We start from the raw sequence: 144,179 nt of genomic DNA on the forward strand, positions 1-144,179 counted from the left end.
TACTCACAGTACAGACTGTTCCAAATCACATCACCAGTCCATGCCTCAGCACTGTAATCACTGGTGTAAAACATCACATGGAAATGTTAAAAACCTTGCTAGATTTCGTTTTCAGATAAGCAGAAACATCAGGAATGAGAAGGTATGCTGTCCATTTCATCAGTGTTCAGTTCATTTCAGTTCAGTTTATTGTCACATGTACCGAGGTACAGTGAAAACCTTTTGTTGCGTGCTAACCAGCCAGTGGAAAGACAATACATGATTCTGTTCCAGATGCTACGATCAGGCAAACGCCTTCGCTGTCACGCTGTGAAAACGGAGAGGATGAGACGGAGTTTCTTCCCACAGGCCATCAGGACTGTCAACTTTTATAACTCCAGAGACTAAATTTTTGTCTACACTATAGTAACTTATTAACTTTATTTATATGCTGTAACTGTAATTCTTTTTTGTGCACAATTCGCAGGCATTGCCACTTTCATTTCACTGCACATCGTGTATGTGTATGTGACAAATAAACTTGACTTGACTTGACTTGAGTCGTCCACAGTGTACAGATGTGTGATAAGGGAATAATGTTTAGTGCAAGGTAAAGCCAGTAAAGTTCGATCAAAGGTAGTCCGAGGGTCCCCGATGAGGTAGATTGTAGTTCAGTGACTGGTGAAACAGGTTTACTTCATTTGAAGGACTGCAGATGCAGGTTTACCAAACAAAAGTCACAAAGTGCTGCAGAAATTCAACGAGTTAGGTAGCATCTCTGGAGTACTCTTAATTGGTAAGGGTGTCAGGGGTTATATATAATAGCCTCAGAATTAAAGGAGGTAACTTAAGAAAGGAGATGAGGAAAGATTTCTTGAGTCAGGGGGTGGTAAATCTGTGGAATTCATTGCCACAGACGGATGTGGAGGCCAAGTCAGTGGATATTTTTAAGGTGGAGATCGACAGATTCTTGGTCAGTAATGGTGTCAGGGTTATGGGGAGAAGGCAGGAGAATGGAGTTGATATAGGAAGATAGATAATTGAATGGCGGAGAAGACTTGATGGGCCGAACGGCCTAATCCTGCTACTGGAACTTATGAACATGGACAGGTGATGTTTCGGGTTGGGACGGAAGAAGGGTCCCTTCGTGAAACATTGCCTACCCATGTTCTCCAGAGTTGTGGCCTGACCCGCTGAGTTACACCAGCACTTGGTTTTTTAAACTTAATTGACTTGCAAGATTCCTTGTTTACTGAACAGCATATTACTCACACTCTGTTAAGCATCCGTTTGCATGAAGCGTGGTGGTATTTCACTGAACTGTGCAACACAAAATGTTGCATAATGCATTCACAGCAGAACTGCTAATAGCTATTCTGACTGGTAACACTGTTTGTCTTTTGTTGTACATCTAGACAATAGACAATAGACAATTCAATAGACCATTCGGCCCTTCGAGCCAGCACCGCCATTCAATGTGATCATGGCTGATCATTCTCAATCAGTACCCCGTTCCTACCTTCTCCCCATACCCCCTGACTCCGCTATCCTTAAGAGCTCTATCTAACTCTCTCTTGAATGCATTCAGAGAATTGGCCTCCACTGCCTTCTGAGGCAGAGAATTCCACAGATTTACAACTCTCTGACTGAAAAAGTTTTTCCTCATCTCCGTTCTAAATGGCCTACCCCTTATTCTTAAACTGTGGCCCCCGGTTCTGGACTCCCCCAACATTGGGAACATATTTCCTGCCTCTAACGTGTCCAACCCCTTAATAATCTTATATGTTTCGATAAGATCCCCTCTCATCCTTTTAAATTCCAGTGTATACAAGCCTAGCCGCTCCAGTCGTTTAACAAATAACAGTCCCGCCATTCCGAAAATTAACCTAGTAAACCTACACTGCACGCTCTCAATAGCAAGAATAGCCTTCCTCATATTTGGAGACCAAAACTGCACACAGGTGCGGTCTCACTAGGGCCCTGTACAACTGCAGAAGGACCTCTTTGCTCCTATATCAACTCCTGTTGTTATGAAGGCCAACTTTCCATTGGCTTTCTTCACTGCCTGCTGTACCTGTATGCTTCCTTTCAGCGACTGATGCACTAGGACACCCAGATCTCGTTGTACATCCCGTTTTCCTAACTTGACACCATTCAGATAATAATCTGCCTTCCAATTCTTACCACCAAAGTGGATAACCTCACACTTATCCACATTAAACTGCATCTGCCATGCATCCGCCCACTCACACAACCTGTCCAAGTCACCCTGCAACCTCATAGCATCTTCCTCAAAGTTCACACTACCACCCAGCTTTGTATCATCTGCAAATTTGCTAATGGTACTTTTAATCCCTTCATCCAAGTCATTAATGTATATTGTAAATAGCTGCGGTCCCAGCACCGAGCCTTGCGGTACCCCACTGGTCACTGCCTGCCATTCTGAAAGGGACCCATTTATCCACACACTTTGCTTTCTGTCTGCCAACCAATTTTCTATCCATGTCAGTACCCTACCCCCAATACCATGTGCTCTAATGTTGCCCACTAATCTCCTATGTGGGACCTTGTCGAAGGCTTTCTGAAAGTCGAGGTACACCACATCCACCGGCTCTCCTAGTTACATCCTCAAAAAATTCCAGAAGATTAGTCAAGCATGATTTCCCCTTCGTAAATCCATGCTGACTCGGAACGATCCTGTTACTGCTATCCAAATGCTCCGCAATTTCGTCTTTTATAATTGACTCCAGCATCTTCCCTACCGCTGATGTCAGACTAACTGGTCTATAATTACCCGTTTTCTCTATCCCTCCTTTCTTAAAAAGTGGGACAACATTAGCTACCCTCCAATCCACAGGAACTGATCCTGAATCTATAGAACATTGGAAAATGATCACCAATGCGTCCACAATTTCTAGAGCCACCTGAAGACAGATCCAAAGTACTGGTTCAACTCGTCTGCCACTTCCTTGTTCCCCATAATAAATTCCCCTGCTTCTGTGTTCAAGGGACCCACATTTGCCTTTACTATTTTTTTCCTCTTCACATACCTAAAGAAGCTTTTACTATCCTCCTTTATATTATTGGCCTCGTACCTCATCTTTTCTCCCCGTATTGCCTTTTTAGTTATCTTCTGTTGCTCTTTAAAAGAGTCCCAATCCTCTGGCTTCCCACTCTTCTTTGCTATGATATACTTCCCTTTTATTTTTATGCTGTCCTTGACTTCCTTTGTCAGCCACGGGTGCCTCTTACTCCCCTTAGAATCTTTCCTCCTCTTTGGGATAAATTGATCCTGCAACTTCTGCATTGTTCCCAGGAATTCCTGCCATTGCTGTTCCACCGTCTTCCCTGCTAGGGCCCCCTTCCAGTCAAATCTGGCCAGCTCCTGCCTCATGCCTCTGTAATCCCCTTTGCTATACTGTAATACCGACACTTCCGATTTTCCCTTCTCCCTCTCAATTTGTAGAGTCATATTATGATCACTGCCTCCTAATGGCTCTTTTACCTTGAGTCCCCTTATCAGATCAGGTTCATTACACAACACTAAATCCAGAATTGCCTTCTCCCTGGTAGGCTCCAGTACAAGCTGTTCTAAGAATCCATCTCGGAGGCACTCCACAAACTCTCTTTACTGGGGTCCATTACCAACCTGATTTTCCCAGACTACCTGCATGTTGAAATCTCCCATAACCACCGTAGCATTTCATTTACGACATACCAATTTTAGCTCTTGATTCAACTTGCACCCTATGTCGAGGCTACTGTTTGGGGGCCTGTAGATAACTCCCATTAGGGTCTTTTAACCCTTACAATTCCTCATTTCTATCCATACTGATTCTACATCTTCTGATTCTATGTCACCCCTTGCAAGGGAGTGAATATCATTCCTTACCAACAGAGCAACCCCACCCCCTCTGCCCACTTGTCTGTCTTTTCTATACGTTGTGTACCCCTGAATATTCAGTTCCCAGCCCTGGTCCTCTTGTAGCCATGTTTCTGTAATTCCCACGATGTCATACTTGCCAATGTCTAACTGAACCTCAAGCTCATCCACTTTATTTTTTATACTTTGCGCGTTTAAATACAACAATTTAACTTCGGTATTCACCTCCCCTCTCACACCGGCCACAATTGGCCCTGACCTTACTTTCTTATCCCATCTAGAACTTCCCTTCCCATTTATTCGAGAGTCCTTTGCGATTTCTCCTGTATTCACTTCCCCTTTAACTCCATCTTCATATTCCCAATTTGTTAACCCCTCCCCCCCACTACTTAGTTTAAAGTCACACGTGTTGCACTAGCAAACCTGCCTGCCAGAATGTTGGTCCCCCTGCCGTTAAGGTGTAACCCGTTCCTTTTGTACAGGTCACCCCGACCCCAGAAGAGATCCCAGTGGCCTAGAAATCTAAATCCCTGCTCCTTGCACCAGCCCCTCAGCCATACATTCATATCCCTGATCTCTCTGTTCCTGCCCTCACCAGCACGAGGTACAGGTAGCAGTCCAGAGATAACCACCCTCGATGTCCAACTTCTCAGTCTTCTTCCTAACTCTCTAAACTCACGTTGCAATATCTCCTTCCTCTTCCTCCCGACATCGTTCGTGCCCACGTGCACAACTACTTCCGGTTGATCGCCTTCCCTCGCTAGGATGCTCTGAAGCTGGTCCATGATGTCTTGAACCCTGGCACCAGGGAGGCAACAAACCATCCTCGAGTCCCGCCTGTCGCCACAGAATCTACTGTTTGTACCTCGGACAATGGAGTCACCCACTACTATGGCTCTTCCTGACTTCGGTCTCCCCGGTCGGGTCTCCTTGCCTGGATTAGAGCCACTGACCTGTCCGCCGCTCGGACTGGAAGCGTCTTCTGCCCCGACAGCTCCCAAGAGGGTGTACCTGTTTGCAATAGGCACAGCCACCGGGGTCTCCTGTAGTCCACGTTCACTCCCCCTTGAAACGGTCTCCCACCTTCGCTCGACCTTGCGGGACTGTCATATGTTGAAAGACTGGAGCGCCGAGGTTTGTATACACTGGAATTTAGAAGGATGAGAGGGGATCTTATCGAAACGTATAAGATTATTAAGGGGTTGGACATGTTAGAGGCAGGAAACATGTTCCCAATGTTGGGGGAGTCCAGAATCAGGGGCCGCAGTTTAAGAATAAGGGGTAGGCCATTTAGAACAGAGATGAGGAAAAACTTTTTTAGTCAGAGAGTTGTGAATCTGTGGAATTCTCTGCCTCAGAGGGCAGTGGAGGCCAATTCTCTGAATACATTCAAGAGAGAGCTAGATAGAGCTCTTAAGGATAGCGGAGTCAGGGGGTATGGGGAGAAAGCAGGAACGGGGTACTGATTGAGAATGATCAGCCATGATCACATTGAATGGCGGTGCTGGCTCGAAGGGCCGAATGGCCTCCTCCTGCACCTATTGTCTATTGTCTATTGTCTATTGACCTGGACCCTTGGCGTGACAGCCTCACAGTAGGTCCTGTCCAGGAAACTCTCGCATTCCCGGATGGCTCTGAGATCATCCAGCTGCTTTTCCAACTCTAAATCTAATTTAGCAGTTTCACTCATTTCTCCCCCTCGAGAACACAGACAGAGCCTTTAATCATTTAACCTCATACAGAACAGTAGCCATGGTGAGGTGAAAACAAAAGACTCGAAGTGCTGGCGTAACTCAGCGGGTCAGGCAGCATCTCTGAATAACATGGATAGCTGACGTACTGTATACTGAGTGTGTAGGAAGGAACTGCAGATGCTGGCTTAAACCGAAGTTTGACACAGAGTGCTGGAGTAACTCAGCGAGGCAGGCAGCATCTCTGGAGAGAAGGAATGGGTGACGTTTAGACAATAGACAATAGGTGCAGGAGGAGGCCATTCGGCCCTTCGAGCCAGCACCGCCATTCAATGTGATCATGGCTGATCATTCTCAATCAGTACCCCGTTCCTGCCTTCTCCCCATACCCCCCTGACTCCGCTATCCTTAAGAGCTCTATCCAGCTCTCTCTTGAATGCATTCAGAGAATTGGCCTCCACTGCCTTCTGTGGCAGAGAATTCCACAGATTTACAACTCTCTGACTGAATTTTTTTTTCCTCATCTCCGTTCTAAATGGCCTACCCCTTATTCTTAAACTGTGGCCCCTTGTTCTGGACTCCCCCAACATTGGGAACATGTTTCCTGCCTCTAACGTGTCCAACCCCTTAATAATCTTATACGTTTCGATAAGATCTCCTCTCATCCTTCTAAATTCCAGTGTATAGGTTGAGACCCTTCTCTGAACTACATTTTGTTGTTTATTATTATTGTGTGCAGAGTCCTGCATTTACATATCTGTTGTGCTGCTGCAAGTAATCATTTCATTGTTTGGTTTGGGGCCATGAGACAATAAAACACTCAGCCTCAGCCTCCTGCACTCCAAGCAACAAATTTGCCCCATTGCCCAAACTCTCGCAAAAGCTCAGTCTCTCAAGTCCTGGCAACATCTTTGTAAATCTTACAGAGTCATGCAGCGTGGAAACAGGCCCAACTTGCCCACGCCGCCCAACATGCCCCATCTACACCAGTCCCACCTGCCTGTATTTTGCCCTTTATCCCTCTAAACCTGCTCTTTCTATGTATCTACCCAAATGCTTCTCAAACGTTGAGATAGTCCCTGCCTCAACTACCTCCTCTGGCAGCTCGTTCCATACACCCACCACCCTTTGTGTAAAAAAAGTTGTCCCTCAGGTTCCTATTAAATTACCACCCCCCTCCCCCCCCCCCCCCCCCCCTCTCACCTTCAACCTATGTCCTCTGGTTCTGGATTTCCCCTACTCTGGGTAAAACACTGTGTAAACCCTATCGTGATATTACAAATTGTTTTTAACTCTCTCAAACAGCCTGTTCCATCCATTCACCTCCTTTGTATAAAAAAAGTTACCCCCTCCTTAAATCTCCCCCCTCTCCCCTTAATCGTCTCTGCGCCCTTTCCAGTTTAATTAAGGACACAATGGGAGATGAAACCAGTCCAACTTTATTCCTTGTGTAGACACAAAAAAAAGCTGGAGTAACTCAGCGGGACAAGGAAGGCAGCAGCATCTCTGGAGAGATTCCTTGTGTAATTGTCACGACCATAGATCGCTGTTAATTTGGTAGCCTCTGTAGCTGCTGAAACCGGCCACGGTCCACCAGGGGACACAATTAAGGCAGCGGATGCTGGCGAGAGGAGGTGGTTCGCTCCCAGCGAGGACACAGCCTCCAACGAGACGGCAGGAAGGCTCTGCATCCTGACACATCTCGACTACTTCAGCTGTGCAAGTTCTCTCCCTCCAAAGGGGGCATTAGCTCCACGTTCTGAATGGATTGGCAGCTGCATTAATAGATTACACTACGGATTTGCATTTCCGAGAGGGAGAGGATAAATAACATCTGTATATATATATATATATATACACACACTGTATATTCCGTCCCCATCTCTCTCTGGGCGATAGCAAGGAGTGGCTTGGCGGAGGCAACACCTCGCGTTGTTGGTCTGACAGTACCTTTCACACACAGAGAGAGAGGTGAGTGAAAATATCATTCTAAAACCAATTTATAAAAGATCGATCTTGGCAATCTAAATTGCTGAATATTACGGGTGCCAGTTTTTGACCCTAGGGTGTGTGTGACGTTTGTCTCGGTGTTTTAAGATGGACACATTGAACATTTTTTTGGGGGATAATAGACAACGAGTTCTATTTGGATTCGCAGCGGCTCTGGAATAAATCAGACGAGGATTTGATTACCACAGCACCAGATTCCACACCACACCTGCCTTGTTATTTAGATCCGACGCTACTGGGCATTTTTATGTAAATGTTGATGGATTTAACCTGCTATTTCGCTGTGCTCGGGGCCCTGGGTGTAACGAGGAATTGAAATCATTGCTTGAGTTTAAAGAGGGAGAAAGGGGGAGAGATAGAGTGGGTGGGTGAAGAAGCAAGGAACTGCGGCTACTGGTTCATTTGTGTCCTTTTGAACAAAAAGACCGTGTCTCGGCGAAAACATGGATCCAATATTCTTTACTGCAGCGATTCAACAATTGTGCAAATGGACATCGGCGGCCAATTTCGCCCAGGCAGAAGATGAGGCTGGATTAATGTAGAAAGGTCCCTGCGTTCCATAATACTATAGATGTGAAAGGTTTTAGGAATGATAGGAGTGGTTACAGAGAAAGGATTAAGAGGTGTTGTAAACGATGAGAGGTTTTGATGGAGAACAGGACTAGCCCAACTTGGTCTGAAGAATGGTCTCGAACCGAAACATCACTCATTCCTTTTCTCCAGAGATGCTACCTGTCCCACTGAGTTACTCTAGCATTTTGTGTCCATCTTCAGTCCAACTTGGTTAGTAAACGCGTCGGGAGGGGGTTATGGTGAGAAGGCAGGAGAATGGGGTGAGGAGGGGAGAGACAGACCAGCCGCGATTGAGTGGTGGAGAGACTAGATGGGCCGAATGGCCCAATTCTGCTTCTAGCACTTATGAACATGAACGTGCTAGCTTGGTGCTAGCACGGGCAAGGTGGGCCGAAGGGCGTGTTTCCTAAACCTCAATTCCCAACGTCCAATGTCAATGTCCACCTTGATGAAGTTGAGCGGGGAGGTTCGTGTTATGGTTAAAATGGTTCCTGCAGTGTTGGGAGTGACTTTAATCACTTTACACCGATGTAAACGCGATGTGTTGGAAGGAAATGCAGGCGCTGGTTTACACTGAGGACAGACACAAAAAGGCTGGAGTAACTCAGCGGGCCAGGCAGCTATGGGAGAGAAGGAATAGATGACGTTTCGGGTCGAGACCCTTCAGAGTTTCAGTGGGTCAGACAAGAAGAATATACACGATGATTCAAATGAAATCCGTGTGTATTTTCATTATAGTCTTAATGTGCATTCTTGTTTTTCCTGAACATGGCGTGAAATCGTCCACCTGCCCTTTTGATATTAAACACGTAGGCAGAAGAACCCCCCCCCCCCCCTAAACTAGACAGAGCTCTTAATGATAGTGGAGTCAGGGGGTATGGGGAGAAGGCAGGAACGGGGTACTGATTGAGAATGATCAGCCATGATCACATTGAATGGCGGTGCTGGCTCGAAGGGCTGAATGGCCTCCTCCTGCACCTATTGTCTATTGTCTATTATCTATTGTCTATAAACCTGACCAGGCACTCAACTGGTGAGCGGCACTGGACACAAGATAGTGTGTGGGAAGGAACTGCAGATGCTGGTTTAAACCGAAGATAGACATAAAATGCTGGAGTAACTCAGCGGGACGGGCAGCATCTCTGGAGAACACGGACAGTTGACCGTTTCTGGTCGAGGCCCTTCATCTGAAGAAGCGTCCGACTAGTAACATAACGGAACAATGAAATTCTTGCAGCGGGTTAATAGGCCTGTAAGCACAACACACACACAGATAATAAAATAAATCAATAAATAACGGGTAGCATAGCAGTAGAGTTGCTGCCTTACAGCGCCAGAGACCTGGGTTCGATCCAGACTACAGGTGTTGTCTGTACGGAGTTTGTACGTTCTTCCTGTGACCGCATGGGATTTCTCCGGGTGCTCAGGTTTCATCTCACCCTCCAAAAACGTACAGGTTTGTTTAGGTTAATTGTCTTCTGTAAATTGTCCCTGGTGTGTCGGATAGTGCTAGTGTACGGGGATCGCTGGTCGGCCTGGACTCAGTGGGCTGAAGGGCCTGTTTCCGTGCTGTATCTCTAAACAAAACTAAACACCAATACTAGTGCAAAAAAAAAAGCCCAAAGTCTTTAGTGCAATCGAAGTGCGGCCACAGTTCACAGTCGATGGTTACTGTTGTGCAGTGTTCGAGCTATTTTTGCAGCTATGTGTGCAGTTTTGGTCTCCAAATTTGAGGAAGGATATTCTTGCTATTGAGGGCGTGCAGCGTAGGTTTACTAGGTTAATTCCCGGAATGGCGGGACTGTCATATGTTGAAAGACTGGAGCGACTAGGCTTGTATACACTGGAATTTAGAAGGATGAGAGGAGATCTTATCGAAACGTATAAGATTATTAAGGGGTTGGACACGTTAGAGGCATGAAACATGTTCCCAATGTTGGGGGAGTCCAGAACAAGGGGCCACAGTTTAAGAATAAGGGGTAGGCTATTTAGAACTGAGATGAGGAAAAACATTTTCGGTCAGAGAGTTGTGAATCTGTGGAATTCTCTGCCTCAGAAGGCAGTGGGGGCCAATTCTCTGAATGCATTCAAGAGAGAGCTAGATAATGCTCTTAAGGATAGCGGAGTCAGGGGGTATGGGGAGAAGGCAGGAACGGGGTACTGATTGAGAATGATCAGCCATGATCACATTGAATGGCGGTGTTTACAGGCTCGAAGGGCCGAATGGCCTCCTCCTGCACCTATTGTCTATATTCTTCCCAATAACCATCATAATCAGTCTGAAGAAGAGTCCCGATCCACATTGTATTAACCAACATCGACTGCTCACATTGGTTATTGCAATCAATATGAATTATGTGCAGGTAGATAAGAGTTGGTCTTGGCATCATGTTCGGCACATACATTGTGGACTGAAGGGCCTGCTCTTATGCTGTACAGTTAGTTCTATGTTCCACTTATAAAACTCTCCTTAATACCTACCTCTCTGACTCAGCTTTTAGTCATTGGGTTAATCCACTCAGTCTGAGGAAGGGTCTCGACCTGAAACGTCACCTATTCCTTTTCTCCAGAGATTCTGCCTGACCCGCTGAGTTACTCCAGCTTTTTGTGTCTATCTTTTGGGTTAATCTCACATTTATCAGCACAGAATCAAATTTTGTTTGTTAACATCCTGTGAAGTATCTAGTATCTTTGGAAATGCAAGTTGTTGCTGTTGTTCTTGGTGTGCCTGGTTTCAGAAATCATCTAATTATCGTTCAGAGGAATTCAACATGAATTCATCAGCACATCTTTTTTTAGGTTCGGTTCAAGAGAGGATGCATTAATCCTTCAGAACAAGGATTTATAACTTTTCATTAAGGTATCTCTCAGAGTTCTCACTGCCGGAGTCCCGGGTTCCATCCTGACTACAGGTGCTTGTCTGTACGGAGTTTGTACGTTCTCCCTGTGACCTGTGTGGGTTTTCTCCGAGATCTTCGGTTTCCTCCTACACACCAAAAACGTACAGGTTTGTGGGTTGATTGTCATAATAGGAGTAGAATTAGGCCATTTGGCCCATCTAGTCTACCCCGCCATTCAATCATGGCTGATCTATCTCTCCCTCCTAACCCCATTCTCCTGCCTTTCCCTATAACCTCTGACACCCGTACTAATCAAGAATTTATCTATCTCTGCCTTAAAAATATCCACTGACTTGGCCTCCACAGCCTTCTGTGGCAAATAATTCCACAGGTCACCCTCTGACTAAATAAATTTCTCCTCATCTCCTTCTTAAAAGAACATCCTTTAATTCTGACGCTATGACCTCTCGTTCCAGACTCTCCCACTAATGGAAACATCCTCTCCACATCCACTCTATCCAAGCCTTTGGTATACCAATTGGTTTGGTATAAATGTAAATTGGCCCTAGTGTGTGCAGGATCGCATTAATGTGCGGGGATTGCTGGTCGGAGGGGTCTCAATGGGCCGAAGGGTCTGTTTCCACGCGGTATCTCTAAACCAAACTTGTCCTACACCACACTGCCTTTTCAAATCAAATGTTTTTACCATGCAGTGTTCTGTAATCATGTTCTGTACTGTCAGCGTTCACTCATATCTGTCCAAAGTTTTGGAACGTGCTGTAGCTTCCCAACTCAAATACCACCTCTCTACCAATAACCTGTATGAAACTTTCCAATCCGGATTCCGCTCAAACCACTGTACTGAAACTGCGCTCCTCAAAATCACAAACGACATTCTCCTCTCCTCCGACGCTGGCAACCTCAACATCCTCATCCTACTTGACCTCAGCGCCGCCTTTGACACCATAAATCACTCCATTCTCCTCACCCGACTTGAAACCTCCCTTAACATCACCGGCACAGCCCTATCCTGGTTCAAATCTTACCTCTCTGACAGACACCAGTTCATCTCCATTAACAACTGTAAATCCCCCACCGCTCCCCTCCCCCAAGGTGTCCCCCAAGGCTCAGTCCTTGGCCCCCTCCTCTTCATCCTCTACCTGTTCCCCCTTGGTCAATTAATCCGCCGTCATGGTCTCAACTTCCACTGCTTCGCCGATGATATCCAGCTCCTCATCTCCACCAAGTCAATCTCCTCCACCACACACTCTACACTGACAAACTGCATTACTGAAATAAAATCTTGGCTTCAATCAAACTTCCTCAAACTCAATTGCAACAAATCTGAAATCATTATCATTGGTCCAAAAATGCTCACCAAATCCACCCAAAACTTCATCCTCAACATTGATGGTCTCCCAGTATCCACCTCACCTCACATCCGGAATCTTGGAATCATCCTTGATCAAACCCTCTCCTTCGACCAACACATCAAATACATCACAAAGACAGCCTTCTTCCACCTCAAAAACATTGCCCGTCTCCGTCCATCCCTCTCCTCCACAGCTGCAGAAACCCTCATCCACGCCTTCATCACCTCCCGTCTGGACTACTGCAACAGCCTCCTCTATGGCGCACCCTCAAAAATCATCAATAAACTTCAATACACTCAAAACTCCGCTGCCCGTCTACTCACACACACCTCGATCCGTGACCATATCACCCCCGTCCTTTATAAACTCCACTGGCTCCCCATCCCCCAGAGAATCCAGTACAAAATCCTCCTCACAACCTACAAAGCCCTCCATAACCTGGCCCCATCCTACCTGACCGACCTCCTCCACAGGCACACTCCCACCTGCACCCTCCGCTCTGCCGCTGCCAATCTCCTATCCCCCCACATCCGGACTAAACTCAGATCCTGGGGGGACAGGGCTTTCTCCATCGCTGCTCCCACCCTATGGAACTCACTACCCCAAACCGTTAGAGACTCCCCCACACTCACCACATTCAAAACATCGCTGAAGTCTCACCTGTTCAGTACTGCCTTCAACCACTGAAGGTCACCTCACCTTCTGTCTCCTTTCTCTGTTCATTTATTTATTTACTTATTTATCTATTTATTCATTTCCCCTATGTTCTCAAAATCTCTGTAAAGCGTCTTTGAGTATATGAAAAGCGCTATATAAATAAAATGTATTATTATTATTATTATTATTATATCTACTCAGTAGACCTCTGCAATATTTCAGTGCCACCTGTCCATGCTTGCTCGGATCCTGAATCATCAAATGAAATATTGAAGAATTTCATTGTTCTGTTCCCAGAGCAAATGACAAATAAACTCCTTTGACACTTGAAATCGAGTAAGATATTTTAAATAAGTGGGAAACATATGTGATGACTGGATAAAAGCAATATCTTTCAAAATCAAGTGCAATAGTGACAATAATGATTCCTACTGACACATTTTCTGCTGAGATTGTAAGACAATTTTCTATCCTAGGATAGACACAAAAAACTGGAGTAATTCAGTGGGCCAGACAGCATCTCCGGAGAAAAGGAATAGGTGACATTTCGGGTCGAGACCCTTCTTCAGACTGAGAGCCTGGGCAAATGGAAACAAGAGATATAGACGGTGATATAGAACAAATGAATGAAAGGTATGCAAAACAGTGACGATGATAAAGGAAACAGGCCATTGTTAGCTGAGGGTTAGGCGAAAACGAGTTGCAGACAATGAGACTCAACAAGACGACTTTGAAGCTGGTGGGACTTGGAGGAATGGAGAGAGGGGGGATGCAAGGGTTACTTGAAGTTAGAGAAATCAATATTCATACCGCTGGGGTGTAAGCTGCCCAAGTAAAATATGAGGTACTGTTCTTCCAATTTGAATTTGGCCTCATTCTGACAATGGAGGAGACCTAGGACAGAAAGGTCAGTGTGGGAACGGGAAGGAGAACTAAAGTGTTTAGCAACCGGGAGATCAGGTAGGTCCAGGCCGACTGAGCGAAGGTGTTCAGTGAAACGATCGCCCAGTCTATATTTGGTCTCACCGATGTAAAGAGTCCACACCATGAACAAAGGATACAGTAGATGAGGTTAGAGGAGGTGCAAGTGAACCTCTGCCTAACCTGAAAGGACTGTCGGGGTCCTTGGACAAAGTCGAGGGAGGAGGTATAGGGACATATGATATAACTGATGACTGGATAAAAACAATGTCCTCCAAAATGAAAGGCAATGGTGACAATAATGACTCCTTACTGATTCTCTACTGAGTCTGTAACCCAATTTTCTACCCTAGGAACTCCCTTTCTGTTTCTGCCTATGGCTCTTATCAATGGATTAGAAGGCTCACTTGGCGCCCACTCAAATTACAGATGAGTTCACGTTCGGCATGTAGTAACAAACGGTGTACAGGGCCTGATGTATGTGCGTGCTCTTCTAATAGATTGATTTTAATGTTGGGAGGGGTTCCTCATGAAGTGTTTCGGATTCAGCTAAAATATTAATACTGATTAGAGACAGGAGTCGGAATCACATGTAAGAACCAATCCAGCCATAGCTCCAGATTTACAGAGAATCCCATGCATTAATTTATATTTATACGCAAAGCTGTTTAGCCGATTTCAGATGAAATGTCAAACCAATGCTCCATCTGCCGCGTCAGGTAGGGATGATAAATGCAGAAACATTTATTGGCATTCTCTCTGCTTTTGTGGATGATATTTATCCTCCACAATTAAAACATTATTAGTCAGTAACACATTGCATTTTGGGGGGTTTTGCTACATGCAAATTGGTTGCCCTGTGACCCATATTGCAATTGAATGATTAAAAGATACAGTGATGAAACAGGCCCCTCGGGTCTATGCTGGCCATCGATCACCCATTCCACATTCGCACCCACTCCTTACGTGCTAGGGGCAATTTACAGTGGCCAATTAATTTACAAACCCGCACGTCTTTGAGATGTGCGAGGAAGCCGGAGCAACCAGAGGAAACCCAGGCAGTCACAGGGAGAACGTGTAAACTGCACAAAGGCAGTCCTTGAGATCGAGATCGAACCTGGATATCCGACGCTGTGAGGTAGCAGCTCTACCCACTGCGCCACCCTTAATTGTAATGACATAACAGAAGTGCTTCATTCGTTTGAAAATCGTGGGTTGTGGAAGTACCTTAGATTAGGCAAGTCTTTTCATCAGTTGGGGAATAAGATTAGCCCCAGCTATAATGCCTCTATCCCATTAAATAGCTTATTAGTGCGCACTGGCCACAATAGTGGATAGTTATCTCTATTACAGCAAATGAGGTTTATATCCTGAGACGTAACATTCACCTGTCTTTATAGTTTGCAGATGCTACACAATGTTACTACCACTTTCTGGATTGTTTAGTTCAGAGATACAACGCGGAAACAGGCCCTTCAGCCTACCGAGTCCGCGCCGACCAGCGATCACCCTGTACACTAACCTACAAACTAGGGAAAATTTACAATTATACCAAGCCAATTAATCTACAAACCTGTATGTCTTTAGAGTGCGTGAGGAAACCAAAGATCTTGGGAGAAAACCCACGCAGGTCATGGGGAGAACGTACAAACTCTGTACAGGCAGCACCCGTAGTCGGGATCGAGCCTGGGTCTCTGGCGCTGTAAGGCAGCAACTCTACCGCTGCGCCACCGTGCCGCCAGCACTTTGTGTTTTGCTTGAGCTACTATTTATTCGCTGGGTTTCTAATGCACTTTTTTGAACTGCTGAGATTTGAATTTCTTTGTTTTTTGACTTATTTCAGGTTTTTGTTTCCACTCAAAAAGAAAACACTTAAAATAACCTGTGGCGATGGAAGATTGGGATGCACCACAATTCAAGATGGAAGTGGATAGTCTGAAGTACCAACTGGCCTACAAGAGGGAAATGTCTTCCAAAACTATCCCCGAGTAAGCATTGTAGGGAAATAACTGCAGATGCTGGTACAAATCGAAGGTATCACAAAATGCTGGAGTAACTCAAAACGCTGAGTTACTCCAGCATTTTGTGATACTTGAGTAAGCTTTAACTTGTTTTAAAATTGTGATTAAGGTTCAAAAAGAGAACAGATTACCCTCAGATATTTGAGACTAAAACTGTTCTCTTCAACTTGCAACTCCTTACCTAACTTGAGATCCTATAAAACAATTAAAAGTAAAGATTCAGAATTCTAACGGTTTAATAGGACAGAGGTATAATTGGATAGAGGTAGAACAAATATTATTAAGGGAGGCACAGTGGCGCAGCTGGTAGAGCTGCTGCCTCACCCTGCCAGAGACCCGGGTTTAATGCAGACCATGGGTGCTGTCTATGTAGAGTTTGCTCGTTCTCCCCGTGACTGCACGAGTTTCCCCCGGGTGCTCCGGTTTCTTCTCACATCCCAAAGACGTGCGGGTTTGTAGGATAATTGCCCCGAGAGTGTAGGGAGTGGATGCAAAAGTGGAATAACATAGAATTAGTGTGAACTGGATGGTCTGCATAGACCCAGTAGGCCAAAGGGCCCTTTTCTATGCTGCATCTTTCAAATCAATGCAATGGGGATAACCCATACCAATGGCATCAATACAAGGCAAACGACTCAAAAATTCTACAGGCAACCCCCAGCATTACAGAATTTTGAGTAACAGAAGTTTGACCTTACAGAATTAATAAATGACCACCAAAGATTTGAGATACAGAATAAAAATTGGCCCTTATGGAATTTATGTGAGAAAATAAACAAAGATGCAAAAGAAACAACAAATTTGGGAATTTTTGTGAAGTTTGCTAGACTTGGGAGCACCTCACAGCACCAGAGACCCGGGTTCGATCCTGACGCAGGGTTCTCTGTGTGGAGTGTGCATGTTCTGTTGTGACCACATGGGTTTCCTCTAGGTTCCTCCCACATCCCGAAGACATGCGGGTTTGTAGATTAATTGGCCCCTCTAAATTGTCTCTTGAGTGTGGTGAGTGGATGCTAAAAGTGGGTAACATCAAAGTAGTGTGAACAAAGAGGCCGTTTCTATGCCGTATCTCTAAATTAATCTAGTAGAAACAAGGAAGTGCAGATGCTAGTTAATACACCAAAGGACACCAAGTACTGGAATAACTCAGCAGGTCAGGCAGCATCTCTGGAGAACATAGATAGATGACGTTTCGGGTTGGGACCCTACTGCAGACTGTGATCGATTCAGAGCAGACGGTTTTGTGCTGACTACAAGGGAGAGTCTAGAACTAGAGGGCATAGACTCAGAATAAAAGGACATATCTTTAGAAAGGAGATGAGGAGAAATATCTTTAGTCAGAGGGTGGTGAAACTGTGGAATTCATTGTCACAGACTGCTGTGGAGGACGTTATTGGGTAGTTTTAAGGTGGAGATTGACAGATTCTTGGTTAGCAAGGGTGTCAAGGATTGTGGGAAGAAGGCAGGAGAATGGGGTTGAGAGAGAACGATAGATCACCATGATTGACCAATGGAGTAGACTGAATGGCCTAATTCTGCTCCAATGACTTATGATCTTTGGCTGCCACATATCAGTGGTGCACATCGAAAGTACAACCATTAGCTTTGTGTATTCTCCTTACTGAGAATGACAAGTGTTTCAGCACTGGTGCTGGATTGCATTCATTAAAAAAACTAAACCAGTCAAAATAATGTAACAAACCCAATTCATGAAAAAGATTTATTAACAGTTCAAATTGGTAAATTAGTCAATAATCGTTTTATTGACTTCACAATTATTTCCCATTCCCTTGTAGGGGTACACAGGGCAAGGAAGAGGTTAGTCCCGACCCATGCTTTTTCATTCCCCAAGTCTCAGTTGATGGCTTGATGATTTGACCTTATCCCAGACACACAACTAACAAACTCCAATTGCACAAGTATGCACCCTGGTGGTGCAGCCAGCAGGTAGAGCTGCTGCCTCACAGAGCCCAGAGACCCACGTTAGATACTGACCTCAGGTGCTGGCTGTGTGGAGTTTGCACGAGTTTCCTGTGACCGCCTGGGTTTTCTCTGGTGGCTCCGGTTTCCTCCCACATCCCAAAGACTTGCGGGTTTGGATTCATAATTGGTCTCTGTAAAATTGCCCCTAGTGTGTAGGGAGTGGATGAGAAAGTGGGATGACATAGAACTAGTGTGAAAGGGCATTTGGTGATGTTTCAGGCAAGACCCTTCTTCAGACTAATGTGCTCGATTCAGAGCCGAGGGTGATGTGCTGACTACATAGTTGACGAGGATATCTTTTAGCCTCATTGATTATTTTTCTCATTGATGAGAAAGCATAATAACATAGAACTAGTGTGAAAGGGCGATCGATGGTCGGCATGGACTCAGTGAGAGGAAGGGTCTGTTTCCATGCTGTATCTCTAAATTAAACTAAAGCCTAGGAGATGTACGATAGTTTTCTAATGCGTTCTGCTGTTGAGAAGGAGTGTTAAGTATTTTCCACAGCGATCGTCATGAATTTCGCAGCAACCTCTTGCGACTGGGATAAAAGCACAATCAATAGTTGGGCTTGCCAATTAGTCGGGCTCTTGCACAATGTACAGGTCTTTCCGGCAAATGATTTTAGAAGGAAATAAATCTCTAGAAGAGGCAGTCAGGCTTACTCTAAATAGAAAAGGTCAAACTGGGATAATAGAAACAGGACATTGTTTATGCTCTTAAATTCCACCAATCACGACACAATACTAAGAGAGAGGTTTCTCCAAAATCCAGGATTCTGGGGTTATGGGGAGAAGGCAGAAGAATGGGATTGAGGGGGAAAGACAGATCAGCCATGATTAAATGGTGGACTAGATTCTGCTCCTATAACTTATGAAACGAGGCAATTGTTGCAATTATCTGCACAGGCAGTGAAGCCATTAAAATCATAATTCTTCCTCGCATGATTTACGAGTTCGGAATAAACTTAATTTGAAGAAATTCAAAAAGCTGGAGTAACTCAGCGGGTTAGACAGCATTTCTGGAGAAAAGGAATAGGTGATGTTTCGGGTCGAGACCCTTCTTCAGACTGACAGTCAGGGGGAAAGCCACTTAATTAAATTTAATTTGACATCAACTGCTTTCATTTACTGTTTCCACGAATGTGAATTGTGTTACTATATCACCTCTCCTTTCTATTCCATCCCGCTCGGAAGCTTTGTGAAGTGGATAGAAGAGGGAGTTCCAAACGACCCATTCCTCAACCCAGAACTAATGAAGAACAACCCGTGGGTAGAGAAAGGCAAATGTGCTATACTTTGACGTTTTCAAACTGCTCCTTGTGTAAGAAAATTGATTTGTAAAGAGAGAGACTCTCTAGAATTTTGTTGGCAATGTCTTTTAAATTCTTAAACACATGCATTACGTTTTTTGTACATTTTATGGTAATTCCAAGCAAAGTCATTGTATGATTGATAATCCACTTCTTTGTACAAATAGAAAGAAGCAATGTAGGAAGAAGATGACAAATAAAGCAATAATTAATGATAGAAGACTTTATGTCATGTCTGTCAAGGCTGGAAGCAAACACAAAAGAGTTCAGAGCAAAACCAGTTGTTCGATTAAATTGATTGAAAGACGCAGCATGAAAACAGGCCCTTTTGCCCACCGAGTCCACGCCGATCATCGATCACCCATTCACGATAGTTTTACATTATCCCACTTTCGTGATCCACTCCCTACACACTAGGGGCAATTTAAAGAGGGCCAATTAACCTACAAACCCGCACGTTTTTGTGAAAGGAAACCGGAATACCCGGAGGGAACCCATGCGGTCACAGGGAGGACCTGTATACTCCACACAGACAGCACCCGAGGTCAGGATCTGTCATTGTGAGGCAGCGACTCTACCAGCTGCACCACTGTGCCACATAGCCAAGGTTTTCAATACTGTAGATCTACAATTGGAAGTAGGCTGCTGGCAAATAGCATATTATACACACGTTACACATTATAGACGCACACTTGGGTACCAATAGGCACCATTCAGCATGGATAGCCTCTTTGTTTAGTGGAAAAATAGATTCCAAACCTACATTGTTCAACCAGACTGGTCTCTTGATCATGCTCACACCATAGCATTAGTTGCACAGGTTGGTGTTCAATATTACTGCCATTTGACTGGAACTTACATCCCCAAGAAAAGGCAGTGGAACGCTTATCTCCAGACCCTTGTGAGCTCAGGCACGAGTGAGAGTTCTGTTTGGTACAAGAAAACATAGACTTCTGAATGACCGCTGCTCGTTATGTCAGCAACCTGCCACACTCTCAGAGTAGATCCTTTACATAAACATTGCGCCTTACTGCGTTGGACATCCCTTCGTTGAATCGGAAACAGACGTCGCTTTTTCCAACTGCTTTTCCAATAAATTTCTCGGCTGATTCCACCACAGGTTCGGCACTTCCAGTCACTGAGTGGGAGTGGGGGAACAGAGGGTTAAAATCAGCATGTTGATCGCTCTGCAATGACCTTATTTTAATCAGACAGCTAAATTTGGCAACGGGTATAGATAAAGTACGCTATAAACACAGAAGCAAAATGCAAAGTGCTGGAGGAACCCAGCGGGTCAGGCAACATCTGTGGAGGGAATGGACAGGCGACGTTTCGGGTCAGGACCCTTCTTCAGACGGAAGAACTACAAAGGATGCAGTCATAGGGGGGCGGCGAGAACGAAGGGGGCTCGGTGGGGTGGCTGATGCCACATGCAGCAGCAGGCTGTAGATAGGACTGTTCGGTGAACCTTTGTAACTTTGTCACCGCCAAAATGTGGCGACATTTGTGTGAGGTCTTCTACATGATTTTAACCGGGTTGTATGCAAAACAAGCATTTCACTGTACCTAGGTACATGTGACAATAACGTATCAAAGCATCCCATATTTTCTCTGGTCAAAATTCTCCCCAAGGGCTTCCACAATTGGCCACTGGCAACCTAAGGAAATTATTTATTTAGGAAGAGCTTTCATGATCTGAATAGAATTGAACTGAATTGAGATCCAACATGTGAAAATGGGCCCTTCGGCCCACCGAGTCCACGCTGACCGTCGATCAACCATTCCCACTAGTTCTACGTTATCTCCACTTTTGCACCAACCGCCGACACACCAGGGACAATTTTATAAATCAATAAATAAATAGAGGCTGGAAGATGCTGAAGGTAGGAGTAAAAACATTAAGTTCTTTGGGTTTTGAAGGTGAAAGTGGTTCCAGTTTTGGGCTCCTGTGAGTGGGGAAGATGGATGCCTTGAATTCAGCGAGGTCAAAGTGAAGGCAGAGCCTTGGACCATATTTGATTTTCAGGATGAACACTCAGCAACGATTGAATGGCAGAGCAGACTTAATGGATCGAATGGCCTAATTCTGCTATGTCTGAGCCAGGATCGAACCCGGGTCTCCAGTGCTGTAAGGCAGCAACTCTAACGCTGCGCCCCTTATAACAGGCTTGTTAATGTATGGAGGAGTCTTGAGACCAAACTGCTTTTGACCATAAGTCATTCATCATGACTACAGGACGTGTCTGTACGGAGTTTGTATGTTCTCCCCGTGACCTGCTCGGGTTTTCTCCGGGATCTTGGGTTTCCTCCTACACTCCAAAAACGTACAGGTATGTAGGTTAATTGGCTTTGTATAATTGTAAACTGTCCCTGTGCAGGAAAGTACTGCAGACGCTGGTTTAAAAACAAAATGCTGGAGTAACTCAGTGGGACTTGACCCGAAACGTCACCCATTCCTTGTCTCCAGAGATGCTGCCTATCCTGCAGAGTTACTCCAGCATTTTGTGTAAACTGTCCCTGATGTGTGTAGGATAGTGTGAGTCTACGAGGTGATCGCTGATTGGCGTGCTTTGGTGGGACGAAGGGCTGTTTCCGCGCTGTATCTCTAAACTAAATAAAATGAAGGGCGGCCCTTAAAAGAGAAAAAAATCCTTCAAAATACATTTTTCTTTCAAGAGGCTTTATCTCAGCTAAACTCAGAACAGGATCAAGATATTAGCTTTGAATAATCACAGCCATTTATATCTATAAACTGAAAGATAGGAATATACTGCTCTGAGAAAGATGTCCTCCAAGCGACACAAATCAGCTCTGGTAATGCAGTAAATTAAACAGCAAAAGTTAACCATCAATCTCTCAGAATATCAGAGACTTCATTGCCACGTCACCATGGAAACCAAGTCAGATGGCGAGAGGAAGGCACTGCTCTGCACCACTGCTCCAGGAGCACTTCAATACCCTGATCAACAAGGCCCCACTGATAGAGCAGTGGTGATGACTGGAGTCCACACCAGAACTTGCTGGCAAGATTCCGGTCAAAGGCCACTTCATTTCAGTGACAGATGCGAGGATAGTATTCTATATACTAAAACTCTCGTTTGTTTGTTCCTGAACTACAGCCAAAACGGTACATGTTAGCATGACAATTTTAGGCCCACTTTACTCACCTTCGTCCATTTGGTGCTAATGGAAGAAGTTTCATTGAAATCGGTGTTATATTTTAAAAGTTATTCACATTTTAAAGTTTAAACCTATCTCCTAGGGAGGGAGGGGGGGGAGGGAGGGGTTGACATGTTCTACCCAGCCAACGAGACGACTATACATGATTACAATAAAGCTGGCCACAGTGTACAGATACAGGATAACGGGTATATTATTTAGTGCAAAATGGCAAACACAGCCATTGAATGTCTGAAGAAGGGTCCCGACCTGAAACATCACCTATCCATGTTTTCGAGAGATGCTGCCTGACCTGCTGAGTTACGCCAGCACTTTGTGTTCCAGTTTTTTAAAATGCAGTTTTGTTCAGTCATTGGAACGGGGTGATGAGGAATCAATACAGCTGCAGCAAAACAGTACACTGGGGTGCAGTGTAGAGAGTCATGATATTACATAATCAAACTCCTTTGTCCAACTGAACATATCATAGAAGAGGGAGCATGTTAGCAACAGGGTCACCAACCCAGGTTGAACAAATTCCCAGAGATCTCCATCCCGGCCTCTTGTCTTTCCCGAAAGAGCTCGTGCAAACCAAGCACTTTTAGCATTCACAAGCATGTCTAGTTTAGTTTTAGTTTAGACCCGAAACAACACCCATTCCTTCTCTCCAGAGATGCTGCCTGTCCCGCTGAGTTACTCCAGCATTTTGTGTCTACCTTCGATTTAAACCAGCATCTGCAGTTCTAGCCTGCACACCTGTTCACACTTATTCTGTTATCCCACTTTCTCAACCACTTCCTACACACTGGGGCAATTTACAGAAACCAATCAACCTACAAACCCACGTGTCGTTGGGATGTGGGAGAAAACCGGGGCACCCGGAGAAAGCCCTCTTAGTCACAGGGAAAACAAACAAACTCCACACGGACAGCAACCGAGGCCAGGATCGAACCCGGTCTCTGGGGCTGTGAGGTAGCAACTTTAGCGCTGTGTCACCGTGCCGCCACAATCTTTCTTGGGACGGACAAAATAAGTCCATGTGTCTTATAACTAATAAATAATGTTAAAAAAAATTGAAGCCAGCACGTATCTTGTTCTGAGTATTTGCCTGGATTTCTGATCGCAACATCGGTGTTTAACATCCAACTCCTGGGAGACTTCAGCACGATTCTGGAGGATTGGGAATGCAGTCAAACAGCGCGATGCTTCATTATATGGCAGATGGCTGCTTGTTTCTTATATTGGAGACATTTGGCTGCTGTTCATGAGGAGAAGGGTAATTAAGTGAGCAAGTACCTGTGGAGGTTGAAATAATATTCTTTTTGTCCACTCGACGTCCAAAGAAGTCTCGTTCAGTCTGAAAAATAATGTACAAATCACCAAATCACACTTGGGACCTTTTGAAGGAATAAGTGTAGAAATTGTAAATGAAAGGCATTAGCTTATCAATAAATAAACTACAATTGCAACACCAAACAAGTTGCAAAACACCGTGCCACTGGCAACGGGCTATAATGTCAATGATGTCCCTAGACTAAGGTGCGACATGGGAGTTCCTCTTTAGCCTTCAGACTGCACTTGTTATGTGGACAGGGTACTCCATTTCAGGGGGAAGAAAACCCTCGCAGGTCACGGGGAGAACGTACAACCTCTGCACAGACAGCACCTGCAGTCATAATCGAACCCGGGCCTCAGGTGCTGTAAAGCTGCAACTTTACCGTCGCACCACCCAAAAGAGGAGCACTGTCTCTCTCATCGATCCATCGTTGCCTTCATGGAAATAAAATTATCTTTAGTGGTTTAAACATAAACTAGTCCGAGCTACGGAGACACAGGGAACTGTAGGTGCTGGAATCTTGCAGAGAACGCTTGAGGAAGGTCCAGACCGAAAACGTCACTGCCGGTGTCATAAGATCAGAAAACACAGGAACAGAATTAGGCTATTCGACCCATCGAGTCTGCTCCACCATTCGATCACAGCTGATTTGTTTTTCCCGCTCAACCCTATTCTCCTGCCTTCTTCCCATAACCTCTGACCTTCTTATTAAATAAGAACCTATCAATCTCCGCATTAAAAGTACCCAATGACTTGACCTCCCCAGCCGTTTAATCCCACAGATTCACCACTTCCTGGTGAAAGAAATTCCTCCTCATCTCCATTCTAAAGATACTTCTTTTTATTCTGAGGCTGTGCCCCCCTGGCCCTGGACTTTCCCACAAATGGAAACATCCACCCCACATCCACTCTATCTAGGCTCTCCACAGACGCTGTTTGACCTGCTGAGTTACTCCAGCACTTTCTATTCCAAGCTGTCCCCTCTTTGCACCTCAATCACCCCTCAGCCTCCTGCGCTCCAAGGGATAAAGTCTTAGCTTGCCCAACCTCTCCCTGTAGCTCAGTTCCTCGAGTCCTGGCCACATCCTCTTTCCAGCTTAATAACATCCTTCCTATCACAGGATGACCAAAACTGAACTCCAAATCTGGCCTCACCAACGACTCGTACAATCTGTTTTTGGAGGATCCTGCTTATAATATTAAATGAATATTTCGAAAATTAGTTAATCTTAAATCGAGGAGTGCAGAGTGAAAATTAAATGGTTATACCAAGGGCACAAAATGTGTAGGAGGGAACTGCGGATGCTGGTTTACACTGAAGATAGACACAAAATGCTGAAGTAACTCAATGGGTCAGGCAGCATCTCTGGAGAAATGGAATAGGTGACGTTTCAGGTCGACAGCCTTCTTCAGACTGCAGTCTGACTGAAGGGTCTTGACACGAAACGTCGCCTATTCCTTCTCTCCAGAGATGCTGCCTGACCCACTGAGTTACTCCAGCATTTTGTGTCTATACCACGGGTGTCAGAGATTATGGGGAGAAAGCAGGAGAATGGGGTTAGGAAGGATCGATAGATCTGCCATGATTGAATGGCGGAGTAGACTTGATCGACTGAATGGCCTAATTCTGCTCCTATCACCTTTGATCTTATGAGAGATAGTTATAAAACCAGCTTTTTTAAAATGTTGTTTGCTATGATGAGAGAGAGTAGGGTATCTGGAGAGGGGAGAGGTACCCCAGTGATCTTAGCATCCTCTCCTTCCCGTGAAGTTTAAATTGTGAGGTAGCTCCATCTCCCCTGGGCAAGCCTGGCAGCACCAGCACACTGATATCCTGCTCAACAGGCTGCAGCTTGTTCAAATTAGTTGTTTATTTCCAGACAGTGCATCAGCCAGCCATCAAACATCCCAGAACAGGTGTTAATCACAGGAACGGCACAGAGTGGCAGCAGGACAAGTGGTAAAGATTCCCACTGGACACATCACAGTATCACGAGGCACAAAGAACTGGACAATCTTAGGGTTACATTTTTCCTGATAGGATTATCTCCAAGATTAATTCTCCCCCCACATATATCACAACTGGTAGAGTTGCTGTCTCACAGCACCAGAATCTCAGGTTCGAACCCGACCTCAGGAGCTGTCTGTGCAGAGTTGGCACACTTTTCTCCCAATCATCGCATGGGTTTCCTCTGGGTGCTTCAGATTCCTCTCACGTCCCAAAGACGCATGGGTTTGTAGATTAATCGGCCTCTGTAAATTTTCCTTAGTGTACAGAGAGTAGATAAGAAAATAGGACAACGTGGAACAAGTGTGAATGGGTGATCAATGGTCAGCATGGGTTCGGTGGACCAAAGAGCCCGTTTCCACGCTGCATCTTTAAACTAAAGATGCGATTGTCAAAGTACATCAGGAGTCCTCCAATATGATGGTCATGGCCATCATTGCTCCTTCACACCGAGCCATCACTAAAATACTCCTGATCATTAATCATACTTAGCTGTGGGATCTGACAGGTTACATCCAAAACTAAAATAAAACAAGACCGTTATTTCTAAAATTATAAATGGAATCCCAAAGTGCTTTATGGCACCTTCTGGTGCCATTCCAATGTAGAAATTGCCAATGTTGCAGCCCACTAGATTTGAAAACAGACTCAAGGAACTGCAGATGCTGGTTTACAAAAAAAGGCACAAAGTGCTGGAGTAACTCAGCGGGTCAGGCATTTCTGGAGAACATGGATAGGTGACGTTTCGGATCGGGACTCTTCTTCAGACTGATTGTAAAGGGGGGGGGGAGCTGGAAGAGAGGAGGGGGCAAGGCAAAACCTGGCAAGTGATAGGTGGATATTTATTCACAAAATGCTGGAGTAACTCAGCGGGTCAGGCAGCATCTCGGGAGAGAAGGAATGGGTGACGTTTCGGGTCGAGACCCTTCTTCAGAAGTGATAGGTGGATACAGGTGAGTGGGGGTTTATTGGCAGATGGGTGGGCAAAGGCCAGAGATGAGAGCACAACAAGAGACTGAGGTAAGGAGAGAAGAAGTTGGAAATGTGAAGCCAGAGGAAGTGATATGGGTGGAATTACAGGTGGGCGGGTTGGTTAAGCAGGTAGTTTATCAAGTGCTTTGGAATGTGAAAGATGCACCAGAAACAGAAGCCTTTCTCTCTTAAGTGGGTGTGCATTTTAAGCTTCATTCCATAATTAACCATTCAGTAGACAAAACATTATAAACCACTATAATTTCCTGCGTTCCTGTGATGCTTTGTCTTTCAAGGTTTCCATCAATTTACTCCTTCAAACACAAAAGTTTTGAACCGTCTGCTATGCATGGAGGCCTCAGTATTTTAAGGATTAAGGATTTTCATTCATGATCGGAAGGAGAGCGGCAATCAATTAAGACCATCATGAGGTTCAGCTGCAATACGCCTTCAGCCTATCAACCTACTAATGGTAGATGAGAATGAGCACTTAGATCAGACATGTCCAAAGTCCGGCCCGGGGGCCAATCGTGGCCCGAGGTCAGATTTTATACGGCCCGCAGCTTCCGTCTTAAAATTTATTATTTATGGCCCGCCAGCACTGTCTAACTGCCCGACCTCCCTCCCCCCCCCCACCGCCCCGAGCGAGAGAGGCGACGGCGACTACACTTCCCGGCGGCGGGGTTGAGAGCGTGCGGGGGGGGGGGGGTACGGGAGAGCAGCAGCTGAGCACTCCTCACCCCGCACGCTCATTGGCAGGCGCTCCCGTCAGTCGGGCGGGTGCCGCATCCCCACCCCCCCAGCAGGAGAGGCGACGGCGACGGCGACTACATCTCCCGGCGGCGGGGTTGAGAGCGTGCGGGGGGGGGTACGGGAGAGCAGCAGCTGAGCACGCTCATTGGCGGGCTCTCCCGTCAGTCGAGCGGGTGCCGCATCCCCACCCCCCCAGCAGGAGAGGCGACGGCGACTACATCTCCCGGCGGCGGGGTTGAGAGCGTGCGGGGGGGGGGGGGGGGGGGGTACGGGAGAGCAGCAGCTGAGCACGCTCATTGGCAGGCTCTCCCGTCAGTCGAGCGGGTGCCGCATCCCCACCCCCCCCAGCAGGAGAGGCGATGGCGACTACATCTCCCGGCGGTCAGCGCTGCCCGATCTGAGGATTGTCAGACGCGAGGTCCGGGGGGCATTGGCCCTTGGATATTTTCACATTATCAAATCTGGCCCTCTTTGAAAAAAGTTTGAACACCACTGACTTAGATGGTGTAGAAAGGCTCAGAGACTAAGCTCAGTATGAATCGAGAGCATAGTACATAGAACAATACAGCACAACACAGAAACGGGCCCTTTGCCCCACAATGCTTGTGCCAAACATAACGCCAAGTTAATCTGATCTCATTTGCCTGCACATCATCCAAATCCCTCTATTCCCAGCACTTCCATGTGCCGATCTAAAAGCCTCTCACACACCACTATCGCATCTACCTCCACCACTACTCCTGGCAATGTGTTCCAGGCCCCCACCACCCTCTGTGTAAAAAAACCTTCCCCGCACATCTCTATTAAACTTTCCCCCTCTCACCGTATAGCTTTGCCCTCTAGTGTTGGACATTTCCAACTTGGGAAAAAGGTTCTGACTGGCCACCCTATTTATGCCTCTCATCATTGTATATACATCTATCACGTCCCCCCTCAACCTCCGATGTTCCAGAGAAACGTCTTCTGGAGCTTGAGGAACACCGAATAATTATATCCTTTGCATAAAACGTGTAACGCTCAGAACATATGATGAGTGTTTGACGACACTGGGACAGTACTCGCTGGAGTTTAGTGAATGAGGGAGGACCTCATTGAAACATACAGAATAGTGAAAGGCTTGGATAGAGTGGATGTGGAGAGGATGTTTCCACCAGTGGGAGAGTCTAGGACTAGAGGTCACAGCCTCAGAAATAAAGGACGTTCTTTTAGGAAGGAGATGAGGAGGAATTTCTTTAGTCAGAGGGTGGTGAATCTGTGGAATTCTTTGCCACAGAAGGCTGTGGAGGCCAAGTCAGTGGATATATTTAAGGCAGAGATAGATAGATTCTTGATGAGTATGGGTGTCAGAGGTTATGGGGAGAAGACAGGAGAATGTAAGAGCAAGAGAATGATTGAATGGCGGAGTAGATGTGATGGGCCAAATAGCCTAATTCTGCTCCTATCACATGACCTTATGAAGGGGCGAGGTAAAGGAAAGGAGCAAAGGAAGTGATGGGGTAATAGAGGATGGGAAGGGAAAAGGTTTCAGAAGAGAGGGGCAAAAGTGTGCAAAGAGATGAGGGAAGAAAGGGAAGTGGGAGGAAATTATTCAAGTGTAAAATATGTGACTATATTTATCTTAAGGGTGTAATTTAGTTCAATCAAGAGTTTCACATTACCAAAAGCTTTGGGTAGGACTTATGAGCAACAGTGGCTTTTCAACATATTCTCACCAAATGCTCACCGAGTAAAGAGGTTGTTGTTGAACTATGGCTTTGTAATTTAATAGCAGAGATTGAAAAATAGGAAAATCCACAGATGTTGTAACAAAAGATCGCTGACTGAGGGGAGGGTCAACTGACATCCACAGGAGAGATTGGAAGGCAATAAATAAATCTGGGGTTTTGCGCAACTGATTGATACAAGGAGATAGAATTTCTAACTTACATACAAGGAAGCTCAAAAAAAAGAGGCTTATAACTACATTTGCCAGATCAAATCTGATTGATTAGAACAGGTGTCAAGGGTTATGGGTAGAAGGCTGGAGAATGGGGTTGAGAGGGAAAGATAGATCAGCCATGATTGAATGGCGGAGTAGACCCGATGGGCCAAATGACCTATTTGTGCTCCTTGAATTATGAACTTATCAAGGCCCACACCTTTTGAGAGATGACTGCATGCACACACTTACTATCTCAAATGAATAGAAAGGTGATTGAGGGTGGGTGCTTGAGATGGAGATTGGGTGGGGGAAGTGAAAACAGGCAGTCATTAGGGTTCAATTTGCTGGAGTGACTCAGAGTGTCGGGCAGCATCTCTGGAGAACATGGGTAGGTGACATTTTGGGTCGGGACCCTTCTAGATTTCTAAATTACTATGGACAAGCTTTACCTCGTCCCTCACGGTTACCGACTTGAGATTATCCACTCTTTGTTTGTGGTTTTTCACACAAGATGTCAAACTTTTCTTGCTCTCGGTTGGTTTTTTGTTGACGTCTACAGTTTCCTGAAAAACAAAATCAAATAAAATTAGCCTCAGAACAATTTCAGAATCCAATGCCCAGAAAGGCTTCCCCCAGTTAGATGGCGATCAAAATCTAATAAGACCAAGGATAATGGCAGTAGGCATATGAATATGGTCACTGAAGGTTTAACTATAGAGTTTTCAACTGAGAAAAACATGGTCAAATGCTACTGAACTTGAAATACTGGACTGCTGATGGAGATCAGGAGTGGTAACCAAAAGCCTAGTGACAGCACAAAATACCAAAGGCAAGGAGGAATTAAAGAATGCAGAATAACCATTTTACACTCCCTTCAAAGCAGTAAATTAGATAATTAACTCATTTTGATTTTCATTGCTGAGAAATATTTCCAAATAGGATATGGAGAAATAATGTATAGGAAAGAACTGCAGATGCTGGTTTAAATCGAAGCCAGACACAAAATGCTGGAGTAACTCGGCGGGACAGGCAGCATCTCTGAAGAGAACAGTTCTCCCACCAGTCTTACTGTCTCCGACTACATTCTATCTTTGTCCCACCCACTCCCCTGACATCACTGAATAAGGGTCTTGACCCAAAACGTCACCCATTTCTTCTCTCCAGAGATGCTGCCTGCCCCGCTGAGTTACTCCAGCATTCTTTGTCTATCTATGAAGAAATAATGCCTGAATTAGGTATATAGAAGGGTCTGAATTAGGTATCTGAAGAAGGGTCTCGACCCGAAACGTCATCCATTCCTTCTCTCCCGAGATGCTGCCTGACCTGCTGAGTTACTCCAGCATTTTGTGAATAAATCGATTTGTACCAGCATCTGCAGTTATTTTCTTATACTATATAGAACAAGCTGCCAGATGAGGTAGTTGAGGCAGGTACTATCACAACGTTTAAGAAACATTTAGACAGGTACATTGATAGGACAGGTTTAGGGGGATATATGCGCCAAACGCAGGCAGATGGGACTAGTGCAGATGGGGCATGGTGGTTGGCGTGGGCAAGTTAGGCCGAAGGGCCCATTCCCACACTGTAAGACTCTAGTGCACAAGAGTCGCCACGTTTCCAGCGCCATTTTGTATGATTCAAACTCAAAGTTATTTTTAAAATGTAGAATCATAACATGGCTCCTGTCCTGATAGATATTAATGAGCAAAGCACACACAGTATGAATTACAATGTCAAACAGAGATTAAGAAAGAAAAGGGAAAATTAGCAGGGACCAGGATTCAGGGACAGACTTGATGGGATGAATGTTCTCAATGTAAAGAAACATGGGAAGATGTTTCCAATGTAAATTATACATCAGGTTATTGCACCCGGTTCCCAGTGACCAGGACACAGTTATATTGTATGGATGAGCTGGAGTTTGAACAGAATAGACATGAGTTTTCAGAAATCTACTGAATTAATGAATGGTGTTAAACATACTATAGAGGGCATATTGGTCAGAATTCAATAGGATGGTAAAAGACCAGTCAGACTGAACCCAAAATAGGAACAAGAGAAGAGGGAAGGAGTCACGATGATGGGAACAGATAAGTTGAATACGCAGAGTCTTTTACCCAGAGTAGGGGAATCAAGAACCAGGGGACATAGGTTTAAGGTGAGAGGAGGAAAAGTTTAGCAGGAACCTGAGGGGCAACGTATTCAGTGAGTGGTGGGTGTATGGAACAAGGTGGCAGAGGAGGCAGTTGATGCAGGTTTTATAATAACACTTAAAAATACATTTGGACAAGTAGATGGAGCGGAAAGGTTGAGAGGAATATGAGCCAAATGCAGACAGGTGGGACTAGTGTAGATGGAGCATCTTGGTTGGCAAGTTGGGCCAAAGGGCCTGTTTCCATGCTGTATGACACCATGACTCTGAGTTTGAATATTTAAAGTTTTGATCTTGTCCATGTTTAGTTGGAATAATATAGGCACTTGAACTACCCCGAGATATGATGTGTATAGTTTATCATGATTGCAATTGCTGGCTAATTAACTGGATTTGTTTTTCCTATATCACACAAACAAGTATTCTCCAGCGACACAATCCACCTTCTAACTCTGAATCCACATTTTGTGGCTTGAGGTACCAATCTCTAAAGGCCTCATTAATCTGGCACAACACATCTGGGACAAAAACTGCACGTCAAAAGAGAATTAATGCTGTGCTGAGTACAAGGTTGACCCTGAACGCGACACGTTATTGAAAGCTTTACAACATCAGCACAACAAATGAAAACTATTTTTAATTGCACAGATAAAATAATCATGCCTATGTAAGGTATTTATTCACAAAATGCTGGAGTAACTCAGCAGGTCAGGCAGCATCTCAGGAGAGAAGGAATGGGTGACGTTTCGGGTTGAGACCCTTCTTCTTCTGTAGAAGGATCTCGACCCGAAACGTCACCCATTCCTTCTCTCCTGAGATGCTGCCTGACCTGCTGAGTTACTCCAGCATTTTGTAAATAAATACCTTCGATTTGTACCAGCATCTGCAGTTATTTTCTTACAATGCCTATGTAAGAACATATATTACACCAGAGCACCCGGAGAATACTCACGTGGTCCAGGGAAGAACATGCAGACTCCAGACAGACCAATGTCAGGATTGAACCTGGGTGCCTGGCGTCCCGAGGCAACAGCTCTACCCGCTGCACCACCCGTACATTTGGATTTCCTTTTCTGTGCATTGCATGTCAGCAAATCCCAAACATGCCGGCACCAAGACAGGATGATCCCAGCAGCTTCAAGCTGAACTACTATAATTTCCCTGCAAAATCTGCACCTCTGATCCCTCATACCCAAAGGCAACAGGATCAATCTGAGGAGCCCTTACCTTCTTGTCTGTGTTCCGTGCATTTAACAAGGCTTCCAAACGCCTCATCTTTTCCAGCTCAATCTCCCGCGCAATCAGTTGCTTGGCCTGGTACGTCATCGGTCTCCGTGCAGGAAGGTCAGGGAATCGGCAAACGTCTTCCACGTTACTGAGAAACAAAGTTAGATCAGTTTAGTTTAATGGTAGTGGCCCTTCAGTCCACCAAGTCCACGCACAATCGCCCGTACACTGGTTCTATTTTCCCAGTTTTGCATCCCACACACTAGGGTTAATTTACAAAGGCCAATTAACCTACAAATCTGCATGCCTTTGGAATATGGGACGAATTCAGAGCACCTGGGGAAAACCCATGCAGTCACAGGGAGAACGTACAAACTCAATAGACAGCACCCGTAGTCAGGATTGAACCCAGGTCTCTGGCGTTATAAGGCAGCAGCTCTACCGCTGTCACTGTGCCACCCTAATCAGGTTAATAACATAATCAATAAACTTGATGTACCATGATAGTTAGTCATCTTGCCAGGGTACATTTGTATGCATCATTTTATTAAAACACAAATAGAACACAGAACAGGGACAGGCCTTTCAGCCCATGTCAGTGCTGAACATGATGCCAAATTAAACTAATCCCTTCTGCCTGCACATAATGCATATCCCTCCATTAAAAGTTTCAACGCCACCATTGTATCCACTTCCACCACCATTCCTGGTAGCACGTTCCAGGCACCTACCACAGCTTAGGTAAACGATCTTGCCCGAATTATCTCTTTTAAACTCTTCCAAGTCAGGATGGTGTGCAACTGGGAGGGAAACATGCAGATATTGGTGTTACAATGCAATTGGCCTTCTTGGTTGTAGAGGTTCATGGTTTGGGAAGTAGTGTTGGAGGATTGTGGGTGAGCAACTCCAGTATATTTTACAGAGGGTAGACACTGCAACCATTGTGCACCACTGGTGGAGATAATGTATGTCTAGGGTTGATTAGATGCCGATCGTGCAAAACCGATGGATAATCTTCTTCATGGCGTGGGCAGTCACGCAGCTCACCGCTGGAACATGGCTCTTTGGTCCATTTTAAGACCAAGACTGTGTTGAATGCCAAAACCAAGTAGTCATGATGAAATCCAAGACACACACAAGAAATTGTAGGTCCTGGAATCTTGAGCAGTAAACAGACTGCTGGAGGAAACCAGAGGGTCAGGCAGCATCTGAAGAGGGAACGGACAAGCAATGTTTCGTGTCACCACCCTTCAATCTGATGGAGTAGGGTGAGAAAGCTGGGAAAGAAAGGTGCAGGGGTGGGGGCAACAGTGATCAGCAAGGTGATAGATGGATACAGGTGAGGGGGATTTAATTGGCAGAGGGTAAAAATAGTGACAAAGGCTAGAAGTGAAAAAGGAGAGAAAAGGGTCTTAGAATAGGGATGTAAACCCAGAAGGAGGGGCATGGGTGGATGGTGAAATGCAAACTGGGCATTGAGGAGTTGGTCATTGGCGAGTTAGCACTGCCAGATAGCCAGATAGCACCATTGTTAAGAGCTTCTTTCACTTTGCTGATGGCTGACGATATACTGATTGAAGATGGACACAAAAGGCTGGAGCAACTCAGCGGTTCAGATAGCCTCTCTGAAGAAAAGGAATCAGCGACGTTTTCACCTCAGACTGAAGGATTTCAACCCGAATGCTGCCTGACCCGCTGAGTTACTCCAGCCTTTTGTGTCTATCTTCTGTTTAAACCAGCATCTGTAGTTCCCCCCAGCACAATAAATCAATTGGGCTATAAATAGCTGATTTGGGTTTGTCCTTTTTATGAAAAGAACATAGCGGGACAATTTTTCACATTGGCATATAGATGCCAATATTTTAATTTACTGGAATTACTTTGCTAGAGACACGGCTAGCTCTGGAGTGGATGTCTTCAGTACTACAACTGGGATGCTGTCTGATACAACAGTCTTTGCTGCATCAAGTAGTCTCAGTTGCATCTTGATATCACGTTGTCGTGAATCGAATTGGCTGGAGATCTGTGATAGAGGGCTTCTCAAGAGGGAACAAAGATGGATCATCCTAATTGACACGAAAGGAGGCCGCAATCTGTTCAACCTTTGCTAAAGCAAGTGAAAATGAGCCTAAAGCAGGCAAATTAACAGACACGAAGAAAACATTCCAAAAATCATTAAAACATTAATAGCGGAACAGAACATAGAACACAAAACAGTACAGCACAAGAACAGGCCCTTTGGCCCACAAAGTCTACGCTGAACATGATGCCAAGACCACCACCTATCTCATAAGTTCATTAACTTATCTACCTGTACGTAACCCATATCCCTCCATATCTAATTAAAAAGTATTTAAAATGCACTAACAAACTTGCTTTAACCAACACCCCCGACAGTGTATTCCAGGCACTCATCACCCTCTGTAAAAAAAAACGCTCCCCATATCTCCTTTAATCTTTGCCTTTCTCGCCCTAAAGCTATGCCCTGTAGGAATTGAATTTTCCATCCTGGGGAAAAAGCAATCTAAGACTGCAGATGGGGTAGGACTTCAAATACAGTGGGTATTCTGTCAGAATTAAGAATGTTCAATGAATGCAGTTTTCTGATCCTGTACATCCATGAGTGGAAAAATCACAGGCAAAGCTCGTCAAGATTTTGTGATGGTTGCAAGCTCTTCATATGAACCCGGAGGTGGATTTGTGGGGTGTCATGGAATCTTGCAGATAGTTTATAAAGGCAGCTTTGCACGAATAGCCGGAAGTACCCTCCAATTTGTGCTTTTACATCAGAGTTTCATTAAGAGCATTATGTTGAAGATGTAACTCATTTATTCTGTCCATAATTAAACACCTCCACAGCACCACACATGCCTCTGCCATATCTAATACTGATCCAAATTGCTCAGACACAAGTCAGTTATTATTAATTCTTTTATATTTTGTTGGGAAATTAAACATCCATGAATAAAAAGTTTTATAAAAATCAACTTTATAGATATTGGGAATATTAAACATTATTTATGAAAGATGATAATAGAATATTTCTACTGTACAAAGAGTTTTTTCACTCAGAGGGTGGTGGGTAAATGGAACGAGCTGTTTATGGTGGCAGCTGAGGCAGGCATAGTTTTAGGGTGAGAGGGCCAAAGTTGGTGCAGCAGTAGAGTTGCTGCCTTACAGTGCCAGAGACCCGGGTGCGATCCTGACTGTGGGCAGAGTCTGGATGGAGTTTGTACTTTCTCCCTGTGACCACGTGGGTATTCTCCGGATGCTCCGGTTTCCTCCCCCACCCCAAGGATGTACAAGTTTGTAGGTTAATTTGGGGTTAAAAATAGCAAATTGTCCCTAGTGTGTATGATAGTGCTCGGGGATCGCTGGTCGGCACAGACACAGCTGGCTGTTTCCGTGCTGCATCTCTAAACTAAATCAAATGCATGGTAATTTTTATTTTAAAATAGTGGAAAAATAATTGTCGTAGCAGAATTTTGAAAAGGAACTCGAGGGGGTTAGGGACTTCCAAATGAAAGTATAACTATCAGTCGTAGAGTCTTACCACATGGAAACAGGCCCTTCGGCCCAACTTGCTCACACCGGCCATCTACACTAGTCTCCTCTACCCGCGTTTGGCCCATATCCCTCTAAACCTGTACTATCCATGTACCTGTCTAATGTTTCTCAAAATGTAGTGATAGTCCTTGCCTCAATTACATCCTCTGGCAGCTTGTTCCATACACCCACCACCCTTTGCGTGAAAGTTACTCCTCAGATTCCTATTAAATCTTCCCCCCCTCACTTTAAACCTGTATTATGCAGTGATTGAAGTTGTGAGTGTCCCACAGACAGACCTAAATTGGAGGAGATCAGACCTCTTAGAGGTTATAAGGCTGGAGAAGATTACAAAACCATGGAAGGCAAACAAAAAGGGTGAGAATTTTAAACCAAGGTGCTGCTCGACTGTGAGTCTGTGCAGGTCAGGAATTGCAGGAGTGATGTTTAATATTAGTTTGACCCTTCTGCTGGATGAAACAAGCAATATTGAGGTCACATACAAACCCATTCATTCTCCAGTGCACAGTAAATCTCTAAACAAAAAAAACCCAGGATGGGTGGCTTTAGACAGATTTTAAAATGCTAATGATAAATATGGGGATCAGTTTAATGCTCTGTACAGGATGACTAAATAAGACATCACATATTCACAAACATCAGTGTACAAAATTGACATTTGCTGGATTAGAAAGTAGTAGAAGGAATAAAATCCAGTCTCAGAGGTGACGTGAAGGGTTCACTGAGCAATGGCATTGTCAAGGAAATCATTTTTTTTCTCCACAGATTTCTGTGCATCAGGGAGGTAGAAAACAAAGGCAAAATTACAATTGTTAATGACTGCTTTTGCTTTAATTAATTGTAACCTTACTTTATATTTGGGCTTTGGGCTAGCAATAAAGGGAGTAAATCGGTTCAGATAGATTCAATCATAACATAATAGATGGGAATATAGAAGGTGAATGCACAGACTTTTACCCAGTGTAGGGGAATCAAAAATAAGGGGCATATGTTTAAAGTGAGAGGGGTAAGAATTAATAGGGACCCAAGGGCACAAATTATAACGTAGGGACCTTTATACCAAAATTTCAACAGGAAGCACAATATTGATTAGTTTCTTTAGTACCGTACCAGATTTCCTTCCTCTGCCCTGGAATTTATAAGCATTTTCACAAGTAGGTTTGAGCCCAAATATTGACCACGGGGGAATTTTGCTCACATACAGGACATTTCAGTTTATTGTCAGGTGTACCGAAGTACAGTGAAAAGCTTTTATGTCACGTGCTATCTGGACAGTGGAAAGACTATACATGATTATAATCAAGCCGTCCAGTGTACAGATTCAGGATAAAGGGAATAACGTTTATCGAGCATAGTTAGAGTAGGAGGTGCTTCTGTTGGAGTAGAGGTTTAAAAGAGTGGAGTGATTGTAATGAATGATTGCAGATCCACTTCTGGGACCAGCACACAGAGAGCTGCCTTTGTCCACAAATGTCAATTTGAAAACTGGGAAGCATTAATGATTCCACAAGGACTCTGAAGCAGCAGTGAGCACTGTTTGCTTTGGTCAGAGTAGCTTACAACAAACGGCAAAATAAAACTCTATTAGTATTGATTTATTATTGTCACGTGTACCGAGATACAGTGAAAAGCTTTTGTTTGTGTGCTATCCAAACAATTCAGGTAATACCGTACATGAATACAATCTAGCCTTGCACAAGTACAACAGGTAGAGGGAAGAGAAAAAGAGAAGATTGTAGAATATAGTTTCTCAGCATTATGATGTTGCAGTTCCCGAGAATAAGTTCAATGTCCACAATGAGATAGGTTGGAAAAACAGACAGTATCCGAGATCCCAGTTTCCGAGATTATGAAAGGACCGTTTGGAAGTCTTCAACAACTTCAAGAGGCAGAGGCTTCATCTGAAAGGAAGACGCTTAGAGTGCAACAGTCCTATCTTGTCTGCACTCGGGTATCAGTCTAAAGAATATGCTTTGAGCCAATCGTAAGCTGAAATCTAAGGACTCTAGATTTTGTAGATACTTTAGACATTAGAGATACAGCATGGAAATAGCCCTTCAGCCCACTGTGTCTGTGCCTACTAGCGATCCCCGTATATTAGTCCTTTCCTACACACAAGGGACAATTTACAATTTTTAACAAAGTGAATTATCCTGCAAACTTGTATGTCTTTGGAGTGTGAGGAGAAACCAGAGCACCCGGAAAATCCCATGCGGTCACAGGGAGAACGTGCAAACTCCATACAGACAGCACCAAGTCAGGCTTCTGACAAGAACTTCCACAACTTAATTGAGGTTGTTATTAAATACATCATATATTCCATGAATGGAACAGTTACAGAATCCCAACACAAATTGCTGGTTTTCTTTGAAGAACAGTAGCTATCATTTTAAGTTTAAACCATTACAAATTCATGACAATTCTTTTAAGGATTTGAGCAAACTTGTAGAAAAGGACTTGCACCACAAGAGGCAAGCTTTCTGAGAACCATATTTTGATCCTCAGGTGGTCTATGCACATAAATTCAGTTTCACGTTTTTTCTCCTCTTTTCACCCTGCTTGATTCAACTCAGGAACACACTCACTGTGAGACAGCCGCCAAAAGAAGAAAATCACATCACCAAAACAAGAAAACGTGGATGCCTTAACATAATACATGGCAGCTTCAAACAATGCAAGATTGAAATGAAAACTCTAAGTTGCCACTAATTTTTAAAAACACAATTCCATCAGTGACTCCTCCTCTCAGCTGTGTTCGGCACAGGACTTATCCTTTCAATAGTTCTTTATGGTCACTTGTACCGAGGGTACAGTGAAATAACTTTTTTTGTGCATACAATTCTGTAAAGTATTACCATACATAAGCACAATCTTAGAATAAGTACAAATTGTATAGAAATAGTCCACTGAGACAACATACAAGAGTCGTCGGGTTTTGGTGCTACTTTCTAGGTCCAAGTTGCTTCAAAAGCAGGAAGGAACTGCAGATGCTGGTTTAAACCGAAGATAGACACAAAATGCTGGAGTAACTCAGTGGGACAGGCAGCACCTCTGGCGAGAAGGAATGGGTGACGGTTCGGGTCTTCAACCGAAAACGTCACCCATTCCTTCTCACCAGAGTAACAGCCTGTCTCGCTGAGTTACTCCAGCATTTTGTGTCTAACTTTGCTTTTAGAGCAGATGGCCATAAAGGGCCTGTTGTCCTGGTGGCGTTGCAGGGTCGGCCTGGCTAGGTGAAGTTGTAGGTGAACTCCACCACCCTGTGCCACTGCAGGCCGCACACTCGGTCTCTTGGAGCGGCACCCGATCCAGTGATTTAGTTCCATCTTCTGTTGAAATCGAACTTGAGAACTTACTGCAGGCTTCTATTGTCAATAAGTTCCAAACACTACAGTTAGCTGGAGGAGATTACCACTCTTGCCTCTCCTCTGCTCAAGCAGAAGGTTGAACAGGTTGGAATCAGCAATATCAAATCAGCACCGCATGTCAGCATCTGAGGCTTCCTTGCACCATTGAAGTGGTCACCATGACCCCAATGGTCCCTCTTACCAACCTCTCCCCTTGCTTCCCTGGGACTTTTCAGCTCCTAATTTGAGTTGAGGTGACCAGCGTGTCCATTATGGAGATCCTGCGAGAGATTTCTCAGTGCGTTCTCCACCATCGACCGATGCACCATGGCCGGCAGGTAGATGAAGGTGTAGATAAGCCAGAGCAAGAAGAGAGCCACGGCCAGGGGCAGACCCCAGTTGGTGATCAGGATCGTCTCGTCACACCGCGCCTGGAATGTAAGCTGGTGAACGGGAACCGACAAGTGGTCAGTCTGAGACTGTGCTGCTGAGGAACACATCCCCTCTCACTCCGACTGACTCCCTCTGTGCGGAACCCAACGGCGAGCTGGCCCCAAAAACAGGACAGAGGAGAGTTGAGGGCGAGCTGCCTGTGGACCTGATTAAACGAGTGTTTATTTTTGTCTTCCAGATGCTATGCGGCTCGTCATCCTCTTCCGTCGGCTGTGCGTCGATCAGGAATAGCTCACCCCGCGCTGGGTTTAGAGCCCGGCCAAAAGGGAGGATTTTCTCTTCAGTTCTTGGAGAATCGGAGATTTGTGAATGTCAAAGGAAACGAGAGCAGAAATGCAACATCACTAAGCCATAAGCTGAAGGAAGGGATTTTCAGATATCAGCAGATAAATTTGACCTTTGGAGTAAATGACTTCCAGAATGGCACGTACTGAAATCACATGAATATTACTGTAAAAAACTTACATTACAGAAATTAAAAAAACTAGAAATTGGGCCAGCCTGCTGTTGATTTTATTGTGCCAACGGATTCAAAGGGGTGAATAGCTCATGGGCTCAACATCAGACAGTGTGTTCGTTACATCTTTCCCTCTGAGGGCAGCGTTTGCACCTCTGATTTAGAGGCTTGTGGGCCCCGTTCCAGTTAAGAGATGTTAACATGACATTCAGGCTGGCTTGTTGATGCAGTATTATCTGTGCAAGGGCGGCACTGTGACACTGCGGCACTAGAGCTGCTCAGAGACCAGGGTTCAATTCTGACTACAGGTGCTCTCTGTGTGGAGTTTGCACGTTCCCCCTGTGAACAAGTGGGTTTTCATCTAGGTGCTCCCGCTTCCTCCCACATTCCAAAGACGTGCAGCTTTGTAGGTTAATTGACTTTTGTAAATTGTCCCATACTGTGTAGAATGCGAGTTAGCGTAGAACTGGTGTAAGGGAGATCGATAGTTGATGCAGACTCAGTGGGCTGAAGGGCCTGTTTTCACGCTGTATCTCGAAACTAAAATTAAGGAAGCAACATTGTTTGGCTGACATATTAAACTGTGGGTAGACACAAAATACTGGAGTAACTCAGCGGGTCAGGCAGCATCACTGGAGAGAAGGAATGGGTGACGTTTCGGGTCGAGATCCTTCTTCAGACTGATATTAAACTGTGGCTCCAAATACTTTATCTGGCAGCACAAACGATCCCTGGATAATATTGTGTGGTAAAGCACTCGAGTCTTGTACAATACGTATCCAACTAACAGAACTAAAAATGATTATCGGTGGTTGCCGAGTTCCTCCAGCATTTTGTTGTTTGCTCAAGATTTCAGCATCTGTAATTTCTTTTGTCTCCATGAAATAATTGGGCCAAATGAGCCTCTGTATATTTTAGTTTATTGTCACATATACTGAGGTACAGTGTAAAGCTTTTGTTGCCTGCAAACCAGTCAGCGGAAAGGCAATACATGATAACAATCAAGCATTCCACAGTGAACAGAGATGTAGGATAAAGGGAATAATGTTTAGTGCAAGTCTGATTAAAGATCGTCCGAGGGTCTCCAATGAGGTAGATAGTAACTCAGGACCACTCGCTAGTTGATAGATAAGAAACTGTCCCTGAATCTGGAGGTGTGCGTTTTCACACTTCTGTACCTCTTTCCTGATGGGAGGGGGGAGCAGAGGGAGTGAGACTCGTCCTTGATTATGCTGGTGGCCTTGCCGAGGCAGCATGAGGTGTGAAAAGAAACAAGTGCTTCAATCTCCTTTCTAAAATGCAATTAGTTCTTGAATGAGCTTGGGACACCACAGGAAGCAAGTACTTTGTACTAAAAATGATCAACTCCTTTAAGGCTTGAATAAACCTAAAGTAAGGCTACATTCTCTCACTATTATAATTAAACCACTGCATCTAATGGGACTACCTCCTTCCATTTAATTAGCAGAAAAGCCACATAAGGGCGGCACAGTGCCTTACCGCGCCAGAGACCCAGGTTTGATTCTGACTGCAGGTGCTGTCTGTACGGAGTTTGTATGTTCTCCCCGCAACCTGCGTGGGTTTTCTCTGGGATCTCCGGTTTCCTCCCATGTTCCAAAGACGTACAGGTTTGTAGGTTAATTGGTTTGGTATAATTGTAAATTGTCCCTAGTGTGTGTAGGATAGTGTTAGTATGTGGGGATTGCTGGTCGGCGCAGACTTGGTGGGCTGAAGAGCCTATTTTTGCACTGTATCTCTGAACGAAACTAAATAAGAAAAACAAAAATCAGCGAGCAGCTGATTCAGCTCAAATCATGTCTGAAAGTATAAATAAAAAGATTTACCCGCTGTTCTGGGATTAGTCTGCAATTACAATTTAGAATAGAAATTTCTCAGAATGTATTTATTTAATAACACAGGTGCTCCCCGGCTTACGATGTTTCGACTTGCGATAGTTCGACTTTGCGATGGTGCAAACGGCAGCGATCCGCCGCTCGCTTCCGGCCACGTGATCGCGTGTATTACAATGCATTTCGACTTACAATACCTTTCGTTTTCCGATGGCTTTCTCGGAACAGAACCCCATTGGAAGCAGAGGAGCACCTGTAGTGAAAAATCTAGGCCACATAAAGTTCTGTGAATCTTCAAATCTGAGTCATTCCAAGCTGGATAAATCCCACAAGCCTTAATATAACTTTTACTTTATTACTTTTGTACAGAAACCCTCCCAAGCCATTCACGCGAGAAGCAATTACATCTAGTCTTCAAGAAATGTTTCAAATTTAAAGATTTGGCTTTGTAAAAGGCAAGTAGAAATATTTGAACTGATTGCGACTTTTTATCTTATAACCATACAAATGAAAGGGTATTTGAGAAGTAGAGACAATGCTTACGGATCTAATAAGTAGATGTACTGGCCCTCAAGGGTCCTCTCCTGGTGATAGGTAAGATTATAAGACAGCATGGCTCCGATCAGGTCAGCTAGCTGTTGTTTCTCCCGGGCACTGTATAGCTGGGTATTAACCTGAAACAAAATGTTTTACATGTTACATACAAGCTGCATAAAAATATCTCCCTTTTAAACATTCATGTTGGTTGTTTCTGAATATAACTAGGTAATCCAACACATCTTTTTATAAAAACTACTCTCAAGGACCATGGAAATAGTACTCTGGATATCAAATCTGAATCAGAATTTTTTTTGTGTGAATCGTTTATTATTGTCACGTGTACCGAGGTGCAGTGTAAATCTTTGGATAAGATGGCATGCTATCCAATCAAATCAGATAAAATTGTACATAAACTCAAGCTATACTCCTGTAGAATAGAGTGAAGGGAAAGATACAGAGTGCAGAATATAGATCCCAGCATGGAATAAATTCCATTTATCAAAATGAGTTTAATAAGATGGTAACACCTGTCTTTGCACAGTTAAAATGTCACCTGACATTAGCATCAACCTCACCAAATTGCAGTATTAATGACAAAAGCAAAATGGATTATAGCAAAGTTGTTTTATTACTATTTTTAAGTTCACTTTTGGTGTCCAACATTTTGCATTCAATCAGGAAAAGAAATACCTTCTACTTGTCATAGTTTAACTGTCCTTCCTGCTAAATAATTTTCAGCTCACACGTTTAGGTAGTGTTTTAGCTTGGTCTGGAGCAAAACACAAAGTACCGGAGGAGCTCAGCAGACCAGGCAGCATCTGTGGAGAGAATGGATGGATGTTTTGGGTCAGGACTCTTTTTCAGCCTTACTTAGTCCATCAGTCTGAAGGAGAATCTTGACCTGGAACATTGTTCGCAGTCTAAGGAAAGAACCCGACGAGGAACTCAGTCTGAATAAGAATGCCAACCCGAATCCTCGATATGCATTCATTGAGGGTGGTGAATCTGCGGAATTCATTGTCACAGAAAGCTGTGGAGGCCAAGTCAATGGACATTGTTAAGGCAGAAATAGATATTCTTGATTAGTACGGGTGTTAGGGGATATGGGGAGAAGGAGGTGAATGGGGTTAGCCATGATTGAATGGTGGAGCAGACTTGATGGGCCGAATGGCCTTATTCTGCTCCCATCACTTATGAGACTTTGTCACGTCTACCTAGGTACAGTGAAATGCTTTGTTTTACATACAACCCAGTAAAATCACATAGCACACCTCACCTAGGCAGTACACCACATTTTGGCAGGTCACTCCATAGATGCTGCCTGGCCCGCTGAGTTCCTCCAGCTCTGTGTTTAGCTCAAGATTTCTGCAATTGCAGTTTCTTGAGTCGGTATGGTCTAATAATTTCAGAGAATTCAAAGTGTTGTTTCCAAATGTTGTTGAGGAAACAACAATTCCAAGAAAGAGCAGATTCACTTTTATAGAAAATCTTGTAGGACAAGTAATAATTATTTTGCTATCTTCCATTTCAATGTTTTGTATTATTTAAAGTACACAGAGAATACACTGGGTCCATTTCCACATTAATTCTGCACGACAATTTTAGTTGAATATTCTGTCTCTGCAATTCCCCAACCTATAGCTGACACATGCACAAATGTAGGTTCTCCAGAGTGAAGGGCATTTTGTACGAGTACATATAACAATGTCAAAGAAATGAGCATCAGGAGGACGTGTTTTATTATTCACTACGTTACTATTATAAATTTTAAATTCTAAAAGGTCTCAAGAAGGGTTCCGATCTGAAAGGTCACCAATCCACGTTAGAACAGTACACCACAGGAACGAACACTTCGTGCCAAACATGATGCCAAGTTAAATTCATCTCATTTGCCTGTACAGGATCCATATCCCTCTATTCCCTGAAATTCCATGTGCCTACCTCAAAGCCTCTTAAATGCTATTATTATATCTGCCTCCACCACCACCACCCCTGGCAACGCGTTCCAGGCCCCCACCACTCCCTGTGTAAAAAGACTTGGCCCGCACAGCTCCACCCTGGCAAAAAGCTTTTGTCTTTCTCCCCTGTCTATGCCTCTCATCATTTTATATACTTCTATCAAGTCTCCCCTCCAGTCCAGAGAAAACAATCCAAGTTTATCCAACCTCCCCATGCAGCTGAAACCTTCTAATCCAGGCAGCATTCTGGTAAACCTCCTCTGCACCCTCTTCAAAGCCACCACATCTTTCTTGTACTGTTATGTTCTCCAGGAATGCTGCCTAAGTTATTCCAGCATTTTGTGACTATCCTTGGTCAACCAGCATCTGCAGTTCCTTGTTCCTAAATCTAAATTAGTGTCAGGTAAAACCTTTCCAAAGGGCACCTTTGGTCTTCAAACTTGAAATCCATTCATTCACGTAGGATTTCCTGATGACGCAATAACACCATGCAAGTGTTAGAAACAGCAACTATAGTGTAAATTAAACTCAGAGGAGCATTCGAGAATCTGTAGAGACTCTTCAACTTCAGACATATCCTTTCCGCACTCCTCAATGTCAAGTAGTTTTTAACTACAAAGTAAAAGTGATTACTGACTTTGGCCAAACATGCAATGCACCTTTGTACGTAATCTCTGTCCTAGACTCAGTTCCATCAGCCTCAATAGAAACAAAATTTTAAAACTCATACCTACATGCAGCTGTTATTATAATATTTATTGGTTAAGTACTAAAGACATATCTTCTAATCTTTTTAATGTTGAATTCCTTGCCACACTTGCTTTGGACTAGATTTATTTCAAAGAATGTCTTCAAAGTCAGAGTGTCACCCCACAAACTCAATACTCTTTTGTCTTTTGAGATACGGTGCGGAAACAGGCCCTTCAGTCCACCGAGACCTCGCCAACCTGCGATAACCGCGTACACTAGCACTATCCTACAGACGAGATTACAAAATTTACAATTTTACCGAAGCCAATTAACCTACAAACCTGCACACCTTTGGAGTGTGAGTGGAAACTGTAGCACCTGGAGAAAACCCACCCGGTCACAGGGAGAACGTACAAACTCCATACAGACAGCACCTGTAGTCAAGATTGAACTGGGGTCTCTGGTGTTGTAAGGCAGGAACTCTACTGGCTGCTGGCAAAATGCTCTTCTTTGAACATAGAATACAGTGCAGGATAGGCAGTTTGATCCACAATGTGCACACCAAACAAGTTAAACTTATCTCCTCTGCCTGCATGTGAATCATATCCCTCCATTCCCTGCATATCCTTTTTCCCATCTAAATGCCCTTAAATGCCACTATCGTATCTGCTTCCACCAACCCTGGCAGCATGTTCTAGGCACCCATCACTCTATGTGTAAAAAATGACTTTGCCCGCAAATCTCCTTTAACCTTTGCACCTCTCATCTAGGTGGGCAAAAAAAATCTAGGTTTTGATCAGAAAATATCTATACTTGCCATGGAAAGATAAGGGCTTTTCTAAAGAGTTTCAGTCTCAATAAAACTAATCTCATCCCAATTTAGAGCAAAGGCACAAAGCACACTTGATGTTTGACATTTATCAAATTGCTGGCCATTCCAGCAAGAACAATTTGGAGGATATCAGAATAAGGACATATTAATTTTAAAATATGACAAAGAGAGGTTGATGTCAAAAGGAGATATGGCATAACTTCGTACCGAGAGAAGGCCAAAGAAAAATCTAATGAGATCAAGTTTAAAAATGCATGCTAAATCCATAGAAAGGTGGCACAGTTGCTACCTCACAGCACCAGAGGTTGGGGTTCAACCCTGATCTCAGGTGCTGTCTGTGTGGAGTTTGCATATTCGCTCCGTAACTGCACGGGTTTCCTCTGGGTGCTCTGGTTTCCTCCCACATCAAAGACATACGGGGTTGTAGGTTAATTGGCCATATAATTTCCCCCAGTGTGTGGGGGATGGATGAGAAAGTGGGGATAACATAGAACTAGTGTGAACGGGTAATCAATGGTCGGCATGGACTCAGTGGGCAGAAGGGTCTGTTTCAGTGCTGCTATATCACTAAACTAAATATAAGGAGAAGGGTCTCGACCCGAAACGTCACCTATTCCTTCTCTCCAGAGATTATAGCTGTCCCGCTGAGTTACTTCAGCTTTTTGTGTCTATCTTTGGTTTAAACCAGCATCTGCAGTTCCTTCTTACACATAAGGAAAAGACAGGTGTAAACACAGACAATTCAGACGAAGTTAAAATATATACAGCAAGAAACACATTTAAGGGCTTTACTGTCAACGTGAACCCGTGGAACATGAGTTCCAAGCCAGGAACTAAGCTCTGTGGGAATCCTGCCAGGAGCAGCTTTATCCATTTTAGATTTATTTAATGAGTTCATTTCCTGAATTTAATTTTATTGTTTCTTGGCTACTTCACATTACCGACAAAATCAATTTTGTGACCCAGTTCTGGGATATTTTGATATTTCTCCCGGAAAACCTCACAACTACTTTCTGCGCAATTTCATAGCGTCCATGTTCCTCTCTCATAGCGTTAGGGTGAGAGGGGGCAAAGTTTGGAGGCGATGTGCGGGGTATGTTTAAAAAAAAAAAACATGGATGGTGGTGAATGCCTGGAGCTTGCTGTCAGGGGGTGGTAGTTGAGGCAGATACGACAATGGCATTTAAGAGACGTGGATAAACACATGGATGTGCAGGGAATGGAGGGATATGGATTAGGTGCAGGCAGGTAAGGGATAATCTTGGCATCATGTTCGGCACAGACATTGTGGGCTGAAAGGCCTGTTCTTGGGCTGCAATGTTCTATATTCGCCAGCATTAACATACTTCTCATCTACTTTGAGGCCTCTGGGAGGTTTATGGCATGGATATCAGCTAAATAAACAGTAGCGGAGAAAGTTGTCACGCGTTTCAGTAGGAAGGTCTCCAATGGGACAGCCATTCTGCCTGGGCTAGGGTAGCCACTGTACAACTCAGCAAGGGTAGGAAATATCTAAATAGATTTGGGGCTTGATCCATTATCAGGAACAATGACTAAGATGACCCCTGCTTGATAAATACACAAATAATCTGTATACTGTGAATGGTTTGATTATAATCATGTATTATCTTTCCGTTGTCTGGTTAGCACACAAAAGCTTTTCACTATACCTCAGTTTACATGACAATAAACCAAACACTGTTAGAGTGTAGTTAAACAAAAACAAACACATTCATGCTGAGGGATGGAACGGCAGGTGCTCTGTTGACGCCACAGAGCTGAGATTGAACGAGGTACTTCAAGGTTCAGAGGGCGGAACAGAATATCCACAAACTGCTGCTAAAGCCATCGACAAAACAGAAGGTTGAACGTTTAAAGATTGCAAAATTATTCACTAGTTACGATGATTAGGCTTAGATCAGTATTAAATAGTTCATCCAATAATCCTCTGGATAGTTTTGTTGACGTCAAGACATGTAAAGCAAATCCCGAGAGCTAGTTGTGACACATCTCAAGAGTAGCAAATACCCAGGTGCTCCCCGGCTTATGTTGCTTCAACTTACGATATTTGGACTTTGTGACGGTGGAAACGGCAGTGACCCGTAGCGAGCCGCTGCTCGCATCTGGCCACACTATCAGGCGTATTAAATGCATTTCGACTTACGGTATTTTCCATTTACAATGGGTTTCTCGGAATGTAACCCCATTGTAAGTTGAAGAGCACCCGTACTAAAAATGTATAACTCACATTGATAAATTCCACATGAATATTTTAGAATTAATCAGAATAATGAAGGGAACTGTCATACTGTTAATCAACATGCCACATTACTATGAGCTTGTGCGAACTGCTATCATCTAGTGTACATGTAGTACTTAACTCACAACCATATGCACAGTGCATGCACAACAAAGATGAAGAGAGGCAGCCATATTAGCAATATGGACTGTGCAAATGGCAGGAGCAAAATGTGAGTTGGTATTCTACGCTTTTCCAGCACGTCATTAGGGTGTTAATGAAGTGTGGTCACGAGTAGCAAAACTTTATATTGTCTATTTAAATCTTACTGCACAATTTAGTTTTAGCTTCAGAGACGCATCATGGAAACAGGGCCTTCAACCCACAGTCGGTCATGTCGACCACTGATCACCCATTCACATGAGTTTCACATTGTGGCACCACGGTGGCGCAGTGGTAGAGTTGCTGCCTTGAAGCGCCAGACGCGGGTTCGAGCCTGATTACGGATGCTGTCTGCATGGAGTTTGTACGTTCTCCCTGTGACCACGTACGTTTTCCCCGGGTCCTCCCGTTTCCACCCACAGTCCAAAGACATACTGGTTGTAGGTTAATTGACTTCGGTAAATATTGTAAATTGTGTCTTGTGCTAGTGTATGGTGATCACTGGTCAGTGCGGACTCGGTGGGCCGAAGGAGCTGTTTCGGTGTTGTATCTCTAAACTAAACTATTGATAATCTCATTAATCAGTAATAGTCCTCTGCTGGGAGCATAGTTACAACTCAAAGTGTTCGGTGTTTATTGTGATTCTAGAAAATAGGATTAATTTCACCTTTGCACTCACTGGTTTCATTCTGGGAAGTTGGATAGTAACAGGCATTTATTCATACAAAGTCGAGGCAGCATCACTAAAGTGCATTGCAAACTGCAGCTCAGTCCCGATGGGATTGACATTTACTGGCTCCTGAGAGCAAATATCCATTAGTATGGATATGATGAAGGCAGCAGACAGTAATCCTCATTGGAATCTTTCTTTATTAGGTAAAATGCCCAAACTGCACGACCAGCAGGATTTAGAGTGCAGTACTAAGGGCCAGATAAGCAATCAAATTATTTTTAGAAATGATGTTCACATACAGAGTAAAAGTCAGGCAACCTTGGTCTAATAATTCCTTCCACCGACAAATTATTTTCCTGGCCCAAACTATATTTTCATCTTCTCCATTTCTTGTGAATGATAGTTTCTTGCTGGGATCCATATTTACAGGAGGCACACACCCTCAGCCATTCAACAGCCTTAGTGTTAACAAGTTATTCAGCTTCAATTCTGATTGTCATGTATTTTTCTGTACAAGATCACTGAACACGGGGTGGCATAGTTTTGCAGCTGGTAGAGCTGCTGCCTCACAGCGCCGGAGAACTGGGTTTGATCCTGACTGTGGGTGGTGACTGTGTGGAGTTTGCACATTCTCCCTGTGACTGCGTGTGTTTTCTCTGGGTGCTCCTCCCACATCCCAAAGACATGCAGGATTGTAGGTTAATTGGCCTCTAAATTGCCCCTAGTGTGTAGAGAGTGGATGTGAAAAAGGGATAACATAGAACTTGTGTTCTATGTTTGGCATGGACTCACAGGCAACTTCTTGCTTTCAGTTTGAAAACCCTCACCACTTTTCTAAAACCTTTTGATATTCAATTTGTAACTGTTAAAGTAAAGAAATCGCTCTCAAAAATTGAACTGCGTCTTTCAGGGTTCTTTTCACAGACACATTGCTTGATTTTTATTGCTTACTAAAAATAACAGGGGAAACAGAGTCAGTTGCATAATTGAGGACTGATCTAATGTTGGTTGTTACTGAAAAGGAATTAATTCAAAATGACCTGTTCTATCAAACATATTAACCAATGACAGACACAAAGTGCTGGAGTAACTCAGCGGGTCAGGCAGAACCTCTGGAACAAAAGGATGGGTAATGTTTTGGGTTGGGACCCAACTTCAGACACGAAGAAGTCCCGACCCAAAACGTCACCCATCTTTTTTCTCCAGAGATGTTGCCTGACCCATTGAATTACTCCCGCACTTTGTGTCTAGCTTTGATATAAACCAGCATCTGCAGTTCTTTGTTTCTATATTAACCAATGAGCCAGACATCATTTATTTTCTCCTGCAACTTTCTAAAATAAAAGTTCATTCCCAGGTGTGGTTGTAGTGGACGTTTTTTTGTTTTTGCCCGAACTTGGCTGCCCAGGTAGATGGTGAAATAGGTGTGCATTTCAGAGGGCAGTTCAGCGCCAACCATTTTGGTGTGAGAATGGAGTCACCAAAATAAGCTTTGAGGAATGAAAATCCAATCGGTTTTATTAAAAATTGTTTTCCTCTTACTACAACTTCACTTCTTCATTAATTACTTCGCCTCAAGAAATTATGGCCAGTTTCCATTGCTGAATTAGGAGCCAGTTAAATATTTAATGACAATGTTATTATAAACAGCCCTCGATTTCCCAGCATATTTTAAAACCAAATTCTCGCAGTGGAATTTGAACCCATGCTCTTCCTTTTATTAGCCCAAGATTAATGACCCTGCAGCAAAGCCTTTATTTCTTCAGGACAAGCATAACGATTACAGGCTGCCCATGTGAAATACAGATCTTGGGGCAGCACCGTGGCGCCCCAGTACAGTTGCTGCCTTACAGCACCGGAGCACAAGGTTTGATCCTGACTACGGATGCGGTTTCTACGTTCTCCCTGTGACGGCATGGGTTTTCTCCAGGTGCTCTGATTTCCTCCCACATTCCAAAGACGTGTGGGTTTTTAGGTTAATTAGCTTTGGTAAGTTGTAAAATTGTCCCGCGTGTGTAGGATAGTGTTAGTGTACGGGGTGATTCCTGGTCGCCATGGACTCGGTGGGCCAAAGTGTCTGTTTCTACTTAATTACCGACCACAGACACTGTTCTTTATAGAACCTCCTTAAGAACTTCCTGAAGAAGGGTTTCAACCCAAAACACCGCCCATCAACTTCTTCCACAAATGCTGCCTGACAATTGCTGTTTTACTCAAGATTCCACCCAGCACCTGCAGTTCCTTATGTCTCCTTGATAGCCTTTCTCCGTCATTTTTATCTAACTTGCCTCATAATACCAGTGTATAAGTCACCTCATTTCATGTACTTGTCACATACTGTCCGCACTGGAAAGAAATTTCTCCAGAATGCCCATTGGATTTATTAGTGAGCATCATTCATTAGTGTCTATTCACATTAGATGATGTAAACTATCATCATTTGCATTTACACAAACAAACCTTTGATTAAGTCATCCCTCAGCCTTCTCTTTGCTGATTCATTTGACAGAAGATTCTCGTATAATCAAACATCAACGAACACTCAAAAACATACCATTATTTATCAAAAGGACAATACGTTACCTCTGCCAAAAAAAGATAAATCTGCCCTATTTTTCTCCTGTAGTAAGCATTTCAAATCAGCAGGGAAACAACTGATAAGTGGGCCTGTCAGTTGCTGCCCCAAATCTATCACGTTTTGGAAAATTCAAAGCAGTATTTATAACCAAAGTTGCTTTCAACCAAAGTTGCTTTCAACCAAAGAATTATGCCATTAATCCATTAAGGCCAAAGAGTTGATTTAATTGGGAACCATCATCAAATGTTAACAAGCTATTTAGACACGATGGTGACGCGATGTCGGTGTCAAAGGAGATCAGAAAATGCATGAAGTTTAAAACTCGGTTCTTGTTTTATTTAGAAGATAGACACAAAAAGCTGGAGTACCTCAACGGGTCAGGCAGTATCTTTGTAGAAAAGGAATAGGTGACGTTTCGGGTCGAGACCCTTCTTCGGACAGATTCAGGGGAGAGGGAAATGAGAGATATGAAAAAGACACATAGAACAAATTAATAAAAGATATGCAAAAAGACAGATCAAAGCCAAAACCAATGATCAAGGAAAGGTGGAGCTCACTATGGTCCATTGTTGGCTGCAGGAAAGGTAGGGGATGCAAGGGTTACTTGAACTTAGAGAAATCAATATTCATACCACTGGGTTGTAAGCTTCCGAAGGAAAAAATAGTTAAAAATAGTCATGTAGAATGCAATTGCCCTTTTGGTCCATCATCACTGAACCAGCCTTTCCAGAGATATTACTATTGTCAGGACCTAAGGCCATGGAAAGGTTAGGGCAAAGCTCGGACTATCACTTGGAGCTCTTAGCTGGATCTTAGGATCTTATACACATCAGGTGATCTTGGATGTTTATAAATTATGAGGGGGATAGGGTGAATGCACAGAGTCTTTTACCCAGGGTAAGGGAATCAAGAACCATAGGACATATGTTTAAGGTGAGAAGGGAAAGATGTAATGCAAACCTGAGGGTCAACTTTTTCCTCTCGGGTATATGGAACTAGCTGCCAGAGAAGGAAGCTAAGGCAGATAGTATAAAATAATTTAAAAGACACTTGGACAGGTACATGGATAGGAAAGATTTGAGAAGGATATGTACCAAATGCGGACAAATAGGTCCAGCTTAGATGGGGCATTTTGGTCGACATGGACAAGTTGGGCCCATTTCCGTACTGTATGATTCTAATATGAATGTCAGATCTCACTGCATGACATCTAAATTCAAATGGACAGAAAAGTTAGTTCAACAGGAGAGAGACTGTGAAAACGCAATGTCACCATTGCCCAAGGTCTGAATTGCCGAACTACATCTCAAGACTCACCGGTCGCAATTTTGGAGAGAGGATATCGAGCAGAAGGCAAAGGATCTCTGAGACGAACGCCTTCAGTGTGAGGCGACTGCGGATGGCAGGGCTGATTTCTCCGACCATGGACGTCAGCAGGTTCTGCATCTGACCCTGTTTAGCCCGAGCCTGTGGAAGCAGAAGGAAAACGGTGCTACATTAAAACCAACTAAACCAGTCCTTTCCACAGTGAACTAAATCATTCTCTTCATAGAAACATAGAAAATAGGTGTAAGTGCAGGAGTAGGCTATTTGGCCCTTCGAGCCAGCACCGCCATTCAATATGATCATGGCTAATCATCCGAAATCAGTACCTTGTTCTGTTTTCTTCCCATATCCCTCAATTCCATTAGCCTTAAGAACTATATCTAACTCTCTCTTGAAAACATCCAGTGAATTGGCCTCAACTGCCTTCTACGGCAGAGAATTCCACAGATTCACAACTCTCTGGATGAAAAGGGTTTTCCTCATCTCAGTCTTAAATGGCCTACCCCTTATTCGTAAACTGTGACCCCCTGGTTCTGGACTCCCCCAACATGGGGAACATTTTTACTGCATCTAGCCTGTCCAATCCCTTAAGCATTTTATGTTTATGTAAGATCCCCTTTCATCCTTCTAAATTCCAGTGCATATAAGCCCAGTCGACCCATTCTTTCATCATTATTTCATCACGGTGGTTCATAAATGAATAGAAACTGGTGCCACTTCTGCTAATGAAACTGGTGCCATTTCTGCTAACAGGTAAATGAACAGAAACTGGTGCCATTTCTGCTAATGATCTATGACAGAAACACAAAAGGTATTCAATGGAGTGGCGAGGCACCTTCTGCAGTGCAGTGAAGCACTTTGCAGTTGACCTGGGTTGAAAGCTGACCTCAGTGCTGTCTGAGTGGAGTTTGCATGTTCTCCTTGTGACTTCCTCAGCTTTCCTTACACAAACCAAATTAAACAACACGGTAGATAAATTGGCCATTGTAAATTGACCCGAGTGTGTAAACAAATGGCCGAATTCCATGGGGGAGATGGTGATAATGTGGGAAATTGTTTTTTGAAGATTGGACTGGGCTGCATTCACAACTCTGCAATTGTTTGTAGTCTTGGGCAGAGCAGATGCCAAGCAATAAACCATTCAGTTAAAAATTTGGGATTGGTCGGATGCGTGACGATTATCGAACATTCACCAAGCAGATCTTATTTAGTTTAGTTTAGAGATACAGAGTGGAAACAGGCCCTTCAGCCCACTAAGTCCAGCCCGAACAGCGTTCACCCCCGTACACAAACCTACACACACTAGGGGAAATTTTAGAACTTACTGAAGCCAATTAACCCAGAAAAACCCCAAGCAGTGACAGGGAGAACATACAAACTCCGTACAGACAGCATCCAGGATCAAACCTGGGTCTCTGGCGCTGTAAAGCAGCAACTCTACCATACTTCCACTGTGCCACCCCAAATAGATCGGTCTTCTTAGTCTAGATTAGTATAGAAGAAATCCATACATTGAGTTAATGTACACAAGGATTTCCCTCACCTCATAGTGGCTGCTTGGATAGGAAATCCTGGCAACGTTGGTGGCAGCAAAGAGCATGTGAAAGGCGACGGGAAGGAATGGAAGATACCGCATCAGCTGGAAGTTCTGCATGCCCATCACTTTCTCGTTCAGGATGTCTGTAAACTCCAGCCACTCCAAAGCCAGGCAGACTCCACTGAACGAGGGGTCCTTAAACCTCATGTGCAGGAAATTGTCGTACAAACCCTGTGACACAAGCAAGGTAACGATTTATTACTGAAACATTGAACACTTCCGACAAAGGAGAACACACATATCGGAGGTTCATATGTGAAAGGAGCAGAATTAGGTTATTCGGCCCATCAAATCTACCCCACCATTCAATCATAGCTGATCTCTTTACCTCTCAACCCCATTCTCCATGGACAAGATGGGCCGAAGGTTTGTTGCCAATTCTGGAAAACATGGACAGGTGATGTTTCAAGTCGGGACGCGCCTTCACACCAAGTACATGCTCTTCAGAATGTTCATCGGGATTTTCTCCCCCCTCAGCACTAAAACGATAAACGTTACCAATTACTGGAAAAGTTGTTTACCTGAGTGATCTTCTCGTGCTCTCCTGTGGAGGTGGAGAGGTGAAGGATGTGATTAAATCTTTGTGCCGCTGCGCTGATTGGAGTCCTTGCAACGGTGTTGAGAGGGTCCTGGTCACCATCGGTCCACATTTCACTCCGCGAGCTACCTTCCTGACTGATCCGCTTCCTAATAGCAGAAAAACCCAAGCACGCGTTCACTCCAATACAGTCAGAGCTGGCACCTGTCACAACAGCAATACAAATAACGCCATCTGTCAGCTATTCTGTTACCTTTGAAGTTTTGGGAGTTGAAAGATTTCTTGCCAGACAGAGAATAGGCTTTTGTTCTGGTCTTTCAGTCCTATCGTAGTGGTCCGAATCATCTTCATACTCAGTTCTTTTGTCCCTCTTCCATGGAGGAACTACAAATGCAATGCAGAAATACAAGCAATAACAGTGACAGCATGAGATGATACTTAATTTATAAAAAACCCCATAGATCTGAAGCAGTAAGGTGTTGGGGTAACTCAGCGGGTCAGGCAACATATCTGCAAAAAGGGAATAGGTGAGGTTCTGGGTCGAGACCCTTCTTCAGATTGAGAGTCGGGGGAAGGGAAACGAGGGATATCTCGTCCTATATCTCTTGTTTCTCTTTCTCCTGACTCAGTCTGAAAAAGGGTCTCAACCCGAAACGTCACCTATTCCTTTTCTCCAGAGATATTGCCTGGCCAGTTGAGTTACTCCAGCTTTTTGCGTCTATCCCTAGTTCTAATTTAAGTTTATCATTGCTATGTGCTATTTAATGAAATCAGATAATACTATATGTATATACAATTAAGCCAAACTCAAGTAGAATAGGTAGAGTGAAAGGAACGATAAAGTGCAGAACCTATACTTCTCTGGATTGTACCATGACAGTTCCTGAGACAAAGTCCACAATGAGGTAAAGGAAAATCAGAGTATACAATGGGACCAGAGTAGACGGGCAAAGACTTCAACATGGACGTGGTGGGCCAAAGGGCCTGTTTGTGTGCTGTATGACCAAGATTCAATAATTTGCCTGTAAAGATTATTTTAATGCAAGGCCAAAGAATTTGAAATGATGGAGGCCAGATAGCAATAAAGAGCGAGAAACAGTGTTTCAGGTCAGTCTCAGGTTGAATAGTGAAAGGCCTGGATACAGTGGATGTGGAGAGGACGTTTCCACTAGTGGGAGAGTCCAGGACCAGAGGCTGTAGCCTCAGAATAAAAGGACGTACCTTTAGAAAGGATGGAGGAATTTATTTAGTTAGAGGGTGATGATGAATCTTCGGAATTCATTGCCACAGAAGGCTGCGGAGGCCATCAATGGATATTTTTTACAGTGGAGATTGATAGGTTCTTGATTGGTAAGGGTGTCTGGGGTAATGGGGAGAAAGCAGGAGAATGGGGTTGAGAAGGGAAAGAGAGATCAGCCATGATTGAATGGCAGAGTAGACTCGATGGGCCAAATGGCCTAATTCTGCTCCAAGAACAAGATATTTCATTAGAACTCGATTTATGCCACTTTCAACGTCTATATACTTTTTGCTTTTTGTTCCCTTGTAAACGCAGGTAATTTCGCCCAATGCTAACAGTCTGGCAGGTGCAGGTTCTGAAGAAAATTAGTGCAAAGCAATAAATGGACTGGGAATTGAGATCTCACGGTTGGAGTTCCAGGAATCGGTTAAGTGAAATCGTTTTCCTTCTGCAAAATTTATCCGATTGATCATTTAAAGAATCATAGACAGACCTTGCCCAAAGTGGATAGCATCAGCCTTTGGACCGCACTCACAGGGTTTATGCACAGCACTTATTATTTGCTTTTTAAAATATTAATTTGATGTACAGATCAATGAGGGATGCTTCCTCTGCTTGTTCCTAGGCTTCTAATACTGCAGTGGGAGGCACAACCTCCGGAATAAAACAGCAAAGGAAACAGTTTGCTAATTGTAGTACGGCACCACTCAGTAACCAAGAAGATATCAGTTCCCAAATGTGAAAAGAAACCACAGACAAGTGGGCCCATTAACCAGAAATAGAGTCATAGTGTGTGGAAACAGGCCCTTCGGTCCAAACTAGTCCACACTGACCAACATGTCCCATTGACACTAGTCCCACCTGCCTGCGTTTGGCTCGTTTGGCTCATTTTCCTCTAAACCTATCCTATCCTTGTACCTGTCTAATTGCTTCTTAAAAGTTGCAATAGTCCCTGCCTTAACTACCATCTCTGGCAGGTCATTCCATACACCCACCACCCTCAGATTCCTATCGAAACTTTCCCCCTTCACCTTAAACTTATACCCCGTGGTTCTCGATTCCGCTACCCTGTGCATTTACCTGATCTATTCCTCTCATGATTTTATACACCTCTATAAAATCACCCCTCATCCTCCTGCACTCCAGGGAATAGAACCCCAGCCTGCTCAACCTCTCCCTTTCGCACAGACCAAGTCCTAGCAACATCCTTATAAAACTTCTCAGTACCCTTTCCAACTTGGTAACATCTTTCCTATCAGTCAAATAGGAATCGCCAAAGGGGAAAAGGTCATGAAATTGTACTGATCAGAACAATGAATGGCATCAATCAGAAGGTATAGTTAATAACTATTCGTGGCAAAATAAATTCTGCCATTCAGTTAGATGCTTGTCAAACAATCAATTCAGCATCATACCTGTAATGTGTTCACACACGAACGTATGTCATTTTCAGCTTTGTCACACAGACTCATGAGAATTCCTTGGTCTGCCTTCATTCCTTTTTTATTGGCAATCTATCATGAGGACAGTAAAAAAAAGTGCAATTATTCCTAAAATAAAAGCCAAACTTCTAACATCAAATTGCATTTTTCCCATCTCTCAATCGGCAGAAACTTTGTGAAGATATAAAAAATAACCAGTTGATCTCATAGAATTTATGAGAGTCCAACCATCGGTAAGAGGGAATAGACTTTTACTTTAGACTTTAAACAGCGCGGGAACAGGCCTTTCGGCCCACCGAGTCTGCTCCGACCAGTGATCACCCCGTACACTACCACTCTCCTACACACGAGGGACAATTTACAAATTTAACGGAGACAATTAACCTACAAACCTATACGTCTTTGGAGTGCGGGAGAATACTGGAGCACCTGGAGAAAACCCATGCGGTCACAGGGAGGACGTACAAACTCCATATAGATAGCACCCATAGTCAGGATTGAACCCGGGTCTTTGGTGTTGTAAACAATGTACAACCAGATTGATCCCTGGGATGGCAGGACTTTCATATGAAGAAAGACTGGATACACTAGGCTTATACTCGCTGGAATTTAGAAGACTGAGGGGGGATCTTATAGAAACATATAAAATTCTTAAGGGGTTGGAGACCTTAGGTCGGGCGAAAGCTTGGCGCAGAAACCCCTTACAGATAATGGCGACCACGAAGGGACACTGGCAGCAGGACGATAGTGTACCAGAAAAGGATTTTAAAACTAGGGATGTAATGGACGAGCGCTTTGCGGACTATGTTTTTAGCAAGGTGAATATCACCAAACAATGGATGTGTGGTTTGTTAGAGGACAAGCGCCCACTGGATGCAGCGATCCAGTGGACGGCCAGTAAAGCCCACAAGAAATCTGTAGAAAAGGCGGTCTGGCTGACCTGCTATAAAAAGCAGGTCCAGCTTTTGGACCGCGTGGTTGTGGCACAGGCAGCCCAGATCAGGGACCTTCAGGAGGAGGTAGAGGAGAAGGCTGCGGGTGGGAACCAATTGATTGAGGCTCTGGACTCTTTAAACAAGGAGCGCCGGGTCGTGACCAACCGCCACGAGGCCAGGGTAGAGCTGATGGAGTGCCAGATCACTGAGGCCATGCGCAGTAAGGGCAAGCTCAGGGAGCAGTGTGCTTCCCTGAGCCGCCAGCTGGAGACCCAGGAAGAGAACCTCAAGGGGGTTAGGGCAGCCTACAAAATGGTTTTGGAGGACAGGTCGGAAGGGGCCGACCACGAGGCCTGCCTGCAGGAGATAGAGGGTCTGCGGAGTGCTTTAAATAAAGTAAAAGGGCTGGTCTATCTAATGAACCCCCCAGCGAGCCAGTCGCTGGCGGTTGCGAAGGTCCCGGTTCCGGTCCCCAGAAAGACCGTGGTGGCTTCGGCCCCCAGACTCCACAATTCCCCTAGCTACGAGGCATCCTGGGAAAGGGGTAGTGTAGGGGAGAGAGAGAGAGGGGAGCTCCCGGTCGAGGACTCGGCACCGGCGCCCATGTGCCCGGTCCTGGAAACCAGACGGGGACCCACCGCGCTGAATGGGGACGCCGGACCCATTCAGAGCGAGATCGTGGTGCCCCACAGCTCCCAGCAGTTAAGAGCTATGATTGGGCATGTAATGAAATAGTTCGAATCAGGGGACCCTTCGCTGTATTTTAGGGAGATCGAGCAATCCGCCGCAATCAACGGTTGCGACGAGGGAGAACGGGCAAAATTGTTGCTGTTCTCCCTGGACAGCTCGATCCTCCAATGCCTCTCAGATGAGAGTAAAAGAGGGACCAGGACCAGGACCTACGATCTCCTACGGGACGAGATCCTGGAAGTTTTGGGGATGGGCGATGAGGGTCCATTTGCCCGATTGGGGAAGACCCTCCAGATGGAGGGAGAACCCCCAAAGGTTTTTGCGGCGCGACTGTGGTCAGTATACCAGAGCAGTTGCCCGCACGTCCCCGCGCGGGATGTCCTGGTCAGGAATGGGAGAGCCCAGTGGTTCCGATGTTTGGTGTCAAACAGCCTGGCGGCCGTCAGGGAGCAGGCGAAAGCCTGGTTTGATCCCACAAATAGCACGGAGGAGGCGGTTTTGGACCGTCTCATGGTAGGGTATAGTAACACCCGGAGCACGTCTACCCGACTCGTAAAAGGGAAGGTGCACGTGGCTACTGCACCGGTCCAAAAGGAGTGGCGACAGGAAGGTAACCCTACCGCACAATCCAAGTGTTTCAGGTGTGGTAAGGTGGGACACTGGCGGAAGGATTGCAGGGCCCACACCAAGGAAGATAGGGTTGGCACCACCCAGCGCGCCGAGGTCCCAGTTAAGCCCGAGATTATTGAAACAATGATCGAGGTGATGCGGTCCCTCATGGCCGCACAGGGGAAGGTGGCAGTCGCTACCGGCTCCCCGGGTGCGGGGGGGGGGCACTGGACATTCCCCAATGACATCAGCCCGCGCAGCCTGCCTACCTGTGTCCTCTCCGCTACGATGCGTGGAAGAGGCCGCTTGTGGAGATGGTAGTGGAGAGGCAAAGGGGCAATTATCTGTTGGACACGGGGGCTTCATGCACCGTGGTCCACACAGAGGAACCCTTTGACTCTCCCCTGTCCACGGGGGTCCCTTTTGCACTGGCGGGGTTCACAGGGAAGGAACAGGCTGGTGCGCGTTCCATCCCGCTGTCCATTCACTTGGGAGCACTCCGCACCACATTGGAGTGTATCCTGATGAAGTGGACAGAAGGGGGTGGGAAGGGGATTAGGGGAAAAGAGGGGAAAGGGACTCTGTGCACCATGAAGCCGTCCGAGGGTTACGACCTCGAGCGCATGGTGGCGGAGGTCCCGGCCGAACTGCAAGAGTGTGTGGGGAACAACCTGAACGCGTTTGCGACCCACAAACACGATTGTGGTAGGGTAGGTAGTTATAAGCCTGGAGCACAGGGGTCAAGCACAGGGGCCAGCCCTGTGAGTGGGGACTCACAGCCAAGGATGAGGCAGGTTGCCTGCATGAGGGGGCAGGACATTCTCCAGGAATGGAGAGTCTCGCGTTTTGGGTGGGATTCAGACGAGGAAGAGCCTGATCAGCTCGACCAGGGGCTGGATCCCATTACGGAGGAGTCGGAGTCGGAGGGGGACGACAGTAACGTCCCCAACTCAAGCACCAGGAAGGTGGGGGTAGCGGGCGGAGGCTCACCACCTGTAGGTACAGGCAGGGTGAGGCCGGATGCTGCGGGTATACCCAGCACCAAGGGGGCAGAGCTGGATGAGGAGGGGCCAGGGTCGGCAGCTGCGGGGAGTACCCGAGCTGCAGCACGGCAGGAACCGGTCCTCAGCCAGGCTGTCCAGGGGGCAGTGCCTAAGGTGACTCTCCGTAGGTCTAGTAGGGAACCCCAACCTAGAAAGTTTTGGCCAGAGGTCAATCACGCCCCGAGGTACGGGAGCCAAGTGAGGAGGAGGGAGCTAGCGTTTCAGAGGAGGTTTAGCCCCCGACAGGCAGCGACAGGCTGCGGAGGATCAAAGGTGGGAGACAGTGTGGTGCAGCCGCAGGAGACGAACCGCTGCAGCCCTGACAGGGATTATCTGAGCCGCCCTGGGAAGGAGGCGCTGTATTATATTTTAGAATAGATAAGGATGTATTTTAGATACGGATAAGTATTTTAGATAAGGATAAGCAATTTAGATAAGTTTGTGGGGATAGTTTAGAGTTTAGATAAAGTTGATACGTCCAGGATGCAGGTGTGGGGTGCGAGCTGGGGGTCAAGAGACCCGCCCGCAGGGGCATTAACAAAGCTAAGCGCTCCCCAAGAGGCTGGCTGTACCATATTTTTTATCTATTTTCTGGAGTGGAAGGAGGCACTCGTATGGTGGATCGTTGCCACGGCGATCGGATGTTGGTGGGCCTATCGGGGCCGCACCAAGGACATCATTGTCTACGGCTGGTCCGGGGACACGGCTCCCATAGCGACCGATGGGATTGGAAGGAGATAAGCGGAAGAGACCGCAGTTCACTTTCATGAAGGCCGGTGGCCGGGGTGGCTGGGGTCGAACTCTTCAGACTATTCCAGCGCCTCAGGTTTTGCTTATCGGGACACTTCGTTATTGTGCCCGAGAGTCAAGATCATCGCCCAAAGAGTAAGCGCCACCGTTGGCAAAAGGATCTGCCTGGAATGCACGGGGAAGGTCCCCACGAGCAGGCGGTGGTGGCTGAGGAAAACGAGCAGGACGATGGCCAACTCCACTGTTGAGTGGGAGAGACTTAACAACGACACTCACAGAACTATTTCTGGGACTAATGAACAGTTGAGTGTGTGTTGGGACAAATGGTGGGAACCGGATGAGGGGATTTATATGTGTATGTGGGGTTCGAGGTATCGTAGCCCCACGGGCAACAGCATATTTTTCCAGAGACAGTGGCAGGATGACGGTAAGGGGATGAGGTGGGATGTTAGCTCGCGGGCTTGTGGGGTCCCCCTTTCCCCGATAAACGCCACTGAACTCATCACACGACCACGCACAACACCTCCCACAGTTCCGCTGGCAGTAGCACAGGAGGGTGAGTGCCCTAAAACCACACAGTCATGGGAATAGTGGTGCGGATGCCAGTGTTGAGCAAGACGACAAGGCCTGCACCGGTGTACAGGGTGGAGAACATTGGAGTCATTCAGGGGGGAGCCCATATTCGCTACGCAGCGGTCCCACCGTACGTCATCCGCTGGGAGCAGTCGATGACGGGTACTGACCTCTCGGGGTGTCGGAGCCGGGGAGCACATATCATATTGTGTCCTCAGCACTTGAATGCCTTTTCGGAACAGCAGTGCGGGTTCAGGACTGCTGGCGCGAAGCCTATGAATTGTACCATGGAGGCAATGGCACAGAGCCATGTGCCCCCACAGGTGGCATACATAGGGGGTGGTACCTATTGTGTTACCACTGCAGCGCAGTACTATCGACACGGACAGCACGGTTCATGTCCGGTGAGACAGCAACTTCTGTTTTAAACCCAGGGCAGAGGTTCAAGTGGCACAGCAGCGAATTGTCCCCATTCCTGAACCCTCCACGGTCCACCTATCTGTACAGGAAAACTTCACCGACCTGCAGCGATTTGTAGCGCATTTCGGGTACGCCATTCCCCCTCTCCCCGAACATCTCACAACCCTGTTAAAGGCAGTCGCCGTATCACAAAGGCACTTTTACACCCTGGAGCAAAAGACAGTAGAGATTGGGTCCGAAATATTGGACATTGTGATTCCACCATGGTGGGACCTGTTCACCAATATCGAGGTCCCGTCTTGGGTTAGGATAGCGTCACACGCATTAGTTGTGGTACAAGCAGGGATAGTATTATATTTATTACGTGTAAAATGTAAAAAAGGGCAGCACCTAAATAACCGAGTATATCAAGGAGAATGGAGAGACCGTTACGTGCGGGTGGGCGAGCAGGATGGGCGGCACGGTGGCGCAACGGTAGAGTTGCTACTTTACAGCGAATGCAGCGCCGGAGACTCAGGTTCGATCCTGACTACGGGTGCTGTACTGTAAGGAGTTTGTACGTTCTCCCCGTGACCTGCGTGGGTTTTCTCCGAGATCTTCGGTTTCCTCCCACACTCCAAAGACGTACAGGTATGTAGGTTAATTGACTGGGTAAATGTAAAAATTGTCCCTAGTGTGTGTAGGATAGTGTTAGTGTGCGGGGATCGCTGGGCGGCGCGGACACGGTGGGCCGAAAAGGCCTGTTTCCGCGCTGTATCTGAAATAAAATAATAATAAATAGGACCCAGCCGCAAGCTGCTAGGAGGACGGGCCCCCTCCGCACCGAGTGAACTGTGTTTTGCATTGTCCTTTTTCAAAATTGTATAAAGAATGATTGTGTTGAAGGAATGTAAAAAAAAAAGTATCGTTTTGCTGTTGTGTTGTTTTCATGTCCTACATTAAAGCTGACACCAGTAGGAGGATGGCGGAGGCATCGGCCTGGGACAAGGTGTAGGTGTATATGTCTGACATGAAAATGTAAATGATTGTAATATAGTTTTGCCCGGGACACGGGCAGTAAAGGTCAGCCTAAAAGATGGGGACTGTACGTTCGCAATGGAACACTAGTTAGTTAAAACCTCAGGGGTCTGGATGTGGAGAATCGGGAAAACATTGCTCAACCACATTATTTAATTGATTCGATAAGCTGGGGTTATGCAAATCAACAGGAGGGACTGTAAGATTTGAGAAGTTTTCCCTCATTCTGCAAGCAACACCAAACTAAAGAGCTGCAGTTTGGACATTTTAAACGGGAGACTGGGGCTGATAGCGGAGAAAGGCTGCGGTCAGTTTACCAAGGGATGTCACAATCCGTGGGTCCTAAGATGGCCGCAGGACCTCGTGACCAGCCACAAAAGCAAAAACCTTACAGCCCAGTCTCTAGGTTTCTGCAAAGCCACGGCCAGAACAATGGATGGATATTGGCCATGCAGAAACCTGCAAAACCAGGTCGAAGTCCAGACACTGGGGCGCTGACATCAGCATACTCACAATGCCGCAAGCCGACCTACACAGTTAATCTCGTTAAGGGGGCACAATAGCCCATAGAAAACTACCTGGTAGGTGATGGGAAACCAGTTAAACACATCGCCTCGCAACGAAATAACAATTAACACCGTCTGGCCATCCCCGGTACCCCCGGACATAACGCAGATCAGAGAGAAAACTCAATACATATCTTTTAAACAAAGAGATCCCGAGATCTGGCGGGAGATAGGACGGGTAACTGGCCACGACTTTTGGGTTTTAAACTCAAGAAGAAATACTGCAAGAAAACCTGCAAGGAACGCAAGCCAGGAGGAAGACGAAAAGACAGGCAAGAAAGACACGCTCGCAGCAGGGACAGCAACGCTCACAACGACTGGCCAGGAACGCTCGCAGCAGGGACAGCAACGCTCACAACGACTGGCCAGGAACGCAAGAAATGGAAGGAAGAAACTCAGGGGACAAGCACGACCCTCACGGAAATCAGCGGAGAAGCAGCACGAACAGCCAGTAACCCCAGTAATAGCCCCATGGTGAGCATGTACCCCGATCCTGCACATCCTGGACATAGTTTTAGTGTAGAGGGGAGGGTGTTTTGAATAAACGTGGGTGTGTAAATGAATATGTGTTGGTCATGTTTGCGATGTGTCGTACGTTCCCCATCTTACACCCAAGAAATGTCTAGTAGAACTGTGTCTAAGTATTTGTGTGGTTATGCATATGTCGTTTAGAACTGTGTCTAAGTATTCGTGTAGTTGTGCATATGTCTAATAGAACTGTGTATAAGTATTCAAGGACAATAGTCCCAAGCGCTCAATAAAAACCTTTCCCATTTAAACCCTGGTCTTCAAATCTGGTCTGGTTGAATTTTTCTGCACTATAAACGCTCCTGCATCTAAGTCCAGTGTCTAGAACCATAAGGGGTGAGTGGGTCGAACCACTCACGGGGAACCAGTGTGCGCGGCCTGGTCAAGGGATCAGAGCAAGGCACGGGGACCTTAGGTCGGGCGAAAGCTCGGCGCAGAAACCCCTTACAGGGGGATCTTACAGAAACATATAAAATTCTTAAGGGGTTGGAGAGGCTAGATGTGGGAAGATTGTTCCCGATGTTGGGGAAGTCCAGAACCAGGGGTCACAGCTTAAGGATAAGGGGGAAGTCTTTTAGGACCGAGATGAGAAAACATTTCTTCACACAGAGAGTGGTGAGTCTGTGGAATTCTCTGCCACAGAAGGTAGTTGAGGCCAGTTCATTGGCTATATTTAAGAGGGAGTTAGTTGTGGCCCTTGTGGCTAAAGGGATCAGGGGGTATGGAGAGAAGGCAGGTACAGGTTACTGAGCTGGATGATCAGCCATGATCATATTGAATGGTGGTGCAGGATCGAAGGGCCGAATGGCCTACTCCTGCACCTATTTTCTATGTTTCTATGTAAGGCAGATCTACCACTTTGCCGCCCCTTATTTTGGCAAGGAATAGCTTGCCAAGGATTCCCATGTGGGGAAGGGGTCAGTAAGTGAGGAACAAGTTACAATATGCTGTGGAGAAGGTCTGCTTCTGTGGAAGTTGATTAGAAATGGAATTACAAGACTCCAGCTCCAAGTCTTGGACTCTTGCTCCTGCATCTCCGCAGAATAATTCTTCAAAGGATCAGATGTACAAACAGAGTGTGATATGGGTTAAAGTTAGCTGAAGGGTCCCATTTAACAACTCTTGCTGCTTTTCAGTTCCATTCAAAAATCAATTAAACTTTTTTTTCAAATCACCAAAGATGAAAAACAGCCCACCTATTCACCATCATCTGGTTTGCTGAAGCACACTTGCGACCTAACCTGACACTGCCCAGCAGCCAGCTAGATTTAATGGGGAGCAGCCAGGATTTCCCAGGGCTCAGATGACGCATCAGCTGAATAGACAGGAGCAACCTGACTCGGCAACTCTCTGCAGCAACTCTCTGTCAAAATATAGAAGCAAGGGACTACGGATGTGGGTTTATCAAGGAAAGACACAAAGTGCTGGAGTAACTCAGCGGGTCAGGCAGCATCCCCTGGAGAACATGGATAGGCGACGTTTCGGGTTGGGACGATAAAGGTTTCATCAAGCTTGAAAGGGTGCAGAGAAGATTTACGAGGATGTTACCAGGACTCAAGAGACTGAGCTATAGGGAGAAGTTGAGCAGGCTAAGACTCTATTCCTTGGAGTGCAGGAGGATATGGGTAAGTTGGGCCACGCTGTATCACTCTATGACCCGCTGAGTTACTCCAGCATTTTGTGTCTCCCCAGTACACCTGGGTCATTGGATATGGCCCCTTCGCTGCCAGCATTACTTCCCTCCCCCTCCCCTCCAAACTAACCAGATCTCCTGCCCCCTTCTCCCCCATCACTTCAACCCTTTCAAATCACAATCTCCACCAACCACTGCCGGTCCTGTGAGGTTCCAGCCCATCTTCCTATTCAAAAGAAAACATTTGCTGTAAGATTTGACAAGATACCCGGGTGCATGTTTGCCACTCTCAGTGAACAATAGACTTTTCTGATCCATGTCCACGCATTACAACGCGTGTTTACCTGGCCCAGTTTTGTCCGCTCTATATTCTAAGCCAATTAAGGACAGAGATGTCAACCAATTCCACTTTAGCTCCTCCAAATGTACTTACTCTTCATAAGATCATAAATTATTGGAGCAGAATTAGGCTATTCCTGCCCATCGAGTCTGCTCTGCCATTCGATCATGGCTGATCTATCTTTTCCTCTCGACCCCAGTCTCCTCCTGTCTCCTTATATCCCCAAACACCTTTAATAATCACACCTCAACACCGAACAAATGGAAACACAGGAAAAATTGTTAACTTATCCATCCTATTAACATAAACAGGCAGAACCTTTTTACTCCAGGGTGGAAATGTCAAAGACTAGAGGCCATAGCTTTAAGGTAAGAGGGCAAAGTTTAAAGGATATCTGCGGACATTTAAAAAAAAACTGAGAGCGTGATGGGTGCCTGAAACGCACTGTCAAGGGTGGTGATAGAGGCAGATGTGATAGTGGTGTTTAAGAAGCTTTCGGATAGGTACATGGATATGCAGGGAACGAAGGGGTGTAGACCATATGTAGGCTGAGAAGATTAGTTTATCTTGGCTCAATGTCGCCGTAGACATTGTGGGCCTGCTCCTGTGCTGTTGTGATCAATATATCCCATTTCCACATTCTTTATCCATTCTTAAAAGGCTGGTTTAAGTGAGCACTGCATTTTCAGCAAGCTGCTTTTCCCAGTTGCTTGGACCCTTTGGCCTTGTACTAACCTCATTCAGCCTTTGTACGAGCCTGGAGGGAAGAGTTGGAGGGAAGACCAACGTGAAAGCTTGCTGCCTCAGCTGTCTCAGAGAAGGTACATACCTGTCAGCAAAGAAAATCGGACAGTTACATTCATCATAGTGATTCAGGTGAGTGTATAGTGGTATTACATTTTTTTTTAAAGCAAACTGCAATAAGGAACAGCACTGCTTTCTTCCATTAAAAAAAGAAAAAAATACATTTACTTAATGCTTTTGGTAACAGTAGGGCTGTCCAGAAGTCACTAGGCAATGGATTAGATTCGGGAAGGAAGTGCTGCAGGCATAAAGCAACACAATAATAACCAGACAATGCTTTGTTACCATGATCTGAGAATGATTATTGGACATTTTGCTGAAGAGAGCTACACCTTTCCCCTATAATCAATATCATGGGATCATTTACATCTTCCAAGAGGTATTAGGATCTCTCTGGAACATCTCAAGAACAGTCCAGCTTCTGCAGGGTGTTAGGGTGGTGCAGCTGGTAGCGAAAGGCCTATTTCCAAGCTGTATCTCTAAACTAAACCAACAATGGAGTGGCACTCACTTAGTACTTACTGGAGCATTGGCCTAGATTGTCAGTTCAAGTCCCAGGAGTGAGACTTATTCACAAAACCAGACCTCCCAACATTTGATTTTACAAATTCAGAATTTTGATGTCCAAAATTCAGAATATCGCACGTAATGCAACTTTTTGGCAAAAAAATGTATGCAAGCCAAATGTGCTACATTCACGTGTGAAAAACGACTATTATTTCCAACAGTCTGTAGTTCTTGGACTACATGTACAATGTCAGGCCTATCATATTCTATTATAGAAAGGTTATTGAACAGAAATACTTTTTACACCAAAGAAAAAAAAAATTGTTTTGTTTTTTCTATTTTGCTTTTTCCTTACACATCCCAATTCTCTTGGTATTGAATAAAAGAACAATGGTCATAAAATGTATGACTAAGTTATGAAGAGTTTCATTTAAAACTGCACATACCTAATTTAATTGAAGACGTACTTGCTCCAGTGGTCTTCAACAGCAAACCACAACGGTCCATGTCCCCCCCCAACCCTACCCCCCACCGCCCTCCCCCACTACTCCACCCCACCCCCCCTGGGGGAGGAAGGCAGGAAAATGAGATTAGAAGGCAGAAATCAGCCATGATTGAATGGCAGAGTAGAATTTACTAGAACGGTTTACAAAGGTTTACCAGGCAAATGAAATGCCTGCTGGCTTGAAGTGTAAACTTTCCACATTATCGCATCAGAAAGCAATATGCAGGAATCTTGTCAGGAACAGCTATACTAACTGATCATTGCAGATACAGATGATTGGCCTCCATAAAATTCCTCTCTCCTTTTTCTTCTTCTTTCCTGCACCCATGGGCGTTTCAGCCTCCTTCCCGGCTTTACGGTTAACGAGACTCAGGAGGGTGTTGATTGCAGCCTGGCAAAGAAAAGAAAAATAAGAATTCAACTCCATACTTTCCAGCCAGGAGACCTGGAGGTTGCATGGAGATCAGCTCTGACCTTGAGCAGGGGCACAAGCAGGTTCTGCTGCAATACAACCACCCCAATGGTCTCTCAAAACCAACAAATTCGCTTAAGAGGAGTTTTTAAAAATGTACTAATTCACGGGATGTGATCACTGCCGGCAGTGCCAGTCTTTATTGTACATTATTATCTGTAGTGAATCCAGTGATTTATCGAACACACTATCTGTCCCCTTAACTGAGGTTCTAAAACTTTTTCAACCCCATTTAGAATTTAGTCTTTAAAATTGAGATACAGGGCATTAACAGGCCCTTCGGTCCGCGACAGCAAGCAATCACCCCGTACACTGGCACCATCCCACACACTGTTGACAATTTACACAAGTCAATTAACCTAAAAACCTGCACATCTTTGGAGTGTGGGAGGAAACAGGAGCAACCAAAGAAAACCCACACGGTCAGAGGGAAAACGTACCAACTCCGTACAAACAGCACCCCTAATCAGTCTCGAACCTGGGTCTTTGGTGCTGTAAAGCAGCAACTATACCACTGCGCAACTGTGCAGCACTTTAACCATCTTAGACCAACGACTTACAGTGGGAGCACCATCAATTTCATCAATGATCAGGCAGTTTGGTTTTTCGTTGGCTCCGAGCACAGATTTCATTTGGGTGGCACTTTCAATCCTGGTTTTGAATATCTCAGGACTTCGGTCATCACTGTAGAGGACATAAGTACCATTACTGCATGACAAAACATAAATAATTTGATATGAAACTCGGCTCACCATTTTACAATCTGCAAATTGGCCTCCTCGCCGCTTAGGTTTAGCTTTATTATTGTCACGTGTTACAAGGTAGTGAAAGTTTTGTTTTGTATGCTATCCTAACTGATTAGATACACCATACACAAATACAATCAATGTCGAAACAAGGAACTGCAGACGCTGGTTTCACAAGGAAAGACACAAACTGTTGGAGTAACTCAGCGGGTCAGGCAGCATCCCTGGAGAACATGGATAGTGGATGTTGGGTCAGGGCTCTTCTTCAGAAGAAGAGTTCTGACCAGAAACCTGAATAGGCAAACATTGTACTCACTAAGTCACCACAAACACCCAATAGAAAATATTTATTTGCTATTAATCCACTACGAGCAGTTTGCAATGGAGAAAGAATGAACAACACGTCAGGAATGAGACAAACATAAAGGAATAACAGAACACAAAATGCTGGAGTAACTCAGCGGGGCATCTCTGGAAAACATGTTGTTGAGGAAATTACTCATCCTATTTGCAAATAGAATTTCTATAATTGCTGGTATTTCCACTACAATTCTAAAGTAACTTTTTACAGAAGCATAGCACAAAATTCTGGAACTCAGCGGTTCAGGCAGCATCGTCACCGCTTTCTGAACCCGGAGAGGGGGGGGACTGCCATGAGGGAGGAGGGAGAACAAAGGGGGACCAGGTGTGGGGGTACTTTGTAACTTTGTTAGCGCCCTTTATGGGAGACTATTTGCACACCTTGGGTATGCAAGCAAAATATTTCACTGTGACTAGTCACATGTGACAATAAAGTATTCAATTCAAAATTTGCTTACGATTCCTGCATTCACAGCTCCTCGCGTCTCCATTTTACAGGAAAGCGTTAAATTCCTCATTCTCACCTTGCGTTCATCTCCACCACATTGTACCCAGCGTGGTTTGCAATGACATGAGCCAATGTTGTTTTTCCCAGACCTGGAGGCCCACTCAACAGCGCTACCTAGAGGCAGGAAAAGGAACGGCTGATAAAACTTTTTTGACACTGAAATAGATGAACATTAAGCAAAAGTCCATTGATCATCAATAGTCAATTTTATTTGTCACATACACATAAATGTGCAGTGAAATGAAAGATCACCCACAGTCCAACAATAAGAGCAATAAAAATAAGCAATAACACACACAATCATAAACCAACACCAAACAAAAAGAAACATCCATCACAGTGAGTCTCCTCCAGTCACCTCCTCACTGTGATGGAAGGCCAGAATGTCTTTTCTCTTCCCCTGCCGTCTTCTCCCGCGGTCAGTCCCGTGGCCTATTTCAGGCCGCGCCGGACGGTGAAAGGTCCGCGGTGGGCCGACCCAAGCCCCCCGATTCGGGGCGGGCAAAGACGCTGCTGCTGCCGGAGCTCCCGATGTCGGCCCCCACCCAGGGAAGGGCCTGCGAGCTTCCGATATCCACGCGGCCCACGGCCGCAGCTTCCGAAGGCGAGTCGCGGCCGCTCCCGCAGCGCCACTACAGCCTCCGAAGGCAGCCAGCTCCGCAGATGGTAAGTCCGGTCCGCGGGCTCTGCGAACCATAGCCCAGGTGGTCCCAGGTGGAGGCCGCCAGCTCCAGGTGTTTGGCCGATGGTAGGCCGCAACAGGAACAGAGACACGGAAGAGACAATTTTACAGCCCACCACATAGTACATAACCACAAAAAACACTACATCATATCTAAACACTACAATTAAGACAAAAAACACAAAAGACAAACGGACTGCAGGCAAGCCGCAGCTGCTAGGGCAGCACAGGTTAGCTGGTTATCCATAATATGTAGCAAAACTTCATGTCATAGGAGCAAAATCAGGCCATTCTGCCCATCGAGTCTACTCTGCCATTCAATCATGGCTGATCTCTCCTCTCAACCCCTTTTCCTGCTTTCTCCCCGTAACCTTTGACAACCGTACTAATCAAGAACCTGTTAATCTCTGCTTTAAAAATACCCAATGACTTGGCCTTTACTGCCGTCTGTGGCAATGAATTCCACAGATTCACCACCCTTTCACTAAAGCAATTGTGTTCTTTTATTCTGAGACTGTGCCCTCTGGTCCTTGACTCCCCCACTAGCGGAAACATCCTCCCCACATCTACTCTACCCAGGCCTTTCACTATTTTGCGAGTTTCCAGGACCCCCTCATCATCATTCTAAACTCCAGTGCCACCAAACGCTCATCAGATGTTAACCTAATCATCCCTGGGATCATTCTCATAAACCTCCTCTGGACCCTCTCCAACGCCAGCACATCCCTCCTCAGATATGAGGGTCCCAAACTGCTCACAATATTCCAAATGCAGTCTGACCAGTTCCTTATCAAGCCTCAGCTTTACATCCCCGTTTTTATATTCTAGTCCTCTCAGTACTTCGGTATTTAACTCTTCAATACTAAATATCCGTGCCCCAAGTTCATATAAGGCGAGCAGATAAAATGAAAGGACTTGTACCGGCTGTGTTGCACCATTTACAAGCCTAGATGAATCATAAGCAAACTTGAATTAAATACTTTATTGTCACAAGTGAAGTTACTCATTTATGTATTTATTGTTTTTAAGATTACAGACAATACCATCAGAATGCACAAATCCATTTAAATATTCATGTTTATTCCAAAGAGGCATCAGATTTTCTGGTCACCCCTGCACACTTGTTTAAAAAAAAATTAAATGGCTTAGTACTCGATGTCCAGTTACCTTGCACTTCGGCCTGCTGTGTGCATCTAGTTCAGCATCCAGCATCTCCTCAGTAATCTGTGCCTTGGTTTTCCATTTGTTCTGCTGCTGCTGTTGCGGGTATGACTGTTTCAGAGACGAATGCTTGTCCATCACTGGTTTGCTTTTCCTCACAGTCTTTTCTCGGCCAAAGACTACAGTGTCCCACAATTTCAACCACTTCAGCAGGCAGCGATTGGTGTACTGCAATGACAAACAGGCCCTTAGAACATGAAGAAAAGTCAGTTTGATAAACCAAGCTCCACACAGGTGTATGAGCAAAAGAAAAAAATGCTGCTAAAGGATGAGTCATTAAGTCATACCACATGGAAGCAGGCCCTTCGACCCAACTTGCTCATGCTGACCAAGATGCCCCTTCCACACTAGTCCAATCTGCCTGTAATTGGGCCCATATCCCTCTAAACCTTTCTTATCCATGTACCAGCCCATACTTTAACTATATTCCACTACACATATGCCCAGTTGAGGTTCTGTGAATGGTGCTTTTGGTCTTGTTAAATATTACAGGTTCAAGCCAGTACGAGATATGCGAGGCAAGTTTGTTTGTTTTTAAATCACAGAACGTGGCGGGTTCTCTGTTAAGTTTACTGAAAACCTGAAAGTGTAATCTGGATTGACACACCTGTACACTACCAAGGCACAGGATAGTCAAATCCTGGAGCTTTAAACGTAAGAAAAAAAAGTCCCTTGGCATTAATTTATGCCGAAGAACCTCTCCCAGCAATCCTAGTTTCATACAATTACCATCACTTCATAGCACAGAAGGATTAGCTGAGACTCTGCAACATTACTTACATCATCACTGAGCAGCTCTGTGTATTGCCTTGGAGTGAATTTATCTACCCACAGAGAGCTGGAATTAATTTCATCAACTGCTTCATCTTCAACTACTGCTGTTTCTTCCTCTTCATCCACCTCACCAAACTCCTTGTCAACCTGACTTTAAGAATAAAACAAAAATCAAGAGAACAGAAAGAGAAAGGAAATACTTAACGGGGTTTGGTTGTGAAATAGATGTATTTATAACTCGTTATCACCTAGCCCACAGTCAATCATGGACCGTTTCCTTGATCATCATTACTTTTTTGCACCTTTCATTTATTTGTTCTATTTCTCTCGAAATCACCGCCTATATCCCTCGTTTCCCTTTCCTCTGACTTGAAGGGTCTCAACCAGACATCACCCAATCTTTTTCTCCACAGATGCTGCCTGAACAGCTGACCTACTCCAGCTTTATGTGTCTATCTTCTATTTTGATATTCATTTTGACTGATGCATATTCCAAAAGTCAGTACAGCATTTTCCTAGTGAATCAATTAAGTTGCTGATCTATATCTCTTTCAATGAGTGAACCTGGGATGATGCAGTTGGTAGAGCTGCTGTCTCACAGCGCCAAAAACTCAGGTTCGATCCTGACTACAGGTGCTGTCTGTGTGGAGTTTGTACGTTCTCCCTGTGGCCGCATGGGTTGCATCCGGATGCTCTGGTTTCCTCCCACATCCCAAAGACGTGCAGGTTTGTTGGTTAATTGGCCTCTGCAAATTATCCCCTATGTGTAGGGCAGGGATGTAAAAGTGGGATAACACAGAACTAGTGTGAACAGGTGATCGAAGGTCAGCATGAACGTGGTGGACCGAAGGGCCTGTTTCCAAGCTGTACCTTTCAACCACAGATCTGTGTTGTTTGTCAACCATTTCCACCAAGTGTGGCACTTCAGCAATGGAATTTAGCATTTTCATTATTATTTATCTAATACCAGCTTGAATATTTCCCCACTTCTTCCCCGGATTTGTTGCTATTTCTTATAGAGTACTTGTACGCACATAACAAATAGCTTAGGGAAAGCACATCCAAAATGCTTGTTTTTGTCATGGTACCCAGACTTACCTACTCAGCATCTCACTCAGCCTCTGAGATTCCTCTATCACCCGTCGACGGTGCTAGATAAACACAAAGATCAACAAGGAAAAATTTAGCCATGGGGAATCATGCATTGAGAAATACTTGTTTATATGTCTAACTAACTCAACTCCCAAACACAATTAAATAGAAACAGCGAGACACAAAGAACTGCAGATGCTGGTTTACAAATCCCCCCCCCCCCACAAAGTGCTGGAGTAACTCAGTGGGCCAAGCAGCATCTCTGGAGGACATGGATAGGTAACATTCAGACTATCCAGAGTCTGAAGAAGGGTCCCCACGCAAAACGTCACCCATGCATGTCTCTCTTCCACAGATGCTATCTGACCTGCTGAGTTGCTCCAGCACATTGATTTTTTTTAAACTAGATACTGCATTGGGTGCATAAATCAAATTTAACTAGAAATCAAATATCTTAAATGAATAATTGTAGTTAACAATTCAAAAGATAACAGTAAGTTTTTAATTGTCTTTTAATATCTTATTTCAACTTCAGTAGGTGTTGATGGAGGAGGACGGGAAATGATGGGTCAAAATTGATGGTGAGGGAAAGATAGAGGAAGAGGGAAATTTTGGAAAGGGGCGAAGGAACCATCACTGGGAGGCTGAAGAAGGGTCCCGACCTGAAACCTCACCAGGCTCGTCATTCAGGGACCGTTTCTTCCCAGCTGTTACAGGCAACTGAACATACTATCGCTAACTGGAGAGTGGCCCTGACCTACCATCTACCTTATTGGACTATCTTTAATCGGACTTTGCACTAAATGTTATTTCCGTTATCCTGTATCTGTACACTGTGAACGGCTTAATTGTAATCGTGTATAGTTTTTTGGCTGACTGCATAGCATGCAACAAAAGGCTTTGCTCTGTACCTTGGTACATGTGTCAATAATAAACTAAAATGAATGTTCTCCAGAGATGCTGTCTGACCTGCTGAGTTACTCTAGTACTTTGTGTCCTTGCATGGAAATAGTTAAATGGCTGCAATGGCAGTGTGGAGCTACTTGCAAACACAATGCTGTATGACTTTACCTAAATGCCTTCAACACTGACACCTGGAGGCATGGTCGGTGGAGGCAAGGACTTCTGAACAGATTTTGCTAAAAATCAACCAAACGAGAAGATTTCTGAAGATAGACAAAAAGCTGGAGTAACTCAGCGGGTCAGACAGCATCTCTAGAGAAAAGGAATAGGTGATGTTTCGGGGCGAGACCATTGTTCAGACTTTCCTGCATTTTGTAATTATTTTGTAAAGAATACGTGTACATTCATTGCAACGTTGCTTTTTAAGATGTTTTCGCTGACACTGACCCCCCCCCCTGTGTTCACCTATTACCTACCACGTTTTGCTCTGCCCCATCTCTCTTCCAGCTTTCTTCCTCCCCACAATCAGTCTGAAGAAGCATCCCAACCTGAAACGTCACCTATTTATGTTCTCCAGTTAAGCTGTCTGACCCACTGAGTCACTCCTGCACTTTGTGCTTTTTTTGTAAACCAGCATTTGCAGTTCTTTGATTCCAAATTTAACTGATGCATTGTTAGCGTGTGGTCTAATGTATCCCAGCTTGCAAAATGCATTGGGTGAGTAGATGATACAGAATAGGGATTAGCAGCAGTCTGGAAGAGGCATTTACCACAGGAGATTACTCAGGAAAGCATTGAATCATCTATGTGCGGAGTTGACAAAAGCATGTTACAGAGATATAAATACATCTGATGGAGCCACAGATTACTCTCAAACACACTTGTCACCACTTAAAACAAATCTGTACCCATAGCTCCACAAAACTATGCAACATTATCCAACAGAAACTCCCTTTTTTTGGCCAAAGAAATTTAAGCAAAATTATCGCAAAAGCTAAGGTGGCAATTTGTATCAGTACTCGTCATCTGCTCAGTTCAGGACATTTCTGCCAACCGAGAATTGCTACAAAAGGAGCAAGACATGTGCTCACCTTAGTTTCCTCAATCTTTAATGTAAAATTTGGGAGCCACAGGTAATGAGTGGAGAAATCTACAGAAGTTATTGCAGGCTGTCATGCTGCATTAGGTCGCTATCATTACTTTAGACTTTAGTTATACGGCGCGGAAACAGACCCTTTTGCCACCAAGTCTGTACCGACCAGTGATCACCCCATACACTAACGCTATCCTACACAATAAGGACAATTTACAATTTTACAGCAGCCTCCAAACCTGCACGTCTTTGGAGCATGGGAGGAAACCGGAGCACCAGAAGTAAACCCATGGGAGAAAGTATATACTCTGTTCAGACAGCACCTGTGGTCAGGTTAAAACCGGGTCTCTGGCACTGTTAGGCAGCAGCTCTACCACTGCGCCACTGTTCCACCCTCTCTGTTAACAAGGTCTGCTCCCAAATGGCTCAAACCAGAAGCCACCAGTTCATCATTTCACTCTGCACAAGCAATTATGAGATTTACCAGTGTATTAATTACCTCTTCAGTAACTTGTTCCTTCAGATAGGAGAAAGGTACTCCCAACAAGTGCAGCTGCCTCTGTCCATTCCAGCGATGAGTATTGATCGACTAAGATAAAACATTGCTTTGTGAGCACAGCAAGTCAAAGTATCATTGTTGCTACTTATTCCACCAGATGTATAAATGTGTGAAGTTGAAGATAGCTCTTGAATGAATGAACACTGGGCAGAAGAAGAAGATTGGGGAAGGGGGCAAGGAGACATTTAGAAACATTTTAAGTGTATTCCCCCCCCCCCTCAGTAGTCACACCAATGAAAATTGATGAATAACTTGAAGTAGTAACCTCACCGCATGTGTGATCTTGTCCTTATATTGGCAGCTGGTTTTAAAATGTCCGCTTGCCCTTTGTCATCATCACCCTACCAGTGCTCCACTCTGTCAAGAGCTGTCTTTGACTTCAAACATTTTACTTCTGGAGGAATAAATAGCCAACGTAAACGGTGCCTACACTACAAAGATTACTCGGCAATTACTCGGGACTCATTTGAAAAAGTGTCCCAGCTCAGTCTTTGCAGCATCAGTGGATTTATAGTCTTCAATAATTAGCTTAAGGACGCCTGAACAACAACCAAGACAGTACTGAATTTTAAATACTAAATACTTTTACTGGGTTGATGCTATAAGAACGCAGATATATATTTTTTAAACACCTTATCAAATCCTGAGGCATCAGCTTAAAACAGAATTCCTTCCAAACTACTCGGTTACATCCGTACAATTTACATTTAAAAATTGAGCTTTTCTTCATTACATTAATAATTCCCGAGAATCTCCATGAATAAATCCAATGTGTAATTTAATTGTAGAGTACTGATATAAAAATACACTTGTTTTGAAAGGCACAAGCCCAAAGCTTTCACCTTCTGCCCTGCATCTTCATCTTCTAGGACCATGTAAACCCTTGTTCCATCAGTCGATGTCACTTTTATGTAATCTTCCATAACCGGAGGGCGTTTCAGAACACGCTTCTGCACCGTGACAGGAAATTCTTCCATGGGGGCCACATCACTGATACCAAGGGTGTCCTCAGCAGATGTCTTTGGACACCTTGAAAAACAAAACGAGCAATTAACACATTTTGAACAAATTAGAATGAAATATTTGCATTTGCAAAGTTTCTTGCGTCATAGCATTCCTTAGTCATAACATAACAATCACACAACAAATTCACGTATGAATTATTATAATAATTGTTGACTTGGCAACGGTAGCAGGCATTTGATGCCAGCAAAATCTCAAACAATGTGAACTGTAGGAGATATTAAATACATTTTGGAAGCCCTAAGTAGAAAAGTGATTTCTTGGAATATCAGAACTCCCCATTTTTCTTGGAATCTGAAATTTAGACAAGTTATAAATGTTTGATTTGCCCAAGCGTGCATATAGGATCTCAGTTCGTAAACTTGTTTGAAGGACAGACCCCTTCACCAAAAGAGCACTCGGTAATGAGTTAAATTACAAAGTGTTGGAGGAACTCAGAAGATTAGGCATCAGCTATGGGGGAAAATGGACCGACAACATTTTGGATTGGGATTCCTCTTCATAGTTTTTACTTACAATCCACCACTCAGTGTTTTACAGGCAGTCAGCGTGAATTATTTAAATTATTCACACATAACCTGAGAGATTTTGTTTATTGCTACACGTCAGAACACAAGCTAAAACTTCAATGATAACAACCTTGTTTTACAGCCGTACATGAAGTTGGTGAGATCACATTGGAGTATTGGTCTTGGTCATTGTACTGAAGTTGGAGTGAGCGTAGAAAAGATTCACAAAGATGTTGCTGGGACTGGAGGATAATTATAAAGAGGCTGGGCCCATTTCCTAGGAGCAAAGGAGGCTAAGGGATGACAGTTTAGATGTTTGTAAAATCATAAGGAGCATGGACAAGGTGAATGGTCAGTCTTTTTCCCAGCGGGTCAAAGTTTAAAACCAGAGGCCATACGTTTAAGGGGAGAGAAAGATTTGAAGAGAACCTGAAATAACGTTTTCCACACAAAGGGCAGTAGGAAAATGGAGGAAGCTGCCAGATCAAATATTAGAAGAACGTACAATTACAATGTTTGAGGTATTTGGCCAAGTACATAGATATGATGCCAAAAAGTCAAATCATATAAGGAAGGCTCAAAAACTCTTGATCTGGTTTCTGAGAGCTGGAAACATGATACAGCTTACTCAAGATGACTGAGAAAAGAGCACATCATCGACAAGTCACAGGGAAGGTTTACAGGGCTGTCATTCATTAGAAAGTGTGATGCCAAGTCTGTCACTATTACAGACCTCCCAACATTTGATTTTACAAATTCATAATTTTGATGGCCAAAATTCAGAATTTTACATCAAAATTCATAATATGGTGCAGAATGCAACTTTTCAGCAAAAAAAAAGTATGCACGCCAAATGCACATATGCGTTGCGCTACATTCATGTGTGAAAAACAACTATTATTTTCAAACAGTCTGTAGTTCTTGGACTACATGTACAATGTCAGGCCTATCATGAGTATATTCTATTTATAGAAAGGTTATTGAACAGAAATACTTTTTACAACACAAAGAAAACATTGTTTTGTTTTGTTTTTTTCTGCTTTGCTTTTTCCTTACACATCCCAATTCTCTTGGTATTGAAAAGAACAATGGTCATAAAATGTATGACTAATTTATGAAGAAAGAGTTTCATTTAAAACTGCACATACCTAAGTCATTGAAGACATTCTTGCTCCAATGGTCTTCAACAGCAAATCACAACGGTCCATCCCCCCCACCCCTACAAAACCACCCCGCTACCCCTCCCCCTTTCTCCCCATCTCCAATCCCCCCCTCCCCTCCACCTCTCCCCCCTCCCCCTCCTCCACTCCCCCATCACCCCCTCCCCCATTCACCACCCCATCCCTTCTCAACATCAACGGGCCTCATGTTATGCGGCGAGGTCAGGCTCGGCGAGCCCCAGCCCAGCAAGTGGTGAGGCGAGGTCGGGCGAGGCATGTGTTTTGCGGAAAAATGTGAGGCAAAATCTGAATGGTGGAAATTAAATAAGATAGCGGAAACTTTCAGCCAAATTCAGAAGGGTTGGGAGGTCTGCTATTAGTTCTGAGAAACTGGGCTGGATATGGCAGTATGAATGCAGGGGCAAAATATGGATTGTTGGTATTCCACTCTCGAGAGATGGCTGAATGAACAGAAGCAACTACAGCATAAATCACAATGCAAGAAGGGACCTACCCAAAAACATTACCTATCTATATCCTCCAGAGATGCTGCCTGATCGCTGAGTTACTCCAGCACTATATATTTTTTGCAAACCAATATCTGCATTTCCTTATGTCTCCCAACCTACCTGGGGTGTTGGCTTTGGTGAAAGTCATCTGGTGACGATGGTGGAGTAATCTCATCAGCTGATAGGTGAAGTTTGGGTGGGCTGACCAGTGACTCAAATTCCAGTCTCTTCACAGCATCCAACCTCGGTTTCTTGTGCTTGGGAGCTGCAGCAATTAAATAAACCACTCTAGTAACACTATTTGACGTATTAAAAGAGATATAAGCAATGCAAATAATTTATTCCCGAGAAGAGGAAGTAATCGTTGAATGTGCAAAATGAATGGAGTTTTGTATATGCCTCAATCCAACCCATTTCACTGTGTGAGAGAGCGCCGTTATTTAGGAAATTCAGAGTTGCAAGCTAAGGCACTGAAAAGGCCGGGAGCGGTAGAGATACAAGCTGAGGAAACAATGAGGGAAAAAACACAAGGTGCTGGAGGACCTCAGATGGTCAGGCAGCATCAGTTCAGGGAATGGACAAGCGATGTTTCGAGTCACGACTCTTTTTCAGTCAGGCTGAAGAATGCTCCCGACCCGAAATGTCACCTGTCCATTCACTCCACAGATGCTGCCTGACCCACTGAGCTCATCCAGACTGGTGTTTAGCTCAAGACTGCACCATCTGCAGTTCCATGCGTCTCCTAACAATTAAGGCTCGCGACTTCAGAGAGATAAGCATTGAGGGCAATTCTTGTAGTGACCCACCAACACAAACAGGACATTTTCCACTCTTCCACCACCTCCCTCCTATTCTGAAAGACTATGTTCTGGGTTGATGGTAGAGATGAACAATCACGCTGAGAGTTGAGGCAGAGGACAGTACAAAAAAAATCCCCCGAGTCCCTTTGTCTCTTGAATTGCATTACCGATGTGCATAATTCAATATTAGCAAATATTTTGGAAAGGCTTCCTACTCATTTCAGCACTTACTGACTTGGATTCAATCCAGTTCAACTACTAAGCTCTGTAACTGAACATTTCCTAAGACATTTCAATGTTAAAGAAAAACTGCAGAAGCTATTGAACACCCATGACCACTGTGGTTCATTGATTATTTACGTACTCAGTCCTTGCTCTTCATCCTGGTGCAGTAGATTGCTGTGAGGTTCCTCTTCCTGAAGCAAGTGGAGGACATCACAATTTCGTTTCTGAGGGGCAGAGTCTCTCGTGCTGTCCTGTAGCTCGTTGTGCTCCTGGACCTGGATCCTATCACTTGGCTCATTCCTGCTACTGACATCGCCTGATGCTATGGCTTCTTCGAAGGTCTGTTTGTCCTTTCGAAACTTAGACTCCTTAAATGTTTTGCTGGGTTTGTCATCTAAGGGACAATAACGTCAAAATAATGTTAAAAAAGTTCTCAAACCTCCAAGACTTTAAACAAGTTTAATATTATGAGTCATTATGGTCACAGGAATTTAAGATATCAAATCATTATTGAGGTGGGTGGGGAAATATCAGATTTTACTCCAAGATTTGTCTGCTGTTATCAGACTAATGAATGATCCTCCCAGAACCTGGTGTCTAGTCCCAATCTTCCAACCTATCTTATTGCACTTTTTCTCTGTAAGTGTAACATTTTAGTGCTGTAAAAATGTATTCTGCACATTGTTTCTATTCCCTTTGCACTAACTGGGCAGCACGGTGGCACAGCAGTAAAGTTCTGCCTTACAGCGAAAGAGACCCGGGTTCGATCCTGGACAGACAGCGTGAATTATTTAAATTATTCTCACTTAACCTAAGAGATTTTTTAAATTGCTACATGTCAGTATACCTTAAAACTTCAATGGTAAGGATGTAATTTTACAGTTGTACATGAAGTTTGTGAGATCACTTTTGGAGTATTTGCCTTGGTCACCATACTTAAGCTGGAGTGAGTGCAGAAAAAATTCACAAGGATATTACCGGGACTGGAGGACAATTATAAAGAAACTGGGCCCATTTCCTAGCAGGAAAGGAGGCTGAGGAATGGCCGTTTAAAAGTTTGTAAAATCATATGGAGCATAGACAAGGTGAATGGTCACAGTCTTTTTTACCAGGTGTGAAAGTCCAAAACAAGAGGGTATAGGTTTAAGGGGAGAGGAGAAAGATTTAATGAAAACATGAGGGGCAGTCGGAATATGGAAGACTTTGAGGGGCAGGGTCTCTCGTGCTGCCCTACAGCGCTTTGCGCTCCTAGCCCTGAATCCTACCACTTGGCTCATTCCTGCTAAAGATATCACCTCATGCAATAGCTTAGTTGAAGGTCTGGGTGCCCTATCGAAACTTAAACTCCTTAAGTGGTTTGTCATCTAAAGGGAAAAGTTAACAAAGTTAGAATGTTATGGGGACAATTATAACTTATGAAGGCATGGTGGCATAGACCCAGATTTGATTCTGACTATGGGTGCTTATCTGTACAGAGTCTGTTTGTTCTCCTCGAGACCTACATGGGTATTCTCCAGGAATTCCTACATTCCAAAGACGTACAGGTATGCAGGCTAATTTGGCTTGATATAATTGTAAATTGTCTGTGGTGTGTGTAGGATAGTCACTGTGCAGGGATCACTGGTCGGCATGGACTCGGTGGGCCGAAAGGCCTGTTTCTGCGCTGTACCTCTCAACTAAACTGTTGACTGAATAACATGCAAACAAAAGCTTTTCACTGTATCTCAGTACAATAATAAACTAATATCCATTTGGATGGGAGCAAGCATCCTGTGAATTAAACTGGCAAAACTGAGGAGCTCTCAATGAGCAGAAATGAAGGCCTCTTTCATATCCTATTTGCAGGAATATAATTGTCAAACCTTTATTGCTTTGGGAGGATAATTTTCTTTGAAAGACAAAACAAATTGAGCAGATTTGTAAATAAGTGTGCTGGTTTACAGACCAAGATAAAAGCTTTAATTTAATTTTAGAGATATAGCACAGAAACATGTACTTTGGCCCACACCGACCAGCGATCCCTGTACACTAGCACTATCCTACACACTAGGAAAATTGGGGGGAGAGCGCGGGGGAAATGGGGGGAGAGAGGGAAATGGGGGGAGAGAGAGAGAAATGGGGGGAGAGAGAGAAATGGGGGGAGAGAGAGAAATGGGGGGAGAGAGAGAAATGGGGGGAGAGAGGGAAATGGGGGGAGAGAGGGAAATGGGGGGAGAGAGGGAAATGGGGGGAGAGAGGGAAATGGGGGGAGAGAGGGAAATGGGGGGAGAGAGGGAAATGGGGGGAGAGGGGGAAATGGGGGGGAGAGAGGGAAATGGGGGGAGAGAGGGAAATGGGGGGAGAGAGGGAAATGGGGGGAGAGAGGGAAATGGGGGGAGAGAGGGAAATGGGGGGAGAGAGGGAAATGGGGGGAGAGAGGGAAATGGGGGGAGAGAGGGAAATGGGGGGAGAGGGGGAAATGGGGGGAGAGAGGGAAATGGGGGGAGAGAGGGAAATGGGGGGAGAGAGGGAAATGGGGGGAGAGAGGGAAATGGGGGGAGAGAGGGAAATGGGGGGAGAGAGAACTGGAGAAAGAGAACGAACTGGAGAAAGAGAAATGGGGAAAAAGAGAGAAATTGGGGGAAATAGAGAGAAATGGGGAAATAGAGGGGCAGGGAAACAGAGGTAGATTAGAGAGATGAAGCTGTGATCTGCCCCTTCTACATTCAGTAGATTACTGCAAGGTATCCCTTTACCATGGGTCGGCTCGTTTAATTCGGACAGAACTTCCAGCTCGTCGGCAAACTGGCTCTCGAACTCATCCTCCACGCCATAGAGGTGCCAGTCGTCCTCCATGTCCCGCTGGCCCGGCCGCTCTACACAGAGAGCCACACAAACCTTTCAGCCTGCTTCAGACACACACAACCCGGTCCCTCAACATACACAAGCCGCCTGCCTCAGACACACGCCCGATCTGACCTGACAAGACTCTAACCACAACCACCACCCGCCCGCCTCAGACAAACCTCCCGCCCGGCGCCGTCCACTTCCGGCCCGGCCGCCCAAAACCCGCCCTCCCCCGCACCCGATTGGGCCGTGGACACGTCAGCCACGCGGTGACACCTCCCGCCCATTGGCCAGAGCGGCCGCCCGACACATGGGATTAGCGCGTTGCTTCCTGTCGGCGGCGGCGCATGCGCCCGGAGGTCCGGCGAAAGGGCCGTTGACAGGAGGCTGAGAGAGAGCGCTCTCGGGGGGGGGCGGGAGGCTGAGAGAGAGAGCGCGGGGGGCGGAGAGAGAGCGCGCGCGCGGAGGGGCGGGGGATGCTGAGAGGGAGCGCGCGCGGGGGAGGCTGAGAGGGAGCGCGCGCGGGGGAGGCTGAGAGGGAGCGCGCGCGGGGGGCGGAGGGAGAGCGCGCGGGGGGCGGAGAGAGAGCGCGCGCGGAGGGGGCGGGGGAGGCTGAGAGGGAGCGCGCGCGGGGGGCTGAGAGGGAGGGAGCGCGCGCGGGGGGCGGAGGGAGAGCGCGCGGGGGGCGGAGGGAGAGCGCGCGGGGGGCGGAGGGAGAGCGCGCGGGGGACGGAGGGAGAGAGGGCGGGAGGCGGACACGGACAACGGTGATCCCCACGCCGAGGAGGCGACCCTGAAGGCCGGTAACCAAGGCGGGGAGGCAGCTAGCTAGGTCGGTGTTAAGGAAGTTTACATGAGGAGATTAAGGGAATCAAGGGATATGGGGAGAAAGCCGGAACGGGGTACTGATTCTGGATGATCACATTGAATGGCGGTGCTGGCTCGAAGGGCCGAATGGCCTACCCCTGCACCTATTTTCTATGTTTCTGGGAGATGAGTCCAGGAGATGAGTCTTGGGTGACTGAAGCATCTCAAGAGTGTTTTATTGTCATGAGGAATTAGGAGTGCAATTAGGCCATTCGGCTCTTCAAGTCGACTCAGCCATCATTTGAGTGTGTACATATCTATGCATATGCATGTATATACACATATATGTGTGTGTGTGTGTGTGTGTGTGTGTTGGAAGGAACTGCAGATGCTGGTTTATTCCGAAGAGATTCACAAAATGCTGGAGTAACTCGGCATGACAGGCAGTATCTCGGGAGAGAAGGAATGGGTGACGTTTCGGGTCGAGACCCTTCTTCAGACCGAGAGTCGGGGAAAAAGGGAATCGAGGGACATAGACAGTGATGTAGAGAGATATAGAACAAATGAATGAAAGATATGCAAAAAAAGTAACGATAATGAAGGGAAACGGCCATCAATGGTCTGAAGAAGGGTCTCGACCAGAAACGTCACCCAGTCCTCTCCAGAGATGCTGCCTGTCCCGCTGCGTTACTCCAGCATTTTGTGTCTATCTTTGCTTTAAACCAGCATCTCCTGTTCTTTCCTACACATTTTATATATATGTATATGTTAATATTTTTCACTTTGCAGTATTGTCTGCTTACTTAATAAAGTAAACCGACAGACAATTATATATATATATGTGTTTGAAAACAGACAATACTGCAACGTATTCAGTATATATATACGTGTGTGTCTGTGTGTGAATGTATGTGTACATACATATGTGTATATATATGTATATATATGTATATATATACACATATATATATATATACATATATACACACCTGGGACGTCACCTGTTCCTTTCCTCCAGAGATGCTGCTGACCCGCTGTTACTCCAGTTTTTTTGTCTATCTTATTTTATTTTTGATTATCTGTTTTGATTATTGTTAATATTTTTTACTTTGCAGTAATTGTCTGTCTGTTTACTGTATTAAGTAAACAAACAGACAGACAATACTGCAAAGTAAAAAATATTAACACATACATACATATTCAGTGTGCATATATATAGGGGGAATTGGATAGCAGTAACAGGATCGTTCCGAGTCAGCATGGATTTACGAAGGGGAAATCATGCTTGACAAATCTACTGGAATTTTTTGAGGATGTAACTAGGAAAATTGACAGAAGAGAGTCTGGATGTGGTGTACCTCGACTTTCAGAAAGCCTTCGACAAGGTCCCACATAGGAGATTAGTGGGCAAAATTAGAGCACATGGTATTGGGGGTAGGGTACTGACATGGATAGAAAATTGGTTGACAGACAGAAAGCAAAGAGGGGATAAATGGGTCCCTTTCGGAATGGCAGGCAGTGACCAGTGGGGTACCGCAAGGTTCGGTGCTGGGACCCCAGCTATTTACGATATACATTAATGACTTAGATGAAGGGATTAAAAGTACCATTAGCAAATTTGCAGATGATACTAAACTGGGGGGTAGTGTGAATTGTGAGGAAGATGCAATAAGGCTGCAGGGTGACTTGGACAGGTTGTGTGAGTGGGCGGGTACATGGCAGATGCAGTTCAATGTAGATAAGTGTGAGGTTATTCACTTTGGAAGTAAGAATAGAAAGGCAGATTATTATCTGAATGGTGTCAAGTTAGGAAGAGGGGATGTTCAACGAGATCTGGGTGTCCTAGTGCATCAGTCACTGAAAGGAAGCATGCAGGTACAGCAGGCAGTGAAGAAAGCCAATGGAATGTTGGCCTTCGTAACAAGAGGAGTTGAGTATAGGAGCAAAGAGGTCCTTCTACAGTTGTACCGGGCCCTGGTGAGACCGCACCTGGAGTACTGTGTGCAGTTTTGGTCTCCAAATTTGAGGAAGGATATTCTTGCTATTGAGGGCGTGCAGCGTAGGTTCACTAGGTTAATTCGCGGAATGGCGGGACTGTCGTATGTTGAAAGGCTGGAGCAATTAGGCTTGTATACACTGGAATTTAGAAGGATGAGGGGGGATCTTATTGAAACATATAAGATAATTAGGGGATTGGACACATTAGAGGCAGGAAACATGTTCCCAATGTTGGGGGAGTCCAGAACAAGGGGCCACAGTTTAAGAATAAGGGGTAGGCCATTTAGAACGGAGATGAGGAAGAACTTTTTCAGTCAGAGAGTGGTGAAGGTGTGGAATTCTCTGCCTCAGAAGGCAGTGGAGGCCAGTTCGTTGGATGCTTTCAAAAGAGAGCTGGATAGAGCTCTTAAGGATAGCGGAGTGAGGGGGTATGGGGAGAAGGCAGGAACAGGGTACTGATTGAGAGTGATCAGCCATGATCGCATTGAATGGCGGTGCTGGCTCGAACGGCTGAATGGCCTACTCCTGCACCTTTTGTCTATTGTCTATTGATTGCACGGGAGGTCATCAGGTCAAATGGCGTGTCGCTCATGCCATCTGGAATACATGGCAGCTTCCGGCATACACTAGTAACACATGCAACACGTACGTTCTTACCTTGAAAAAAACGCCAAAATGGCCAATTTTTGTGCTGTAAAAATTGTGGAAATAGGGGTAACCGTGAGAGATATTTATCGTACTTCAGAATTCCAAAAGTGAGGAGAAATGATGGTAGAGAGAAGAGAGAGTTGAAGGGACAACACCAGCTAAAGTGGTTGGCGAACATTGGCCGTGCAGCTATCAAGACTTAAAAGATCGAGAATTATCGCATTTGCTCACTGCATTTCATCAACAGTAAGGCATTCTTTGTGTTTTTTCCTGATTCCTATGGTATCTAAAAAGTTTTAGAAGTGACAAATCTGGCTGTAAAATTGTAAAATCACCCATGGTTTTCAAGTATGTTTTTACATGCAAAAAGAAAAAGCTTCTGAAGCTAGATTTATCATTAAAAAATTGCAAACCATACGTGGGTTTTGAATTACATTTTACTCAGATGCAAGCCAAGGAATGGCATAATTAATTGTTAGCTAGTAATTGGACATAATCCAATTCAGTAAATTGACAATATCTTTGAAAGCAAGTGGGTGTTTAAGCTGTCAGGACATTTTATTATTTGCCAAAATATACATTTCAATTTTTCTTGTTTAATGCCTACGCACAATCATTTACATTTATTTATTTATTTATTTATGTCCATGGAATTTAGTTCTAGCAGTTGGGAAATGTCACGGGATTTCTCAGCTTCAGGCACGAAGAAAGGGTCAATACCAATCAAGAAGAATTTTTGGACATATCGTGCATACTCCTCAGTTGCTAGATTGGAAACACACTGCAACAATTGAACAGATGCTGGGACAGAAGACGGGCCCCCACTACAGGCAGCCATAGTAAGTGCTTACCTGAAGTTCACCACTTGCACTCCAGAAGGCGTTGCGTGGCAACAGTACGGGTCAGGGGTCGTGACCTCGCCTGCTGTGCAATCCCCCTACGCATATATATATATGTGTGTGTATGAAATCCAAAAATACTGCAAAATCAATATATATATATTGTTTATACACACACATATATTATATATACTGAATATGTATGTATTATGACAACAAATAAACAATATTACTGAAAAGTCAAAAATAATGTCCCGAAGACTATAGTTCGGAGTCTATTTGGAGGTCTCTTTGTCGGTCTATTTGATCTCTGGTGATCAATGGTACTTTATTGTCACATGTGCGAAGTGCAAACACACAGAAAGATTCTTACCAATAGTCCAGTAAGTATTGCCATACCATCCCCAATTAGCAATTTACTTTAGTTTAGTTTAGAGATACAGGCTCTTCGGCCCACCGAGTCCGCGCCGACCAGCGATTCCCACATATTAACATTATCCTACACCCACTAGGGACAATTTACATTTACCAAGCCAATTAACCTACAAACCTGTGGGAGGAAACCGAAGATCTCGGATAAAACCCATCCAGGTCACGGCGAGAACGTGCAAACTCCATACAGACAGCACCCGTAATCGAGATCGAACCCAGGTCTCCGGCGCTACATTCGCTGTAAGGCAGCAACTCTACCGCTGTGCCACTGTACAGAAATTGTTTGGAAATAGTGTACTGAGCCCGCATGCAAGTGGCGCCATGCGTTGGCACCATTTTTCAAGTCCAGTCCACGCTCCATTTGTTATGAGCGGTGCCCGATTTAGGCAAACCCCCGGGCTGCTGCAGGCCTCCAGCCATTGGCTTCCTTTGTTGACCGATCAGTAGATGGGATGTGTCAAGAGCAGCACTGAAGGAGTGGAGGAATCAAGGACCAGAGGGCATAGCCTCAGAATAACAGGATTAGAATGGAGACGAGGAGGGATTTCTTCAGCCAGAGGGTGGAATTCATGGACTCAGTGGAGGCCAAGTCATTGGGTATTTTTAAAGAGGACATTCATAGGTTCTTGACTTCCGATGTATCATTCTCACAGACTGGTGGAGGTCGTGTCATAGGATATTTTTAAAGCGGAGATTAGCAGGTTCTCAATTAGGAAAGGCGTCAAAGGTTACGGGGAGAAGGCAGGAGAGGGGTTGAGAGGGAAAAATGGATTGGCTATGATTGAATGGCGGAACAGACTCAATGGGTAGAATAGCCTAATTCTGCTGCTATGTCTCATGGTCTTCAATGGTGCTTTGTTTGTCAGGTGCAACTGCACAGCAAAATTCTGTTTGCCTATTTACACGTGTAGCCGCCGCCATGTTTTGCCGCCCTTTCCATAGTCTGATCTGCCCACGAGCTCGGTCTACCGGAGCAGTATCAGACTTATTTATCCTGAAAGTAGACGAGCTAAACGGTAATCTTCAAGTTCTTCATTTTCACTCAGGGCTACTTTCTGTACGTGGCCTGGAAATGGAGACTGCCAGCATTGGGAACCTGTGTACTTTGTACCAAAGCTCTGATTTCCTGGTGGTGAACAAACACTGGGATGTCCGCATTGACAGCAAGATGTGGTATGAAAAGCTGACTGTCCAGTCTCAACTGAAGCACCAGTTTCCTGAGCTTGCAGACCCAAACACCTACTATGGGTTTAGGTGAGTACCTAAATATCTATTTCACATTCTTTGCATGTGAAAGATGGTTGTACTCTGAATTTAGCTCATCTGCACTGTTGGAATTTAAAGAAGGTAAATAAACTCCATTTTATTGCATCAAGTTCTATGTCCAGTAGTACCATGGATGGAGTGAATTTGAGTGTGTTGTAAACAGATATCAGATCAGATCATGGCAGCACAATGGCACAACGGTCGAGTTGCTGCCTTACAGCGCCAGAGACCCGGGGTTGATCCTGATTACAGGTGCTGTCTGTACGGTGTTTGTAAGTTCTTTCTGTGACCGTGTGGATTTTCTCTGGGTGCTCCAATGTCCTACCACACTCTTAACAACAGGCAGCTTTGAAGGTTAATTGGCTTCAATAATTTGCCAATTTTACCTAGTGTGTAGGATTGTGCTAGTTAGTGTGTGGGGTGATTGCTGGTCGGCATTGTGGGCCGAAAAACCTGTTTCTGTGCTGTATCTCTAAAGTAAAGTCTAAAGAGTGAGTTGAGTGTTCTGAATGTGGTTCATCCAGAGCAGGACAGGGCGCAGGTAGGCAGTAAGTATTTTTTTCCCCGGTGCGAAATATGAAAGACAAGAGGAAAGATGAGTGCGGTAAGGTTTAAAGAAGGTAAGTGGGGCAAGTTTTTTACCACAGAAAGTAGTGGATTCCAAAAACGCGTCACCACAGGTGATAGCGAAGGCAGATGCGATAGTGGCGTTTAAGAGTTTTTAAGCTAGGCGCTTGGATATGCAGGGAATGGAGAGGATATGGTTCATGTGCAGGCAGAGGGGATTAGTTTAACTTGGCATCATGTTTGGAGCAGACATTGTGGGTCAAAGAGCTGTTCCTGTGTTGTCCTGTTCTACGTTCTTTTATGATTTGAGAATATCCCACTCCATGCTGCAGCCAATTAAGTGTTTTTATTGTTACCGGGAATCAGTTTAGGTGTGGATACAGTCTGCTCACAAGGCTTCTTGTTATTTTTGAGTTGGGATGTGACCTTCTCGACTCCTTGTTGGTTAGGAGGGATGGAAAGGTTAGCCTGAGTGGGTTGTAATGTGAAGGGGTCAAAGGTGCTCAGTTTAAAGACAGGGTCATGGTTGAAAACTTCAAAGTGTTCCTTTCCATTGGTATCACCTGTCTCTCGCTCTCTCCCAGATGACCATTGTTTATTTTTATTTATTTAGAGATACAGCGCGGAAACAGGCCCTTCGGCCCACCGAGTCCGTGCCGCCCAGCGATCCCCGCACATTAACACTATCCTACACACACTAGGGACAATTTTAAAAACTGTTAAATGTATTACATTTTGTTTGACGTATTACATTTTGTTTTTGTGTTTCTGGGCAGATTTTGTCATCAGCTGGATTTCTCTACGAGTGGGGCGCTGTGCATTGCTCTCAATAAGATGGCAGCTGCCAAGGCCTATCGGTGTTTCCGAGATCGTCTGGTAACCAAGATATACCTGGCTCTGGTTCGCCTCTGACCTATTTACTTTATTGCACACATTTTCACTTTGACGCGATGGTTCATAAGCACTGTTCATAATCATCTTCCTGTTCTAAAGCTTTAACAACAAAATACTGCGCTAGGTTGAAATATATAAGTACACGTTTCATTCTCCCTTTCCCATTTGTAGACAGGAGGAATAGCGGACACTGGTTTACAAAAAAAGACACAAAGTGCTGAAGTAACTCAGTGGGTCAGGCAGCCCGACCCGAAATGTCGCCTTTCCATGTTCTTTCGAGATGCTGCCTGACCCAGTGACTTTGTGACTTTTTTGACTTCCATTTGTACTGGAAGTGTTGCATTAACGTTTGCTGCCACCAGATGGCCTTGTCACAGCAGAGAATAATTACTCTGTTCAGCTGCAATAATCAAGAACAGAGCAACAGTGAACATCTGAGGTTATCTTTGCACTGCTGAATAATTGGTTTAATGTGCAAGTTTCCACATATTTTCCCCTTTGCTCAGCCGAGTGCCTGACCATGGAGAAAGTCAAGCTTCAGTGTCTAATGTTGAGAAATCTACAAAGGTACAAAACACAAAGTGCTGGAGGAACTCACTGGGTCAGGCAGCATCTCTGGAGGGAATAGACAGGCAACATTTCTAACTGGGACCCTTCATACTGATAGACAATAGGTGCAGGAGTAGGCCATTCGGCTCTTTGAGCCAGCACCACCATTCAATGTGATCATGGCTGATCATTCTCAATCAGTACCCCGTTCCTGCCTTCTCCCCATACCCCCTGACTCCGCTATCCTTAAGAGCTCTATCTAGCTCTCTCTTGAATGCATTCAGAGAATTGGCCTCCACTGCCTTCTGAGGCAGAGAATTCTGATAGTAGAGGGGGAGGAATCTGGAAAAGAGCGGTTAGGGCAGGGCAGAGCCGGGCAAGTGACAGGTAAATTGAGAGTTAGGGATGGTGTCTTTGCAAGAGACAAGGTTATAGGATGAGTAGTCAAGGTAACAGTGGCTTTGTGATGGACGTGAGTTGATAGTCTGTCCTGTGATGGAGGCAGGGATGTCAAAAAAGTGGAGAGGTCAATAGACAATAGGTGCAGGAGGAGGCCATTCGGCCCTTCGAGCCAGCACCGCCATTCAATGTGATCATGGCTGATCATTCTCAATCAGTACCCCGTTCCTGCCTTCTCTCCATACCCCCTGACTCCGCTATCCTTAAGAGCTCTATCTAGCTCTCTCTTGAATGCATTCAGAGAATTGGCCTCCACTGCCTTCTGAGACAGATTTACAACTCCGACTGAAAAGGTTTTTCCTCATCTCTGTTCTAAATGGCCAACCCCTTATTCTTAAACTGTGGCCCCTTGTTCACTGCCTGCTGTACCTGCATGCTTCCTTTCAGTGACTGATGCACTAGGACACCCAGGTCCAAGTGATTTTTGAGGGCAGGATGGAAATTAGTGGTAAAGTCTAGTTTAGTTCAGCTATATCACGCGGAAGCAGGCCCTTTGGCCCACTGTCCGCACCAACCTGTGATCCCCACGCACCAACACTATCCTACACACGCTAACGGCAATTTATTATTATACCAAGCCAATTAACCTACAAACCTGTACGTCTTTGGAGTGTGGGAGGAAACCAGAGATCCTGAAGGAATCCCACACAGGTCACTGGAGAACATACAAACCCCATACAGACAGCACCCGATCAGGATCGAACATGAGTCGCTGATTCTGTAAGGCAGCAACTCTACCAGTGCGCCACCATGTCGCCCCACAGTTGATCAAATTAGGAGGCAGCCCTGATGCAGTCGTTGATGTAGAGCAGAAAGAATTGGGCATGGTGCTGGGCTACTTGTGGAAGAAGGATTGTTTAACGTAACCAATAAAGAAACAGGCATAGCTTGGACACATTATACATGGTGTCTTTATCGGTGACGTGAACAGAGATTGAGGGCTAACACTGATCCCTGTAGCCCACCACTGGGCACAGCTGGCTAACCTAAAACATGTGAGCTTCTCAGAACTTTTTTTTAATGACTGTTAATCAAAGTTTTTCCAACATTAATATATTATCTTAAAAGTCATAGCTTGTACAGCAATTTTTTTTTTAACCTGGTACCTTACTGAATGTCTTTTGGAAATCCCAATATACTATATTGGTTAGTTACTCTTTATCCATCCTGGTAATATCTGCAAAAGGATCTAATAAATTTGATACATGTAACTAGTTGAGTTTATTATTGTCACCTGTACTGAGGTACAGTAAAAAGCTTTTTTGTTGCATGCTATCCAGTCAGCAGAAAGACTATACATGATTACAATTAAGCCGTCCACAGTGTACAGATACAGGATAAAGAGAATAACATTTAGTGCGAGATAAAGTCCAGTAAAGTCCGATAAAAGATAGTCCGAGGGTCTCCAATGAGATGGATAGTTGGTCAGGACCGCTCTCTAGTTGGTGATAGGTTCAGTTGTCTATTAGCTGGGAAGAAATGTTGATGGGAGAGGGGAAAAGGGAGTGACTGGTGTTAGACGTCCTTGATTATGCTGGTGGCAACAGAGAAAAACAGATAAAAGTTTCACACCCGTGACCTTTCATTAGAATCGAGCAAACTTCTGGACAAAATAAGTTTAACAAAAAAAGACACAAAGTGCTGCAGTTACTCAGTGAGTAAGGCAGCATCGCTGGAGAACATGGATTGGTAACGTTTCAGGTTGGGACCTTCTTCAGACTGATTGTAGAAGATCGAAGAAAGCTGGAAGAGAGGTGGGGCAGGACAAAGCCTGGCAAGTGAAAGATGGATATTGGTGTGCTGGGGAGAGGTTTTTAATTGCAAGATATTTGGACCAAGGCCAGAGTTGAAAAGACAAAAGGCTATGAGATCAGGAGAGATGAGGTATGAAATATGAAAATGTTTTAAATTGCTACTCACTCACTCACCCACCCACCCGTTAATTCCATAAACAGCACAATCACTTTGGCAACTTTGGACTCGCCCTATCAGAGGTATTCCCTTTGTCCTATCCCCACCCTCTCCACAATTGAAAACTAATCTGTTTTCTCTCTTTGCCAGCACTGACAAATGCCGCATCTTTATTTACTCACGGTTGATGTCTGACCTTCTGAGTGTTTGCAGTATTTCAGTTGTTAGAATTCTCTTTAGGTCTGTTTTTTTTATGTGGACCCTAGCAGCTTGTATCATTTTAAGCAGAGCATTTTCTCCTTGGCCTCTTCAACAATTTTCTATGCACATCAAATTCCTAATTTTGAAACTACAGCCCTTTTAAGCTCACAGGGTCAGGCAGCATCTCTGGAGGGAATAGATAGGCAACATTTCTAATTGGGACCCTTCATACTGATCGCAGAGGGGGAGGAATCTGGAAAAGAGCGGGTAGGGCAGGGCAGAGCCGGGCAAGTGACAGGTAAATTGAGAGTTAGGGATGGTGTCTTTGCAAGAGACAAGGTTATAGGATGAGTAGTCACGGTATCAGTGGGAGTTGGTGGGTTTGAGATGGACGTGAGTTGACAGTCTGTCCCGTGATGGAGGCAGGGATATCAAAAAAGTGGAGAGGTCTCAGAGATAGTCCAAGTGATTTTTATGGGCAGGATGGAAATTAGTGGTAAAGTCTTTTTAGTTCAACTATATCACGCGGAAGCAGGCCCTTTGGCCCACCGTGTCCGCACCAACCTGCGATCCCCACACACCAACACTATCCTACACACGCTAACGGCAATTTATTATACCAAGCCAATTAACCTACAAACCTGTACGTCTTTGGAGTGTGGGAGGAAACCAGAGATCCTGAAGGAATCCCACACAGGTCACTGGAGAACATACAAACCCCATACAGACAGCACCCGATCAGGATCGAACATGAGTCGCTGATTCTGTAAGGCAGCAACTCTACCAGTGCGCCACCATGTCGCCCCACAGTTGATCAAATTAGGAGGCAGCCCTGATGCAGTCGTTGATGTAGAGCAGAAAGAATTGGGCATGGTGCTGGGCTACTTGTGGAAGAAGGATTGTTTAACGTAACCAATAAAGAAACAGGCATAGCTTGGACACATTATACATGGTGTCTTTATCGGTGACGTGAACAGAGATTGAGGGCTAACACTGATCCCTGTAGCCCACCACTGGGCACAGCTGGCTAACCTAAAACATGTGAGCTTCTCAGAACTTTTTTTTAATGACTGTTAATCAAAGTTTTTCCAACATTAATATATTATCTTAAAAGTCATAGCTTGTACAGCAATTTTTTTTTTAACCTGGTACCTTACTGAATGTCTTTTGGAAATCCCAATATACTATATTGGTTAGTTACTCTTTATCCATCCTGGTAATATCTGCAAAAGGATCTAATAAATTTGATACATGTAACTAGTTGAGTTTATTATTGTCACCTGTACTGAGGTACAGTAAAAAGCTTTTTTGTTGCATGCTATCCAGTCAGCAGAAAGACTATACATGATTACAATTAAGCCGTCCACAGTGTACAGATACAGGATAAAGAGAATAACATTTAGTGCGAGATAAAGTCCAGTAAAGTCCGATAAAAGATAGTCCGAGGGTCTCCAATGAGATGGATAGTTGGTCAGGACCGCTCTCTAGTTGGTGATAGGTTCAGTTGTCTATTAGCTGGGAAGAAATGTTGATGGGAGAGGGGAAAAGGGAGTGACTGGTGTTAGACGTCCTTGATTATGCTGGTGGCAACAGAGAAAAACAGATAAAAGTTTCACACCCGTGACCTTTCATTAGAATCGAGCAAACTTCTGGACAAAATAAGTTTAACAAAAAAAGACACAAAGTGCTGCAGTTACTCAGTGAGTAAGGCAGCATCGCTGGAGAACATGGATTGGTAACGTTTCAGGTTGGGACCTTCTTCAGACTGATTGTAGAAGATCGAAGAAAGCTGGAAGAGAGGTGGGGCAGGACAAAGCCTGGCAAGTGAAAGATGGATATTGGTGTGCTGGGGAGAGGTTTTTAATTGCAAGATATTTGGACCAAGGCCAGAGTTGAAAAGACAAAAGGCTATGAGATCAGGAGAGATGAGGTATGAAATATGAAAATGTTTTAAATTGCTACTCACTCACTCACCCACCCACCCGTTAATTCCATAAACAGCACAATCACTTTGGCAACTTTGGACTCGCCCTATCAGAGGTATTCCCTTTGTCCTATCCCCACCCTCTCCACAATTGAAAACTAATCTGTTTTCTCTCTTTGCCAGCACTGACAAATGCCGCATCTTTATTTACTCACGGGTGATGCCTGACATTCTGAGTGTTTGCAGTATTTCAGTTGTTAGAATTCTCTTTAGGTCTGTCTTTTTTATGTGGACCCTAGCAGCTTGTATCATTTTAAGCAGAGCATTTTTCCTTGGCCTCTTCAACAATTTTCTATGCACATCAAATTCCTAATTTTGAAACTACAGTCCTTTTAAGCTGCATTCACTGCAATTGTCATCATTGGTTGGAAGTGCATAAAAAGCGATATGAGCATAATTGTCATGCATTTGTAAAGTATTTTACACTGTTCAGGTATGCAAGTGTGTCTTGGAAAAAGGATCGTTGATTTATGTGTATAATCTAACACTGTCATCTTTTCCACAGGTCAGAGGTCATGTCTCTTTGGGCAGAATGGCCATCAATCATGCAATTGGTAAAAGTACAACAGTGGGAATGACTCACATGATGTGTACTGTTGGAATGCACAGTAAGGTTGATGTATACAGCAGCCCCAGGAAGAATTGCTTGATTGATACTTTATACTCACTTGTGCTGGCAACACATTACCTCAGGATGGGTGGGGCCCATAATGATTTTCCCCAGCCAACATTGGGCCATTATGGGCTCCACCATTCCTGAAGTCACGTGTTGCCGGCTCTGATTTGTTCTGGCCTTTTCTCGCTTCTAGTCTATTTACCCCCCCACCTCTACTTTCAGTGTGAAGAAGGGTTCCGACCCAAAACGTTGCCCATTCCTTTTCTCCAGAGATGCTACCTGACCCACTGAGTTATTCCAGCTTTTTGTGTCTATCTTGGGCCAAACTTCGGCAGGTGGGGCTAGTGTAGATGGGGCATCTTGGTTGGCATGGGCAAGTTGGGCCGAAGGGCCTAATCCCATGCTCCCAATTGCTTTATTCTAGACCTCCCCCCTTCCCCCCCCTTGTTTGTCTTCCTCAACAGGTACTTATTTTCATTCAGAGTAGGAAGTTAGCATAGGTGAAGAAAGTGTGGAAGTAATGATTTGTCAATCTGAACTTGGGTTTCAGAACCGTGATGGAATTTTGAGAGATTGAGCAGTAATTGGAGAAGGTGCACTGTCTCAATTTTAGCAGCGATGGTGTGTAAAAAAAAGTGCAGGTTAGAATAGGAAGACGAGGCTGAAAGGAAAAAAGATTTGTTGTACCCTCATGATATTAACTGCAGAATTGTGGTGGAAAGATGGAAGCTGGAGGCTCCAAGTGGGAAAAATGTTTCTTGTCATACAACAAGGTTGACAAAATAATCAGAATAGCTTTATACACAGGGGGTGGTGAGTGCCAGGACATGCTGCCGGAGTGATGGAGGCAGACACAATTTAAGAGGCTTTTGGATAGGCACATGGATATGTAAAGAATGGAGGGATACGGAATATGTGCAAGCGGATAAGTATTGGTCTTGGCATCGTGTTTGACACGGACATTGTGGGCCGAAGGGCCTGTTCTTATGCTGTACTCTTGTATGTTCTAGTGAATTTCACAATATGAATAATTGGGAGAATTAGAATAATGCATTTACGCACTATTAGGGCTAGGAGTTTTAACTTCCTGGATAAATCATACAAGTAACTTGTTTGGGTTTTACAGTGCCCTCCATAATATTTGGGACAAAGGCCCATCATTTATTTATTTGCCTCTGTAAGGCACAATTTGAGATTTGTAATAGAAAAAAATCACACATGGTTAAAGTGCACATTGTCAAATTTTATTAAAGGGTATTTTTATACATTTTGGTTTCACCGTGTAGAAGTTACAGCTGTGTTTATACATAGTCCCCCCATTTCAGGGCACCATAATGTTTGGGACACAGCAATGTCATATAAATGAAAGTAGTCATGTTTAGTATTTTGTTGCATATCCTTTGCATGCAAAGACTGCTTGAAGTTTGCGATTTCTGGACATTACCAGTTGCTGGGTGACTTCTCTGGTGATGCTCTGCCAAGCTTGTATGGCAGCCATCTTTAGCTTATAGACTATGCTTGTTTTGGGGGCTAGTCTCCTTCAGTTTTCTCTTCAGCATATAAAAGGCATGCTCAATTGGGTTCAGATCGGGTGATTGACTTGGCCACTCAAGAATTGACCATTTTTTAATCTTTGAACAACTCCTTTGTTGCTTTAGCAGTATGTTTGGATTCATTGTGTTACTACTATCAGCAGTTGTATCATCAATGACAATAGTGAGCCATACCTTCAACGCCATACATGCCCAGGCCATAACACCCCACCACCATGTTTCACACATGAGATGACATGCTTTGGATCTTGGGCAGTTCCTTCTCTCTTCCATACTTTGCTCTTGCCATCACTCTGATATAAGTTAATCTTTGCCTCGTCTGCACAAAACCTTTTTCCAGAACTGTGGTTGCTCTTTTAAGTACTTCTTGGCAAACTGTAACCTGGCCATCCTATTTTTGCAGCCGACCAGTGGTTTGCATCTTGCAGTGTTGCCTCTGTATTTCTGTTCACAAAGTCTTCTGCGGACAGTGGTCATTGACAAATCCACACCTGAGTTCTGAAGAGTGTTTCTGATCTGCCGGACAGGTGCTGGGGATTTTTCTTTATTATAGAGAGAATTCTTCTGTCATCAGCTGTGGAGGTCTTCCTTGGCCTGCCAGTCCCTTTGCAATTAGTCAGCTCACCAGTGCTCTCTTTCTTCTTAATGATGTTCCAAACAGTTGATTTTGGTAAGCCTAAGGTTTGGCTGATGTCTCTAACAGTTTGATTCTTGTTTCTCAGTCTCACAATGGCTTATTTAACTTTCATTGGAACAACTTTGGTCCTCATCTTGATAAACAGCAATAGCAATAAAAGTTTCCAAAGGTGATGGAAAGACTGGAGGAAAAACAGTGCTGAGAGCTCTCTATTACCTGCATTAAGGAGGCAATTAAACACACCTGAGCAATTACAAACACCTGTGAAGCCATGTGTCTCAAACATTATGGTGCACTGAAATGGGGTGACTATGTATAAACACAGCTGTAATTTCTACATGGTGAAACCAAAATATATAAAAATACCCTTTAATAAAATGTGACAATGTGCATTTTAAACACATGTTATTTTTTTCTATTACAAATCCCAAATTGTGGAGTACAAAGGCAAATAAATCAATGATGGGTCTTTGCCCCAAACATTATGGACAGCACCCATAGTCAGGATCAAACCTGGTTCTCTGGCACTGTAGAGCAGCAACTCTACTGCTGCGCCACCGTGCCGCCCCTAATCGTGCAAGGATCTATCATGGTCATGCCTCCAAAATCATACTTTCAAACAATAAAATATTGGGTTTGCGCAGCAGGGCAATCATGAATTTCTTAAATAATTTTAACTCTGTCATGAGATTAGATTCTTGGGCAAAGAACACTATCTTGGTGAACTCGTGCAGTAGTGCTTTTTGGCCATTTAGTTTAGTTTATCTGTTTGAGGTTTTAAGTAAGACAAATCTGATCTTTAAATGAGTTCTTTTTGTGTAATTATACAAAGGTTGTCAAAATCCCAAGCCATGCCAGACTGAACTGACTGTTTTGGAAAGAGGTTTCTACAGTGGAGATCCAGTTACAAAAGTACTCCTCCACCCTTTAACAGGTTGGTAATCCTGCTCAAAACTTTACCTGCATATTGTATGTGAGCTAATGTGTTAGTTTTGATCAGAAATTTGCATGATCAAAAATTATCAAATACTAGATGACCTGTGGACCCGATGAGTCCAAACCTCTCCTGCAGGCCCAACAACCCTCCCCCAACTGACGACCCGTGGACCCGTTGCCGGCCGGGGTGTCTCCCCAGGGGCCGGGGACGGGCGAGGAAAGGGGAGAGGAATCCACTCACCCCGGGCCCGGGTGGCCATCGCGGCGGCCAGCACCAGGAGAGTGTTAGACGACCCGTGAACCCGTTGGGTCCAAACCTCTCCTGCGGGCCCGGCAATCCTCCCTCAACCGACGACCTGTGGACCCGTTGCCGGCCGGGGAGTCTCCCTCGGGGACGGGGAAGGGGGGAGAGGAAAGGGGAGAGGGAATCACTTGCCCTGAGCGGCCATCGTGGTGGCCAGCAGTAGGAGAGCGGCCGCAAGGCAATGCTGCATGTTCGTCCTGCCGGCGGCCATCTTCTTTGACCCTCTGCCGCCGCGCTGCAACATGGGAGGAATATCAGGCGCTGTACATGCCAGGACGGGTGCCATTCCCCCCCGCGCTGCGCATTTATTAAAGTTCATAAAGTTAATTACTTTTGAAATGTAACAAAACTTGATACAATAGCAACGTGTTTGACTTTTAATTGTTCTAAGATATTAAAACAATTGTAATAAAAAGTTCTGATAAGAATGACAACAAATGTTCAGGCCGGAGTGATTTAGCCATTGGATTTAGTTATGACAGTTAGATACTCATCTGTTAAAATCCTCTTATTAACATCTAGTGACGTATCTAAATTAGGAGAGCTCTCCCTCAGACTTTAGACAGCGCCGAAAAAGGGTCTTCAGCCCTCCGAGTCCGCACTGGCCAGCAATCACCCCATACACTAGCACTATCCTACAGACTGGAGACAATTTACAATTTTACCGAAGTCAATTAACTTATAAACCTGGACGTCTTTGGAGTGTTGGAGGAAACCGGAGCACCCAGAGAAAACCCACGCGGTCATGGGGAGAACGTACAAACTCTGCACCGACAACACCCATAGTCAGGATCAAACCTGGTTCTCTGGCACTGTAGGGCAGCAACTCTACCGCTGCGCCATCGTGCAAGGATCTTTCGTGGTCATGCCTCCAAAATCATACTGTCAAACGGTCAAATATTCGGTTTGCGCTGCAGGATTTCTTAAATCATTTTAACTCTGTCATGAGATTAGATTCTTGGGCAAAGAACACTATCTTGGTGAACATGTGCAGTAGTGCTTTTTGGCCATTTAGTTTAGTTTTGTTCTTAGTGATACAGCATGGAACCTGAGCCCACCGAGTCTACACCAACCATTGATTATCTGTTCACATTATGTCTCTACAATCCCACTTTCCCACTCCTACACACTCGATATACAGAGGCCAATTAATCTACAAAGAATGGCTTGATTTGGTTTGTGACTGGATTGAGCGTAGCCAAGGAGTTTACCATAAAAAAAGACACAGGATGTTGAAGTAACTTGTTAACAGGCAATGTTATGGTTCGGTTTCCTTCTTCAGGCTGATTGAAATGGAGGGAGGGGGGGGGGGAGAGAGGTGAGGGAGAAAGCTGAGAAAAGAGGTGGGGGAGTGAGAAAGCCTGGCAAGTGATAGGTGGATATAGGTGAGGGGGGGTTGATTGGCAGAGGGATGGATGAAGGACAGAAATTAAAGGACAATAGGCTGTAAGATTGCGAGAGAAGAGGAGTAAATTGTGAAGCCAGAGGAGGGGATATTGGTGGAGGGTAAAAGGGGTGGGATAGTGGGAGAAAGGGGTACAGTTTGGGTGGGACACAGGTGAGAGATCCCTGTTAATTTCAGTTTTCTTAGGATTCCTTGGTAAAGTATTTGGCGGGTCAGGCAGTTTCTCTTGGAAAAAGGAATAGGTGATGTTCTCACCTGACGAAACATCACCTGATCATTTTCTCCAGAGATGCTGCCCTTACCTGCTGAGTTACTACAGCATTTTGTGTCTATCTGTGATATAAACCAGCATCTGCGGTTCCTTCTTACACACGTTGAATGTGTGGAGGCAGTGAGTTCCAGACCCCTGTAATTCATTGAATAATTTCCATCTCAACACTCCTCCAATCTTTCTGCTAAATCATTTAAAGTTATGCAGTCCAGTTACTGACAAATCTGCGAAGGGATATACGATACGATAAACTTTATTCATCCTCGGAGGGAAATTGGTCTGCCAACAGTCATAACGCACAAGGTACACAAAAACTTGAATTTAAAGTGAAAACAAAAAGAACAAGACAAGTGATTGTGGGCTGGCTGCCATGTGCACGGCGCCTTAACTGGAACGAAAGAAACAAACAAACAAATGCAGACGTCCCCTGGGCAAAGGATTCTAAACTAGAGTACCCCCCCTCCCCTACACGGGGTCCCCCTTTGTTCCCCCACCATCCCTCACGGCGGTCCCCCCACGCTGGGTCCATTGTTTTTCACTGCGCTCCCCCCATGCCGGGTCCCCATTGTCTTCCCCTACCCTCCTCATGATCATCGACCGTTGATTGCGGGTCGATCGCGAGGCCCCACCACCACCGAAGCTCATGCTGCTGCCGAGGCACCCGCTGCCCAGGTTCTCATCGCCGCTGCCGCTGAGGCTCCTTCGGCCCAGGCAGACCTCGCCGCCCGGCTTCACCGCAGTCCCCTGCGAGGCATGTGTGGCGAGTTGGCTACCGGGGCGTGTTCCAGTCCGTGGCGCAGTTGTTCAGCTGTTGGATCGGGCGTGCGTAGCTTGATAGATCCCCAGATAGTGTTCCCCAACCTACATTCCTTCCTCTGCCTTTGCAATTCGCAACTGTTCAATCCTTTTGACTGACATATTCTGTCCTTTCATCTCTGGCCTTTGTCCAACCAAGTGCCTATCATGCAACCCTCTGCCTACCACTCCACTGTTCCCCTTGTATATCCACCTATTACCTGCCAGGCTTCATCCTGCCTGTCCTCTCTCCCAGTCGTCTCCCCCCCCCCCCCCACAATCTGTCTATAAAGAGTAGTCCGACCCGGAATGTCACCTATCCATGTTCTTCGGAGATGCTGCCTGGCTAGCCCCATTACTCCAGCACTTTTTGTCTTTTTTGTAAACCAGCATTTGCAGTTCCTTGTTTCTAGGTTTCCCCCAAATAGTGCTGCTGCCTCATGGTTCACTTGACTGGAATATGATCCTCTGATCTCTGGTGTTGGCTGTGAGGACTTTGCACATTCTTCCCTGGTGCATCAGTTTATCCCTTTCTCCTGAAGATGTGCCGGCTGTTAGATTAATTAGCCATTGTCCAGCAATGTGGGCTGGGTGGAGTTGAGGCAGAATAGAGAGTGACATATAAGTCGCAAAAATTTGGAAGGAAATAAATGGAAGAACAGAATTGATTGGATGAGATTTGGCATAGGATTGATAGGACTGTGGCCTGAGTGGAAAGAAAAATACAATTTGTCAATTTCAATGCCGTGACAGTTTCAATACCGTGTTAAATTCAATGTATTCCATTAAATTATGGGTAGTGTTAAGGAAATTGGTCAATGAATTAGAACAAGTGTATATAGAGTAATACAATATGGGTATCTATAGAAAATGGATGCTTCTGACCAATGGAGAAATCGTGTAAGGGACAATTCTAAGGAATGGAACTCTTACCCAAGGACTGCCTGTATTTTCTTCCAGTGTTCTGCAGAGGTAACTTATTTCAACGTGTCTTGCTCTCCTTTGTTTAGGTCGGACGCATCAACTGAGGGTTCATTGTAGTTCCATTGGGCATCCCATCGTGGGTGACTTCACCTACAGCTTGAAGACAGATAACGGCCCTTATCGCATGATGCTTCATGCCTATTACCTGCAGATCCCTGTGGAAGGAGAGCCGATAGAGGTGACCACACCCGACCCCTTCACGCACACAGTGGACAACAACTGGGAGAAGGGCACACATGTCAATAACCTGCATAATATCATTGGGGAACTAAAAGAGAAATACATAACAGAGCAATGTGAGAGGAACGGTGCTCTTGGAGTTCAGGCTGACAAAATACCAGTGAAAAAGCCTCGTGAAGAGACAAAGGAAGAAAGGGAAATGTGCTTGCAATGGTTAAATGAGTGGGCGGCGAGCTCATGTTTATGACCTTTTGTGAATGGGGAGTTGCCATGAAGTTTTCAACCGTGGTTGTTGACAAGATGGATAGATGCCCCAGGGCCACCAGGTTATTGGAAATAACCAGATTTGCTGTGTACTTATGTTGCTTTACTGGTATTGACTGAATTCACCCCTTGTGTGTCAAGCATTTATTGGGTTAACATACTTGGTGACACCTTTGAAAGTTGTTCTTCCTCCTCCATGTTCCAAATACCCCTCCACCACAGAAATGTACTGTTGAACAGACTATATAATTTAATTTAGTTTAGCTTAGATATACAGCCCGGAACCAGGCCCTTCAACCCAACCGCACCGACCAGCGATCCCCGCACATTAACACTATCCTATACACAATAGGGTCAATTTACATTTTATACCAAGCCAATTAACCTACAAACCTACAAAAAAGTATTTGGAGTGTGGGAGGAAACCGAAGATCTTGGAGAAAACCTATGCAGGTCATGGGGAGAATATACAAACTCCGTATAGACAAGCACCCAAAGTCAGGATCGAACCCAGGTCTCTGGCGCTGTAAGGTAGTGACTCTACTGCTGTACTACCATGCCTTCCCTATGTCATACATGTTATTGACATACCACCGTTTTTATAATTATTTTTAGAAAAATATGTACTCCTGAAGTGAAAAACGTATTTTTGACTAAACCATTAGCAAAGTACAGAAAATGTAATTAAATTTGATATTCAATTTATACACACAATTTACGTGGACCTGTTTTCTCTCTACCCATTGATGTTGTCTGCCTAATAAGGGCGGATAACTGTGTAGGATGGAACTGCAGATGCTGGTTTATACCGAAGATAGACACAAAATGCTAGAGTAACTCAGTGGGTCACATAGCATCTCTGGAGAAAAGGAATACCTGACATTTTGGGTTAAGACCCTTCTTCAAACTAAGAGCCAGGGGAGAGAGAAACTAGAGGTATAAAAAGGTACAGAGCTCAAATGAATGAAAGGTATGAAAAGAACAAATCGATGCCAACAACGATGATCAGGGAAAGGTGGAAGCCCACATTGGTCCGTTGTTAACTGTGGAAAAGGTGATAACGAGGAAATACAAACAGTGAAACTAGTCGAATGACTAGGGTGGGGAGAGGGGATGCCAGGGTTACTTGAAGTTAGATAAATCAATATTCATACCACTGGGTTGTAAGATGTTCTGGCTTACGAGCAATGACTGTTGGTTACTGATGGTTTTCAGCTTTCTGTGATGGTACAGCAGCTGTGATGTGTAGGATAGTGTTTGTGTGCAGGGGTCGTTGGTCGGCGTGGACTCGGTGGGCCGATGGCCTGCGTTGTATCTCTAAACTAAACCAATTGATTTATGATTATTAACTCCACAGGAATTCCGCCGTCAATGCATCTTCAATTCCTATATTAACATTCAGAAAGGACTGTTCCGTCCAAGTCTCCCTGTACTCTATTCCATCTCCACCGACCAGTTCCCTTTCGTGGTACTATCCCATACAACCATGAGAGATGCAAGAAATTGCTCTTTTAACTTTGTGTAGGAAGGAACTGCAGATGCTGGTTTACACCGAAAATAGACACAAAATGCTAGAACGGAGATGAGGAAGAACTGTTTCAGTCAGAGAGTGGTGAAGGTGTGGAATTCTCTGCCTCAGAAGGCAGTGGAGGCCAGTTCGTTGGATGCTTTCAAGAGAGAACTGGATAGAGCTCTTAAGGATAGCGGAGTGAGGGGGTATGGGGAGAAGGCAGGAACGGGGTACTGATTGAGAGTGATCAGCCATGATCGCATTGAATGGCGGTGCTGGCTCGAAGGGCTGAATGGCCTACTCCTGCACCTATTGTCTATTGTCTATTGTCTATAACTCAGCGGGATAGGCAGCATCAGAAGGAATGGGTGACGTTTCAGTCTGAAGAAGGTTGGGGCCCTCTTCAGACTGGAACGTTACCCATTCCTTCTGCTGCTGCCTGTTCCGCTGAGTTATTCCAGCTTTTTGTGTCTACTTTCAACTCCTGGAACGTTACCCATTCCTTCTGCTGCTGCCTGTTCCGCTGAGTTATTCCAGCTTTTTGTGTCTACTTTCAACTCCTTGTTGGGCAACACCTAAGGAAATATGTTGATATTTTGGACACAACAGTTCTAAACAGTAGGACTCATCAAAAAATACTGAAGTCGCTAGCCTGCCCAGTGATAGAGACAGAGAGATCGAGAACGGAGAGAGCGGTGTCAGAATGGTAGTCCACGTGAGCTTGAGGGCTGAGGAAGGGTGCAACGTGAATCATCATCTTTCTACGTTCTCCAGAAATGCTACCTGTTGAGTTACTCCAACGTTTTGTGTTTTGTTCTAAATGGTAATAGCGTGAAAAGTTAATCTTCTATGGAACTAAGGAGGGTGTGCCTTTTATCCCTGGCTAAATAGTTGATAAGGAAGGAGGGTGCACTGCCATTTCCAGAAAATAATAACAACGCCATGATTTACAACACAACGTCCCCCTCCCCTTGCACCTATATTCCTCAATCTGGCTTCACATTTCACACCTCTTCTATTCTTATCTCACATTTTTTGTTTTTCATCTTTCACGTTTGTCCAAGCATTTTCCAATCATTTTACGCCCACCTGTATACATCTAACTTAATCCTAACTCTGTATCCACCTATCACTTACCAGGCTTTTCCTGCCCACCTCTCTTCCAGCTTTCTTCCCCCCCCCCCCCCCCCCCCGAAGTAAGATCCTGACCTGAAAAGTCACCTGTCCATGTTCTCCGAAAATGCTGGTTGACCCGCTGAGTTGATCCAGCACTTTGTGTCTTTTTCAACGGGTTGTTTAGGACCAATAGAGAAGCAGAGTTAATGTTTCAGATAATTAACTTTTGGCAGAACAGGTAACTAAAGAGCATAAATCCTGTTTTGCTCTCTCCATAAGTGGTGCTTCCCAACCTGCTGGGTGTTTTTGACATGTTTCTTTTCAGGTTTTCAGCTCCTATACTGCTTTGGGGAAACAGAAACTCAGTAATCATAGAGTCATACAGCGTGGAAGCAGGCCCTACGGCCTAACTTGCCCACGCCGATCACCATGCCCCATCTACACTAGTCCCACCTACTAGTGCTACGCCCATATCCCTTTAAACCTATCCTATCCATTTACGTGTCCAAAGTTTTCTGAACGTCGTGATGGTACCTGTCTCAACTACCTCCTCTGGTACCTCGTTCCATATATATACCACCTTTTGTGTTTAATAATAAAAAGTGTGAAGTTCCCCTCAGGTTCCTAATAAATCTATTCCCTCTCATCTTAAACTAATGTCCCCTGCTTCTTGATTCCCCTCCCCTGGGTAAATTTTCACTGTGCATTTACCCTATCTGTTTCTCTCATGACCTGCACCTCTATCTCATCCTCCTGTGCTCCAAGGAATAAAGTCCTAGCTTGCTCAACCTCTCTCTATAGCGCAGGCCATCGAGTCCTGGCAACAAACGTACAATACGTTATTTTTTTAATAAAAAGAAAACTGACAGAATCGGCATCAATTTAATAAGAATTTGATTTTCAGAGGCAGTCTTACGATGCCTTTTTCGAATTCACAAGATTCTTACTAAATAGTGAAAGGCCTGGATTGTGTGAATGTGGACAGGATGGGAGAGTCTAGGAGCAAAGGACATAGCCTCAGAATAAGAGGACGTATCAAAAATAATGGCCTAATTCTGCTCCTAGAACTTATGAAACACTTTTTGCTTTTCTATTGCAAGTAATTTTATTTCTTCTGGTTTTGTCTGTATTCTGTAATAACCATTATTTTCAGGATAACTACAAAAGCCAAACCCTGCTGCTCATGTAAAAGTGAGGATTGTGGATTTGTTTTGTGGACAGTTCTGCCTGATCCTGACATACTAGCTTATGAACCTGATGGTAAAACACATGGAGTGTTCCCAGTGGTATGGACACAGCTTTGGTAGTCCAGTACCTGTGGAGTGCACAGGTAACACAAATTACTGCTGTTGCATCTGTTCTAAAGAAATTTGACTTTTATTAAGATATTGAATTGAAGTGAATACTTTATTGTCACATGTGACCCAAGGTGGGCAAATAGTCGCCCATAAAGGGCGCTTACAAAGTTACAAAGTACCCCATGCCAGGTCCCCCTCAGTTCTCCCCCTCTTATCCCTCCCCCTCCCTCATAGCGATCCCGCCATGCCGAATCCTCCATTGTCCATTGTTCTTCGCCCTTCCTGATGGCAGTCCCCCACGCCAGGTCCCCCCCCCCTCAGTTCTCCCCCTCCCTCATGGCGGTCCCCCCACGCCGGGTCCTCCATTGTCCATTGTTCTTCCCCCTCCCTCACGGCCGTCCCTTCACGGCATTCCCCCCATGCTAGGCCGGAAATTGGAGAAGCAGCACCTCATATTTCGCCTGGGCAGTTTGCAGCCCGGTGGTATGAACGTCGACTTCTCCAACTTCAGATAGCTCCTCTGTCCCTCCCTTCCCCTCCTCCTTCCCAGATCTCCCTCTATCTTCCTGTCTCCACCTATATCCTTCCTTTGTCCCACCCCCGACATCAGTCTGAAGAAGGGTCTCGACCCGAAACGTCACCCATTCCTTCTCTCCCGAGATGCTGCCTGACCTGCTGAGTTACTCCAGCATTTTGTGAATAAATCTAGGTCCTCTGTTCTGTTATTATGAAGGTGGATTTATTGAACAAATTATTAAGCATTTATGATGAAGGATGGGCAACTTATGCTGGTTTTGTGAGTAACTCTAAACTCTTGCCGTGGGAATACATGATAACCCAAACCTGGCCTTAGGAAGATAATAATAATAATAATGCATTACATTTATATAGCGCTTTTCATACACTCAAAGACGCTTTACAGGGATTTAAAGAACATAGGGAAGTGAATAAATAGATAAATAAGTAAACGAACAGAGAAAGGAGACAGAAGGTGAGGTGACCTTCAGTGGTTGAAGGCAGTACTGAACAGGTGAGACTTCAGCGATGTTTTGAATGTGGTGAGTGAGGAGGAGTCTCTGACGGTTTGGGGTAGTGAGTTCCATAGGGTGGGAACAGCGATGGAGAAAGCCCTGTCCCCGCCAGGATCTGAGTTTGGTCCAGATGGGGGGGATAGGAGATTGGCAGCAGCAGAGTGGAGGGTGCAGGTGGGAGTGTGCCTGTGGAGGAGGTCAGTCAGGTAGGATGGGGCCAGGTTATGGAGGGCTTTGTAGGTCATGAGGAGGATTTTGTACTGGATTCTCTGGGGGATGGGGAGCCAGTGGAGTTTGTAAAGGACGGGGGTGATATGGTCACGGATCGGGGTGTGGGTGAGTAGACGGGCAGCGGAGTTTTGAATGTATTGAAGTTTACTGATGATTTTTGAGGGTGCGCCATAGAGGAGGCTGTTGCAGTAGTCCAGACGGGAGGTGATGAAGGCGTGGATGAAGGTTTCTGCAGCTGTGGAGGATAGGGATGGACGGAGACGGGCAATGTTTTTGAGGTGGAAGAAGGCTGTCTTTGTGATGTGTTTGATGTGTTTGTCGAAGGAGAGGGTTTGATCAAAGATGATTCCAAGATTCAGGATGTGAGGGGAGGTGGATACTGGGAGACCATCAATATTGAGGATGAAGTTTTGGGTGGATTTGGTGAGCGTTTTTGGACCAATGATGATGATTTCAGATTTGTTGCAGTTGAGTTTGAGGAAATTTGATTGAAGCCAAGATTTTATTTCAGTGATGCAGTTTGTCAGTGTAGAGTGTATGGTGGTGGAGATTGACTTGGTGGAGATGAGGAGCTGGATATCATCGGCGAAGCAGTGGAAGTTGAGACCATGACGGCGGATTAATTGACCAAGGGGGAACAGGTAGAGGATGAAGAGGAGGGGGCCAAGGACTGAGCCTTGGGGGACACCTTGGGGGAGGGGAGCGGTGGGGGATTTACAGTTGTTAATGGAGATGAACTGGTGCCTGTCAGAGAGGTAAGATTTGAACCAGGATAGGGCTGTGCCGGTGATGTTAAAGGAGGTTTCAAGTCGGGTGAGGAGAATGGAGTGATTTATGGTGTCAAAGGCGGCGCTGAGGTCAAGTAGGATGAGGATGTTGAGGTTGCCAGCGTCGGAGGAGAGGAAAAGGTCGTTTGTAATTTTGAGGAGCGCAGTTTCAGTACAGTGGTTGGAGCGGAATCCGGATTGGAAAGTTTCATACAGGTTATTGGTAGAGAGGTGGTATTTGAGTTGGGAAGCTACAGCACGTTCCAAAACTTTGGACAGAAAGGTTAGGTTGGAGATTGGTCTGAAGTTGTTTGGGGTGTCAGGGTCGAGACCAGGTTTTTTCAGAATGGGGGTGACAGCAGCGATTTTGAGGGATGGCGGGACGATGCCAGAGGACAGGGAGGAGTTTATTGTTGCAGTGATAAGTGGAGAGAGAGCAGGAAGGCAGGTGATGGTGGTGAGCTGCCATCTTGAACAGTTGCAGCCTATCTGGTCATACTCAACCACGCCAAATCTTATACCCATCTATATTAATTTCATTTACCTGTATATATATATAGATGCAGATACAATAACAGCATTTAAAAGACACTTGGTCAGGCAGATGGATAGGAAAGGGATACAGGCCAAACGCAGACAAAAGGGGCTAGCTTAGATGGGGCATCTTGGTCGGCATGGACTAGTTGCAGCAGTAGAGTTGCTGCTTTACAGCGCCAGAGACCGAGATTGGATCCTGAGCACGGGTGCTGTCTGTACGGAGTTTGTCCATCTTCCTGTGACCTGCGTGGGTTTTCACCAGGTGCTCTGGTTTCATCCCACATTCCAAAGTCGTACAGGTTTGTATGCTAATTGGCATTGGTAAAATTGCCCCTAGTGTGTAGGATAGTGCTGGTGTACGGGAATCGCTGGCTGGCGCGGACTCGGTGAGCTGAAGGGTCTGTTCCCGTGCTGTATGAGTAGCTCCCCAGTCTTCCATGTCTTGGCGATGAGTGATTGTCTAGGTCCCTATTTAAATCCTGTCAGAGTATCTGCCTCCATCATAACCTCAGTCAGTGCATGTAGATTCCAACCATTCTTTTTGTGAAATAAATTCCTGCTCAGTCTATCTTTGGCTAGAACAACTCAGGAGGTCCAGCGGCAATTTTGGAGGTAAAGGAATTGTTGGCGTTTCGGATCAAATACCATAACCACAAAGAATGCAAAGTTTCAAAAGGCGCATTACAGTCACATAGTCATAGAGCAAGGAAACAGGTCCTTCGGCTCAACTTGCCCATGCCGATTACAATGCCCCATCTACACTAGTCCCACCTTCCAAACCTTTCCTATCCACATACGTCTTTTTTAGTGTTCTTATAGTACCTGCCTCAGCTACCTCTGGCAGCTCCTTTCATGTACCCACCGCCCTCTGGGTGGCTTGGACAATTGGGACAGGATAATCGTTGGTGAAGCCTCGGTGGCGGTGTAGGAGCCTCGCGGCGATGGGGCCTCGGCGGTGGTGAAGCCTTATGGGTCGAACCCGCGGTCGGTGCGAGCGTAGGGGGACCGATGTGAGGGGGAGGGGGGGAAACAATGGAGGATCCTGGCAGAGGACCACCGTGAAGGGAAGAACAATGGACAATGAGGAGGTGAGAACAATGGTCACCCGGCGTGAGGGGGACCGCTGTATTGGGGGTGGGTAGAGAACAAAAGAGGAGCTGGCATACGTTGTAACTTTGTCAGCGCCATAGGTGGCCGCTATTTGTATACTTTGGGTATGCAAGCAAAGAATTTCACTGTGCCTTGTCACATGTGACGATAAAGTATTCCATTCCATGGCTGGATCTAAAGGATCATGCTGGAGTAACTCAGGATGTAAAGCCCACATCGCATGAATAGATGCAACAGGGAGGAAAAATTTAGAATAATTTAAATCCATTGCACAATATTCAAAACAAACTGGTTTTCTGCAAGTCATGGGTGTTAACCACCTTTGGGGCTAATCTATTGTTTTTAGTTTCGGAAAACTATTTTAATTTTGTTCTGCCTCTGGGTGGGTTCTGACCGTCAACAATTAAACAACACATGAAGAAAAGCACGTTTGAAATGAGATTTGAAATGTGACAAGCTGATCCATTCCAGTCATAGAGCGATACAGCGTGGAAACAGGCCCTTCCCCCAACTTGCCCACACCGGCCAACATGTCCCAGCTACTCTAGTCCCATCTGACTGCATTTGGTCCATATTCCTCCAATCCTGTCCTATCCACGTACCTGTTTAACCGTTTCTTTAATGGTGAGTCCCAGCCTCAACTACCTCTTCTAGCAGCTTGTTCCAAACATCCAACACCCTTTGTGTGGAAAAGTTACCCCTCGAATTCCTATTAAATCTTTCCCCTTCACCTTAAACAAGTTGAATCAGGAGATAAAATTGGCGTGTCAAAAATGTAATGCTACGGTGGTTATGGGAGATTTCAACATGCAGGTAGACTGGGAAAATCAGGTTGGAAATGGACCCCAGGAAAGAGAGTTTGTAGAGTGCCTTCGAGATGGATTAGACAATAGACAATAGACAATAGGTGCAGGAGTAGGCCATTCAGCCCTTCGAGCCAGCACCGCCATTCAATGCGATCATGGCTGATCACTATCAATCAGTACCCCGTTCCTGCCTTCTCCCCATACCCCCTCACTCCGCTATCCTTAAGAGCTCTATCCAGCTCTCTCTTGAAAGCATCCAACGAACTGGCCTCCACTGCCTTCTGAGGCAGAGAATTCCACACCTTCACCACCCTCTGACTGAAAAAGTTCTTCCTCATCTCCGTTCTAAATGGCCTACCCCTTATTCTCAAACTGTGGCCCCTTGTTCTGGACTCCCCCAACATTGGGAACATGTTATCTGCCTCTAATGTGTCCAATCCCCTAATTATCTTATATGTTTCAATAAGATCCCCCCTCATCCTTCTAAATTCCAGTGTATACAAGCCCAATCGCTCCAGCCTTTCAACATACGACAGTCCCGCCATTCCGGGAATTAATCTAGTGAACCTACGCTGCACGCCCTCCATAGCAAGAATATCCTTCCTCAAATTTGGAGACCAAAACTGCACACAGTACTCCAGGTGCGGTCTCACCAGGGCCCGGTACAACTGTAGAAGGACCTCTTTGCTCCTATACTCAACTCCTCTTGTTACGAAGGCCAACATTCCATTGGCTTTCTTCACTGCCTGCTGAACCTGCATGCTTCCTTTCATTGACTGATGCACTAGGACACCCAGATCTCGTTGAACTCCCCCTCCTCCTAACTTGACACCATTCAGATAATAATCTGCCTTTCTATTCTTACTTCCAAAGTGAATAACCTCACACTTATCTACATTAAACTGCATCTGCCATGTATCCGCCCACTCACACAACCTGTCCAGGTCACCCTGCAGCCTTATTGCATCTTCCTCACAATTCACACTACCCCCCAACTTAGTATCATCTGCAAATTCTTAGAACAGCTTGTACTGGAGCCTACCAGGGAGAAGGCAATTCTGGATTTAGTGTTGTGTAATGATCCTGATCTGATAAGGGGACTAGAGGTAAAAGAGCCATTAGGAGGCAGTGATCACAACATGATAAGTATTACTCTGCAAATGGAAAGGCAGAAGGGAAAATCGGAAGTGTCAGTATTACAGTATAGCAAAGGGGATTACAGAGGCATGAGGCAGGAGCTGGCCAAAATTGACTGGAAGGAGGCCCTAGCAGGGAAGACGGTAGAACAGCAATGGCAGGTATTCCTGGGAATAATGCAGAGGTTGCAGGATCAATTTATTCCAAAGAGGTGGAAAGACTCTAAGGGGAGTAAGAGACACCTGTGGCTGACAAGGGAAGTCAGGGACAGCATAAAAATTAAGGAGAGGAAGTATAACATAGCAAAGAAGAGTGGGAAGACAGAGGATTGGGACTCTTTTAAAGAGCAACAAAAGTTAACTAAAAAGGCAATACGGGGAGAAAAGATGAGGTAGGAGGGTAAACTAGCCAATAATATAAAGGAGGATAGCAAAAGTTTTTTTAGGAACGTGAAGAGGAAAAAAATAGTCAAGGCAAATGTGGGTCCCTTGAAGACAGAAGCAGGGGAATTTATTATGGGGAACAAAGAAATGGCAGACGAGTTAAACCGTTACTTTGGATCTGTCTTCACTGAGGAAGATACACACAATCTCCCAAATGTTCTAGGGGCCGGAGAACCTAGGGTGATGGAGGAACTGAAGGAAATCCACATTAGGCAGGAAATGGTTTTGGGTAGACTGATGGGACTGAAGGCTGATAAATCCCCAGGGCCTGATGGTCTGCATCCCAGGGTACTTGAGGTGGCTCTAGAAATAGTGGAAGCATTGGAGATCATTTTTCAATGTTCTATAGATTCAGGATCAGTTCCTGTGGATTGGAGGATAGCAAATGTTATCCCACTTTTTAAGAAAGGAGGGAGAGAGAAAACGGGTAATTATAGACCAGTTAGTCTGACATCAGTGGTGGGGAAGATGCTGGAGTCAATTATAAAAGACGAAATTGCTGAGCATTTGGATAGCAGTAACAGGATCATTCCGAGTCAGCATGGATTTACGAAGGGGAAATCATGCTTGACAAATCTACTGGAATTTTTTGAGGATGTAACTAGGAAAATTGACAGGGGAAAGTCAGTGGATGTGGTGTACCTCGACTTTCAGAAAGCCTTCGACAAGGTCCCACATAGGAGATTAGTGGGCAAAATTAGGGCACATGGTATTGGGGGTAGGGTACTGACATGGATAGAAAATTGGTTGACAGACAGAAAGCAAAGAGTGGGGATAAATGGGTCCCTTTCGGAATGGGAGGCAGTGACCAGTGGGGTACCGCAAGGTTCGGTGCTGGGACCCCAGCTATTTATGATATACATTAATGACTTAGACGAAGGGATTAAAAGTACCATTAGCAAATTTGCATATGATACTAAGCTGGGGGGTAGTGTGAATTGTGAGGAAGATGCAATAAGGCTGCAGGGTGACTTGGACAGGTTGTGTGAGTGGGCGGATACATGGCAGATGCAGTTTAATGTAGATAAGTGTGAGGTTATTCACTTTGGAAGTAAGAATAGAAAGGCAGATTATTATCTGAATGGTGTCAAGTTAGGAGGAGGGGAGTTCAACGAGATCTGGGTGTCCTAGTGCATCAGTCAATGAAAGGAAGCATGCAGGTACAGCAGGCAGTGAAGAAAGCCAATGGAATGTTGGCCTTCGTAACAAGAGGAGTTGAGTATAGGAGCAAAGAGGTCCTTCTACAGTTGTACCGGGCCCTGGTGAGACCGCACCTGGAGTACCGTGTGCAGTTTTGGTCTCCAAATTTGAGGAAGGATATTCTTGCTATGGAGGGCGTGCAGCGTAGGTTCACTAGGTTAATTCCCGGAATGGCGGGACTGTCGTATGTTGAAAGGCTGGAGCGATTGGGCTTGTATACACTGGAATTTAGAAGGATGAGGGGGGATCTTATTGAAACATATAAGATAATTAGGGGATTGGACACATTAGAGGCAGGAAACATGTTCCCAATGTTGGGGGAGTCCAGAACAAGGGGCCACAGTTTAAGAATAAGGGGTAGGCCATTTAGAATGGAGATGAAGAACTTTTTCAGTCAGAGAGTGGTGAAGGTGTGGAATTCTCTGCCTCAGAAGGCAGTGGAGGCCAGTTCGTTGGATGCTTTCAAGAGAGAGCTGGATAGAGCTCTTAAGGATAGCGGAGTGAGGGGGTATGGGGAGAAGGCAGGAACGGGGTACTGATTGAGAGTGATCAGCCATGATCGCATTGAATGGCAGTGCTGGCTTGAAGGGCTGAATGGCCTACTCCTGCCCCTATTGTCTATTGTCTATTAAACCTATGTCCTCTGGTCTTTGATTCACCTACTCTGGGCAAGAGACTCTGTGCGTCTACCTGATCTATTCCTCTCATGATTTTGTACACCTCTATACGATCACCCCTCAACCTCCTGCGTTCCAAGGAATAGAGTCCCCATCAATAATAGAAAGTTAATTTGAAGAAAGGATTCCCTAGATGACTTTGCTGAATTCCTTCCTGCAGCATATAACCAGTGAAATTCGATTAAGGGTACACTTTGCATCGGATTCAGACCTGGATGGCTCTTGGCTTTCATGTTGCCAAATGTCAAAGTTGTTATTTAGCAACAGATTCGAAGAATCAGTTTTCCACATACCTTCAAGTCTGATGCCACACGAAGTGGACAGATTTAGAAATTTAGAGGTAAGAGTGTTTTATTTTCATCTGTCCCAGATAGAACAATGAAATTCTTACTTGCAGCAGCACAACAGAATATGTAACAATATGCAAACAAGTAAACAATATAATAAAGAGAGAAAAAAAGTTCAGTGTGTGTATAGACAATAGGTGCAGGAGGAGGCCATTCAGCCCTTCGAGCCAGCACCGCCATTCAATGCGATCATGGCTGATCACTCTCAATACACAAATACACACACATATATGTATCTATATATATATATATATGTGTGTGTATATATATTTATATATATACACGCACACATATGTAAACACAAAACCCCCCAATAGTAGTGCAATAATAGCCTCCGTAGTTCAGAGCTTAATTGTAATGTTTAATAGCCGAATGGCCGTAGGGAAGAAGCTGTTCCTGAACCTGGACGTTACAGGCTCCTGTTGCTTCTTCCCGATGGCAGGTGTGAAATGTGTGTGTGGCCAGGGTGGTGTGGGCCTCTGATTATGCTGGCTGCCTTTTTGAGGCAACAACTCTGGTAAAAACCTTCGATGGTGGGGAGGTCAGAGCCAGTGATGGACTGGGCAGTGTTCACAACATTTTGCAGTCTTCTTCGTTCCTGGGCATTCAAGTTGCCGAAACAGGCTGTGATGCAACCAGTCAATATGCTCTCTGCTGTACACCTGTAGAAGTTAAAGAGAATCCTCTTTGATATACCAAATCTCTGTAATCTCAGGAAGTAGAGGAAGTTGATTTGCTTTCTTTATAATTGCATCAGTGTGTTGGGTCCAGGAAAGATCTTCGGAAATAGCACTTTGAATTGTTAGCTGTAGAACCGCTGCCTCACAACATCAGAGCGGATTTGTAGGTTAATTGGCCTCTGTAAATTGCCCCTAGTGTGTAGGGAGTGGATGGAAAAATGGGATAACTTAGAACTAGTGTGAACGGGTGATCAATGGCTAGTTATCTAAAATGGGAAAATTCAATGTTAATACTGTTGGGTTGTAAGCTAGCCAAGCAAAATGCTTGGTCCTGTGTTTTGTTGTGTAAACGTGCATTCCAAACTGACATATTTGAAAAGTAACATAATTAGTGTAGAGCAAATTGGTCTTGCATAAGACACTGAAAAGCTTTTGTATGAATCATATTTTCTTTCCTTTTTAAATCATGCAGCTGATAGGCACAAATATAGTGCCTGTGGCCAACAAATGAGATATTCCCACACCCAAAAACATCTCAGACAAACATTTTATTGAAGGACACCTGCGTATGAATCGGCATCTTTGGTAACAGAAGATAAATCCAAAGTTCAGGATGGAACTGGTTGCATAAGTATGAATATTGCAGGATATTTGCAGATACATATTTCTAAAAAATGCTATGTGTTTCCATAAGTTGGAGGAGCAGAATTAGACTATGCGGCCCATCAAGTCCTCTCCGTCATTCAATCATGGCTAAGAAAAAAACTGCAGATGCTGGTTTAAATCGAAGGTCGACAAAATGCTGGAGTAACTCAGCAGGTCAGGCAGCATCTCTGGAGAGAAGGAGTGGGTGTCGTTTCGGGTCGAGACCCTTCTTCAGACTAATGTCGGGAGGGGACGGGACAAAGATAGAATGTAGTCGGAGATAGGAAGACTAGTGGGAGAACTGGGAAGGGGGAGGGGATAAAGAAGTCATAAATTTTTGGCCGGTACCTGGATGATCGGTCCTCCGGGTGAAACCTTCTTTGTGTTTTTCTTAGTGTTTGTTCCCAATCCGGCACAGTTGAGCCACTGCCTCACAGCATCGGAGACACCGATTGGTTCCTGACCTTGGGAGCTGTCTCTGTGGAGTTTGCACATTCTTCCTGTGACCACGTGGGTTTGCTTCGGTTTCCTCCCACAGCCCAAAGACATATGGGATTTGTAGGTTAATTGCCGTCTATAAATTGCACTATGTAGGGAGGGGGTGGATGTGAAAATGGGATAACATAGAACTAATAGTTGGGCGCATACTCGGTGAACCGAAGGGTCTGTTTCCGTGCTGTATCCCAAAACTCAACCAAAGTAAACCAGGCCCACTTGATGTCAATCAATGCCTCCCGCGTACCCTGTCTGCTTGATCCCAGCCCTATTGCCTCTGCAACCGACCTTGTGTTCAGGTTAGTTTTAATATTCTCGGCCCACTCGCAATATCCAACAGCACTGCCCATCTATTGTCCTCCACTAATGGCAGGAGCTGACGGAGGAAGGCACTCCACAAATGCACAAAGTCCTGAAGACCTGTCCAACCTTGCATGAGGCAGAATAGACTTTCTTTGTCCAAAGCAAAGCCTGCATTCCTCGTGAAGTAACTTGCTTACTCACCTGCTCTTTGGAAAGAAGGCATGAAGTATACTGGTCGGTATCCCTTTCAATAAGGCAACGTACTCCCTGGGGCAGCGGATAGAAAACAAAATTGATGTAGCAAGTATTTCCTGTTCCAACAATGGGAGGTCAATGTGTAAACGTTCATGGGCATGATGACCTTGACAACGAAGATAGACACAAAATGTTGGTGTAACTCAGTGGGACAGGCTGCATCTCTGGAGAGAAGGAATGGATGACGTTTCACGCTGAAACCCTTCTTCAGACCCTAAGGGTTGTCTGAAGAAGGGTCCCTACCCAAAACATTACCCATTCTTTCTCACCAGAGATGCTGCCTGTCCCGCTGAGTTACTCCAGCTTTTTGTGTCTATCTTTGGTTTAAACCAGCATCTGCAGTGCCTTCCAACACATTACCTGGACAACTACTGGTTTGGAGTCCTTGCCTTCCACTGACGTTACAGCTGTAGCGGTGGAGTTAGATTTTTGTGTCTTTCCGAGGTTTGGACATTCTAAGCACCCAGCTTAGTGTAATGTAGGAAGGAACTACGGATGCTGCTTCACACCGAAGTAGACACAAAATGCTGGAATAACTCTGCAGGTCAGGCACTTGAGTCTGAAGAAAGGTCTCCACCCGAAATGTCACCTATTCCTTCCCTCCAGAGATGCTGCCTGTCCCGCTGAGTTACTCCAGCGTTTTGTGTCCATTTCCAACACTTTTGCCTCTGCCCTCTGCGCACCTGCTTCACTGGGACAGGTAAAAAGCCTACCAAGACATCTGTTTAATGGGAGCAATGAGTTTTAGTAGTGCTTTGAGTATTTCTTGTATGCTTTAGTCATTAAAAAAAATTACAGAAAGGAACACTCTGAGCCATTGTGTCATCACCTCAGGGGAAAGATTTAATAGGAAGCTGATGGGCAACTTTTTCACTTGGAGGGTGGTGAGTATTGAATTGAATTGAATTGAATACATTTTATTAGCCAAATACGTACACATCCAAGGAATTTGCCTTGGTGCTTTGCTCGCAAGTAACAACATGATATACAGTAGTCAATTAAAAATAAAACATTATAATTTAAACATGAGGAATGAAATAAAATACCAGACCCAAAAGGAGGCGACAGACTTTTGGCTGTTGAGTAGAGCTACTGCTCGTGGGGAAAAAAGCTGTTTTTATGTCTGGCTGTGGTGCCCTGGAGCGTGCTGCCTGTGGTGGTGGTGGAAGCAGATATGATAATGTTACTTAAGACGTTTTTGGGCTGTTAGATGGATATGCAGGGAATGGAAGGATATGGATCACGTGCAGGCACAGGAGTATTTATCTTGACCTAATGTTCAGCACGGACATTGTGGGCCGAAGGGCCTGTTCCTGTGCTCTACGTTCTATGATAAGGGGTTGGCTGTTGAACAATGAAAAGATAGTTGAGGGAAAGAAGCTGTTCTTGAATCTGGAGGTAATGGTTCTCAGGGTTTTGTACCATCTTCCTGATGGTAGGTGATGAGAGTGTGGCACGGGTAATGTGGGTCTGTGATCATATTAGCTGCCTTCTTGAGGCAGCGCCTCCAGTAGATCCCTTCAATGGTGGTGAGGTCAATACACCTGGTGGATGAGGCAATGTCTGCTCTCTGACGCCTCCTATGTTCTTGGGCGTTTGAATTATCGAAGCAGGTCGTGTTGCAACCAGTCAGTATGCTATGCTCTCCATTGTCACCTGTAGAAGGGTGATAAAAATATTTGGCACTGTGCTGAATCTTCCCAAATCTCTGAGGGAAGTAGAGGCGTTGCCAAGAGTGGTGCATAATTGCGTAAGTACGTGGAACCTAGAACATTGAAGCAGTTACAAACAAGAATGTGACTTTTTTTATTTTCTCGACAGGTGTTCAGTGGTAATAGTGCACCTGTCTCCAGGTAATCTCCATGGGACACAGAACAACATTTAAAAGACACACGGACAGGTATACAGGTCCTGAACTTAAAGAAAGGTAACTTTGATGGTATGAGACAGGAATTGGCTAGGGTAGACTGGAAAATGATACTTAAAGGGTTGAGGGTGAATATGCAATGGAAAAGATTTAAAGATTGCATTCTTTCTTCTCTCCTGAGATGCTGCCTGACCCGCTAAGTTACTCCAGCATTTTAGAAACATAGAAAATAGGTGCAGGAGGAGGCCATTCGGCCCTTTGAGCCAGCACCGCCATTCATTGTGATCATGGCTGATCATCCACAATCAGTAACCTGTGCCCAACTTCTCCCCATATCCCTTGATTCCACTCGAGCTCTATCTAACTCTCTCTTAAATTCATCCAGTGATTTGGCCTCCACTGCCCTCTGTGGCGGAGAATTCCACATATTCACAACTCTGGGTGAAAAAGTTCCTTCTCACCTCAGTTTTAAATTTCCTCCCCTTTATTCGAAGACTGTGGCCCCTGGTTCTGGACTCTCCCAACATTGGGAACATTTATCCTGCATCTAGCTTGTCCAGTCCTTTTATAATTTTATATGTCTGCATAAGATCCCCTCATCCTTCTAAACTCCAGTGAATACAAGCCTAGTCTTTTCAATCTTTCCTCATATGACAGTCCCGCCATCCCAGGATCAATCTCGTGAACCTAGGCTGCACTGCCTCAATTACAAAGATGTCCTTCCTCAAATTAGGAGACCAAAACTGTACACAATACTCCAGATGTGGTCTTACCAGGGCCCTATACAACTGCAGAAGAACCTCTTTACTCCTAAACTGAAATCCTTTCGTTATGAAAGCCAACATGCCATTAGCTTTCTTCACTGCCTGCTGTACCTGCACACCAACTTTCAGTGACTGGTGTACAAGGACACCCAGGTCTCGCTGCACTTCCCCCTTACCTAACCTGACACCATTGAGATAATAATCTGCCTCCTTGTTTTTGCCGCCAAAGTGGATAACCTCACATTTATCTATATTATACTGCATCTGCCACACATCTGCCCACTCACTCAACCTGTCCAGGTCACCCTGCAACCTCCGAACATCCTCTTCGCAGTTCACACTGCCACCCAGCTTTGCGGCATCTGCAAACTTGCTCGCGTTACTTCTAATTCCTTCATCCAAATCATTAATATATATGGTAAATAGTTGCCCAATTAAGCAAAAATGATCCAGAGCACACAACAGGGTTATAATTAATGTAGTTTAGAGGGAGGTGTTCAAAAAATATAATATGATACAATACAGTCTCCTCAGGGGTAACAATTCTGCTTGATTACACAAAAAAATGTAACAGCTAAGATATTCTAGTTTGTTTTTTGGGTACCTCCCACAAGGACAATAAAAACCAACAGTAAAGCATATCTGTAGGCAAAAGTCAATGCAAATCACATTAACAGGAGAAAAGTGTAAAGAATAGTATGACAAAATCCACATGAAGTGCAGCAAAGTGGAAAAATGGAACGAGACTAGCAAGGGGTAGCAAAAACTAGATCAAAAGGGTTGACACAAAGTGCTGAAGTAACTCAACGGGTCAGGTAGCAACTGCAGAGAAAACAAGTAGGTGATGTTTCGAATCGGGAACCTTCTTCAGACGACCCGAAACATCATCCATTCTTTTTCACCAGAGATGCTGACTGACTTGCTGAGTTACTCTAGTACTTTGGATCTGTCTTTGGTATAAACCTGCATCTGCAGTTCGTTGTTTCTACAACCAAATCGGGTGCCCTGGAAAGTACTGGCTTTCTAAAAGTGATATTGTCATTGAAAATATAGAATTAGAGTACATGTTGAATGATTACCTTGAACTAGACTGAAATATCAAATCATCATTTAACCTGTTAAACTTTAGAAATTAGCGCTCAGAATTTAGGTGTGTTTTTTTTCTTTGTAAATCAACACCACGTTCACTTCAAAGTCAACATCTTTTGCTCACAGTATTCCACAATGCCTAAAGCTATTTAGCACTATTATAATCTATTCATTTGTTTTTTGTTTATATATATATATATATATATATATATATAAAATATATATGTATATATACTGATCAGCCAAAACATTATGACCTGATGAGCCAAAACATTATGACCATCTGCCTAATATGTTGTTGGTTCTCTGTGTACAGCCCCATAAGCAGCAGGGTGCGATGCACTGTATATTGTGACACATTCCTCCTGTGACCACCATTAAAATTTTCTGTGACTTGTGTCACAGTAGACCTTCTGTTAGTTTGGACCAGATGGGCTAACCTTCATTGCCCTCGCGCATCGTTGAGCCTTGGGCGCCTAACACCCGGTTTGTAGTTTGTCCGTCCTCGGACCATTGTCGGTAGGGACTCACCACTACTGACCGAGAGCACACCACAAGCCTTGCCGTTTCCGAGATGCTCTGACCCAGTCGATTGTCCTTGTTATTCTAGCGTGTGGAATTCTCTGCCTCAGTAGGCAATGGAGGCCAGTTCTCTGAATGCATTCAAGAGAGAGCTAGATAGAGCTCTTAAGGATAGCGGAGTCAGGGGGTATGGGGAGAAGGCAGGAACGGGGTACTGATTGAGAATGATCAGCCATGATCACATTGAATGGTGGTATTGGCTCGAATGGCCAAATGGCCTACTCCTGCACCTATTGTCTATTCAGCTCCTTGAACTTTAATGTTACCCAACAGAATTGATTAATTGAGCGATACAGCATGAAAACCAAGTTCATGCTGACCATCGATCACCCATTACCAATAGTTCTATGTTATCCTACTTTCGTTTCCACTCCTAATTTACATTGACTAATTTACAAGAGGAGTTGGCACCTTAGTGTGGCACAGTGGCGCTAGGATGGCACAGTAGCACAGCTAGCAGAGCTGCAGCCTCACAGCGCCAGAGTTCGATACTGCCCTCGGGTGCTGTCTGTGGAGTTTGCACGTTCTCCCTGTAACCGCTTCGGTTTACTCCCACATCCCAAAGATGTGCAGGTTTGTAGATAAACTGTCCAATGTAAATTGGGAATGGATATGAAAGTGGATTAAATTGGGATAACATATATAACTATTGGTAACGGATGATTCTAGGTTTGCATGAACATGGTGGACCAAAGGGCCTGTTTCCATGCTGTATCACTAAACCAAGTGGTATTATTTTCTTCACTACTGCCTACACTAAGCTAGCAAGTCCCCATCTTTGATACTACAGTTTTAATCTTCAAATGTCTGGGAGACTCTTCCTCTTCTCATATAAATTCTAGTTCAATATAGTCATTTGACATGTTCTGTTTCTACATTTTCAATTACAATATCACTTTTAGAAAGCCAGCATTGTCCTGGGACTCTTTTTGTGTGAGCTGGTTTTGATATATCCTGCTAGTCTCTTTCCATTTCTCCACTTTGCTGCAAAATGTGGATTTTGTCGTACTATTCTTTGTATTTTTCTCCTGTCATCAGGATTTGCATTGACTTTTGCCTACAGATATGCTTTTCTGTTGGTTTTTACTGTCTTTGAGGGAGGTACCCAAAAAAAACCCAGATTATCTTAGGTGTTAATTACTAAGTATCACTTTTTTTTGTAAACAAGTAAAACTGTAACCCCTTAGGGAGACTATATTGTATCACGTTATTTTTATTTCAACACCTCCCTCTAAACTACATAGATTCTAACATCAGATGCTGGAGTATCTCAGAGGGTCAGGCAGCAACTCTGGAGAAAAGAAGTAGGAAAGGGATAGGTATATATATATATATATCAGCCAAAACCGTTGCAGGATCTCAACCTGAAACCTCACCTGTTCCTTTTCTCCAGAGATGCTGCCTGATCCGCTGAGTTACTCCAGCATTTTCTGTCTGTCTTCAGTGTAAACCAGCATCTGCAGTTCCTTCCTATACATTAATTATAACATCGCTGTTTGCTATGAATGGTTTTTGCTTCGTTAGGTAGATGTTACTCCTTTCTGTTACCATTTCCATGGGGCAGCACTAAAACCCCAGCGACCGTGGTTTGATGCTGACCTCTGGTGCTGTCTGTGTGGAGTTTGCATGCACCACCTGAGACAGTGTGGATTTCCCCAGAAGCTCTGGTTTCCTCCAACGTTCCAAAGATGTGTACAGCTTGGTGAATTGTGAGGTGTGTTATCCCTTGTGTGCAGGTGAGTTTAGTTTAGTTTAGAAATACAGTGCAGAAACAGGCCCTTCGGCCCATCGAGTCCACGCTGACCAACGATCCCCACACACTAACACAATCCTATGCACACTAGGGACAATTTGCAATTTTACCAAAGCCAATTCTCCTACAAACCTGCACGTCTTTGGAGTGTGGGAGGAAACCCACACAGGTCATGGGGAGAATGTACAAACTCCGTATAGCTAGCACCCCCGTGGTCAGGATCAAACGTGGGTCTCTGGCATTGTGAGACAGTAACTCTACTGCTGCTTCACTGTGCCGCCCCAGTGAATGGTGGAATCCATGGGGATTTGATGGGAATTAAGTAAGAATGATAGATGTTCATGGATGCTTAATTATTGACATACACCCAATGGGACAACGGGTCTGTTTCCATTTTGCATAAATCAAAACCCTCTACTGCTATGCCAGAAAATATAAGGCATTCTCTTTTGCATGTTTGGGTGTTTCTCAAAATACCATGACAGATTTCATTTGAAATTATTTTCACCATGCTTTGAAATTATGCTGCAATTCATATTGAAGACATGCAACCTGCTTTTAAATCATGTGATAGGAGCAGAATTAGGCCATTCGGCCCATCAAGGCTACTCCACCATTCAATCGTGGCTGATCTATCTCTCCCTTCGAACCCCATTCTCCTGCCTTCTCCCCATAACCTCTGACACCCGTACTAATCAAGAATCTATCTATGTCTGCCTTAAATAGATCGACTGACTTGGCCTCGACAGCTGTCTGTAGCAATTAATTTCACAGATTCACCACCCTGTGACTAAATCGATTGCTGATCGTGATATGATAATAAGGTCATGTGATAGGAGCAGAATTAGGCCATTTGGCCAGCTTCTACTCCACCATTCAATCATGGTTGATCTATCTTTCCCTCCCAACCCCATTCTCCTGCCTTCTCCCTGTAATACACCGCATGAATTTGCTTTGCTTGTTGCTTTACCTAAATCATTGTGTGTATTCAATGCCACCTATGTCACATTGTCTGGCTGAGCCAGGAAGGTGTGTTTCCATTTACCAGGTGGCATTGACTAACCTGCCAGACCACTGGCCAAAGGGCCTGGCTCCCACCGCTGGACGGAATGGACAAGGCAGCAACCTCTACTGTGTCTCAGGTTCAAAACTAACGGCGACATTGTCTGCACCTGCGGTCTTGTCGCCACTCACATGCCCATGCTTTTGCTCATTGTTCCCACACCTTCCACCGCAGTGTACTTTGACATTGTTCACTTTGTACCACAGTGTTAGCCACTCAAACTTTAATTCAGGGAATTATAATTTGTTGAAAAGCAATGCTTATAAACAAAAAATGCTGGAAATGCTTTGTGGGTCAGGCGGCATCTTGATTCAGTGATTGTAACAAGCCCTTAAGTCCACACCATCCGTCGATCACCCATTCACACTAGTGGAAATATCCTCTCCACATCCACTCTAACTAAGCCTTTCACTATTCTGTATGTTTCAATGCACCAGAGAGGAAATGTGCCAATCAGCGGAGCACCCCGCACACACAATGGAATAAATAGCTTAAGTCAACAAGCAGGTTGACATCGCGGGTGTCGGGGGTTATGGGGAGAAGGCAGGAAAATAGGGTTAGGAGGGAGAGATAGATCAGCCATGATTGAATTGTGGAGTAGACTTGATGGGCCGAATGGCCCAATTCTGCTTCTATCACTTATGACCCAATGAAGCAGCTGCTCATGACAATGGCCGTAAGTGTAAAGCCACACAAAAAAACATCAAATGCTAGTGAGGTGAAATCTGAAGTGGTGAAGCAAGCGGAGCACCTGAGAGATACTCAGTGAGTCAGTCAGTGGGAAACATTAACTTTAATTGTAGAACATTAAATGTACCGGACTGGTAAAAGGAAGAATTTGTCCCACTGCAGATCACCGGAGCAGCTTGAATGTCCAGATGGTTTCCTCTTCTACTTTAATGAAACGATACAATTCATGTCCTTTGTCGATGGATTAGATGTAGATGTTGGCTTTGTGCACTGAGAACATGAAGTTCAGACAAAGAAAGGGTGCTAGCGTTCTGATGAATGGAAATATTAACTCTATTTCTTTTTCCACTGATGAGTGTTTTCCAACATTTTCAGCCATTATTAAATAGTACTGAGGTTTGGTGATGTTTTGTATTGTAGAGTAAGCTAGAAATGCCAGTTGCCACCTCATGGGGCGGCACGGTGACGCAGCAGTAGAGCTGCTGCCTCACAGCACCAGAGACCCGGGTTCGGTCCTGACTACAGGTGCTGTCTGTACAGTTTGTACGTTCTCCCCGTGACCGCGTGGGATTTCCCCAGGACCTCCGATTTCCTCCCACACTCCAAAACCCTACGGGTTTGTAGATTAATTGGCTTTGGTAAAATAGTAAATTTTCCCTAGTGTGTATGTAGGATAGTGACAGTGTGAGGGGTTGCTGGTCGGCGCGGGCTGGATGGGCCAAAGGACCTGTTTCCGCGCTGTATCTCTAAACTAAAACCACGCGCTCCACAAAAATGCTCACTCTAAATCTGTGTAATCTTCAGAAACTCTACTTACCGGTACAATATCAGAGCATTATTATCAGCTGCTGTTAGACTTTACAAAAAGAAAGACAAGATGATTTGAGTAACTAGTCCTGACAACCTGTTGCTCTAACTCAAGTCAAGTCAAGTTTATTTGTCACATACACATAAATGTGCAGTGAAATGAAAGATTACCCACAGTCCAACAACAAGAGCAATAAAAATAAGCAATAACACACACAATCAAACAAAAAGAAACATCCATCACAGTGAGTCTCCTCCAGTCACCTCCTCACTGTGATGGAAGGCCAGAATGTCTTTTCTCTTCCCCTGCCGTCTTCCGCAGTCAGGCTGTTGTAGTTGCCACGTTCTAGGCCGCGCCGGACAGTGAAAGGTCCGCAGCGGGCCGACCCAAACCCCGCGATCTGGGGCGGGCGAAGCCGCTGCCGCTGCACGTCGGTGTGGTCGGGGCTCCCGACATTGAAGCCCCCACCGGGCAGAGAAAAATCCCGCGGCCTATTTCAGGCGGCGCCGGACGGTGAAAGGTACGCGGCGGGCCGACCCAAGCCCCGCGACTCGGGGCGGGCGAAGACGCTGCCGCTGCCGGAGCTCCCGATGTCGGCCCCCACCCAGGGGGCTGTGAGCTTCTGACGTCCACGCGGCCGGAGCCTCCACAGGCGAGTCCCAGGTGGAGGCCGCCAGCTCCAGGTGCATGGCCGATGGTAGTCCGCAGCGGGAACGTAGACACGACCCAGAACAAAAGGTCGCGTCTCCGTTCGGAAGAGACAACTTTACATTTACGTTTACAGTCTCCCCCCCCCCCCCCCCCCCCCCCATAGTACACATCCCCAAAAAACTACATCACATTTACAGTACAATCAAGACAAAAAAACAACATAAAAACACAAAGACAGACGGACTGCAGGTACGCCGCAGCTGCTAGGGCAGCGCAGGCGCAGAAACCTGGCCTGTATCTATCAGCAACAATTATAGCAACAGTATTGCTCTAACTGTTGCTGATAATGAAGCATTGTGCAGGGAGGCTTGGATTAATGAAGGACAACCAGTAACTGGGTGACCGATGGTTGGTGTGGACTTGGTGGCCCAAAGGCCCTGTGCCCATACTGTATCTCTAAACTAAACTAATCAAGGCCTCTTTAGTTTAGTTTTTAGCCACATGCACTGATTTAGATTTTTTGTTGCATGCTATGGAAAGTCTGTGCATGATTACAATTCAGCCGTCCATAGTGTACAGATTATTTAAGCAAATAACGTTTAGTGCAAGATAAAGTCCAGTAAAGTCCGATTAAAAATAATCCAAAGGTCTCCAATGAGGTAGATGGTGTCAGGACTGCTCTCTAGTTTGTGATAGGATGGTTCAGTTGACTGATAAAAGCTGGGAGGAAGCTGTCCCTGAATCTGGATGTGTGGGTTTTCACACTTCTCCACTTCTTGCTTGATAGGAAAGGGGAGAAGAGGGAGTATCCGTGGCGAGACTCGTCCTTGATTATGCTGGTGGCCTTGCTAAGGCAGGGTGAGTTGTAGATGGAGTCAAATGACTGAAGGTTGATTGGGTGATCCATAGACAAAGATAGGTGGGAAGGAACTCAAGTTAATCATAAATGCTGACTCAAATTGTATGACTGAATGGATTGATTGTGTGATTAGTATTGGGAACATTGATGGAATGAACATCACCCTATCCATGTTCTCCAGAGATGCTGCCTGACCCACTGAGTTACTCAAACGCTTAAATTCATAAATTGATATTAGGAATATGGATACTATTTTGGAAAATACATGATTTGACATCTGATTATAGAATATCCAATATCATCCTTTGCAAAGTTAGAGACAGCAGTGGAGGTTTGTGGAAGGCTCTCTGGGTCTGCAAGTTGCTTTGATACTGAGCAGTCAGGGAACTGTAGATCAGAATGGCAAAATTTTGATTGAAGGTGTGAGTGCCTGTTTAAGTCATGGAGCCACAGAACAAATAGTGTTATTAAAATCCATTGACTTTCGACTTTTAGACTTTAGAGACTTGAGAGATACAGTGCGGAAACAGGCCCTTCAGCCCACCAAGTCTGCGCCGATCAGCGATCCCCGCACACCAACACTATCCTACATACACCAGGGAAAGTTTACAATTTTTACCAAAGCCAATTAACCTACAAACCTGCACATCGTTGGAGTGTGGGAGGAAACTGGAACACAGGGAGAACGTACAAACTCTGTACAGACAGCACTCGTAGTCAGGATCGAACCAGGGTCACTGGCGGCGTGAGACAGCAACTCTACCGCTGCACCACTGTGCCACTATTGATCTATGATAGCTGTGTTATCTTATAGTGTTTTGTCATTTCTAAGACATGTTAGAATACTGTCTGCCTGACTGGATAGGTGCTTTGTGTTGGAAATATATTATAGACAATAGACAATAGGTGCAGGAGGAGGCCATTCGGCCCTTCGAGCCAGCACCGCCATTCAATGTGATCACGGCTGATCATTCTCAATCAGTACCCCGTTCCTGCCTTCTCCCCATACCCCCTGACTCCGCTATCCTTAAGAGCTCTAGCTCTCTCTTGAATGCATTCAGAGAATTGGCCTCGACTGCCTTCTGAGGCAGAGAATTCACAACTCTCTGACTGAAAAAGTTTTTCCTCATCTCCATTCTAAATGGCCTACCCCTTATTCTTAAACTGTGGCCCCTTGTTCTGGACTCCCCCAACATTGGGAACATGTTTCCTGCCTCTAACGTGTCCAACCCCTTAATAATCTTATACGTTTCGATAAGATCTCCTCTCATCCTTCTAAATTCCAGTGTATACAAGCCTAGTCGCTCCAGTCCTTCAACATATGACAGTCCTGCCATTCCGGGAATTAACTTAGTAAACATACGCTGCACACCCTCAATAGCAAGAATATCCTTCCTCAAATTTGGAGACCAAAACTGCACACAGTACTCCAGGTGCGGTCTCACTAGGGCCCTGTACAACTGCAGAAGGACCTCTTTGCTCCTATACTCAACTCCTCTTGTTATGAAGGCCACCATTCCATTGGCTTTCTTCACTGCCTGCTGTACCTGCATGCTTCCTTTCAGTGACTGATGCACTAGGACACCCAGATCTCGTTGTACGTCCCCTGTTCCTAACTTGACACCATTCATTATCCTGCAGGTATAAATCCTGACAAGAAGCACTGGTAGAAATTAAATCACATTATAAGGACGCGTGGCTGTTATTGAACAGAAGGATGCAGCACAACCACAGGCCCTTCAGCCCACAATGTCTGTGCCGAATATGATGCCGCCATCATCTCTTATCTGCCTGCACATAATCCATATCCCTTCTTTCCCTGTATATCCATGTGGCTGTCCAAAAGGTCGTTAAATGCCATTATCGTATCTGCCACTACTACCATCCCCGGTAGCGTTTTCCAGGTACTAACCACCCTCTGTGTATAAAGAAAAAAGTTGTCCCACACATCTCCTTTAAACTTTGCCCCCTCTCAAGTTAAAGCCGTGCCTTCTAGTATATGTTTTGTTTTAAATCGTGGGATAAAGGCTCTGGCTGTCTACACCATTATGATTCCAGAGAGGTCATCATTGCCTTCCACTCTGGGTTAAAGCCATTGTTAAGGACACAGCGTTAAAAATAATAGCGCTGTGTAACCCTGCTTCCAGTCCACAGTGTCCTAGGTTTGGTTTAAATGTGGTTGCTCAGTTGCCAAGTGTAGCAGCAACAATATCCAATCCACATTGTGAACATTTTGTATGGGGCCGGAGAAGACTTTAAGTGCACAGTTAGAAGATCACGTTGGTACCTTCAAGAGCTAATTGCTGCCTACAGGTGCATCCAGTCGAACTGTTCCGCTGTCTTGATTCACAGTAAATATATTACCCTTGCTGGTATAAATCCTGGCAAGAAGTACCAGGAGAAATTAATTCCCATTATAAGGATGCATGGCTGTTTTAGAAAATAAAGCAAGGCGTCACACATACAGCTCTTCGGCCCACAATGTCTGTTTCGAACAATTATAGACAACCTCTTATCATGCGACTGCCATTGCGCTATTAGTTACTCATTTAGTTTAGAGATACAGCGTGGAAACATGCCCTTTGGCCTTCCAAATCGGCACTGACCAGTGATCCCTGCACACTTCCACTCTCCTGCACGAGGGACAATTTTTAACCTACACGTCTTTGGAGTGTGGGAGGAAACCCATGTGGTCAGGGGGAGAACTGTACAGATAGCACCTGTAGCCAGGATTGAACCCAGGTACCTGGCTACGCCAGGCAAAAAACTCTACTGCTGCGCCACCTTGCCGCCCATTCTTAACGTTTTCGAGAGCAATTCTGCTTCGACTTAAATCTTTACACGAGTGCCACGTTTTGGTAAATGCACTTAGATATTCTGCCATTAAGAATGCCTGAACTGATCATCTGATATGGAAATCATATCAAAATATTCAATAAAGAGTTCAGGAAAAGATTCCTTTGCACTGAATAGTTACAATATTGAACCCATTCCAACAAGGAGAACATCACAATTAAGGGGCAGTCAAAAAATATATAACGGCGAAAGAAATGGCAGGATCGGCTTAGTTTAGTTTAGATAACCGAGTGGAAACGAAACAGGCCCTTCACCCCACCGTGCCCACACTGACCAATGATCACCAGTACGCTAGTTCTGTCCTCCATCATAGGAACAATCTACAGAAGCCAATTATAACCTATAAACCTGCTTTTTTTTCGAACCTGGGAGAAAATTGGAGCACCTGGAGTAAAATCACGCGGTCACAGGGAGAACGTACAAACTCCGCAGACAGCACCTGTAGTCAGATTGAAGCCGGGTCTCTGACGCTGTAAGTCAGCATCTCTGCTGCCACACCACTGTGCCGCCCGATTCTCATCTTCAGCTTTATACCAACCAAAGCTTGAGCCCAATGCAATAGAGTGCTGATCTTTATTTTCAAGAAAGTTTGACTGACAGAGGAATTCAGAATTCAGACCCGAAACGTCACCCATTCCTTCAGTCCAGAGATGCTGCCTATCCCGCTGATTTACTCCAGCATTTTATGTCTATCTTCAGTGGGACAGGCAGCATCTACAGGGGGAAGTATATCACTCACTCGATATTGACTCTGCCTCTCCCTCCGCAGATGCTGCCCGACCCACTGATTCCCTCCAGCAACACTCCTTTTTTTTAATCCAAATTCCGGTATTTGTGGTGACTAACTCTTTTGTTCTCTAATTCTCTTTTAATTAGTTGGCATGAATTTAATGTTTCCCAATTTTAAAAAGAAATTGTTCTGTTTCCTCGTTCAAAATCTTTTCAATTATTCAAGCATTTTTCAACTTTTTCCAAAATGTTTTTGATGATGTTGCAATCAAACATAAGGGAGTTGCAATGGAACTGGAAGGAGAAGTTAGGTAAGAAATACCATGCACTTTTGTTTTTTGTCATCATCAGAGAGTCAAAGAGTCATAGAGTGTTACAGAGTGGAAATAGGCCAAACGCCCACACCAATCTACACTAGTCCCACCTGCCTGTGTTTAAACGTGTCCTATCCATGTACCTGTCTAACTGTTTCTTAAATGTCGTTATAGTACCTGCCTCAACGACCTCCTCTGGCAGCTCGTTCCATACAACCACCATATTGTTTGGAAACGTTACCCCTTCGGTTCCTATTAAATCTTTCCAATCTCACCTTAAACCCGTGTCCTCTGGTTCTCAATTCCCCTGCTCTGGGCAAGCAATTCTGTGTGTGTATCTGCTCTATTCCTATCATGATGTTGTACACCTCTAAGATCACCCCTCATCCTCCTGTGCTCCAAGGAATAGAAACCCTAGCCTGCTCAACCTCTCCCAAAAGCTCAGGCCCTTGAGTGCTGGCAACATCCTTGTAAATCTTTTTAGGTTTCATGATCTAAAAAGCACCAGAGATCCTTTTAGAATGTACTCATTATCCTTCAAACTGTCAATACTGCAAGTAAGATTTTCATTGTTCTGTTTCAAGATACATGACAACAAAACACTCTTGACTCTTGAAGATCTTTAAATGTGCTCCTGCCTTCTCTTTTATTCTCCCCCACACCCATCCATTTTCTCAACACTCTGTGAGTGGTGTGACTATTCCTGACAAGCCCTGACTCTGTATCTCTTACCATGGAAGGCATCTGATGTGCAATCCAGCATGTTTTTTTTAATATTTAGTCTTTTCAGTATCTTCGGTGGTTTGATATTTGACTAATATCTGGTTTTTAATTAAAATATTAGCAAATATGTCACTGACATTTCTAAGGGTTTGGGAACAAGACTAATGTAATATATAGGAGTGTAGGGAAGGAACTGCAGATTCTGGTTTAAACCAAAGACAGACACAAAAAGCTGGAATAACTCAGCGGGTCAGACAGCATCTCTGGAGAAAAAGAACCGGTAATGTTTCAGTTCAAGACCCTTCTGAAGATGCTGTCTGACCCGCTGAATTACTCCAGCATTTTGTGTTTAATATAATATATGTATATGTATGTCTATATATACACACACTGACCTTTTTTTCTTGTTTATTATATTGTTTACAGTGTACTATGTTTATATATTCTGTTGTGCTGTTGCAAGTAAGAATTTCATTGTTCTATCTGGGACATATGACAAGAAAACACTCTTGACTCTTGAAGTGGTGACTATATGCCATTAGTTTCAATATCATTATGGAGAAGGTCAAATCTGGACCAAGGGTTGAGATTTTGGATTGGAGAAAGGCTAATTTTGAGGAGATGAGAAAGGATTTAAAAGGAGTGAAATGGAACTTTTTGTTTTATGAAAAGGATATAATAGAGAAATGGAGGATATTTAAAGGTGAAATTTTGTCCCTGTTCGGTGGAAAGGAAAGAATAATAATTTGAAAGAGCCGTGGTTTTCCAGGGAAATTGGACACTTGGTTCGGAAAAAGAGGGAGATATACAATAAATATAAGCGGCAGGGAGTAAATAAGGTTCTTGAGGAATATAAAGAATGTAAAAGGAATCTTAAGAAGGAAATTAGAAAAGCGAAAAAAAGATATGAGGCTGCTTTGGCAAGTAATGTAAAAGTAAACCCCAAGGGGTTCTACAGATATGTCAATAGCAAAAGGATAGTGAGGGATAAAATTGGTCCATTAGAGAGTCAGAGTGGACAGCTATGTGCTGAGCCGGAAGAAATGGGGGAGATATTAAACAATTTCTTTTCTTCGGTATTCACCGAGGAGAAGGATATTGAATTATGTGAGGTAAGCGAAACAAGTAGAGTAGTGATGGAAATTATGAGGATTAAAGAAGAGGAGGTACGGACACTTTTGAAAAATATAAAAGTGGATAAGTCTCCAGGTCCTGATAGGATATTCCCTAGGACATTGAGGGAAGTTAGTGCAGAAATAGCAGGGGCTATGACGGAAATATTTCAAACGTCATTAGAAACGGGGATGGTGCCGGAAGATTGGCGCATTGCGCATGTTGTGCCTTTGTTTAAAAAAGGTTCTAAAAGTAAACCTAGCAATTATAGACCTATTAGTTTGACGTCTGTGGTGGGAAAATTAATGGAAAAGATACTTAGGGACAATATATATAATTATTTGGACAAACAAGGCCTGATTAGAAACAGTCAACATGGATTTGTGCCTGGAAGGTCATGTTTGACTAATCTTCTTGAATTTTTTGAAGAGGTTACCAAGGAAATTGATAAGGGCAAGGCTGTGGATGTTGTCTACATGGACTTCAGTAAGGCATTTGACAAGGTTCCACATGGAAGGTTGATTAAGAAGGTTAAATCGTTGGGTATTAATAGTGAGGTTGCAAGATGGATTCAACAATGGCTGAATGGGAGATACCAGAGGGTAATGGTTGACAATTGTATGTCAGGTTGGAGGCCAGTGTCTAGTGGAGTGCCCCAGGGATCTGTGTTGGGTCCACTGTTGTTTGTCATTTACATTAATGATCTGGATGATGGTGTGGCAAATTGGATTAGTAAATATGCAGATGATACTAAGATAGGTGGTGTAGTTAATAATGAAGTAGAGTTTCAAAGTCTACAGAGAGACTTGGGCCTTTTGGAAGGGTGGGCTGAAAGATGGCAGATGGAGTTTAATGCTGATAAGTGTGAGGTGCTGCATTTTGGTAGGACAAATCAAAATAGGACGTACAGGGTAAATGGTAGGGAATTGAGGAATGCAGTGGAACAGAGGGATCTGGGAATAACTGCATTGTTCCCTGAAGGTGGAATCTCATGTGGATAGGGTGGTGAAGAAGGCATTTGGTATGCTTGCCTTTATAAATCAGAGCATCGAGTATAGAAGTTGGGATGTAATGTTAAAATTGTACAGGGCATTGGTGAGGCCGAATCTGGAGTATGGTGTGCAGTTCTGGTCGCCAAATTATAGGAAAGATGTCGACAAAATGGAGAGGGTACAGAGGAGATTTACTAGAATGTTGCCTGGGTTTCAGCACTTAAGCTACAGAGAGAGGTTGAACAGGTTGGGTCTTTATTCTTTGGAGCATAGAAGGTAGAGGGGGGGGTTGATAGAGGTTTTTAAAATTTTGAGAGGGACGGACAGAGTTGACGTGGGTAGGCTTTTCCCTTTGAGAGTGGGGAAGATTCCAACAAGGGGACATAGCTTCAGAATTGAGGGACAAAAGTTTAGGGGTAACATGAGGGGTAACTTCTTTACTCAGAGGGTGGTGGCTGTATGGAATGGGCTTCCAGTGGAAGTGGTGGAGGCTGGCTCGATTTTATTATTTAAGAGTAAATTGGATAGGTATATGGATAAGAGGGGATTAGAGGGTTATGGTCTGAGTGCAGGTAGATGAGACTAGGTCAGGGAGAGTGGTCGGCGTGGACTGGAAGGGCCGAACGGGCCTGTTTCCGTGCTGTAGTTGTTATATGGTTATATGCACCAGTTTATCATGCCTCTCCTATCTCCCTTTTCTGCATTGCTTCTCACAAAGGCACTGTATTCAATATCTTCGGGCTGTATCTTGAGGTCAGACCTACAGAAAACAGACCAAGGTACTCGTGATTGTAGTAAATTTTATACATTGATCCAGAATGCTAGGTATAAAAGGTTATGAGTACTTTAGTTTATAGTCACGAGGTACAGTGAAAAGCCTTTTTTGTTGCGTGGTATACAGTCAGCGGAAAGACTATACTTGATTACAATCAGGGTCGCCAGCGGTGTACGGATACAGCTTAAAGGAAATAATGTTTAGTGCAAGATAAAGTCCAGAAAAGTCTGATTAAAGGTAGTCCGAGGGTCTCCATCCAATGAGGTAGATGGTAGCTCAGGACCGCTCTCTCGTTGGAGATAAGATAGTTCAGTTGCCTGATAACTGTGGGGAAGAAACTGTTCCTAAATCTGGAGATGTGTGTTTTCAAACTTCTAGGATACAAGAAGTCAATACAACATTTTGAATTTATATTGTGTTTCAGCAGGCATTTCAGATCAGATGAGGTAATGGAAAAAAAATTGTGTTTGTGAGTCACATGTTATTGTTGAATTGTCACAGAGTTCAATTGTTTAGCCACTGGAATAATGTAGAAAGTTTTGTCTGAAGAAGGTCTCGACCCGAAACGTCACCCATTCCTTCTCTCCAGAGATGCTGCCTGTCCCGCTGAATTACTCCAGCATTTTGTGTTGACCTTAAAATTTTTTGTCATTGTTGCTGCTCATGCAATCTTAAAATGACCACCCCCCGATAGTTACCAAGGGCTCGTAACTTTTATAACCTGCCTTACCTGTTTCTGTTTTCAAATCATGGGATTGCCTTTGTTTGTGGATAAGCTAATGACAGATGTTGTTGTATTTAAGTTGGTCATGACAGCCAGAGATTGAATTGATATAAACACTTGAAAGGTTAAATTGAAATCCAATCATGTTCTCAACTTAAACAAGACACAAATTGCTGGAGGATCTCAGTGATTCAGTCAGCAGCTATGGAGGGAAAGAACAATGGGCATTCCGGGGTTTCATATTTGGTACAGAGAGTATTGTTTTGCATTCTTCATCAGGCTGGGCAGACGATGTTTCAGTTGGGAACCCTTCTTCAGACTCACTAGTGTGTCTCTTCTAATGTCTAAAACTTGAGTACCTATTGTTGATTAGCTTTTTCTGAGCTGCAACTAATGCCTTAAACTTGGCCAGCTTTACTTCAGACTTTACTTCAGAGATCTAGCGCGGAAACAGGCCCACCAAGTCCACACTGACCAGCAATCACCCCACGCATTAGCATTATCCTGCACACGAGGGACAATTTACAGAAGCCAATTAATCGACAAACCTAGTTCAGGAAGGAGATGAGAAGAAATGTCTTTAGTCCGAGTGTGGTGAATCTGTGGAATTCTTTGCCACAGAAGGCTGTGGAGGCCAAGTCAGTGGATATATTTAAGGCAGCGATAGATAAATTCTTGATCAGTGTGGATGTCAGAGGTTGTGGAGAGAAGGCAGTAGAATGGGGATAAGAGGGAGAGATAGATCAGCCACGATTGAATGGCGGAGTAGACGAAAGGCCGAATGGCCTAATTCTACTCCTATCACATGATCTAATGATCATACGAAAATGGAGCACCCGGTGAAAACCCACACGGTCACAGGTAGAACGAAGAAACTCTTTATGGAGAGCGACCCAAGTCAGGATCGAACCCAGGTCTCTGGGGCAGCCGCTGCGTCATTGTGCTGCCCCAAACTAGTAATCTATTGGAAATCTTGCTTACTGATAACTGTGAGTTTGAACCAGGTTGTTTGCAACATTTGTATCTTTTTTGATAACCAAAGTAACCTTTAGATCAGCCATTCGTTCCATCACTATGGCTGTGTATTTTCACTTCTATAAGTTTGCTGAACTCTGCCCCATAAGACTTCAACTGTTGCTGATACCCTTATTGGTGTCTTTGTTTCCTCAAGACTGTTCCATTGTAATTCGGAACAGTGTGCCTTCTTTCCATCCTCTATAAACTTAAACTTAATAATTTTAAGGATCCAAGGATCTACATCGAGTCACAGAGTGACACAGGCACAAAAACAGGGTCTTTGGCCCAACTCATCCATGCTGACCAAGTTGTCTCACCAAACCCGTCCCACTTGCCTAAGCATGGACCATATCCCTCCAAACATGTTGTATCCATGTATCTGTCCTAGTGTCTTTCAGATGCCATAATCGTAGTTACCTCTATCATTTCCTCTTGTATATGCACCACTCTCTGGAAAAATGCTAACCCTCATTTCCTTTTAAATCTTTCCCCACTCACCTTAACCAATGCCCTCTTGTTTTAGATTCCACTTCCCCGGGGAAAAAACAGTCCCATTCACCTTATCTTTACCCCTCATGATTTTATAAGCCTCCACAAGGTCACCCCTTGGACCTTTCGCCAATCAAGATTATACACTACAGTCCGTCATGGTATCTTATCTGTTGTCAGCGTTATTCAATTAGAACTGAACTGTCTCATGTACAATTATGACTGTAGTATGAATGACAAGTATGAATGTTTCCACTAGTGGGAGAGTCTAGGACCACAGGCCATTGCCTCAGAATAAAAGGATGTACCTGTAGGAAGCAGATAAGGAGGATTTTTTTTAGTCAGTGGGTGGTGAATCTGTAGAATTAATTGCCACAGAAGGCTGTGGAGGTCGTCAATGGATATTTTAAAAGCGGAGATTGACAGATTCTTCATTCGTACGGGTGTCAGGGGTTATGGGGAGAAGGCAGAAGAGTGGGGTTGAGAGGGAAAGATAGATCAGCCAAGATTGAATGGGGGAGTAGACTTGATGGGCCCATTGGCCTAATTCTGCTCCTATCACTTATGAACCTTTGAACTTGTGATTGCTTGCACAACTGGTCGCTATTATGTCCCGAAGAAAGGCATAGAACGTCCCAACTGAATCAATGTTTTGTGACCACGTTGTAATTAGTGATTAATGAGCAGGTAATAATTTGTGACGTTAGAATTAAATAGGAATATTTTGGATATCTTGATATGATTGGGTGTAGTTAAAAATAAAAAAAAATCATGACCAGTCCATGTTACTTGCAAGGTGTATTAACATTCTTTTTACTTTTAGTTCTTTGTAGATTCAACGTGGAAATGGGCCCTTCGGCCTACTGAGTCCGCGACGTTCATCAATCATCCATTCATACTAGTTCTATGCTATCCTACTTTTGCATCCACTCCCTACACATTAGAGTCAATTTACACAATTAACCTACAAACCTGCACGTCAAACCTGTTTGAGGAATCTGGAGCACCCGGAGGAAACCCATGCGGTCACAGAGAGAACGTGCAAACTCCACACAGACGTTCCCCAAGGTCAGTATGGGGCCAGGCTCTCTGGAACTGTGAGGCAGCAGCTCTACCAACTCTGCTGCTGTACACAACATACCTTTGACAGCTTGTGGGGGAATATTTTCAACACATTGGGACCGAAAAGCACCATCTCCCTTCTGGATAAAAAGGCACAAAGTGCTGGAGTAACTAAACTCAGCAGCTCAGGCAGCATCTCTGGAGAACATGAATCTGTGACGTTTCACCCACAGACATCACCTGAGGTCGGGATCGAACCCAGGTCTCTGGCACTGTGAGGCAGGAGCTCTACCAGTTGTGCAATCGTACTGTCCTGCAGCATGAATTTTCACGCGAACGCAAAAAATGTCATTTTTTATAAGGCATCACAATGAATTTGTAAGCGAGCTGAGTATGTGAAGGGCTGGACCTCGGATAACACTGACACAGGTGTAAAGTGTCGGAGAGTTTCCCCATGGGAACTCTGAAGCAACAAAGGAACGGCTGCTGTAATAATGTTACTTCAGGTCACGTCTCTGCGATTGGGAATTCCTAGACAAGATCCTATCGTAAAGTGGGAGAAGATTCGAATCAATAATCTCCGGTGGTCTCTTGCATTTGTCCGGATTTCAGGCACCTGCACTAAATACACCAATTAGAGTCATACAGCGTAGAAACAGGCCCCTCGGCCCAATTTGCCTACACCGGCCAACATTTCCCACTAGTGTCACCTGCCTGCGTTTGGCCCATATCCCTCTAAACCTATCCTATCCATGTACCTGTCTAAATATTTCTTAAATGTTGCGATAGTACGAGCCTCAACTATCTCCTCCGGCAGTTTCTCGCAACAGTTCTCTGTCCGTACCCTGCGTTCCACACTGCCCGCCATGTGCTGGCAGAGTAAGCGTTGGGCCAAATGGCCTAATTCTGCTCTAATCACTTATGAACTTACCTATGAGAGAGGTACAGCAGGTAGAGCTGCGACCTCACAGTGCCAGAGATCCGGATTTAATCCTGACCTCCCGTGCTGTCCGTGTGGAGTTTGCATATTCTCCCTGTGAACCCATTGATTTTCTCCTGTTGCTCCAGTTCCCTCCCACATCCCAAAGATGTGTGGGTTTGAAGGCTAATTGACCCTCTGTGAATTGCCCCTGGTGTGTACGGAGTGGATGAGAAATGTGATAACATAGAACTAGTGTGGACAGATGCCACAAGGAACTGCAGATGTTGGTTTACAGCGGGTCAGGTGGCATCATCAGACAACATGACTAGGTGACAATTCGGGTCAGGATCGTTCTTCAAACCCTACGTCTGTAGAAGGTTCCCAATCCAAAAAGTTACATTGTCATATTCTCCAGAGATGCTGCCTGACCTGCTGAGTTACTCCGGCACTTTGTGTCTTTTTTTGTAAGATAACATAGAACTGGTGTGAACAGTTGATCGATGGTCGGCATAGATCTGGTGGGCTGTAGGGTCAGTTTCCACGCTGTATCTCTAAATTATGTCTCGCTGTTAAATGTTTTTAAATTACTTTTGTTAAAACTTTTATTCACAAAATGCTGGAGTAACTCAGCAGGTCAGGCAGCATCTCAGGAGAGAAGGAATGGATGACGTTTCGGGTCGAGACTTCTTCAGACTGATGTCAGGGGGGCGGGACAAAGGAAGGGTATAGGTGGAGACAGGAAGATAGAGGGAGATCTGGGAAGGAGGAGGGGAAGAGAGGGATAGAGGAACTATCTAAAGTTGGAGAAGTCAATGTTCATACCACTGGGCTGCAAGCTGCCCAGGCGAAATATGAGGTGCTGTTCCTCCAATTTCCGGTGGGCCACACTATGGCACTGGAGGAGGCCCATGACAGAAAGGTCAGAGTGGGAGGGGGAGTTGAAGTGCTCAACCACCGGGAGATCAGATTGGTTAATGCGGACTGAGCGCAGATGTTGAGCGAAGCGATCGCCGAGCCTGCGTTTGGTTTCGCCGATGTAAAGAAGTTGATATCTAGAGAAGCGGATGTAATAGATGAGGTTGGAGGAGGTGCAGGTGAACCTCTGTCTCACCTGGAAAGACTGTTTGGGTCCTTGGATGGAGTTGAGGGGGAAGGTAAAGGGGCAGGTGTTGCATCTCCTGCGGTTGCAGGGGAAAGTGCCCGGGGATGGGGTGGTCTGGGTAGGAAGGGACGAGTGGACCAGGGAGTTACGGAGGGAACGGTCTCTGCGGAACGCAGAATGGGGAGGGGATGGGAAGATATGGCCAGTGGTGGGGTCCCGTTGTAGGTGACGGAAATGTTGGCGGATGATTTGTTGGATACGCTGGCTGGTGGGGTGGAAGGTGAGAACGAGGGGGATTCTGTCCTTGTTACGAATGGGGGGAGGGGGAGCATGAGCAGAGCTGCGGGATGTAGAAGAGGCCCTAGTGAGAGCCTCATCTATAATGGAAGAGGGGAAGCCCCGTTTCCTGAAGAATGAGGACATCTCTGATGCCCTAGTGTGAAACACCTCATCCCGGGTGCAGGTGCGGCGTAGACGGAGGAATTGGGAGTAGGGGATAGACTTTTTGCAGGAGACCGGGTGGGAAGAAGTGTAGTCCAGATAGCTGTGCGAGTCAGTGGGTTTATAGTAGATGTCAGTCACTAGTCTGTCTCCTGTGATGGAGATGGTGAGGTCCAGAAACGGGAGGGTGATGTCGGAGATAGTCCAGGTATATTTAAGGGCAGGATGGAAATTGCAAGTGAAGTGTATGAAGTCAGTGAGTTCTGCTAAAGGTTTGTTAAAACTTTGATATTTTGTACCTTCTGTTCTCTGAACCTTTAATAGACAATAGACAATAGGTGCAGGAGTAGGCCGTTCGGCCCTTCGAGCCAGCACCACCATTCAATGTAATCATGGCTGATCAATCTCAATCAGTACCCCGTTCCTGCCTTCTCCCCATACCCCCTGACTCCGCTATCCTTAAGAGCTCTATCTAGCTCTCTCTTGAATGCATTCAGATAATTGGCCTCCACTGCCTTCTGAGACAGATTTACAACTCTCTGACTGAAAAAGTTTTTCCTCATCTCTGTTCTAAATGGCCAACCCCTTATTCTTAAACTGTGGGCCCTGGTTCTGGACTCCCCCAACATTGGGAACATGTTTCCTGCCTCTAACGTGTCCAACCCCTTACTTGTCATATTATGATCACTGCCTCCTAATGGCTCTTTTACCTTGAGTCCCCTTATCAGATCAGGTTGATTACACAACACTAAATTCAGAATTGCCTTCTCCCTGGTAGGTTCCAGTACAAGCTGTTCTAAGAATCCATCTCGGAGGCACTCCACAAACTCTCTTTCCTGAGGTCCAGTACCAACCTGATTTTCCCAGTCTACCTGCATGTTGAAATCTCCCATAACCACCGTAGCATTTCATTTACGACATGCCAATTTTAGCTCTTGAATCAACTTGCACCCTATAAATGAATACTGAAGGTGTGCTGCCCTGAAGTACAAATAAATTGTACATCTCTCCTTTTGTTTTCTGGCTTTACTTGCCACCACCTTATGGCGCTGTGTTTGATACTT

General features: G+C 44.8%; 3 protein-coding genes across 8 annotated transcripts; 2 read left to right on the forward strand and 1 right to left on the reverse strand.

The window, feature by feature from the left end:
• The first annotated feature begins 7,170 nt into the window (after window positions 1–7,170).
• Window positions 7,171–19,705, forward strand: gng13b (guanine nucleotide binding protein (G protein), gamma 13b). Of its 2 annotated transcripts, XM_078417655.1 has the most exons (4): window positions 7,171–7,524; window positions 13,483–13,639; window positions 15,771–15,915; window positions 19,128–19,705. In XM_078417655.1, exons 3-4 carry the CDS (start codon window positions 15,818–15,820, stop codon window positions 19,231–19,233), a joined length of 204 nt encoding a protein of 67 aa, XP_078273781.1. In that variant the 5' UTR covers window positions 7,171–7,524; window positions 13,483–13,639; window positions 15,771–15,817; the 3' UTR covers window positions 19,234–19,705. The 2 variants fall into 2 exon arrangements, with proteins under 2 accessions (XP_078273781.1, XP_078273780.1); XM_078417654.1 differs by lacking the exon at window positions 13,483–13,639 and having other exon boundaries at window positions 7,178–7,524; window positions 19,128–19,700.
• chtf18 (CTF18, chromosome transmission fidelity factor 18 homolog (S. cerevisiae)) lies at window positions 17,678–84,800 on the reverse strand. Its single transcript, XM_078417653.1, has 22 exons — window positions 84,552–84,800; window positions 81,956–82,210; window positions 80,912–81,056; window positions 78,433–78,619; window positions 77,531–77,620; window positions 75,042–75,094; window positions 73,950–74,094; window positions 73,116–73,337; window positions 71,283–71,380; window positions 70,213–70,336; window positions 69,435–69,571; window positions 68,100–68,193; window positions 58,234–58,332; window positions 55,832–55,962; window positions 55,562–55,727; window positions 54,987–55,211; window positions 53,435–53,584; window positions 42,989–43,119; window positions 32,772–32,919; window positions 29,842–29,955; window positions 23,699–23,759; window positions 17,678–20,381 (listed from the first exon to the last, which is right to left on the reverse strand). Exons 1-22 carry the CDS (start codon window positions 84,649–84,651, stop codon window positions 20,239–20,241), a joined length of 3,018 nt encoding a protein of 1,005 aa, XP_078273779.1. The 5' UTR covers window positions 84,652–84,800; the 3' UTR covers window positions 17,678–20,238.
• A 576-nt stretch (window positions 84,801–85,376) lies between these two features.
• Window positions 85,377–106,868, forward strand: rpusd1 (RNA pseudouridine synthase domain containing 1). Of its 5 annotated transcripts, none has more exons than XM_078417656.1 (8): window positions 85,377–85,474; window positions 88,193–88,341; window positions 88,754–88,934; window positions 90,413–90,620; window positions 91,976–92,099; window positions 97,703–97,805; window positions 100,836–100,937; window positions 104,725–106,867. In XM_078417656.1, exons 4-8 carry the CDS (start codon window positions 90,439–90,441, stop codon window positions 105,123–105,125), a joined length of 912 nt encoding a protein of 303 aa, XP_078273782.1. In that variant the 5' UTR covers window positions 85,377–85,474; window positions 88,193–88,341; window positions 88,754–88,934; window positions 90,413–90,438; the 3' UTR covers window positions 105,126–106,867. The 5 variants fall into 5 exon arrangements, with proteins under 5 accessions (XP_078273782.1, XP_078273786.1, XP_078273785.1 ...); XM_078417660.1 differs by having other exon boundaries at window positions 97,703–97,751; XM_078417659.1 differs by having other exon boundaries at window positions 91,976–92,075.
• Window positions 106,869–144,179: the final 37,311 nt, after the last annotated feature.

This window comes from Rhinoraja longicauda, chromosome 21 (assembly GCF_053455715.1).
Source record: "Rhinoraja longicauda isolate Sanriku21f chromosome 21, sRhiLon1.1, whole genome shotgun sequence".
In the NCBI taxonomy this organism is placed as follows: Eukaryota; Metazoa; Chordata; class Chondrichthyes; order Rajiformes; family Arhynchobatidae; genus Rhinoraja; species Rhinoraja longicauda.

Excerpts from the sequence above, each read along its gene's own strand:
- gng13b (XM_078417655.1), top strand. The coding sequence starts at position 15,818 with ATGGAAGATTGGGATGCACCACAATTCAAGATGGAAGTGGATAGTCTG. Across the intron at positions 15,916-19,127 it reads TCTTCCAAAACTATCCCCGA|CTTTGTGAAGTGGATAGAAG; the intron begins GTAAGCATTGTA and ends CCCGCTCGGAAG.
- chtf18 (XM_078417653.1), bottom strand. The coding sequence starts at position 84,651 with ATGGAGGACGACTGGCACCTCTATGGCGTGGAGGATGAGTTCGAGAGC. Across the intron at positions 75,095-77,530 it reads AGGAACAAGTTACTGAAGAG|CACCGTCGACGGGTGATAGA; the intron begins GTAATTAATACA and ends GTGTTTATCTAG. Across the intron at positions 20,382-23,698 it reads TATTATTTCAACCTCCACAG|TGACTGGAAGTGCCGAACCT; the intron begins GTACTTGCTCAC and ends ACTCCCACTCAG.
- rpusd1 (XM_078417656.1), top strand. The coding sequence starts at position 90,439 with ATGGAGACTGCCAGCATTGGGAACCTGTGTACTTTGTACCAAAGCTCT. Across the intron at positions 90,621-91,975 it reads AACACCTACTATGGGTTTAG|ATTTTGTCATCAGCTGGATT; the intron begins GTGAGTACCTAA and ends GTTTCTGGGCAG. Across the intron at positions 100,938-104,724 it reads ACTCCTCCACCCTTTAACAG|GTCGGACGCATCAACTGAGG; the intron begins GTTGGTAATCCT and ends TCCTTTGTTTAG.